This window comes from Chiloscyllium punctatum, chromosome X, assembly GCF_047496795.1.
Source record: "Chiloscyllium punctatum isolate Juve2018m chromosome X, sChiPun1.3, whole genome shotgun sequence".
Taxonomy (NCBI): Eukaryota; Metazoa; Chordata; class Chondrichthyes; order Orectolobiformes; family Hemiscylliidae; genus Chiloscyllium; species Chiloscyllium punctatum.
Genome location: NC_092791.1, coordinates 30,274,686 through 30,394,253, shown reverse-complemented (window position 1 = coordinate 30,394,253; position 119,568 = coordinate 30,274,686). Strand labels below are relative to the sequence as shown.

Sequence of the window (119,568 nt, the reverse complement as noted above, 5' to 3'; positions counted from 1 at the left end):
GTTCTACTTTTACATTTAGGAAGGGGAGTCTGTTGTTGTTCTCTTCCTCATTGGTGAACTTCATACTGGTAAGGATATTGTTTGTGTTTATGGGCTGCTTCTAATTTGTTGCGTTTCGTGATGACAAAGATGACATAGTGGACCTAAAGCTTGTGCTGGATCGTGAGGAGGTCTGATTGTTCCAACCTCTGCATAACTGCCTCTGCCAAGAATCCTGATATTAGTGATCCCATGGGTGTCCCATTGGTTTGTTTGTAGGTCTTGTTATTGAAGGTGAAGTGGGTTGTGAGGCACAGGTCAACCAGGTTTGAGGATGCTGTCCTTTCTGATGGAGTTGGTGCTGTCAGGTGTTTGTGACCTTGGTTTGTCTAGTAGTGTGGCCAGTGTTTACGCCTGTGTCGTAACATCGGTCACTCAAATACAGCAGCCATCTTTTGTTTCATTCCACTGAGTTTGTCAAAAAAAACATCCTATTAACTTGCCTGCACTCACGTTTCTGTTTTTAGCTATGGCTGTTTCGGAAGTCATTCTGTAATTAGTATGATTGCTGCAAGTTTGAATTTTCAGCATTGAATGAAATGCATCCTACTCTGAAAAGGATTGATTTCACCACTGATTCGATTAGCAAAGTGTGTGGGGTTTTGTTTTCAAGGGAGATGGGGAAGTGCAGCCCTCCCCAAATAAAGCCAATTCTCTGTAAAACATCTCCACGTATTCCCCATGCACCGATTAAAAAGAGTCACAAATGAAAAGCAATCTTAATCGGTGCAAACGCAGACTGGATGAGATACTTGAGTTCACGAGTGGACATTTCCTGATACTGTCATCCATCTGAAAATACTTAATGCTCCATTGTTGTCATATTTCATTGTTTTTTTTGAAATAATTCAAACACTTACACACCATTCTCTCTCTGGAGCCAAATGCTGATTACTTTATGTGAAGTTTCCTGACACCAGTCCGAAAGTTGCCTATGTGAATTTGAATTTATATCCCCTTGTTTTAAATGATCCAATTTAATGCTCTTAATTGACCTTGCTCATTCTCATAATTTAATAGCTGGGTGAACGTTTCAGTCTTTCTGCATACCTAAACCCCTCTCAATACTCTGTGGGTCGATCTTTTTTTTGTTTCTGTATTGCCTCCAGTTCTGAAATGTTTCTTCTGTCAGGGCGAAAACAGTGCTGCAGAAGCTCAGCAGGTCTGGCAGCTTCTGTGGAGAGAAAGCAGAGAAAACAAGAGCAGGCAGCCTGCTGAGAATCTTGCACCCTCTTCCTCTATCTTGTCATCTCCTGTCTTGGCCCACACTGTTCCATTCCTGTTCGATTTGATCATAGGTCACGTTGACCTATGGCTCAACCCTAGACTCTTGGATTTTATTCACATCAATAAGCATCATCTTGGTCAAAGAAACACTGGCCACACTACTAGACAAACCAAGGTCACAAACACCTGACAGCACCAACTCCATCAGAAAGGACAGCATCCTCAAACCTGGTTGACCTGTGCCTCACAACCCACTTCACCTTCAATGACAAGACCTACAAACAAACCAATGGGACACCCATGGGATCACTAATATGAGGATTCTTGGCAGAGGCAGTTATGCAGAGGTTGGAACGATCAGCCCTCCTCACGATCATCCTGGTTGTTTAATTTAACCCAGCATCACAGAAAAGGTTTATCCCGTGCAGTAATCTGTGAAAATTCGAGAGGTCAAGAACTATTTAAAGTAAAAAATAACAACTTTATTTCTTTAAGTATAACAGAGAATAATTAACTAACAACAATGTACAACTCCTTCCTTTAACCTAACTTTTACTTTCCCCTCTCCAATACTGTCCAAAAAAATCCCAATTAAGATTTACAAAACAAAACTTCTTATCTCAAAACCAGGCAGCTTTATGTTCTCCTCTGTATTTCAGTCTTCTTTTCTTCTTCTTGGGGATTCTGCTTCACAGGTTCCTGATCGATAAAGGTACCTTTAAGAGAGCTATTTTTCAGGCAGTCATTACATGCTGATGGCTTGGCAGTTCTTCTCTCAACTGTTCAATTTCCCCCCAGGTCTTATACTCCAAAGCATCAGATTGTGTCATTGGCTTTTAAGATTGTCAATACATTGAATTCAAACTGAATTGGAGTTTGGTATTTTTCGGGGTATAATTTAAAAGGATTGGCCTAATTTGAATCTGTTTTGTCGTTTCCAGACAACCAGCTAATCTAGCTTTCGACCAAGTGTGACATTGTTACCTTATTGAGAATGATTGGTGCTGTGTCAGGTCATTCTGCTAGCTTCTAACTCTCTTAAAGGTACAGTACACTCACATCTTTATAACACTGATTCTTCAGAAACGCAATAATAGTTTCCTCAAAGCCATAGATGCAGCAATAACATTTTAGATCTTCTACCTACCAGGAAGAGGCCTTTGGTTGACATGTAATTTGATGGAGAGGAAAACACAGAACTTGGAGGCTCTTGACAGCCCCTGACTGGATTTATCCCACCCTCTGTCACATTTGAAATAAATTGCAACAGCTTTAAAAACGAGACCAACCAGGGCGAAAAATGTCCCTTCTCCAACTTGCCCAGTTTTGGTCAAAAGCTGGAAACACAGCTTCAGTGTATGCATTCCCACTCCCCCAGACTGTAATGTGGTTTCCTGACCCACTTTCCTGGGATGCTTTCAGAGGTGACCTGTACCCCACCTCCCACCTCCTCCCCCATCCCCTTTTGATTCTCCAGTTTGTACCTTCAGGAGGGGAGAGTGCAAGTGACAGGTTTGGGATTTGGATCATAAAGACTTGAATTCTAAATATAAAGTCTGCCTGTCTAGAGAGTCCCTTCAACAGTGGGTTCCTGAGCTCAGACCGGGTTTGGAGTAACAAGAAGATGGATTACTGGGCTAATGGTAGGCTACTTGGTAGTGTGGATGAGGAGAGGGATCTTGGTGTCCATGTACACAGATCTTTGAAAGTTGCCACCCAGGTAAATAGTGCGGTGAAGAAGGCATATGGTGTACTGGGCTTTATTGGTAGAGGAATTGAGTTCCGGAGTATAAGACTCTGGTGCGGCCTCATCTGGAGTATTGTGTGCAGTTTTGGTCGCCATACTATAGGAAGGATGTGGAGGCACTGGAACAGGTGCAGAGGAGGTTTACCAGGATGTTGCCTGGCATGGTAGGAAGATCGTATGAGGAAAGGCTGAGGCACTTGGGGCTTTTCTCATTGGAGAAAAGAAGGTTTAGGGGAGATTTGATAGAGGTGTACAAGATGATTAGGGGTTTAGATAGGGTTGACAGTGAGAACCTTTTTCCGCTAATGAAGTCAGCTGTTACTAGGGGACACAGCTTTAAATTAAGGGGTGGTAGGTATAGGACAGATATTAGGGGTAGATTCTTTACTCAGCGGGTTGTGAGTTCATGGAATGCCCTGCCAGTAGCAGTGGTGGACTCTCCCTCTTTATGGGCATTTAAGCGGGCATTGGACAAGCATATGGAGGTTATTGGGCTAGTGTAGGTTAGGTAGGCTTCGGTTGGCGCAACATCGAGGGCCGAAGGGCCTGTACTGCGCTGTATTTTTCTATGTTCGATGTTCTATTTTCTAAGTGAGGCACACTGGAGTGACTCACCTGTGTCACTCCTACCAATATCACAGGTCTCTTCCCTTTCGATTTCTCTTGCCCTCCATGCAGACAATGACATGCAGGATGTAGACAGCAAGCCAGGAACACCCTGGGCTTGATGCCTGTTCTGTCCATCAACAACTTGCATTCATGTAGTGCCTTTCCACTAGAACTGGAGAGTAGAGTACTGGGTCAACAGAAAGATTCTTGGTCATGTGGATGTGCAGAGGGATCTTGGAGTCCATGTACATAGATCCCTGAAAGTTGCCACCCAGGTGGATAGTGCTGTTAAGAAGGCATACGGTCTGTTAGATTTCATTTGTAGAGGGACTGAGTTCTGGAGCCGCAATATCATGCTGCAACTATACAAAACGCTGGTGAGGCCACACCTGGAATATTGTGTACAGTTCTGGTCCCCATATTTCAGGAAGGATGTGGAAGCATTGGAAAAGGTGCAGAGGAAATTTATCAGGATTTTGCCTGGTCTGGAAGCAAGGTCTTATGAGGAAAGGCGAAGAGACTTGAACCTGTTCTCATTGGAGAGAAGGCGGCTAAGAGGGGATTTGATAGAGACATGCAAGATGATCAGAGGATTAGATAGGGTAGACAGTGAAAGACTTTTTCCTAGGATGACGACGTTAGCTTGTATGAGGGGCATAACTACAAATTGAGGGGTGATAGATTTAAGGCAGATGTCAGAGGCAGGTTCTTTACTCAGAGAGTGGTAAGGGCGTGGAATGCCCTACCTGCTAATGTAGTCAACTCAGCCACGTTAGGGTGATTTAAACAATCCTTAGATAAGCACAGAGATGATTTTGGGATAGTGTAGGGGGACGAGCTGAGAATAGTTCACAGGTCGGCGCAACATCAAGGGCCGAAGGGCCTGTTTTGTGCTGTATTGTTCTACGTTCTAACCATCCCCCTGTGACCCACCAAGACAGAACTTGGCACCGACCCACATAAGGAGTTATTCGGACAGGTGACTAAACACTTGGTCATAGAGATTGGTTTTATGGAGTGTATTAAAGGAGGATAGAGAGGTAGAGAGGGGTAGGGGTGGAATTTCAGAGCCGGGACTCCAGCCAGGGGAAGGCACAACCATCAATGGCGGAGCGATTGAAATTGGAGAGGATCAAGAGGCCAGGATCGGAGGAGCAGAGAGATCTCGGAGGGTGTGCGGCTGGAGGAGGTCGGAAAGTATGGCGCTGGACAAGCACAGTAGGTCAGGCAGCATCCGAGGAACAGGAGAGTGGACGTTTCAAGCATAAACCCTTCCTCAGGAATGTGAGGGAGAGGGGCCAAGAAGGCTCAGAGATAAATGGGAGGGGGAAGGTACCTAGGAATGCAATGGGTAGATGGAGGTGGGAGGGTGATGGTGATAGGTCAGAGAGGAGGGTGGAGCAGATAGGTGGGAAGGAGATTGGACAGGTAAGACAGTCCAAGAGGGTGATGCTGAGTTGGAAGGTTGGATCTGGGATAAGGTTGGGGGGGGGGGAGATGGTGAAATCCACATTGATGGCGTGTGGTTGGAAGTTCCCAAGATGTAAGATGAGGCGTTCTTCCTCCAGGCGTCGGGTGGTAAGGGAGTGGTGATGGAGGAGGCCCAGGACCTGCATGTCCTTGGCAGAGTGGGCAGAGGAGTCGAAGCGTTCGGCCACAGGGCAGTGGGGTTGTTCAGTGTGTGTCCCCCGGAGATGTTCCCTGAAATGTTCCGTGAGTAGGCATCCTGTCTCCTGGCTCACTTTCTCCTGGCTGGAGGAGGTCAACAGAGTGAAAGTGAAACCATGGAGGAATTGGAAAACGAAGATGAGACTTTTGATCTCAAGATGTGGCTTGACTAGCAGCCAGTGTAGGTCAGTGACGACAGGATCGATAGAGGAACAGGGCTCTGAAAGGCGTGGGGGATTCAGCAGCAGAGAAGCTGAGACAAGGGTGAGGTTACAGAGGTAAAAAGGTTCCTGATGAAGGGCTTTTGCCTGAAACGTCGATTTCGCTGCTCGTTGGATGCTGCCTGAACTGCTGTGCTCTTCCAGCACCACTAATCCAGTATGAGGTTACAGAGGCAAATTGTGGTTGGCAGCTCAACCCAGCGCCCGATACAGTAACGTTGAGAATGGTCAGATTCAACTTCAGACAGTTGCTGGGGTGATGAATGGAGCCCAGGGCTAAGGACCAAGCCTACTTGTGAAGCCTCCACTGTTGACCAGCCAGCTGCTAGTCACTGTTTTGGCTCATATTCTGCAAATGGACGCTCCAATAAGCTATCAGATGGCTGCCAGATGCCAGGGAACTGCATCTTAGCATGAGTTAGCAGCTCCAGGAGAGTAAAGAGAAATACAGACAACTGGAGAAGAATAGGCCTCAATGTAATAAATCGACGTTGATTTTCCTGCTCCTTGGATGCTACCTGACCTGCTGTGCTTTTCCAGCACCACACTCTTTGGCGTCTGCAGTGTTCACTTTCTCCCACTCAATGTAATAAATACCTAGAGAGTAGATCCTGAGGGTTAACTTTCATTGATCAGGAACGTGGGATATTCAGAGTGCAATTAGCAGACATCAGGAATGAACGTGTCCCGGGGGTTGAGGGGAGTGGGCTGTGGAGCCACCTGTACAATCAGTAACTCTGCTTCCTGACACCCCAACCCCACTTATTGGGAAGTGAACATGGTGCTCCTCTGAACCAGAGAGCTCCTGAAAAGAAGCCTCAATGGTTTTTCGATGCGAACATTATGAGCACTGAGAAGTGGTGATGTCAACTCGTGAAGCACTGTGATCTGCTGTCTCTGTTTCTTCATTCTTTGTCCCTGAACCGAGTGAAAAACCTGTAAAACTTGCAAATGGCTCACACTGGTCTGACTTGTTTTCTCTGCCTTAGAACAGGCAGCCAGTATACCCAGTACATTCATTTTCAAGCACTCCTATTCTTTCGTACACTGCTTTTTCCCTCTGGGTTGCTAGGCCATTTGAGTGGACAAATGCCAACCACATGTGAAATTAGGTTTATTGTCACGTTTACTCAAGTACAGGAGTACAGTGAAAAGTTTACAATATCACCAGTCATGGCGCCATCTTAGGGACTAAACTACCTGGGTACAAAATAGAGTCATAGAGATGTACAGAATGGAAACAGACTCTTCGGCCCAACTTATCCATGCTGACGACAGATTCTAACCTAATCTAGTCCCATTTGTCAGCATTTGGCCCATATCCCTCTAAACCCTTCCTATTCATATACCCACCCAGATGCCTTTTAAATGTTGCAATTGTACCAGCCTCCACCACTTCCTCTGGCAGCTCATTCCATACACACACCATCCTCTGTGTGAAAAAGTTGCCCCTTTGGTCTCTTTTATATCTTTCCCCTTTCACCCTAAACCAATGGCCTCTAGTGCTGGACTCCCCCACTCCAGGGAAAAGACTTTGCCTATTTACTCTATCCATGCCCCTCATGATTTTATAAACCTCTATAAGGTCACCCCCCAGCCTCTGACACACCAACCTATTCAGCCTCTCCAACCCTGACAACATCCTTGTAAGTCTTTTCTGAACCCTTTCAAGTTTCACACCATCCTTCCTAAGGCAGGGAGACCAGAATTGCAACAGTATTTGAAAAATGGCCTAACCAATGTCCTGTACAGCCACAACATGACCTCCCAACTCCTGTACTCAATACTCTGACCAATAAAGAAAAGCATACCAAACACCTTCTTTACTATCCTGTCTACCTGTCACTCCACTTTCAAGGAGCTATGAACCTGCACTCCAAGGTCCCTTTGTTCAGCAACACTCCCTAGGACCTTACCATTAAGTGTATAAGTCCTGCTAAGATTTGCTTTCCCAAAATGCAGCACTTCGCATGGCTCTATATTAAACTCCATCTGCCACTCCTTGGCCCATCGGATCAAGATCCTGTTTTATTCTGAGGTAACCTTCTTTGCTGTCCACTACACTTCCAATTTGGTGTCATCTACAAACTTTCTAACTGTATTTCCTGTATTCACACCCAAATTGTTTATATAAATGAGAAAAGTTTAGGTAGGAAGTAGAAAAGTCAAAAGTTCAATGTTACAGTTCTTGTCAGTATAAAGTAGCAAATAAGAAATAAAGTTAAAATTCAAATGACATTGCTGTGGGGGTTTGGAGCTATGTATAGACCAGACCAGGTGAGATTTCCTTCCCTGAAGGATATTAGTGAGCCACATGAGTTTTTACAGCAATCAAAGGCAGATGGTATGGCTATTATTATTGTTATTGAGACTAGCTTTGAATTCTCAGATTTATTCATTGAATTTAAGTTTCCCCAGCTGCCATAGAAGAATTTGAACTCCTTGCACTAGCCTGGAACCTCTGGCTTAATCGCCCAGCAACATTACCATGACACTAATGCGTTGAATAAAGACTCATAACCAGATATCTGAGTCTCTGTACCTGCATCAAAATGAGCGAGAAGACTTATTGTGAGTCTACCAGACAAAAGGTGTGGGCAGGCAGTTGGACTTACTGAGGTATAATTGTTGAACTTGACCTGACCTACGCCCAACCTCTCTCATAGAGGGCAGTGACAGGGAGCATAAATACTCTGCCAATGTATGCCTTTCACAATTTATCGCTTGAACAATCGATGTTGTTGTTTCAACAAAAGTATTGAATTCATTCAAGGCTCCACATGCCCTTACTCTTCCTCACCGCTCAAGTTCATGATTTGAAGATGGTCAGTGAAGATGATCGCAGCACATATCGCTGCAATTGCCACAAAGTGCCAGTCGGTGGTGCTGTGTCTCTGTTCTCAGAAGCCAGCCCCAGCTTGTGTCTGTATCCCCCTCCTCCGACCTTGCCCCCAATTAATAAAAAAGGTACAGCTTAAATTTCATAATGAATTCACTGAAAGTGAGCTTTGCGGGGAAGCAAACTATAAAATCCCCAGGACATTTTTCAAGGCCGAGGCTGCGATAAACAGGCAAAAGCAGGATACAGTAACTATGGCAACCGGTTCGAGCAGCATCAATAGGGGGTGGGACCTGGGTAACACCATGAATGAAAAGCCTCAAGCACTGTCACTGTTGGGGATGAGCTAATTTAGCATACTCCAGACATCAAGTCTTTGATCTTCTCGTTAATGTAGCTAAATATCACACTGTGCCATACTGGCTATTGCCAAGTGGTTTGGGGTGGAGGCGAAAGGAGACATTTTGGGAGCTATTTCTCCTCACCTTGCTCAGACACATCCAGGGCAGGTGGCACTGGAACCCAGGTCTTCTGGTAGTGCCTGCACCTCTACCAGCGTGCCACAGGCATTGTGGGTGATGGGCTGGTCTCAGGGCTGATGGGACTCTCTTCAAGCCATATTCCCTTCTTCTTAATTTAGTCAAAGCAGGGGACAAACAAAAGCTTTCAACTGTATTTCATTGTGGTTTTCCCGTAAAGTACACGGGAGAATAAAATCAAAACCAAATCAAGATATGGAGGCGCTGGTGTTGGACTGGGGTGGTGGGGGGGGGCGGGTGGTGGTGGGTAGGACAAAGTTAGAAGCCCACATGCCACCAGGTTATAGTCCAACAGTCCAATAGCAATGCTCTAAAAGCTTATGATTTCAAAAGAACCTGTTGGACTATAACCTGGTGTTGTGTGTGGAATCAAATCCAGACCTTGGAGGATGTACTGAGATGCATCATTTGGCAACGGATGAGATGCAGAAACAGAACTTCACTGCTTTAACTCAAAGCACACCCGCACACAATTGATTAAAAATACTGATAATTCCCGATGATTCAAATAAAACCAGACCACCAGCACGTGAGGAACTGCACACCCTGTTCGATTTGCCAGCTGGCTTCCTTTGCTACTTTTCCTCTTTGTACACGCCAATAAATTACTCATTTACATGCAGGCCAGCTTGGAATGGAAGCAGTCTGTGCCTAACTGACCATCAAAAGGCTAAAGCTGCAATCCTGGTAGATCATTCAGTATTTTCAATGGGAAAGAGGAACTTGCTGTGTGCGTTATGTGCACAAGTGAGGTCAATCGAGTCGCTTTTGTATCCACCCTTTCAGTCACACCACCGCCAAGTATTTTGTTCAGAAACAAAAGCTCCCCTACCTAATAGCAGAAAGCTTCCTTTCAGCTACCAACCCATAGGGATGCTAATCTCCGCTCATTCAATGGAGTTACTCATTGTCAGGCGAGTGACACTGGGGCAAACTTCCTGACCCAGAATGTCAGGTTTCCATGTGGCTCCTAGAGGGAATTGAAAGGAAAGTTTCCCCTCTCATCAAAGCTTCGGAGCAAAACACATCGGAGTCGAAGGAGGACACAGTTGAGAGGAATTTGCCAGCCCCTACGAAAATAAGTGATTTCCTGCCCTCACATGTGCACAGCTCTGCTCCTGAGTAAGGCAACACACATCCTCAATTGGTCTGCTTCATGGGAGTGGGAGAAAGGGAAGAGAAATTTCCGACCTCGCCTGAAACCGACGACTTCTTGCAGGGTTCCGTGGGCATCAGCAGTTTCCGCACACACCTCATCCCCGTTAGCTGTCTTTACAGGGCACCCTGGTCGTGCGTGTCAATGCTCTTATCTCATGATTTGGAGATGCCGGTGTTGGACTGGGGTGTACAAAGTTACAAATCACACAACACCAGGTTATAGTCCCAACAGATTTATTTGGAAGCACTAGCTTTCGGAGCGCTGCTCCTTCAGCAGGTGGTTATAAAGCATAAGATCGTAAGGTCCGAAAGCTAGTGCTTCCAAATAAACCTGTTGGGACTATAACCTGGTGTTGTGTGATTTGTAACTCTTATCTCACCACAGGAAGCATCACAGCTGCACCCAATCTTGCCCTCTAACATTTACTATCCCGATGAAGGGTCCTGTCTGAAACGTTGACTCTCCTGATCCTGAGATGCTGCCTGACCTGCTGTGCTTTTCCAGCACCCCACTTTATCGACTCTGACTCTCCAGCATCTGCAGGCCTTACTGTCTCCTGTCAATCAATAAGTCTTCAGATACTCCTCCCCTGTACACAAGCCAGTTGTGGTGTCTATAGTGTCCCTACCTTCTCTGAGATTCACTAACTCAGCACAAACCAAGGATCAACCTTGAGACCTTCTCACTCTCCTCTAGTTGAGTATCAAAACAAGCATTTGCACTTACTCCAGCTATGGTCAGCATGGACTGGTTAGACTGAAGAGTCAGTTTCCTGTGCTGTAAGATTCTATAGCTGCCTTGTCTTTCAGATGAAGTATTAAATTAAGGTCCTGCGATGTTAGGATGAAAAAAAACACCCAACTCTTCAGGAGTTCTCTGAAGAGCAGAGTTTTCATGACCAGCTCGAAAGCTGGATATACTGACTGGTTATTCAGCTCTCTTTCACTCTGTGGGACCTCACTGCACTGGTTTGTTTGGAAAAGGTAGAAGCTCAATGCATTCTGATGAAGGTTGTCAAGTTGAAGATCCAAGTTCCTCAGGGAAAAGGGTACAGCGGGCAGCTAATAAATATAGAGTGCAATACATAGAGAGTGAAATATGGCTAGCAACCAAAATGGGAGATTAGGAAGGCAAAATGGTGGATGCATGAAGAAACGACAGTCAATAAATGGGATAGTAACGAGGGATATTGCAAACACATAGATAAAGAAGGCATGGCGTCACTTAGAAACAGAAGGGCTCGTTTGGTCATAATGTATTTAGAGTCAGGAATTGACAGAAATGCTTGCAAAATATATCTGAGAAACATTAAGTAGGCACAGCAGGGGTATTTAGCAAGAATGCAAGAATAATCAGAAGCTATTAAAGAGTTAATAGGATTGAAAGTAGCTATGTCACCAGCCCAGAAAGGATACATAGAGTACTGCTTCAGGAGATAACAAAAAACATGTTCCACCATATTTCAAAAAACTTTGGAAACAGGAATTATGCCAAAAGACTGGTTGATGGCAGATGTTACACCCTTGCTTGAGAAGGAGTAAAGGAGTAAGCCAGAAAATTACAGGCTAGTCAAATTTATGTCAGTTGTGGGCAAACTGTGAAGGATTCGTAAATTGCAAGTCACGCTTCACCTATTTATCTGAGAAAATTATAAGTGTATGAAGGGAAAATGATGGGTGTAGACTGTCGATTTTCAGACGGCATTTGATAAGGATTGGAGAAGAATCATCTCACAGCACACAAGATAATAAGACAAAATAGACAGATGAAAACAGAGATGGCTAAACAACAGAAAGCAGAGGATACCAATAAATGAGGGCTTTATTAATTAGAAGCTTACAGGTAGTAAGGTGCACCCGAGAGCTATTCTTTGACTTTTCTCATTAATATAAAATCATTGGACATAAACAGGGTTGCTGATGAAAGCTGAAGGATAAAGCAAACGTTGAGGAAGAATGTCAATTACCGGAGGAAAGGGCGAGGCTGGCAGGGAGGGGACAGGGGGGTGGTCACTGCAGGGAGGGGACGGGGGGGGTCACTGCAGGGAGGGGACGGGGGGGGTCACTGCAGGGAGGGGACGGGGGGGACACTGCAGGGAGGGGACGGGGGGGTCACTGCAGGGAGGGGACGGGGGGGTCACTGCAGGGAGGGGACGGGGGGTCACTGCAGGGAGGGGACAGGGGGGTGGTCACTGCAGGGAGGGGACGGGGGGGGTCACTGCAGGGAGGGGACGGGGGGGACACTGCAGGGAAGGGACAGGGGGGTCACTGCAGGGAGGGGACGGGGGGGACACTGCAGGGAGGGGACAGGGGGGTCACTGCAGGGAGGGGACGGGGGGGACACTGCAGGGAGGGGACGGGGGGGACACTGCAGGGAGGGGACGGGGGGGACACTGCAGGGAGGGGACAGGGGGGGACACTGCAGGGAGGGGACGGGGGGTCACTGCAAGGAAGGGACAGGGGGGTCACTGCAGGGAGGGGACGGGGGGGTCACTGCAGGGAGGGGACGGGGGGGACACTGCAGGGAGGGGACTGGGGGTCACTGCAGGGAGGGGACGGGGGGGACACTGCAGGGAGGGGACGGGGGGGACACTGCAGGGAGGGGACGGGGGGGTCACTGCAGGGAGGGGACGGGGGGGACACTGCAGGGAGGGGACGGGGGGGTCACTGCAGGGAGGGGACGTGGGGGGGTCACTGCAGGGAGGGGACGTGGGGGGGTCACTGCAGGGAGGGGACGGGGGGGTCACTGCAGGGAGGGGACAGGGGGACACTGCAGGGAGGGGACAGGGGGGTCACTGCAGGGAGGGGACAGGGGGGACACTGCAGGGAGGGGACGGGGGGGACACTGCAGGGAGGGGACGGGGGGGACACTGCAGGGAGGGGACGGGGGGGACACTGCAGGGAGGGGACGAGGGGGTCACTGCAAGGAAGGGGACGGGGGGGTCACTGCAGGGAGGGGACGGGGGGGACACTGCAGGGAGGGGACAGGGGGACACTGCAGGGAGGGGACAGGGGGGACACTGCAGGGAGGGGACGAGGGGGTCACTGCAGGGAGGGGACGAGGGGGTCACTGCAGGGAGGGGACGGGGGGGACACTGCAGGGAGGGGACGAGGGGGTCACTGCAAGGAAGGGGACAGGGGGACACTGCAGGGAGGGGACGAGGGGGACACTGCAGGGAGGGGACAGGGGGGACACTGCAGGGAGGGGACGAGGGGGTCACTGCAGGGAGGGGACGGGGGGGACACTGCAGGGAGGGGACGGGGGGGACACTGCAGGGAGGGGACAGGGGGGTGGTCACTGCAGGGAGGGGACGAGGGGGTCACTGCAAGGAAGGGGACGGGGGGGTCACTGCAGGGAGGGGACGGGGGGGTCACTGCAGGGAGGGGACGGGGGGGGACACTGCAGGGAGGGGACAGGGGGGGTCACTGCAGGGAGGGGACGGGGAGGACACTGCAGGGAGGGGACTGGGGGTCACTGCAAGGAAGGGACAGGGGGGTCACTGCAGGGAGGGGACGGGGGGGACACTGCAGGGAGGGGACGGGGGGGACACTGCAGGGAGGGGACGGGGGGGACACTGCAGGGAGGGGACGGGGGACACTGCAGGGAGGGGACGGGGGGGTCACTGCAGGGAGGGGACGGGGGGGTCACTGCAGGGAGGGGACGGGGGTCACTGCAGGGAGGGGACGGGGGGGTCACTGCAGGGAGGGGACGGGGGGGTCACTGCAGGGAGGGGACGGGGGGGGTCACTGCAGGGAGGGGACGGGGGGGTCACTGCAGGGAGGGGACGGGGGGGACACTGCAGGGAGGGGACTGGGGGTCACTGCAAGGAAGGGACAGGGGGGTCACTGCAGGGAGGGGACGGGGGGGGTCACTGCAGGGAGGGGACGGGGGGGTCACTGCAGGGAGGGGACGGGGGGGGACACTGCAGGGAGGGGACAGGGGGGGTCACTGCAGGGAGGGGACGGGGAGGACACTGCAGGGAGGGGACGGGGGGGGTCACTGCAGGGAGGGGACGGGGGGGGGACACTGCAGGGAGGGGACGGGGGGGTCACTGCAGGGAGGGGACGGGGAGGACACTGCAGGGAGGGGACGGGGGGGACACTGCAGGGAGGGGACGGGGGGGGGTCACTGCAGGGAGGGGACGGGGAGGACACTGCAGGGAGGGGACAGGGGGGGTCACTGCAGGGAGGGGACGGGGGGGGGTCACTGCAGGGAGGGGACGGGGGGGGACACTGCAGGGAGGGGACGGGGGGGTCACTGCAAGGAAGGGACAGGGGGGTCACTGCAGGGAGGGGACTGGGGGGTCACTGCAGGGAGGGGACGGGGGACACTGCAGGGAGGGGACGGGGGGTCACTGCAGGGAGGGGACGGGGGGGTCACTGCAGGGAGGGGACGGGGGGGACACTGCAGGGAGGGGACAGGGGGGGGAGACACTGCAGGGAGGGGACAGGGGGGGACACTGCAGGGAGGGGACAGGGGTGGACACTGCAGGGAGGGGACAGGGGGGGACACTGCAGGGAGGGGACGGGGGGTCACTGCAGGGAGGGGACGGGGGGGTCACTGCAAGGAAGGGACAGGGGGGTCACTGCAGGGAGGGGACGGGGGGGTCACTGCAGGGAGGGGACGGGGGGGACACTGCAGGGAGGGGACTGGGGGTCACTGCAGGGAGGGGACGGGGGGGACACTGCAGGGAGGGGACGGGGGGGGACACTGCAGGGAGGGGACAGGGGGGTGGTCACTGCAGGGAGGGGACGGGGGGGACACTGCAGGGAGGGGACGGGGGGGACACTGCAGGGAGGGGACGGGGGGGACACTGCAGGGAGGGGACAGGGGGTCACTGCAGGGAGGGGACGGGGGGGGACACTGCAGGGAGGGGACGGGGGGGTCAGTGCAGGGAGGGGACGGGGGGGTCACTGCAGGGAGGGGACGGGGGGGTCACTGCAGGGAGGGGACGGGGACGACACTGCAGGGAGGGGACGGGGGGGACACTGCAGGGAGGGGACGGGGGGGTCACTGCAGGGAGGGGACGGGGGGGACACTGCAGGGAGGGGACGGGGGGGACACTGCAGGGAGGGGACGGGGGGGACACTGCAGGGAGGGGACGGGGGGGACACTGCAGGGAGGGGACAGGGGGGGGAGACACTGCAGGGAGGGGACAGGGGGGACACTGCAGGGAGGGGACGGGGGGGGACACTGCAGGGAGGGGACAGGGGGGGTCATGGCAGGGAGGGGATGGGGGGGGACACTGCAGGGAGGGGACTGGGGGTCACTGCAGGGAGGGGACGGGGGGGGTCACTGCAGGGAGGGGACGGGGGGGACACTGCAGGGAGGGGACGGGGGGGTCACTGCAGGGAGGGGACGGGGGGTCACTGCAGGGAGGGGACGGGGGGGAAACTGCAGGGAGGGGACGGGGGGGGAGACACTGCAGGGAGGGGACGGGGGGGTCATGGCACGGAGGGGATGGGGGGGTCATGGCAGGGAGGGGATGGGGGGGTCACTGCAGGGAGGGGACTGGGGGTCACTGCAGGGAGGGGACGGGGGGGTCACTGCAGGGAGGGGACGGGGGGGTCACTGCAGGGAGGGGACAGGGGGGGTCATGGCAGGGAGGGGATGGGGGGGTCATAGCAGGGAGGGGATGGGGGGGTCACTGCAGGGAGGGGACTGGGGGTCACTGCAGGGAGGGGACGGGGGACACTGCAGGGAGGGGACGGGGGGGTCACTGCAGGGAGGGGACGGGGGACACTGCAGGGAGGGGACGGGGGGGTCACTGCAGGGAGGGGACGGGGGGGGTCACTGCAGGGAGGGGACGGGGGACACTGCGGGGAGGGGACGGCGGGGTTACTGCAGGGAGGGGACGGCGGGGTTACTGCAGGGAGGGGACGGCGGGGTTACTGCAGGGAGGGGACAGGGGGTCATTACAGGGAGGGGACAGGGGAGACACTGCAGGGAGGGGACGGGGTGGACAGTGCAGGGAGGAGACGGGGGGGGTCACTGCAGGGTGGGGACGGGGGGGGGGACACTGCAGGGAGGGGTCGGGGGGACAGTGCAGGGAGGGGACGGGGGGTCACTGCAGGGAGGGGACGGGGGGGTCACTGCAGGGAGGGGGCAGGGGGTCAGTGCAGGGAGGGGACGGGTGGGGGGGAACTGCAGGGAGGCGATGGGGGGACAGTGCAGGGAGGTGACGGGTGTCACTGCAGGGAGGGGACAGGGGGTCAGTGCAGGGAGGGGACGGGGGGGGACAGTGCAGGGAGGTGACGGGGGTCACTGCAGGGAGGGGACAGGGGGTCAGTGCAGGGAGTGGATGGGGGGACACTGCAGGGAGGTGACGGGGGTCACTGCAGGGAGGGGACAGGGGGTCAGTGCAGGGAGGGGACAGGGGGTCACTGCAGGGAGGGGATAGGGGGGACAGTGCAGGGAGGGGACAGGGGGTCACTGCAGGGAGGGGACAGGGGGGACAGTGCAGGGAGGGGACAGGGGGTCACTGCAGGGAGGGGACAGGGGGGACAGTGCAGGGAGGGGACAGGGGGTCACTGCAGGGAGGGGACAGGGGGGACAGTGCAGGGAGGGGACAGGGGGGACAGTGCAGGGAGGGGACAGGGGTGACAGTGCAGGGAGGGGACAGGGGGTCACTGCAGGGAGGGGACAGGGCGGACAGTGCAGGGAGGTGACGGGGGTCACTGCAGGGAGGGGACAGGGGGTCAGTGCAGGGAGTGGATGGGGGGACACTGCAGGGAGGTGACGGGGGTCACTGCAGGGAGGGGACAGGGGGTCAGTGCAGGGAGGGGACAGGGGGTCACTGCAGGGAGGGGATAGGGGGGACAGTGCAGGGAGGGGACGGGGGTCACTGCAGGGAGGGGACAGGGGGGACAGTGCAGGGAGGGGACAGGGGGTCACTGCAGGGAGGGGACAGGGGGGACAGTGCAGGGAGGGGACAGGGGGTCACTGCAGGGAGGGGACAGGGGGGACAGTGCAGGGAGGGGACAGGGGGACAGTGCAGGGAGGGGACAGGGGGTCACTGCAGGGAGGGGACAGGGGGTCACTGCAGGGAGGGGACAGGGGGTCACTGCAGGGAGGGGACAGGGCGGACAGTGCAGGGAGGTGACGGGGGTCACTGCAGGGAGGGGACACGGGGTCAGTGCAGGGAGGGGACAGGGGGACAGTGCAGGGAGGGGACAGGGTGGACAGTGCAGGGAGGTGACGGGGGTCACTGCAGGGAGGGGACACGGGGTCAGTGCAGGGAGGGGACAGGGGGACAGTGCAGGGAGGGGACAGGGGGACAGTGCAGGGAGGGGACAGGGGGACAGTGCAGGGAGGGGACAGGGGGACAGTGCAGGGAGGTGACGGGGGTCACTGCAGGGAGGGGACAGGGGGTCAGTGCAGGGAGGGGATGGGGGGGGACACTGCAGAGAGGGGTCGGGGGGTCACTGCAGGGAGGAGATGGGGGGGTCAGTGCAGGGAGGGGATGGGGGGGTCAGTGCAGGGAGGGGATGGGGGGGACAGTGCAGGGAGGGGATGGGGGGGACAGTGCAGGGAGGGGATGGGGGGGACAGTGCAGGGAGGGGACGGGGGGGACACTGCAGAGAGGGGTCAGGGGGGTCACTGCAGGGAGGAGACGGGGGGTCAGTGCAGGGAGGTGATGGGGGGACAGTGCAGGGAGGGGATGGGGGTCACTGCAGGGAGGGGACAGGGGGGACAGTGCAGGGAGGTGACGGGGGTCACTGCAGGGAGGGGACAGGGGGTCAGTGCAGGGAGGGGATGGGGGGGGGGGACAGTGCAGAGAGGGGTCCGGGGGGTCACTGCAGGGAGGAGACGGGGGTCAGTGCAGGGAGGGGACAGGGGATCAGTCCAGGGAGGTGACGGGGGTCAGTGCAGGGAGGGGACGGGGGGTCACTGCAGGGAGGGGATGGGGCGACTCTGCAGGGAGGGGACGGAGGTGTCATTGCAGGGAGGGGACGGGGGGGGGGGGCGGGGGGGGAGCGGGGTCACTGCAGAGAAATATGAAGAACTATATTTTGGGAAGAAAGAACAGTAATAGGATATATGTTCTACCCATCAAGCTTTTCACAAAATTGTTGAAGGCAGTAGTGGAGTTGGAGAAGACCTTAAAATGGCAGTAAAAACAGAAAATGCTGGAAATAGCAGATCGGGCACCATCTGTGGACAGAGGAACTGGGTTAATGTTTCAGGTCGATCCAAATATTTGGATTTCAGAAGGCATTTAGTACGATGCCACCATAAAAGGCTACTGCACAAGATAGGAGCTCAAAGTCGTGGGGGTGACATATTAGCGAAGAATTGAGGATTGGATTGCAGATAGAAGACAGAAGGTTGAGAGGTACAAGAATCAGTTTTAGGGCCTCAGTTATTTCCTCTCTGTATTACTGACTTGGAGGAGGGGCAGAGTGTAATGTATTGACTAATGATACAAAAATAGGTGGGAGGGAACGTTTTGATAAGGACATAAGGAAACTTTGGGGGTGTTTAGATGGATGGAGTGAGGCAGTTCAATAAAGATTCACTTGGCTGATTCCTGGGATGGAGGGGTTGACTTATCGAGAACAGCTAAACAGGTGAGGGCTGTATTTCTTAGAGTTTAGAAGAATGAGGATGATTTTATTGAAACCAACAAGAGTCTGAGGGGGCTTTACAGGGGAAAATGTTGAGATGATGTTTCCACAAGTTGGGGAATCTTGAAATAAAGGACACAGTTACAGATTAATGGGACACTATTTAAAACTGAGATGCAAAGGAATTTCTTCTGAGAAAAGTGAATGTCTGGAATTCTCTACCCAAGGCAGTTGTAGACACTCCACCAGAATGTATTTAAAGAGGAGGGGTATTTCTAAAATATCAGAGAGTTGAGAGATAGGATGTGCAACACAGTAGCTCAGTAGTTATCTCAGCTGCCTCACGGCATCAGGGAGCCAGGTTCGATTCCACCCTCAGGTGACTGTCTGTCCATGTGGAGTATGCACATTTTTCCTGCGGGTTTCCTCCCACAGTCCAAAGACGTGCAGGTTAGGGTGGATTGGCTATGCTGAATCGCCCACAGTGTTCAAGGATGTGCAGGCGAGGTGGATTAACCATGGGAAATGAAGGGTTACAGGGATGGGGTGGGTCTCCATGGAACGCTCTTTGGAGGGCTGGTATGGGTCAAATGGCCTGTCACTGTAGGGATTCTATGAGAAAGGAGTTGAGGCCTACAGTAGATCAGCTACGATCTTCTAGAATGGAGGCAATTAGAGGGGCTGAATGGCCAACTCCAACTACTGTTTCTTATGTCTTAAAGACCTTTCTTCAGGACTGGAAAAGGGAGAATTGGTTTCTGAGATTTTATATATGCCGTCATTGACCAGTAAGCAAGGAGCTGATGATCAATTAATACAAAATGCTGGTTAGGCATTATCGGGCAACTGCATGTGGTTATAGACACTCCATTATACCGCAGCTACTAAAAGCAGAGAACAGGTACAGCAAAGGTTTACCAGAACAGCACTACAAAGGCTCTAATGATAAATAATAGTCTCAAAAAAAAATCAGAGCTTTTTTCCAATTGAACAGAAAAAGTGAAGGGGGCGGGGAAATTTGCTTTGAAAATTATGAAATGTTTTGAGAGGTTAAATGAAAAATTGTCTCCAGTGGTTTGCCAAATTATTAACAGATGGAGGATTATCAGAAGAGCAATGAAGGGGGAAAACGCAAAGGAATTTTTTTTCCCTACACAGATGATTAAAACATAGGATGCTTTACCAAAAGTTGCTCCTGAAGCAGAAACGTTATCGTTTAAAAACGGGGGCTGGATAAACATTTCAAAACGTGACGTGGGATTAAGGGTAGACGTCACCAGTAGTACTGCCAGCCAGCTGCAACATGGCCTAGGTGGGAAGGATGTCCCTGGTTCCGTGCTGGAGCTTCTTTGTATCTGCCTCTGGTCCCTTCACAAGAAAAACCTGACAGCAGGTTCTGTTTTAGGAAGGCCTGCATGGATACAGAGCCAAGCATGCCTGAGCCTACGGGGGGGGGGGGGGGGGGAACAAATCAAGTGCCTCTCATTAAAGTTGAGACACCACAAATATTTGTGGGGAAAGTTGGCCTACCCAAACTATATTTAAAGCTAAAAAGTGAAAGCGACAAATGAAATCCAAACAGTACAAGCATTTAGTTTTAAGGCACGTGACGTGGATACTGTCGTCTACTCCCATTATACGAGAGAACCAGAACTTGGTGAAAACTAACATTTCCCATTCTAAGGATCACCAACGGAACTCCTTTTTCCAGGTTGCCAGTGCAGTCTTCATAATGGCCTGATAAGAATGTAAGAAGGTAGGAGCAGGAGTAGGCCATCTGGCTCCTCCAGCCCTCTCCACCATCCTCTCAGATCATGGGTGATTTTATCATGGACTCAGCTCCACTTACCCGCCCCGCTCACCATAATCCTTCATTCCTTTACTCTTCACAAATCTAGCTTTGCCTTAAAACCATTCAGTGAGGAAGCCTCAACTGCTTCACCGGGCAGGGAATTCCACGGATTCACAACCGTGGATGAACAAGTTCCTCCCTAACTCAGTCCTAAACCTGCTCCCCCTTATTTTGAGGCTATACCCCCTCGTTCTGGTTTCACCCGCCCGTGGAAACAACCTCCCTGCTTCGATCTTATAAAATGATGAAGGGAATGGATATGTTTCTATAAGAGCCCCCCTCATTCTTCTAGATTTTCCCTGGGGTTGGGGGAGTCTCAAACTAGAGGGCAAAGGTTTAGGGCGAGAGGGGAAAGATATAAAAGAGACCTAAGGGGCAACTTTTTCACACAGAGGGTGGTACGTGTATGGAATGAGCTGCCAGAGGAAGTGGTGGAGGCTGGTACAATTACAACATTTAAGAGGCATTTGGATGGTTATATGAATAGGAAGGGTTTGGAGGGATATGGGCCGGGTGCTGGCAAGTGGGACTAGATTGGGTTGGGATATCTGGTTGGCATGGACGGGTTGGACTCTATGAATATAATCCCAGTCTACTCAATCTCACTTGGATACTTGGAAAGAATGGGCTTGAGATGACCTTAAATCAGTTTTTTTTAACTGCAGGAGGCAGAGATGATTTTTCACTCTGGCTGGACTTAGCCCAAAAAGGCAAAAGGACCACATAGATATACTGCATTGTGTGATCAAAAGACCATCCCAACTACACTACATATACACCAGGGGCACAAGAGCAAATGCAAACACAGCAATGCAATCGGTAAACAGTGAATTTATTTGCATCCGTGTTACTTATCATCTTACATGGTTAAATATGCACCAAGAATAACTTTTAGTTATTAATTTATATACATCAGTATGTGGAGACGCTTTTGGGTGGGGCAATATTGTACGTTGACACAAAAGGTCGGCTCATTTAGACAAAAAAAATCATCTATTTTACGGATTCCACGTTCTCTGGAATGTCAGCAACTGAACACAAGTGAGCAAGTGAGATCTACCTTAATAAGAACCGAAAGAAGTCGTTTTCCCAGACAAGAGGCTGGGAAATCAAGTTAGCTGCTTGACAAACTGCAGAAAGGAAAAGCAACAGATAAAAAGAACAAACTGGCAAATGAGGCCATCCATCAAGAATGCACTGCAGGAAGAGGCAAGCAGCAGCTGCTGTGTAAAGTCTGGCAAGGGAGGTCACTCGAGTGACAGTGCACTCCAAGAAGGAGAAGTGATAGCTGTCGTCTGGCAATTGACATCATCGCAGACAATAGACTGCAGGAAGGAAACAGAACAATGTCCTCGGGCTGGACAAATAAATACAAGGGGACCAAATACAGCAACTTTCGATGTGAACTGTTTGGCACAGAGGACAGAGCTTGGACAGAGCTTGTGGGGAAATCTGATCAAAATGCAATTAGTTTGGTTTCAACTGGGCAGTAGTCCACTGAGTATTTCTACCAAGAATGCTCTCTGGTGTCCTTTTAAAAGAAAATTTGCCAATAACAACCAAAGACTCAAACAAATTATTTTAGCAGTGGAAAATGAAATGGCTTGTATATATTTTATTCCAGACTTTTGGCATTTATACATAATCGTTCCTAGATAGTTGCACTCTGGGAAAACAAGTAAACGCATAAAGTCTTGGATAACTGCGTTCAAGCTTTGGATATTGTAATTAACAGTCAGTGCAGTGGGTGGAGAAGAGTCCCCAACGAGAAGGGCACTGCAGGATTAGTGCAACCATCCTGTTGGAAGGCCCTGCTTTACAGATTGTTTAAGAATGTCAGCTTTAAATTGTGAAAACGCTTCTCTTCCTCTCAAAATGCCCATTTTTCAGTTTCACATTCGATGCTTCATGTTGCAGGCTGCAGCTGTCCTTTATAGACGTATTCCAGGGCAGTGGCGATCGTTCTCATGTCCATCTCAATGCTTCTTGCCCAATTCTCAACGTCACCAATTTCCTGCAGAGAAAACAAACAGAGTCAGCAAGACAAGAACAACACCCGCTTGCTGCTTATCGATATAGCTATCCCCTCTGGCCCTCTAAAATGACCCATGGGGGCACTGCCAGTTTTTAGGCACTGCCCTCAGACGCCAGTCTTCCAGTAAAAAAAAGGAATGAACTTGCAGCATCTTTCGGATTTTCAGGTTGTCTCAAAATACTTAAGCGTTCAATGAATGACTTTGGCAGCAAATGCAGTTCACAGTGAGTTCCAACAGTATATCGGTTTTGGTGATGTTGACTGAAGGATAAAATATGAGCCAGGACAGCCCTTCTTCAAGAAATCGGCATGAGATCTTTTGTACCTACCCGAGACTCTTGGTTTAACATCTCACACAAAAGCCAGAGCCTTTGACAGTGCAACTATCCCTTCATACCACTGTCATGTATTAATCAGCGCTATTGCATGTGCTCAAGACCCTGGAGGGGTCTTGTATTCACAACCTTCTGACTCAGAGGCAAAGATTATATGATAAGATATGTGCTAATAGGAGGCATCATACCAACTGTAATCCTGTCCGTACATTCAAACTTCCCAGCAGTGGTTACTTGATACTGAGCAAGAGGAGGGACCCAGACAGCTTGCTTGCTCTCCAGCTGATTGGAGCATCAACAATGAATGCCTGGAAATCAAACCTGGGAGATACCATTTTGCCTGGCAGGTAGGACATCTGTTCACTAGGCCAGCAGGGAGCTTCCTCTACAATAACTGGAAAAACAAAACAGCTGTCTGATCCAAGCACTTCATGTTGGTATTGATCCACCCCTCCATCAGTAAGTCACAGAATCCCAACAGTGCCATTCGGTCGAGGCCATTCAGCCCATTAAGTCTGCATCACCACTCAAAAGGGCATCCCACTCTATCCCCGTAACCCCACATTTACCATTGGTAACCCAGGCAGCCTGCACACAATGGGGCAATTTAGCATGGCCAATCCACCTAACCTGCACCTCTTTTGGATTGTGGGAGGAATCCCCATGCAGACACAGGGAGAACATGCAACTCCATACAGACAGTCACCCGAGGCTGGAATCGAACCCAGGTACCTAGCACTGTGAGGCAGCAGTGCTAACCACTGGGCTACCCTAATCCCATGATCCTACCCTGCTACCATTTCTCTCTATTCTGTTTTCTTTCAACTACCTCTCCAACCTATTCTTCAAGCTTTGAAAAGAAAATGAACACTTTTAGACAGGTTACGACACACCTTTGGACCAGGTGGGACTTGAATCTGAACCTTCTGATCCAGAGGTAGTCACACTACCACTATGCCAGAAGAGCCCTAAAGCCTACTGCACTGGGTATTTCCAGACAGTCTCCCATCCAAGTACTCACCAGGTCAGAGCCTACTCAGCATCGGAGACCAGGCTCTTTCAGATATTGGCCAACTTCTCCTGAAAATGTTTGCACGGTCTTCTGACCCTGCTCTGAATCACGAACTCCAGTCTTGCATTCCACAGTTTCACAACCTTTCTGTGTAATATGGCTCTGCTTGCCCTTCATCATAAATAGTTGACATTTAATCTTGTGTTTCCTGAGTCCTGACCCTGCACCTACTGGAAACAAATGGGGGGGGGGGGGGGCGGTGTTGGGTTTAACCCTCCAAAATAGGTAAGCACAAATAGTAAAATGTCTAATGTAACGCCAACCTCTGACAGATTCCCATCCCACTTCTGGTTTTACTGTCGGGCAGAATTGGCTGGGAGGGAAATACAATGAGCATACAGCGCTCAGGAAGTTGGTCAGTCACTTTTCAGAAGGCTGCATACAACCATTTGAACTATAGTCAGCCTTCGGAAACCTGGCTCCGAAAGGAAGGTGAGAAGGGCATCCATAATGGGAGTGCCTTCACAGCACTGCTTGTGGGCCAGGAGGTACCACAGCATTTCCACTGACCCCAACTAATTCTTAATCCCATGATTTCTTCCTGCAATCAGAGATCGCCCAGTCACTCTTTGCCATATCTGTGATCACCATCCACCCCTCCCTTCAGCTCAACCCTCAACACTCGCCCGGCACCATCAGGAAACTGGTTTCTGGACTGCACTCTTTAACAAGAGAGGCTGCCAAACCTATCAATCAGCCTGAAGTCCGGCTAGGGAGCCTAGGAAAGGAACTGAAACGTGCCCTGGAACTAAAACTCCAGGCATTTGGGAAAAAAAAACATTTCGGGCTTTTCCAACCAGAACTCGGGCAGCACTGCAATTCAGTGGTTAGCACTGCTGCCTCACCACGCCCGGGACCCGGGTTTGATTCCAGCCTTGGGAGACTCTGTCTGTCTGTCTGGAGTTTGTACACTCTCCCGGTGTCTGGGTGGGTTTCCTCTGGGTGCTCAGGTTTCCTCCCACAGTCCAGAGATGTGCAGGTCAGGGTGAATTGGCTGTGGGAAATTGCCCCAGAGAGATGCCGGTCAGGTGGATTGGTCGTGGGAAATTCAGGGATGGGGTGGGTCTGGGTGGGATGCTCTAAGGACCAGTATTGACTTGATGGGCTGAATGGCCTGCTTCCACACCAAAACCATGTCAAAGTACATACTTGGGCCAGCCTGTGCTATCCCATCACACCAAATCACCCTGCAATCTCCTCAGATATTGAGTGTTGACCCACTTCCTCATATCTTCCCTTGTATTTACACCTGCTTAAATCAGATAACATGCTTGTGAATTTACACTGCACCTTCTGAGTGAACAGCTCAAAACTGTACATCAACTGCAAATGGTTCATGGTGCAGGAGAGATTGTTCTCATTGGGTTATGTGGTTTCCACCGCTCACCCCCTGTGGCAGACCAAGCAGACGGGTTGGAAAGGCTCAGCAGATGAGTTCTGAGTAGGGCTCACCAGACGCAAAATGGTAACTCCACAGATGTTGCCAGACCTGCTGAGCTTTATCAGCAACTTCTGTTTAGATTAGATTCGATTCCCTACAGTGTGGAAACAGGCCCTTCAGCCCAATAAGTCCACACCGACCCTCCAAAGAGTAACCCACCCAGACCCATTTCCCTCTGACTAATGCACCTAACACTATGGGCAATTTAGCATGGCCAATTCACCTGACCTGCACATCTTTGGGCTGTGGGAGGAAACCGGAGCACCCGGAGGAAACCCACACAGACACGGGGAGAGAATGTGCAAACTCCACACAGACTGTCGCCTGAGGCAGGGATCGAACCTTATGTTTCTGATTTACAGCACCTTTCTGTTTTTAAAACAGACGGGTTGGTGATCTGCCTGTTTAGGAGAGTGAGCACTGCTGCGTGATTTTCTGCCCTCTTACGTGGGAATGCCTGGAATTGATTCAGTAGATAATAAGATTGGGATTATGCAAACTGAACAGAGTGAGGCGTGCATCTGCATCCCAGCAGTCACTTGCACTCCACCTTGCTGCTTGACATGACATGCCACATCTCTATCCATGTTAACTGGCTCACTGCCATAGAGGCAGTACTAAATATTAAAGGCAAGATGGGTAACAGTCAGTCACTTTAAGGCATTACAGTTGAACTTGACAATAACAGGAAACGGGTGATCTGGTTCCTTGAATTCCATTTATATTGTGGAGGGGTGTGTTTCAATGCAAACTGAAGAAATTTCAACAGAAAGCAACGAAAACTCCATTGGATAGGGCGTGTCAGATTCTGCACGATTTTTATCTGGTCATCACATTATGTCGCTGTGAAGCTGTTAGCCAGTATGAGAAACTTTTTTTAAAATTTGCAGCTCACCTTATTCGTGAATGTAATATTTCATACTGTCTTTATTGGTGCAACGTAAGGACAATGTTTGTGCGAGCTTATGTACATGGACATGACTGTGCCTCATGGTGACCTGCTGCACAACTACATAGCTCACAAACATTGCCATCCAGGCTCTCCCACAGAATGGGTGGTTGGATGATACAGGGTTTCTGCCTTTTCAATATTGTGCTTAGACCAGGTGACCGGGGAGGGGTGCAGATTTCAAAGTCTGACATTAAAATAGAAAATGCTGTGATACTCAGCAGGTCAAACAGCATCTGTGGAGGGAGAAACAGCATTCATGAAAGACCCCACTTTCACGAAAATGTTTGTCACAGGCCTGAAGTGTTAACTTAAGTTTTTCTCTTCACAGATGCTGTTAGGCCTTTGAAGCGGTTCCCTTATTTACAATTTTCATCATTCTGACTATTTTATTTCAGAAAGTCTGAGAATGCATCAGAAGCAAGAGTCCTCCGTCTAACCCGTGGAACGTGATTCAATCAGGGTCAGAGGCCCCTCCCCCGCCAAAAAATGTCATGCTTGATTTAAAGTAAGCAAAGGGGGGGGGGTCTTCCAAAACGTGGGAACCTCCCTTACATTGGAAAACTGCAGCCTTCATGACATCAGCATTAGAATGCCAGTTTGACATCTGGATTTGGGAGGTCCTCAAAAGGCCAATCCCAACAGCAGAACCACAGAGTGGCTGGAAAGGGCAAAGGTTAAGCTCTGGAAAAATCCTTGCAGGCCAGGAGGAGCAGAATGTCTTCCCACTCCAAACCCAGCAAGGGGTTCTTGGGTCTTCCCAACCTTACATCAGGCCTTTCTCTCCCAGTACTGACAGTGACTTCCAAATCCCCAGTCCAAGATCAATTTTAGTAACTATTCATTTGGGCACCCAGCTGGGTCTGTCACACTGTAGGGGTAGAAGTAGGTCACTCAAGCCATCGAGTCTGATCATCTGTCTTAAAGGCGCGAGCCCTTACTCTGAGATGATGCCCTCTGGTCCTAGACTCTCCCACAAGAGGAGACAACCCCTCCCCATCTCCCCTGTCAAGATTCACATCATCTTGCATTCTATAAATGAGAGCCGGGGGTCAAAATTTCCTCAATGTTTTGCTGAATCTCCTCTGGGGACTTCACTACCTCCAACACACTGTCACCAACCTCCAGTTAAAATTCAGATAGCAGTGGATCCAAACCCACGTCTAGGACTTGAGCACAGAACCTTGGCCAGTGGTTCCTAAAACAAGTTAGTAGATGGCATTGAGAGAAATAAAATCACATTCATCTCCTGCTTCCGCCCTCAACCCCCAGCTTGTATTGTTCTAGAAATGAGAATTAACCAATCATAAAATGAACTCCCAGCACTGGGTTTTGACATCTCTGACCAGCTGTGCTATGAAGTAACTCAAAAAGGAAAGTGCCATCATCCCAGAGGACCCACAGAACCAATCTCTCTCTCGGCTGAGAAGAGTTATCCTAGCAATGCTCCTATTTAAGTACAGCAGAGATTTCCCGGAGCATTAGCCATGAAAGTGGATGCAGATTTAGCAACAAGCAGCAACCCAGTAATCAAGTGCCCAGGATTTCCATCATAGGCTTTCATACTTATACATGTCGTCATTAATTACATATTGAATGTTATCTACTTTATTGCTTTATCTACTTTATCTGGGGTTGCATTAACCATCAAGTGTTCAAATGGGGTTGTATTAGAAAACAGTTCGGGAAATGCTGATCTAGGCTGACACTTTGTTGGACTGAGTGAATGCTGCACTGTTGGAGGTGTCATTTTTCAGATGGGATGTTAAATGGAAACCAAATCGGTCTTTAAAAAGATGCCAGTGTACTAATGGAAGAGCAGTGGGGAGTTCAAGCAGTTTCCTGGCTAACACTTGTGCCTCATCAACACCACCAAAAGTCGATTAACTGGTTACTTATCTCTTTGCAGGACCATGCTGTGTGCAGATTTGTGCCATGTTGACATATTTAACAGTAACTGCTTTTCAAAGGTTAATTAAAATCAACAGCTAAATATTTTTGATCACGAATGTCCTACGCTAAGTTGCAACTTCCCTATTTTCATGCACTGAGGCTTTAAGACCCAGTTGTAAAGATACCCCCAGTAACATCATTTGGGAATAAATCATAGTTGCAGATTTAGACAGACACACGAACAGGCAGATAATGGAGGGGTGCGGACGACGTGTAGGCAGCTGGAAGTGATTTAGAATGGCATCATGGTTAGCACAGATATGGTGGGCTGAAGGGCCTGTTCCTGTGCTGGTCTGTGTCCTATTGCTTGTGGAAGGACTGGATTACAGCTTCAAGAAAGGGGTGACAGGCTGAGCTTTAGCAATTTATTCTTGCATTTCCTGGGCGTTTTGTTTTTTTTCTTTGCAAACCAGCTGGAGAAACAGAATTGAGAATTTGCAGCCAGCAGCAGAGCGATGGAGCATGAAACACAGGTATACACCAAGTCAAAACATGCGACTGCATCAGCATCACCCTTCCACATTAGACTGTGACTAAAGTAACAGCTGCCTTTCTGAACCCACCTTTCCATGAGAACGGCAATTCTTCTGGCCTGGTGAATCAAGTTAAAACTGGATTTGCCAGGGTCATGCTCAGATTGATTTGATTTTTCTCCCCAAGCCAGCAGATGGTGCTCAGTGCAGCATTAATCCAGTGTTGTTAACCAAACAGGCTTGATCGTTTCTCCATCTATTTTTCTGCCCTTCCCCTTTGACACAATGACTTATCCATGCTGATGTTTTGTTCAAGTGGACCGAGCCCCGTGACGTAGGGTCATCGATCCTCCCAGAGTGTTGCACACATTCTTAGACACCAATTGATGTTGGAGGCCATTCAGCCCATTGAGTCTGCTCCACCATTCAATGAGGTTACGTCTGATCTGATAATCTTCCAACTCCATTTTCCTGCCTTTTCCACATTTCCACTTCCCTCACGGATTAAAAATCTCTCAGCCTCAGCTGCAGTGAAGAATTCCATTGATCCATTACCCGCAGAGATGAGAAATGCCTCATATCTCGGTCTTAAATGTACAACCCCTGACTCTGAACGTATGGCTATCCTTTGTGTGTGAGCCAATGGACTGTCTTACCATGGGGCTCATCCCAACATACCAGAGCTTCTTCACCTCCACTGCTCAGGGCTACACAATGCCCCACATTTGGTATTTTACCCCCAAGTTTGAGAACATTTTATTCACATTCAGTGACTGTACATGTTGGAAAAAAAAAATCATCAGAAGGGCTTGATAGACAGGATCATTATATTCCTGGGACTTCTCCCCAAATCCCAGGTTTCCGATCTTCAAGACAGACCAGATGATAATTTGCATTGCTTTAGCACCTCATGGAACCCATCGCAGATCGTGCTGCTTCTGGGCAGCCTCCAGAAACTGCCTCATTTCCAAGTGGCCTGGCATGTTCTGCTGTGGCTGCAGGCAGTGCCAGTGGACGCTCCTGGTAGGTAACATCAGCTTTGGCCAGCACAGAGCTGCTCCCTCCACTGAGGGCACCTGCCAGGACACTCCCCATCACGTGGCTGACTGCTGAGCCCACTGCTGCTCCCACAGCCGTGCTCACCATCTGTGCCATCCAACCCAGCTGCCAGAACTACAGTGGGTGGGGGCAATGGTTGTTGGTGGAGGGTGAGCAAGGCACAGGAAGGGGCTGAGCTGCTCTCTTGGCTCTGGCTTCCTCTGGGCCATCATGAGAGAGGGAGCAGGAGCAGAATTGGGCTCCAGCCAAATGGAATGAACTCATTGCCAAAACCCGGGATTGAACCAGGGACCTTTAGATCTTTAATCTAACACTTCCCCAGGTGAGGGCAGTGGCTAGGAGGATGTTTCCTGGCCGGACGGCCTACAGCTAGGGTTTACAGTCTCAGAATAGGGCTCTAGCCATTTCGGGCTGAGAAGTGGATATATTTCTTTCCACAAAGGGGTGTGAATCTTCAGAATTCTCGACCCAGGAGCACTGTGGCTGCTTTGTTGAGGAGTTTATTCAAAAGGCAGAGATGAATAGATTTTTGCGTACTAAGGGAATCGAGTGATATGGGGCTAGTGCGAGAGGCTCGACTGAATGATGGAGTATGGATGAGGAGCCCCAGGACCTACAGATAGGGTTAGAGGAGGGAAACATGGTAAAGGCCAAAACAAAAAGCTCTTTACATGAATGGACACAATATTCATCACAAGCTGGATGAATTGATGGCACAAATACAAGTAAATGGGGAGAATCTAATAGCCACTACATAGATTTAGGTCTAAATTTAACGTTCCTGATGTGGGCCCCACAGTCAGAGTCATAGAGATGTACAGCTCAGAAACAGACCCTTTAGTCCAACCCGTCCATGCTGACCAGATATCCTAACCCAATCTAGTCTCACCTGCCAGCACCCGGCCCATATCCCTCCAAACCCTTCCTATTCATATACCCATCCAGGTGCCTTTTAAATGCTGTAATTGTACCAGCCTCCACCACATCCTCTGGCAGCTCATTCCACCCTCTGTGTGAAAAAGTTGCCCCTTAGGTCTCTTTTATATCTTTCCCCTCTCACCCTAAACCTATGCCCTCTAGTTCTGGACTCCCCGACCCCAGGGAAAAGGCTTTGTCTATTTATCCTATCCATTTTACAAACCTCTATAAGGTCACCCCTCAGCCTCTGACGCTCCAGGGAAAACAGCCCCAGCCTGTTCAGCTTCTCCCTGTAGCTCAAATCCTCCACCCCTGACAACATCCTTGTAAATCTCTTCTGAACTCTTTCAAGTTTCGCAACATCTTTCCGATAGGAAGGAGACCAGAATTGCACGCAATATTCCAACAGTGGCCTAACCAATGTCCTGTACAGCCACAACATGACCTCCCAACTCCTGTACTCAGTACTCTGACCAATAAAGGAAAGCATTCCAAACACCTCCTTCACTATCCTATCTACCTGCGACTCCACTTTCAAGGAGCTATGAACCTGCACTCCAAGGTCTCTTTGTTCAGCAACACTCCCTTGGACCTTACCATTAACTGTATAAGTCCTGCTAAGATTTGCTTTTGGAGAACAGGTGAGAAACACACGTTGCTTCGGTGAGGGAGGTTCAACTGAATTAAGTTCCTCTTCGTACTTAACTGGTCAGCATCAGGCTTTTCCCAGGGTTTAGGACCCCAGCAACAGAAATCCTGCCCACTGAGAGTTACCAGGCAGAGGCCAACAGCCCTCTGTTGTTGGCAGTCACTAAGAGCATGGCTGTTGCAGTATATACAATGACGCTTTCACCAGAGATCATTGTGGGACCCATGGAAGAAGCAGATGGAGTGCCCTGGGATCACTGCCTTGGGAGGGTTGTTTTTAATGCAAGAGCCAAGGGCTGTCTCTTAGAAGCCATCCACCTTGCTGATGCTGTATCCTTTGATAAGGTACTTAAGGGCCTTTGAAAGAAGGATTTCCAACAAACAAAGTTTGCTGGGAGACCTTCAGGAGAAACAGGAATTCTCGGCAAGTCCAAGAGAATCTCTGGGCCACATCTAAACTATTTCAGATAATCTAGAGCTCTTACATAATAGGGTGGCACAGTGACTCAGTGGTTAGCCTGCTGCCGCACAACACTAGATACTTGGTTTCGATTCCAGCCTCGGGCGTCTGTTTGTGGGGAGTTTGCACATTCTCCCCACGCCTGCGTGAGTTTCCTCTGGGTGCTCTGGTTCCCTCCCAAAATCCAAAGATGTATAGGTTAACGTGAATGAGCCATGGGAAATGCAGAGTTACAGGGATAGGGTAGGGGATTAGGTCTGGGTGGGTCACTCTTCAGAGGGTCGGTGTGGACTTGTTGGGCCAAATGGCCTGTTTCCACACTGCAGGGATCCTATGATTCTATAGTTATCAATGTAAAAATACACATTAAGTAATAGAAACGTAATGCAGGGGATATACATATTAGTGTTTATACTTTGTTCACAGCATAAATCACTGAAATAATAATGCAACTTTGCCTTCAATAAAACTTACTGGCAGAGAGCCTTCTCACTCACACCCTCAACCGACCACATCGAGGTATTGGAGGAGAAACTGACGTGAAATTGAATCTCAACTGTTGATATTTCTTGTGGTCATTCAATTGAACAAGTATATTTACACTGAGGTTAATAAATGTAAAAACTGTAATAACTGGAGAGAATAATACAGTAGACTTTGCAATACTTGGAGGTATATACTTTTTGCCAGTATATCCAGAGTGCTGGTTCACAAAGTGCCAGTTAAAACAAAGCTTGCTGTATAAGGGAGTCACAAGGACAAACAGAAAAGTCGAGCTGAGGCCAAAATCAGATCAGCCTTGACTGGACTGAGTGGCAGAACAGGTTTGACGGGCTATATGGCCGACTCCTGCTCCCATTTCTACGATTTCATGTTCTTAACCCTGTTCCGGTTTCTTATATTCTTATGAGCTGTTAGGGAAAGCCTCAAATAAAGGTTTCTAAACCTTATAACAAAGATTACGCTTGTAAAGCTGAAAATGCAAAGTCCTTTGAGTCTTTACAAATTGGGGAAAACAGCAAATTGCAAAATAACCGTGAGGGAAGGGCCTGGTAAGTTTCGAAGTAATGACTGTTAGAAAATACAAAGAAAACAAATACTGCAACACTTTTCCAACTTCATAATACCAGGAATCTTTATCAGTTCAATGTAACGCAAAAATACAGTTATCTATCAACATTGCTACCTTCCAGTGTTTTCCTAAAATGATAAACTAAGTCATATATGTTCATGTGCCCTCGTGTTATTTTCCTAAGGAAATGATTAACAAATAATATAGAGAACAGTTTACAATCTGCAAGAACCTCCATTAACATTAAACAATGACTTCCAAGCCTGTTCACAGATATGCATTAGTCTGGTGGCTGATGAGTTATTGAAGCCACATTGCCCTGAATAATCTTATTTATTAAAGTCACTCTGATTGGCAGAGTGGAAATCTTGTAGCTACTTCATCGCCAGAGTTAGAACAGCAGGTTGGAAAAAGGAAGTTCTCAAAGTAAATATCTAAACACCCAAAATGAGCCACATTTTCCACAAAAGTAGCAGCTCTCCTGAATGCAATTGCTACAAGAGACAGGCAGCTTCAAATTCTCAACGCAAAAGGTAAAGGCCGCTTGAGTAGCAGCTGGAGAGTTGAAAATAATTAGAGCATCAATAGTTAACTAGGTCTCTTAAGAGATCAAGCAGCTTCACAGCCACAGGTGTGGGCTCTCAATCGAAGGCAAACAGCATACTCTGGTCGTTCCAAGGGGGTGTAATGAATGAGTTCCGAAACGGACAAAATGCACTAGAGGGTGATAAAGGGTGATGTTGAAACACGTCATCAGATGAATTCGCACATGACATTAAACTAAAAAGATGGCAGTCTTCCTCCCCAAGCAAAAACCATGCGCAAGACGAGTCTGTCATTTGAGATGTTCAACCGTGCTTTGATTGTGTCAATTTACAGAAGCCTATCTGAAGTCATCGTCATAGAGATGCACAACACGGAAATAGACCCTTTGGTCCAACTCTAAATTAATCTAGTCCCATCTGCCAGCACTTGGCCCATATCCCTCTAAACCCTTCCTATTCATGTCCCCATCCAGGTGCCTTTTAAATGTTGTAATTGTACCAGCCTCCACCACTTCCTCTGGCAGCTCATTCCTTACACGCACCATCCTGTGTGAAAAGGTTGCCCCTTAAAGAGAAACCAGGAGTGTGGGTAGCATCAAGAAAACAGATTTACCTGATAGAAACTACAAGCATCCAGTGAAACAATGACTGAGCGGCAAGGAATTTTAAAAAATTCAGTGAATATGCCACCACAGACAATACACTCTGAGTAACTGACTACTGTCTATCTAATGATGGAGATTCAATTCCCTGACCTGGGACATCAGTGGAGATAGTCATTAACCTGGGATAATTAAGTGATTATGCTGTCCAGACTGTACAGTCTCTCTGATAACTGCTGGGAAGATGCAGCAGCTCATTATTTCAAAGGTTTAACATTTCCGAAGTGACGATAGTTGAAGTGGGTATGGCAATATGCCAGAAATCAGATACATTTAATTCCCTGTTCCCACAATCAGAAGGCAAATGTGTAAATTAAACCGATTCCCCCCCAACCAATCCCTCCCAAGGAGACTGAAAATTATAAGCAGCACATTTCACCCATCAGGTTCAGTCAGGGTACAGTGTGCTCACAGGATTTACAGGGTTGCACAGATATTATACACCATGTACATGCTTCAGCAGCACGAAGATAGTAAAAATAATTGGTTTTAGATCATAGCAGAAGCATGCACAGAGGATAGCTTTTTCATCCCAAGTCAAAATGCCTCCGGATTCAGGCCCCCTTCAGGACCTCAGCACATCCTCTAGGCTGACACTACAGCACTGCACGGTTAGAGGTGGCACCTTTGGTTAAAACATTAAACCAGGGTCACAGCGACTTGCTTGGGGGAGAACAGACTCATGGCACTAATTGACAGGCAGAATTCCTCAGCTAACGTTTCTCTTTTCATCGACACCAACAAAAGCAATTCACTGGTCATGCATATCATTGCTGCTTATGGGATCTTGCTGTGCGCAACCTGGCTACCAGTTACCTACAAAATAATACTGACAGCATTTGGACATTAACAAGTGCTGGAGAAACTCAACGGTGTGGAGAGAGAAGCAGAGTTTAAATGTTTCAAGTCCAACGTGACTCTTCTTTGGAACGGAAGAGAGAGGGAGAAATGTGATGACTTTTATGAAATAGAAGGGAAAAGGGCAAGTAAAACAAAAGGGAAGGTCAGGAAAGGATACGAGGACAAGGGAGATAGGAATTAAAAGGTGCCACAGAAGTGGTAATGGTTGTTGAGAAGTGACAAAGAAATCCAGAGTGGGTGCGAACAGCAGAAGAAAAGGTCAGCTCAAAGTGAAACTGAGAAAATGGGCTAAGTCATGGTGGACGGGGGTTATATTCCGTAGATAGAGTTCATTGTCTGATACTGTTGAGCTCAGTGTTGGGTCCAGAAGGTTGGAAAATAAGATGTTATTTTCTCAGCTTGCGGTGGTCTTCACTAGAACACTGCAGCAGGCCCAGGACAGAAACATGAGCAAGCAACCAGAATAGTGTATCAAAATGGCACATGACTGGAAGACTGGGGTCCCACTGGTGGACTGAGCAGAGGTGTTCTGTGAAGTTGGTCACCCAGTCTGCATTTAGTTCCCCCCAATGATTTTGGAAGAAATTCTCTGACCGTGAAGTGCTCTGAGACATTAAGGACATGATGCAAGTTCTTTCTTTCACAGGCCCTGCCGCTCCAACTGCTTCAGCTAGGCTATTGCTCAAACGTTAAGACCAATACTTTGAACGCTTTGAAGGGATAAAATCATGTTTTCCCCCCTGTTGCAGGAAATAAATCAAGCTAGCTATTTGAAGTGAATTGGATTGTAACCATGTCAAAAACACAATCAAGGTCATGAACAAATGCTGGGCTACGTTCCTGTAGATTAGGTCGTTGCACTGTTCAGTTTACCTTGAGAGCCTGGTTGAAGTTATCCACCATACCAAGCCACTGTTGAGTCTGTTTGGCAAACTGGGCAGCCTGGATCTGCAGCGTTTTTACTTCATTGTCCAGTTTCCGCTGATTCACATATGCCTGAGCCACTCTGAAAAGGAGATAGCAATGTATCAATCAGCAATCTTGCAGAGGCTCAGAAATGACTGGTTATTTGTTTTCCATTGACATGATCAACAATTTAATCACCATTTGTAATTATTTATCTCACTGAACATGAAGAGTCTATTTTTTTGCTTAATAAAGTACACTGCATTTGCACTTCCTTAATGTGTGTGCTAATGCAATCAATGCATTCTTCAAAGGAATGTCATAGATATCTACAGCATGGAAACAGGCCCTTCGGCCCAACTTGCCATGCGTGTCTACTACCAAGACAAAACAGGGCAGCAATGTTCTTGGAACACCATCCTTGTTACGTTCCCCTTCCAAGTCTCTTACACATCAGCCTGGTTTGAACATATATTGTTGATCCTTAATTGTTGCTAGGCCAGTACCCTGAAATTCCTGGGCTAACTGAGCGTTGGGTAGCACCACAAAAGGACTGCAGTGATTGAGTGAGATGTCAGCACTATCTTCTCAGAGCAAACTTCCCTGCGTCATTCATATTCAAAACCAAAGTTTATTTTTTTAAAAATCCTCTCCTGCTATCAGGACTCCCATGCCAAACAGAACGGAATCCTCACCCAGACAGGTCACAACTGCTTTTCCGGAGTTATAACGGTCGGCGTTCAGATAGAGCAGTGCTTTACATAAAAGTTTCACAGGTGCTACCAGGCATTGGGTTGAAGGAAATATTGATGGCAACATATAACAGACGTCCCGACAGTAAATCAAGCTGTAACCTGATTTGAACGTGCTTTGATAGCCAAACTCAAGCTCCATTTCCAGAGTCAACGGGCTGCAGCCCACTCAGGCAGGAGTACCTACAGCAGGTTCTTGACATGAGAAAAACCATTCCCAATTAAGTTTGGGCAAGATGGGGCTAGTTTGGGAATCCTGTCCACTGACAGTAGGAAGCCAATTATATCATAGCCCACTGTAACTTAATGGTGGCTGAGAGATTGACCAGGATTTGCTCAGCTCTCCTGTTCCTTCTGAAGGCCAGCCTGCACACTGTGCTGTATTTGGGTGTGGCCTTGTGGGGTGGAGTTGTTTAGGACGCAGAGGGACCTCGCAGACAGACACTTTCAGCCGAATTGAGGGAACTGGCATTGGGAAGGGGTTGACATCAAAAGCCTTCCTCTTTGATCTCAGTAGAGATACTGACAGCAGCCACTGTGCCTGGACACAGAATGGTGAACTGCTAGTTTCCATCCCACTCGGGGCAAGGGTTGTGTGGAAGTTCCCATGCTGGCCAGTAGGTGCCTGAAGTACAGCTCCTTGTATTGGGCCTCCCCTTCAGAAATGACACAGGGTTTCCACCAGCTTTTAAAACTGGTCGGAGCAAGCAGCGAGAGGCCATGTTGCTGCGATACAGTCCAGCCAACCATTACTGCGTGACAAGCAAAGGCCCAGCTCAAGGGAATGGGATGTGCCTGCTCCATCTGAAGCACAAGTGCCTCCGGCAGCAGCTGGAAACAGTTTCTGCTGTTGCCAGGCACAGGTCACAGCGACGATACACACCACTTTTTAACGTGCCATTGCCAATGCTTAGAATCCTTCAACTTCAACTCCAACTTCCTGCTGCTTTTTCTCATTCACCCATGGCATGTGGGCGTCACTGGCTGGGCCCAGTATTTATTACCTGTCCCTAGTTGCCCCTTGGGAAGTTGAGGGTAGGCTGCCTGCTTGCCCCCAGGGAGAGAATTCCAGGATTTTGACCCAAAGACAGTGAAGGAATGGCAATGTATTTCCAAGTTATGATGGTGAGTGGCTTGGAGGGCAACTTGCAGGGAACTTGTGGTGTTCCCATGTATCTGCTGCCCTCGTCCTTCTGGATGGAAGTAGTCAGGGATTTGGAAGGTGCTGTCTGAAGATCTTTGGTGAATTTCTGCAGTGCATCTTGTAGATAGCACACACTGCTGCTACTGAGCATCGGTGGGGGAGGGAGTGGATATTTGTTGAAGGTGGTGCCAATCAAGCAGGGGCTGCTTTGTACTGGATGGTGTTGAGCTTCTTGAGTGTTGTTGGAGCTGCCCCCATCCAGGCAACTGGGGAGTATTCCATCACACTCCTGACTTGGGCCTCGTAGATGGTGGACAGGCTGTGGGGAGTCAGGAGGGGAGTTACTCGTCAGAGTATTCCCAGCCTCTGTCCTGCTCTTGTAGCCACGGAGAGAGAATTCCAGGATTTTGACTCAGCGACACTGAAGGATCAGTAATATATTTCCAAGTCAGGATGGCGAGTGGCTTGGAGGGGAACCTGAAGGCGGAGGTGTTCTCTTATGAGCATAGCTCGTAAACAGATTAAAAAGTATGGCAAGGGAAGGCAGAACAACAACTTTTTTTAAGGACGCACGAGAGGCCAGAATTAGAAGAGTATGGAGATAATAAGATGTATTCTGGAGCATCCACATGTTACAGAATCACTTCAATTTGAAGGGAAATAATTTTGTACTGTACAGAAGGAAAGTACAGAGCCATAAAGGGTTGCAATGGATTTGGAGGAGGTTGAAAAATCTATTTTAGGATTAACTGGTTAACAATAATCGCCTTCCAGGATGAAATACCACCAACAAGCCAGCACTAATGGCGATTTGCAATAAGAAACAGCTGACTTAACGTCATTCCAATTAAACAGGCTTGAAGTGCTGTATGTACATAATTACGGAGATGATACTTTGCGGCTGTGATGTCCTGCCATAATTGAGCAGCTTGCCAGATCGCTTTGCCATGGCTTTAGCATGAGGAATGTTTTGTGCAAGGGGACCAGAGGCTAGGCAGGAGTTAGGCCTTTCAGGAGAGAGGGCTAGAATTTAGAAGGAAAAAGAGAGCATTTGTGTTAATATTTATGATTCTCATGCTCACAGTGAATATTAGCGATTTCCCAAAAAATTGCCATCTAATAAATATCCCGTGTTAAGATTCTTGCTAATACTGTGAGTAAGCTATTTCTGGTCCTGCTTAAATGTTTAAGTTACTTTGGTCGTCTTCTTTGGGTTCCTCATGTTCAACTTCATTGGAAGGAGTGACAAACAAAATTACTTTAGCTGTCTGCTTTCTGAGGTAACGCTGTTCAAATATAAAACACTTTAAACAAATACAATTTTAAGAACTTGGGTCATTTACTTTCCTGGGTTGCTGACTTTGAAACCCTGAAGCAGTGGCATCTACGTTGACTCAAATCAGCAGGAGGCTGTGCCATGGGACGTGATTAGTTCTGTGCTAGAGGCATCCACTCCTTAATGTTAGCTAATGAACCAAACTTGAGTGAGCTGAGGCTGCAGTGGGGAAGCTGGAGGCCATGTGAACTGATGGGGGCGTGGGCAGGGCGATTCTACATTTCAATTACAATTGTTAGAGGCACTCAGACCAGGTTGGATACTTTATACATAATCAAACAAATTTGGTTCGATTGTTTAAAGATGTATGAAGCAATCAACCGCATGGCCAGTTTACTAAATGTGCTAGTAAGCTTGTTGGGTGATAAACAGCTAGCCATCCAGTGAAGTACCAATCTGCAACATCAGGGAAAAGTGCTCTGAAGCCCAGGAATAGACGATATTTGGTCTGAGTCTTCAGAGAGCCCAGGACCGGATGTGTAAAACACCAGCAAATCATTATGAGGAAGTCACTGGACACTGGGGGACACCAATACAATAAGACCATCAGATGGAGAAGACCACAGAAGTAGGCCATTCAGCCAATCAATGCTGTGCCATCATTCAATGAGATCATGGTTTATCTGATAATCCTCAACTCCACTATCCTGCCTTTTCCTCATAACCCCTCATTCCTTTGGATTAAAAATCTGTCTGTCTCTACCTTGAATATGCACAATGACCCAGCCTCGCCAGCTCTCTGCAGTAAAGAATTCTACAGATTAATTCCCTCTGACAGAAGAAATTTCCCCTTATTTGTGTCTTAAATGGGCGACCCATTACTTTGAGATTATCCCCCCTGGTCCTAGACTCTCCCACAATGGAAATCCACCTTTCTGCATCTACCCTGGCAAACCTCCAAAGAAGCTTAAACAGAAATTGCTGGAGAAACTCAACAGGTCTGGCAGCACCTGTGGAGAGATAGCAGAGTTAACACCTCGGGCCCAGTGACCTTTCTTCAGAAATGATCCTTCTTCTTCCGAAGAGTCAGTGGACTCAAAGCACTAACTCGGTTTTGTCTCCACACATACTGCCAGACCTGCTGAGCTCCTCCAGCAATTTCTGCTTTTGTTTCAGATTTCCATCATCTGCAGTTCTTGGTTTTAATCTCCCAAGAATCTTGTGTCTTTCATTAAGGGAGCCTGTCATTCTTCTAAATTCCAATGAGCACAAACCCAACCTACTCAACCTCCTCTCATAAGGAAATCCCTCCGTACCCAGGATCAGCCTTGTCTTCCTTCTCTGGACTGCCTCCAATACCAGTATATCTTTCCTTTGTTTACAATATTCCAACAGTGGTCTGACTAGTGCCTTTTCCAGCTTTAGCAAAACTTCATTATTTTTAGACTCCATTCCCTTGGAAATAAAGGCTCACCCTCCCTGTGCCTTCCCTATCATCTGTTCAGTTTGGATGCTAGCTTTTTGTGATTCACACATGAGGACTCCCAAATCCACCTTTTTGCCTTTAAATAATATTCAGTTCTTCTAATCTCCTGCCAAAGTGCATACCTCACCTTGTCCCACATTATATTCCATCTGACAGGTTTATGCCCACTCACTTGTCTGTATCCCTCTGTAGACTCTGTATGTCATTCTCAATACTTGCCTTCTACCTATTTTTGTGTTATCCACAAACTTGGCGACAGTACATTCACTTCTGTCATCCAAGTTGTTAATGTTGTAAGACATTGTGGCCCCAGCACTGATTCCTGTGACAGTCCAGGTTGCAATCCTGAAAATACTCCCTGCCTCTGTCTCTTTGTCTTCTATTAGTTAGCCAATCATCTATCCTTGCTGATATAAGACCACCAACACCATGGACTCTTACTAAGTAGGTTTATGTGTGTGATCGTATCGAATGCCTTTTTGGAAATCCAAATTTATTACATCAACTGGTTCTCCTTTATCTATCTTGTCCATTACATTCTCAAAGAACTCTTAATAAATTTGCCTGGTGTAATTACCCCTTTGTGAAGCCATGCTGACTCTGCTTGACTACATTATGCAATTCTAAAGGCCCTACTATTAAAAGCTTTATAATATAGTCTTCTTGCCTCCCTTCTTTTTGAATAAGTTTGTTACATTGGACCTTTTCTAGAATTTAAGGATTCTTGAAAGATTACTCCTGGTGCACCCACTATCTCTATAGCTACTTCCTTTATAATCCTCAGACGCAGTCCAACAGGTCTAAGGGGACTTATCTGCCTCTGGTCTCAAGTCGTTTCTCAAGCATTTTCTCTCTAGTGATAATTATTGCGTTTAATTTCTGTCTGCCTTTAGCCCCATGATTATTCACGATCCTTAGAATGCTATAGATGTCCTCAACCGTGAAGATTGATGCAAAGTCTCTGTTCAACTCCTTGGCCATTTCCATTATTATCTCCCCAGCCTCATTCTCCCAGGTGTCTATGTTCACGTTGGCCCCTCTCTTCCTTTTGGTATATAGGTATATTGAAAGAAGCTCTTGCAGTCTGTTTTCATATTACTTGCTAGTTCGCCCTCAATTTGTTTCCTCCCCTTTTGTTATTATGGTCGGTCATCTTTCGCTGGCTTTTAAAAAAACACTTTTCCAATCCTTTGGCTTACCTCTAATCTTTGCTACACTGTATCACATTGAAAGAAAAAGCATACAATGACTCTATGACTCGAAGATCTGAAACAGATAAACATTCAAATGACAATGACAGGCAATTCCAGATCCATTAGGCTTATTTCAATTTCCTGTGAAATAGGAGGACTAACCAAGACAAGGCTCGTGCCCAAGACAAGGCTCGTGGCAGAGACATGACTTGCTAAGTCCTATGGCAGATACTGGAAATTTGAAATTGCAATAGAAAACGTTGGATATGCCCAGCAGGTCGAGAAGCATCTTGGAGGGACCAACAAGAGTTAACGTTTCAGGGTCTGTGACTATTCTGAAACCTTTCCTCAATTTTTCTTGTCAAAGATGCTGCCGAACCTGCTGAGTATTTCCAGTGTTTCATATTTTTAATACTTAGGAAGGAAATATGGGCAGTGCTGTCTCCTGAACACGCTGAAATAATTAAGGATGACATTGAAAAGACTGACAAAATCCTCATATTCAACATTTCTAATTGGTGTGGACTGTGTTAACAGAATGCCAAACTATACTGCCAGAGCAATAGAATACAAGTCAGAGAAATCCATGGTGCTCTTGTCAGTCTGGCCCCCTGGCTGGAGTTCAGTTCTGCTCATCAAGGCACATGGGATTCAGTCAGGGTCCTGGCGGCACAGTGCAGGACCACAGGGCACATTCTAAATTAGAGTGGTGCTGGAAAAGCATAGCATCCGAGGAGCAGGAAAATTGACGTTTCAGGCAAAAGCCCTTCATCAGGAACCATGAGAAAGGGCCTTGAAACTAAACTGTAAAAGTACAACTGGGTGAGAGGCTTGTCTGAAAAGTACACGTTTTCACAAATTCTGTCTTCAAGAGAGAATTAAGATGGCTATACTGAGCATCCAGTTTCTCACCTTGTGGGCTTGCAAAAACAAAAAAATGCCCACTTCATGAGGTATCAGAGGGCAATTGATCTCATGAAACCGCACTCCCGTGTAGGAAGGGGAAGTGTGTATACTGGGAAAAGAGGTGAATTCCAGGACAAAAACAAGTCATTTCCCATGAAGTTCAGGAAACAGAATGTTTCTCTATACAGCTTTCTGAACTTTTCTCCGGGATCTTGCTTTCTACACGTCAAACAGATATTACAGCTTGATCACAGCACTCCAACCTTCGTTTCCAGTAGCTGTCTACTCACTCAAAGAAAACTGCAGCTAAAGTGGAATAAATTGTTCCATTACAAATTACGTGAAACGTTTCTTTGTTGGCATTACAGAGATGCCTACTTCAGAAGTCAGTCATAACACTGAGCCATTGTGCTAAAGGCAGTGTAAATCATTCTCTTTATGAGGGAGTCTCCCATCACTGGATAGCCAGTTTGTATTTAGCAAAAGAGGTCAATCACAGACAACACTATACTTTGGATGAAAACATGTGTATTTTTATCTTTTTAGTCAGCTGATTACTGCAGAGCCTGACATGTTGTGCTGTTTATAAACAGACTAAGAACTTTTTAAAAAATGTAAAACCACAGTCATTCTTGGGTTTGCAATAATCTAGGAAAGCATAAGGCTTTATTCCAGTAGAAAGGTCACTTCAGTTGGTTAAGGCAAAGACTGGAGGAAGAACTAGAGGGCAAGCTAGGAGTTCAACACTGAGTAAAATCCTCATCAAAAGGACAGCAAGTTCAGCTTCCCACACGAGGCTTTGAGAGATCTCATTTGCTTTGTTTGGGGAGGAGGTTACAGGGGGCACAAAATAAAAGAGCAAAGCATGAAGGAACAAACAGCAAGTGTAAGAGATTCTGTAAAAGCACAGAACACCCACTAGAAGCAAAGGTTCATGCAGCAATTGATGATACAGGGCATGTGGAAAATGGAGGTCTGACTGAGGGGGGTCTGAGGAATTTTGCTCTCAATTGAGGTACAAGACGATGTAGGTATCAGGAATTTTCTGGTGCCAGGCACTGGACTTGTTAGGTGTCACATCTAATCTATGGCTAATGTGAGGAGGGATGATCAATTCCGAAAGGTATGGAGATGCAGCAAGTGGAACCGGTTTTAGATGGGATGCCCAATATTTAAGCTGGATTGGAGTAGCAATATTTTTGCAGAGAGAATTTTTAAAAATTTAAACTTCCTCACCCTGGCAAAAGGAAAGAACCTAAAAAAGAAATTTAACGGCAACAAAATCAGTTACAGAGTCATAGAGATGTACAGCATGGCAACAGACCCTTCGGTCCAACCCGTCCATTCCGACCAGCTATCCCAACCCAATCTAGTCCCACCTGCCAGCCCCCAGCCCATATCCTTCCTATTCATATACCCATCCAAATGCCTCTTAAATGTTGCAATTGTACCAGCCTCCACCACTTCCTCTGGCAGCTCATTCCATACACGTACCACCCTCAGTGAAAAAGTTGCCCCTTAGGTCTCTTTTATATCTTTCCCCTCTCACCCTAAACCTATGCCCTCTCGTTCTGGACTCCCCCACCCCAGGGAAAAGACTTTGTCTTTTTACCCTCTCCACGCCCCTCATGATTTTATAAACCTCTATAAGGTCACCCCTCAGCCTCCGATGCTCCAGAGAAAACAAAAATAATCTTCAAATGTTAGTTTTAAACGCGACTGGGACAAACTTCCAGACGTTATGCTGATAAACTGGCTTAGGTGGGTCATACAAGGGAGCAAAAATCATGTGGGGAGTCATTTGGCCAATTCTCCATCACTGGATCCCACTTCTGGAGCATTGACCACACAAGAAATCCAAACAAATGATGGGAAGACATGATGCAATGCACTGTCAGTCATTTGCACATTAACAAAACTGGGCAGGAAGAATGCCGTGCAAGTTCTTGGCACCCCGTGTTGTTATGGCTGGACAAGGCAGTTATGTTTTATGGGCACATTTTTTTTTACTTAGGCAATAAATCAAGAGAATTATTAAAGGAGAATTTCAAAACTTGGAGTAAAATTCATCTCTCACTTGTTAGTTTTGCAATGGTGTGGACTCCAGCAATTTCCCTCCCCATGCCATGTGAAACAAGTAACCAAAAGAAAAAGCATCAATGATCTTGAGGGTAATTTGGAAGGTACAGCAGAAATTCATTCCAAGGAAGGCGAAACACACTAAGCAGAGGATGAGGCAAACATGGCCGAGAAGGGAAGTCAGGGACAGAATGAATATAAACAAAAAACATATAATGTGGTGAAGATTCGTGAGACGCCAGAGGATTGAGAAGCCTTTAGAAACCAGCAGAGGATAACTAATATAGTATTAAGTGGGGAGAAGATGAAAAGGAGTAAGCTAGCTAGTACTTTAAGATTGCAAGAGCTGTTTTTAGCTATCTGAAAAGGTAAGTGAAATAATTCCACAGAGGTTGGTATCCCATCACCGAGTCACCCTCTATTTACACGTGCAGAGTCAAGAATGTGGTGCTGGAAAAGCACAGCAGATCAGACAACATCCGAGGAGCAGGAGAATCGATGTTTCAGGCAAAAGCTCTTCATCAGGAATGCCATTCCTGATGAAGGGCTTTTGCCCGAGACGTCGATTCTCCTGCTCCTCAGATGCTGCCTGACCTGCTGTGCTTTTCCAGCACCACACTCGCGACTCTAATCTCCAGCACCACACTCGTGACTCTAATCTCCAGCATCTGCAGTCCTCGTTTTCTCCTGTTTATACCTGTCAGTCAGGACTCCCTGAATGAACCAGAACACAGCCCCAATCAGGGAACTCATATTCTACGAGGGTCATCTGGCTGACCTCATTACAATCACTACAGTAACAGAGAGGCAAGCGTGGATATTGGACCACTGGGGAATGAGGCTGGAGTAGTAGTAATAGGGAACAAAGAAATGACAGAGGAACTGAATAGGTACTTTCCATCAGTTTTCACGGTGGAAGACACCTACCAGAGTTTCAAGAGAGTAAGGGGCAGAGGTGAGTGTAGTGGCCATCACTAAGGAGAAGGTGCTGGGAAAGCTGAAAGGTCTGAAGGGGGATAAATCACACGGACTGGATGGACTACACCCCAGAGTTCTGAAGGAGAAAGCTGGGGAGATTGTGGAGCTCTTGCAATCTTAAAGTACTAGCTAGCTTACTCCTTTTCATCTTCTCCCCACTTAATACTATATTAGTTATCCTCTGCTGGTTTCTAAAGGCTTCTCAATCCTCTGGCGTCTCACGAATCTTCACCACATTATATGTTTTTTGTTTAAATTCATTCTGGGAGTGATCTTTCTGGGATCATGGATAAAGGGAAGGTCCCAGAGGACTGGAAAATATCTAATGAAACACCCCTGTTTAAGAAGGGAGGGAGGCAGAAGACAGGAAGCCATTGGCTGATTAGCCTGACTTCGGTCAGTGGTAAGATTTTAAGAGTCCATTATCAAGGATGAGATTGCGGAGAACTTGGAGGTGTATGGTAGATTAGGGTGGAGTCAGCACGGTTTTGTCATAGAGAGGTCACGCCTGACAAACATGTTAGATTTCTTTGTGGAGGTAACAAGTAAGTTCAAAAATTTCCAGAAAGCCTTTGACAAGGTGCCGCATAGGAGGCTGCTAAATAAGATAAGAGCCCACTGTCTTGGGGTAAGATACTGACATGGATAGAGGATTGGCTGACTGGCAGAAAGCAGAGCACTAGGGATAAAGGGGTCTTTTCAGGATAGCTGCCGGTGACTAGTGGAGTTCTGGTCAGTGTTGGGACAACTAGTCACGTCTTACATTAATAATCTGGACAAAGGAACTGAGGGCATTGTTGCTAAGTTTTGCAGATGACACAAAGTTAGGTGGAGAGACAGGTCATGTTTTGGAAGCGGGGAAGCTGTAGAAGGACTTGGACAGGCCAGACAAGTGGACAAAGAAGTGACAGATGGAATACAATGTGGGAAAGTGTGAGGTTATGTACTTTGGTAGGAAAAAGGAGTGTAGAGCACTTTCTAAATAGGTTAAAGTTACAGGAATCTGAAGCACAAAAGGGACTTGGAAATATTAGTTCAGGATCCTCTTCAGATTAACATGCAGGTTCAGCTGATTGTTATGAAAGCAAATGCAATGTTAGCATTCACTTCAAGAGAGCTAGAATACAAGAGCAGGGATGCCCTGCAGAGGCTGTACCTGGCTCTGGTCTGACTGCATTTGGAATATTGTGAGCAGTTTTGGGCCATCTAAATTTAGAAAGATATGTTGGCCTTGGAAGGGGTAGAGAGGAGATATCATTCTTGTAAAGATGAAGGACTCGTGCAATGAGGACCGGTCGAGGACTCTGGGTCAGTATTCGATGGAGATCAGAAGGATGAGGGAGCATCTGATTGAAACTTACAGAATACTGAGAGGTCTGGATAGAGTGGACGTGGAGAAGATGTTTCCACTGGTAAGAGAGACTAGGGCCCCGACGGCACAGCCGTCGTGATTAATCTGTGGAGCTCATTGCTGCAGAGGGCTGAGAAGGCCAAGTCATTGTGTGCTTTTAACACAGAGAAAGATAGCTTTTTGATTGGTTTGGGGTCAAGGGTTACAGGGAGAAGGCAGGAGAATGGGGTTGAGAAACATACCAGCCACGATCAAATGGCAGAGCAGACTCGATGGGTCGAATGGCCTCATTCTGCTCCAGTACCTTATGGTCTTATTTTGGCATTTGCTCAAATATACAACTATCCTGAGCCTAGGAAATCAGCCAGGGTCAGTTCACAGACATGTGATGGATGGAAATTCCTTCCTACTGAAGATTAACTGCCATCAGTTTTAACAGTATGATTGAATTTCAGGCTCAGACAATGGAGAACTATGAGAAAACCTTAGGAAACATGGTTACCCCTAACAGATTCTACTGGACGCATGTAATTCTTCCTTTTTGAGGTACATCCTATTCACATTGCTCCTGAGTACTGCATTCAGCTCTTGTCATTAATCCACACAAGAAACAACTCAGCCCTGGGACCAGAGGAAAAACCAAGGCATACAGTGGCTTTCTGCAAGGCTTGGGTTGACATTTAATATGGCTCCAGGTGAAGTAACTGACCTGACAAAAAAAACACATGAGGGGGCCGAGAACTAGGGAAAGAAGCAAGTCATAGGGTAGCAAGATTAAGCTGTGATAACCATAGTGAACTCGATTAGATTTTGGTGTAGAGACCCCTTTGTTTCAGAGTTAGAAAAAGGCCTAGAATTCAGAAATAACGCAAGCTAGCTAGACCAGCTGATAACATCAAATAGGATGGAAGTCAGTAGTCTCATATCACAATTAAGTGATTACAGAAGGTCCCAGGCAATATTGGTGCATGGGCAAAATTATAGTAAACTGAAATTCAATGCAGATAAATTCAAAGTGTTTACATTGAGGAAGAAAAGTACCAGACATACAGAATGAATGGTGTTGCACACCTAATAAGTCCTTCTCGATAATTACCCTCCACATGAACAGGTTCCTAATAGCTGAGGTAGCTATGCTAAAGCTGTACAGTGCTTCTATCACATCGCTCCTGAATAATGCATCCAGCTCTTGTCATTAATGCGCACAAGATACAACTCAGGTTCTAGATTAGAGTGGTGCTGGAAAAGCACAGCAGTTCAGGCAGCATCCGAGGAGCAGGAAAATCAACATTTCGGGCAAAAGCCCTTTATCAAGATACAACTCAGCCTTGGGACCAGAGAAAGTCTGAAGGCCAGAGGACTGAGTTACAAGGAAAGAATGGGAGCAAGAGGGGACCTAGATACTAAGTGGCAGAAAAGCAAACCCTGAGCATTATTTGAATACACATACAAACACCCTCTGCAAAGAGGGAGCAACCAGTGAAATAAAAGTTTTTTATAGCATTTCACAGCATTTTATAATGGAGGACAAAAGTCATCATTAACATGATCGGTAAGATGTGTGTGTGTGTGTGTGTGTGTGTGTGTGTGTGTGTGTGTGAGAAAAGAGAGAGAAAAGAGAGAGAGAGAAGAGAGATAAGATTGCCATTTGATTGAAAATGGACTGGTGTGTTCACAGGTCTGATATTGAATAAGTTGCTGACACTCACTAAGTTTGCATACGAAATATCCCACAAGGGAAACAGATTAGTGCTTGCACTCAGGTTATTGTACCCCAGCAATAGACAGTGTCTTCAAAGAGAGATAAAAATAAAATGAAAAACAGAACACTGTATTTCTGCTCAGACTAGATTTGGGAAATCATAAACAATAAACAGTATTGTCTGTACTACTTGATGATGCTTGGGACATTCCAACATATTCTATTCCCATGAACGTTTCAACCAAATTTGCTGTAATGATCAAACCAGATGTTTGTCACAGAAGAAGTAAGATTGCTAACATCGTCTCACATTCACTAATCTGACTAAGTTGCAACATAAAACAAAAGGCCTTGTGTTCGGGTGTAAACCACTTTTTAGGTGCATGCATAACTGTGAAGAACATAGTTAATGTGGCTGCCAATAATTCTTCCTTGTTCCAGTAATTAAAATCGACTCTTCTAATCCTCCGTGCCCTTCAAAAATCTACATGGTTTTAGTCACACAACACTTCCCAAAGAATCTCTGTGGATTCTGTTCTAAACGACCTTTATTTTCGCAAACAATGATTGGGGTTGGTTTGTTCAGTTGGCTGGACAGCTGGTTTGCAATGCAGAGTGATGCCAACAGTAAGGGCTTAATTCCTACAACCAGCTGAGGACTCACCTTCTCAACTTCTGCCCTTGCCGGAGGCGTGGTGACCCTCGGGTTAAACCACCACCAGTCATTTCTCTGGAACAAGAGAGCAGCCCTCTGGTCACTTTTCCTTTTATCTGGTTGAAACATCAAGGCTATGACGCCAGCCAAGTTGGAAAGTTTATTGCATTTATGGAATACAATAAAAGTAGCCATTTTTTTGGAAAAGACAATCCTATGGCAACATTTGAAGAGCAGGAGAATTCACCTCGATGTCCTGGCTAATATTTATCCAAAAAATCCACAATAGATTAGCAACACATTCCTTTGATATCAACGGCATGGTGGCTTAGTGGTTAGCACTGCTGTCTCACAGCACCAGGGACCCAGGTTCGCTCCCAGCCTCGGGCAACTGTCTGTGTGGGGTGTGCATGTTCTCCCAGTGTCTGTGCGGGTTCCCTCCGGGTGCTCCCGTGCAACTTTTTCCACTCAGAGGGTGGTACGGGTATGGAATGAGCTGCCAGAGGAAGTGGTGGAAGCTGGTACAAATGCAACATTTAAGAGGCATTTGGATGGGTATATGAATAGGAAGGGTTTGGAGGGATATGGGCCAGGTGCTGGCAGGTGGGACTAGATTGGGTTGGGATATCTGGTCGGCATGGATAGGTTGGACCGAAGGGTCTGTTTCCATACTGTACATCTCTATGACTCTATGTACAGGTCAGGTGAATTGGCCATGCTAAATTGCGCATCGCATTAGGTGCATTAGTCAGAGGGAAATGGGTCTGGGTGGGTTACTCTTCAGAGGGTCGGTGTGGACTGGTTGGGTCGAATGGCCTGTTTCCACACTGTAGGGGAATCTAATCTAAACATCATGGGATTGCCATTGATCAAACAAATGCACTTGAAATACTGTGGCTACAAGAGTAGATCAGAGGCTGGGGACACTGTGGTGTTTAACTCACCTCCAGCCTCCCCAAAGACTGTTTACCACATAACAGAAACGTCAGGAGTGTGATGGAATATTCTTCATTTGCCTGGTTAACGACACAGAAAGCTTGATACCATCCAGGCCAAAGTAGTCTATTTGGTTGGCACCTCGTCTGCTACCTTCAACATTCACTCCCTCTACCACTGACATCAGCAGAGGGTACCAAGCACAGATGCACGAAAGCAACACATCAAGGTTCCTTCGACAGCACCTCCCACCTCCGTGACCATCCTAGCTAGAAGGGCAGTAGATACATGGGAACGCCAGTGTCTACAAGATCCCCTCTACTGCTTGACTGTCACTGGAGTTACCCCGCCTCACAGCACTGAGGGTGTATTTACACTGCATGAACTGCAGTGGTTCAAGAAGGCAGCTCACCCCTATTTTCTCAAAGGGCAATTAGGGACGAGCAATAAATGTTAAATTAGCCAGCATCACCCAGATCTGGTGAAACAACTTTGAAAAATAATGACTATGGAAGATTGTAATAAGAGAGTAAGTGCTGTATTTCCCACAACAGAGACTGCAGAGAGATATAGGCCGGTTAAGTGAGTGGGCAAAAAAACTTGGCAGATGGAATATAATGTGGAGAAACGGGAGGTTATGCACTTTGGTAAGAAGAAAAGAGAAGCTGAATATTATTTAAATGGAGAAAGACTGCAGAAAGCAACAGAACAGAAGGAATCCTTGATGAACCACAAAAAGCTAGTATCCAAGTTCAGTGGGTAATAGGGAAAGCAAACAGAAGATTGGTCTTTAGTTTAAAGGGAGGGAGGTTTTGCTAAAACTATACGAGGCATTAGTCGGACCACAGCTGGAATAGTGTGAACAGTTTTGTGCCCCTCATCAAAGGGGAAATATACACATACCGGAGGCTAGAAGGTTCATTAGGTTGATCTCAGGTACGGAGGGACTGTCTTATAAAATCAGGTTGTGTAGATTCTGCCTGCACCGTCGGAAGAAAGACGGGCTACCTTATTGAAACATAAAAGATTCTTATGGGACTTGTTAGGATAGATGCAGAAAGGTTGCCTCCCCTTCCTGGAGTCCAGGACCAAAGGGCATCATCTCAGAATATGGTGTTGCACATTTAAGATAGAGAGGAGGGAAAATTTCCTCTCTTGGGGGGGGGAGTGAAACTGTGGAATTCATTACCGTTGAGGCTGAGCCATAATAGTATATTCAAGGCTGAGGTAGACAGATTTTTAAATCATTACGGGAATCGAGGGCTATGGGGAAAAGGCAGGAAAGTACAGTTTAGCCTTATCAGATTGGCCATGATTTCACTGAATGGTGGAACATACGCGATGGGCTACCTCTGCTCCTACATTTGATGATACTATAAAAGTGAGTACACTTCCAAAGTACTTAATTGACTGTAAAGATCACTGGGATTTCCCCAGATCATGGAAGACCCTTTACATGTCCACGTCCTTTTTTTAAGTCTCAGAAATGGATAGAATATTGAGTACTTCAGTGATACGTATTTTTAAAAATCACATGGTGACTACTTCATTTTGCCTTTTCTTTGTGCTCGATGTTCGCTCTCAGCACACTCAGTACAGCTGGTCCTTCAACTTGATTTCATGTAGGAATCTTGCAATCTGTAAAAGTAGACTCTGATTGCCAAGCCACTAACATGTACTGAAAGAACTTTAAAACAGTTGAATCTTATAATTTATGTTTTGGTCTCATCAGTTTGGTCGAATTTCAAGGAAGGTTTCTCTCCATGAGCTGTCGCACTGATTCTTACTAAGCTCGCCCCATTAACAACCTACCCTGTCTCTATTGGGAATGTGGAGAATGGAATGTAGCAAGTCCTGGGCCGCATCCACTGCCACCACACATGCACTGAGCAATCCCACCACCCTGGGGCTGACCACGTCAATCCCCCACCCTCTCCGCTGAGGACATGAGAGTCCTGGGCCGCCTCCACTGCCACCACACATGCACTGAGCAATCCCACTGCCCTGGGGCCAAACACTTCAACTCCCCCTCGCTCTACACCAAGGACATGCGAGTCCTGGGCCTCCTCCACCGCCAAACCCTAGCCACCTGATGACTGGAGGAAGAATGCCTCATCTTCTGCCTTGGGGCACCTCCAACCACATGGGATCAATGCCGAATTCACCAGCTTCCTCATTTCCCCTCCCCCCACCTTATCCCAGATCCAACCCTCCAACTCAGCACCGCCTTCTTGAACTATCCTACCTGTCCACCTTCCTTCCCACCTATCCTCTCCACCCTCCCCCCTGACCTATCACCACCTTCTCCCCCACCTTCATCCACCTATCGCATTCCCAGCTACCTTCCACCCCCCAGGCCCAACACCCTCCCATTATTTCTCAGCCCCCTGATCAAGGGCTTAGGCTGAAAACGTCGACTCTCCTGCTCCTCGGACGCTGTCTCGCCGGGTGTGCTTTTCCAGCACCACATTTTCCGACTCTGATCTCCAGCATCTGCAGTACTCACTTTCTCCTAATGTAATGTGGTACTCGCTTTCACCTCACTTCATAGCAGACTCTCTCTCACTGCAGGAGGAAAGCAGCCCACAACAGGGCTGAAACAGGCTGGCTGGTGGGCTGCCTGACATTCTGCACCTCAGCCTTATGAGGTAAGAGAATCCTGACTCTGACCACCCTGAGAGGCTGACTGACCGTGTCCAAGCCCGTGGATTGGTACTGGAGGTTTGCCCTTGAATGATTGTGTGCTGGGAACCCCACCCCACTTAACCAAAGGCTCGACTTGACGGAGGACTGCTGACAACCATGATGGTGATAGCGGAGGAGCCAGTAAGCAAGGAGTGACAGTGCTGTGCACCACTTATTTCTCAGTAATAACGGAAAGAACTGCGGATGCTGTCAACCAGAAACAAAAACAGAAGTTGCTGCAAAAGTTCAGCAAGTCTGGCAGCAGCTGTGAAGAGAAATCAGAGTTAACATTTTGGGTCAAGTTCTGAGGAAGGGTCACCGGACCTGAAACGTTAACTCCGCTTTCTCTTCACAGCTGCTGCCAGACTTGCTGAGCTTTTGCAGCAACTGCTGCATTTATTTCTCATGATTTGGAGATGCCGGCGTTGGACTGGGGTGTACAAAGTTAAAAAAAAATCACACAACACCAGGTTATAGTCCAACAGGTTTAATTGGAAGCACACTAGCTTTCGGAGCGACGCTCCTTCATCAGTCTTTCTCAGTCTTCTCCTGATGGGAAAGGCAAAATCAGAGTTTGTATGGTTCTAGCAGCCACAAATACCTGGAAGGCCAATATCACTTGCTACTGCTGCAGCCAGATCACCTTCAGCACACTCAGCGTGCCTGCTATCCCGCAGACACAAAGCATCAATCAGGCATCACCGACTGGAAAGAAACAATTAGCTTGCAGCAGCCTTCAGGCAATAATTCAATCTCTAGCTCTCCTGCTGTTCACACTCTTACAGTTTCTTAAACCATCAGAACTACTCAACGGAATTAATAGCTCAAACCTTGCCGTACATCACCAGATTTACTTATAAAAAGTCAGGAAAAAAAGGCTTTTATAACTAATGTAGCTGACATATTTTTCTAGTCATCACCTTTTCGAATAATTCAATGATTATTCTTCAAGGCACTTCTGGCTTTGTAACTGTCCCGTGCCTGGAGTTGGAGGTTTCATAGTGTGTGGACAGTTGGGGAGACAGTGAGAGAGAGGAGACGTGAAATTTGCTTTGATTCAGACATCATTAGTTCATGGTGGAGCTGGGGTGGACTGAAAAGAAAGGGAGTACAAATCCTGCAACAGCCTGGGATAAATGGACAGATTAGATTAAATTCCCTACAGTATTGAAACAGGCCCTTCGGCCCAACAAGTCCAAACCGACCCGTCTAAGAGTAACCCGCCCAGACCCATTTCCCTCTAACTAATGCACCTAACACTATGGGTAATTTAGCATGGCCAATTCACCTGACCTACACATTTTTGGACTGTGGGAGGAAATCGGAGCACCTGGAGGAAACCCACGCAGACACGGGGAGAATGTGCAAACTCCACACAGACAGCCGCCCAAGGCTAGAACTGAACCTGGGACCCTGGTGCTGTGAGGCAGCAGTGCCAACCACTCTGCCACCTCAGTCTCATAAGTTCAGAGGCAGCAAGGGCTATCGTTTTCATTCTGCCCCTCGCCCTGCTCTCACACGTCTAATATCCCTAACCCTTGCTGTCATAGCTCTTCTCCCCACCTCGGGCAAAGTTGATGAACTCTCCTCGAACTGGAGAGCCCCTTAAACTGGGGCGAGCACTCCTAGGCCTTCAATAAATTAATCAGGCTACCCTGCTCCTGACTGCTATTAAATAAAGGAAAGATAGAGTCTCCATCGTCCTAATGGACCATAGGACTGCTCCTCATTAGAGAGAGACCATTGGTGGTGCTTTAACTGGAGAGTCATCACCCTGCAGACAAGAGGAGAGATTGAGAAAGAGTCCTTTGTGGTAAGCTCAGTCGGTGTAGAAATTGAACCCACACACCATTAGCACCACAAACCAGCTATTTAGCCACCTGAGCTATTATTATAGCCAACAATGGAAAGTACACGTGAATGTACTGGAGGCTAGCAATGCGCTCAACATCTTCAGGGTTGAATGGAAAAACAGATATCCAATAATAATGGGCTCCTCAAAGGTACAGAGGCATTGAGTGAGTAAGGATCAAGATCACGTACACAGAAGAGTCAGCTGGGACATTGGGGTGGGACATTGTTGGATGGGCCAGCATTTAAATCCATCTTTTATTGCCCTGAAGGTGGTGGTGAGAAGGTGTCTTTTTGAATTGCTGCAGTCCATGTGGTATAGGTACACCCACAGCACCATGAGGGAGGGAGGTCCAGGAGACATAAGGAGGCAACGATCTGTCAGGGTGCATGCTGTTATCAAGGGAAAAGAATCGAGTCTTGTTCCACCCTTCACTATCTGGCTTGGATCCATTTAACACTCAAGGGGGTGAGCTGCTTTCTCTCTCTCGGTACAGATTTAGGGAACCAGAGGGTATCCACTAACCACCCGATAGTCTGGGCAGGAGACCGGAGGCATTTTGAGGGCTGCACCAGATTGGCATTTGGCTGGAAACAAATGCCCTGAAGCAGCCTGCCAACTCTTGAGTCACTGCAAGGCTGGATGAGCTGGCCAGAACCGGAGGCAGAAGGAGGTATGTCCCATGGAAACCACAGCTGGTGCAGCAGCCCCGGGTAGCTGAGGTAAAAGTTAAAGGAGCACTTCTAACCTTCCCAGGCTCCCAAATAAACACTGACAGCTGACCTGTGGGATCCTCTTGGATTGGGTTGGCACAGTGACCTCGCAAAATCCTATTCTAAAATCAACAGGGTCCTATGAACATGGCTCTGGATTTACATATCAAAAGGATGTAGGGGAAAGTGAGGACGACAGATGCTGGAGATCAGAGTCAAGATCAGAGTGGTGCTGGAAAAGCACAGCAGGTCAGGCAGCATCCGAGGAGCAGGAAAAATCGACGTTTCGGGTAGGAGCCCTTCATCAGGAACCTAAGTTTACCTTGTTTTGGCTCCCATGGAATCACACCCAAGTAAGGGTTAGTGCATTTGTGAAAAGAAGATGGGAAAGCAGGATAGAAGATTTTGTTTTTAAATTATTTTAAACGGGGGCAGCACGGTGACTCAGTGGTTAGCACTGCTGCCTCACAGCACCAGGGACCCGGGTTCAATTCAAGGCCTCGGGTGAGTGTCTGTGTGGAGTTTGCACATTCTCCCAGTGTCTGTGTGGGTTTCCTCCAGGTGCTCCGGTTTCCTCCCACAATCCAAAGATGTACAGGTCAGGTGAATTGGTCATAGTGATAGGTGCATTAGTCAGGGGTAAATATAGGTTAGGGGAATGGGTCTGGGTGTGTTACTCTTCAGAGGGTCGGTGTGGACTTGTTGGGCCGAAGGGCCTGTTTCCATACTAGAGGGAATCTAATCTAAGAACAACAAGTCTTCACAGGGTACTGTTTGTGACAGATACAGAATGATAAGAATGGATTTTTAAAAAACAGAAAAGCTGAGATTTCATTCTTTTGCCTGCAGATGCTCTTAAAATTTTCTAATGGGATTTCTTTTGTTGCACTACTCAGACAATTTAAGCCATAAAGATCAGCAACAATGTGAGTAAAACCCGTTTTTTTTTCCAGCAATTTGTCCCATAGCAACTGACAGAATGGAGAAATAACATTCCAACTTTCAAAGCACCCTGCTATAATAAACAAAGATATGATCACAGCGCTCACAGCTAGCTTGTTAGCTCAGGTAATCAAAATTAACTCTCTCAAACAGGCTTCCTTTCTGAAAATGGGATCCTTGCTGTTGAAAAGGGAAACATCTAACAACAACCTTAATTGATAGAGCATCTTTTACAAAGTAAAACATCTCCAGGAGCTTCACAGGAGCACAGTCGAGCAACATTTAACATGGAGGAACATAAGCTCAAGCTATTAGCAAAGATGCCCAAATGCTGGGTCAAAGGGAGAGGGGCAGGGACGTTGACGGAGGTAATTCCGGAGTCTTAAGGTTTTGGTAGCTGAAGACACAATCACCAGTGGTGCGAGGAAGGACAACTGGGGATGGAAAACAGGCCAGAGTTGAAGGAATACAAAGATCTGAGGATTATAGGGTTGAAGGAGGTAGAGATAGGATTAGGACAGACCATTGGAGGGATTTGCACACACCTAAGCTCAGGGTATTTCTGCAGGAGTTCCTCAGGGTAGTGTCGTGGCCCAGCCATCTTCAGTTTGCTTCAATGACCTTCTGTCCATCACAAGGTCAGAAGTGGGGATGGTTGCTGATGATTACACACAATGTTCAGCACCTTTCGCAACTCATCTGATACTGAAGCCATTCAGAACCAAATACAGTGTGACCTGGACAATATCCAGGCTGGAGAATGACAAGTGGCCTGGATGACTTCCACACCACACAAGGGCCAGGGAATGACCAACTCCAAGATGACAGAATCTAACCACTATCCCTTGACATTCAAAAACATTACCATTGCTGAATCCCGTACTATCATCCTGGGTGTTACCATTGCCAAGAAACTGAACTAGATAAGCCATATCAACGCTGCAGCTACAAGAGTAGGTCAGAAGCTAGGAACCCTGCAGTGAGTAACACATCTCCTGATTACCCAGAACCTCCCCTCATCTACAAAGGTACAAGTCAGGAGTGTGTTGGAATGCTTTACACTTGGATGATGCAGCTCCAACAACACTCAAGAAGCTTCCATGCAAAAGAAAGCATCTCATTTGATTGACACTGTATCCACATTCACTCCCTCCACCATCAGTGCTCAGGTGCAGCAGCGTGTACCATCGACAAGGTGTTCTGCAGAAATTCGTCAAGGCTCTTTAGACAACACCTTCCAAACCTACAACTGCTACCCTCTTGAAGGACAGGGGCAGCAAATATGTGGAAGCACCACCACCTCGAAGTTCCAATTCATGCCACTCATCATCCGACCTTGGAAATATATTGTTGTTCCTTCGGCGTCGCTGGGCCAAAGTCCTGGAACAGGAAGTTTGAAATAGGGACTGGGGGTCTATTATGCGGAACCTTGGCAAGTGCCTTGCTGAACAACGTCTACTGCTCAGTCTTCAGCAATCTTAAAAATCTCAATCAGGTTAGTGAGACACAATTTCCCATGCAGTCTAGATTAGAGTGGTGCTGGAAATTCACAGCAGGTCAGGCAGCATCCGAGGAACAGGAAAATCAACGTTTCGGGCAGGAGCCCTTCATCAGGAATCATGATTTCCCAAGCACAAAGCCCTGTTGACTATCCCTAATCAGTCCTTGCCTTTCCACTGACATCAGGCTCACTGGTCTTTAGTTCCCTGGCTTTTTCTTACCTTTTTTCTTTAAAAAATGGGAGCACATTATGGTACAATTATCTCAGCAAGGGACCCAGCAATCTCACCCGAGCTTCCCACAAAGTTCTGGGATACACCTGTTCAGGTCCTGAGGATTTATCTACCTTTGTGGGTTTTAAGATCTCCAGCACCTCTTCTTCTGTGACATGGACACTTTTCAAGACATCACTATTTATTTTTTCCCAAGGTTAACAGCTACTATGTCCTTCTCCACAGTAAATACTGACGCAAACTACTTGTTTAGTATCTCACCCATCTCAGTTTAATTTATCAGTCTTACCTCATTCTCTGCTGTGCTCTTGCTTGCCATGCTCCCCTTACCCACTGTCCCAGCCTCAGACTTACCTCCTTTCTCACTATCGCTTGGGGGTCCCTTGCCATTTTTGGCCTAGACTTTGAGAGCTCACCAGCTTGTCCCATGCACTTCCACTTCTCAATCCAGGTCTATCCTTCAACTATCATTACTTTCAGCATTCCCCCATCCTGTCTGCCACCATGCCCTCTGCCACTTGGTACCCGCCCTGCACTGCCATCACTCCTAACTTCTCTACATCATGATGACTGCCACACCTCAACTCCCCCTTGTTGACTCATCTTTGTCAGCTCTCCCACCAATTGGCTAGGAATTTGGCTTTGAAAGTATTCAATTCATTGATAATAGAGGGCATAGGTTTAGGGGGATGCATGTATGGAATAAGCTGCCAGAGGAAGTGGTGGAGGCAAGTACAATTATAACATTTAAAAGACATCTAGATGAGTACACGAATAGGAAGGGTTTAGAGGGATATGGGCCACGTGCTGGCAAATGGGCTGAGATTAGGTTAGAATATCTGGTCGGCATGGACGAGTTGGATTGAAGGGTCTGCTTCCGTGTTGTACATCTCTATGACTCCACGATAACACAGGATTGGGGAGTTCAGTGCAGGCAAAACAGGGAACAGAGCTGGGTGTAGCAGGTGTGCATTCGAAACTAGGATTAGGTCAATTGGACTGGTAAAGACGTGGCAGCAAAAGACAAAAGAATTTGAGATCATACAACCCTTTTAGTATGTCAGAACAACTTATAGACAAAGACGTATTCTTGAACTCTGGGCACAGTGGCTCATAGGCAAGCACAGAAACTAAACAATGCACAGCAAGATTCCACAATCACAGATGTGATAAATGACTAGATATTGGGGGGGCGGAAGAGTGAGATGGACACAGATAGTGAGACACACACAGACAGAAACAGAAAGCTCTCTGCTCTGATCGCCTCATTGATCACTTCCATGCACAATTGGGACCTTGCACACCACCCCCCCCCCCCCTCGAAGGGATAGCTTAAACAGTTGCAGAATGGGATTGGGGGACATAGGAGGCAGCAGGCTAGATCTCAATCCTTCTCACAGGGGGTCAGAGTACTGCTGGTTCGATATTATTTCAATAAGTTGGTTCAACAATGTGGATAGAGGGTAAGTGGCATTGAGATAGTTTGAGGGATGAAGACGGGAAAAGGAAATTAAAACTACTCTGCATAAAACTTATCTGACATCTGGTGGGAGGCAGAGAAGAACATGAATTATCGAGAGTACTATCCAGAGGAAACACCTGGGAGACGGTGCTTGGAGCAGCAGACATTCGCCTTTACATTGGGAGAAATGAACCCGAATGGAAGGTACACAAAGTTATAGTTTAAAGTAATATGTCGGCACGACAAAACCATGAGCAAAGACATGAATGCAAGACACCAAACTTTCTAACATACTGATGCTAAAAACATTAAGCCAATAGTTTTGTGTAGCAAAAGAAAATATCTTACTGTTTATTTGCAGCTTGGTTAGTCTATTTCAGTGTGGTACGGGTTCAGAATTTTGAATATTTCCATCGAGTGACTTTACACCAACCAGGTATCCTAACCTAATCTAGTCTCATTGAGAGTCATACAGATGTACAGCACAGAAACAGACCCTCCGGTCCAACCTGTCCACACCGACCAGATATCCTAACCTAATCCAGTCTCATTTGCCAGCACCCGGACCATATCCCTCTAAACCCTTCCTATTCATATACCCATCCAGATGCCTTTCAAGTGTTGTAACTGTACCAGCCTCCACCACTTCCTCTGGCAGCTCATTCAACCACCCTCTGTGTGAAAAAGTTGCCCCTTAGGTCCTTTTTATATTTTTCCCCTCTCACCCTAAACCTATGGCCTCTAGTTCTGGACTCCTCCCACTCCAAGGAAAAGACCTGGTCTATTTATCCTATCCATGCCCCTCATGATTTTATAAACCTCTATAAAGGTCACCCCCTCAGCCTCCGACGCTCCAGGGAAAACAGCCACAGCCTACTCAGCCTCTCCCTCTACCTCAAATCCTCCAGCCCTGGCAACATCCTTGTAAATCTTTTCTGAACCCTTTCACAACATCCTTCCTATAGCAGGGAGACCAGAATTGCACGCAATATTCCAACAGTGGCCTAACCAATGTCCTGTACAGCCACAACATGACCTCCCAACTCCTGGACTCAATGCTCTGATCAATAAAGGAAAGCATACCAAACACCTTCTTCACTGTCCTACCTACCTGAAACTCTACGACCAATGAACCTACACCCCAAGGTCTCTTTGTTCAGCAACACTCCCCAGGGTGCAAGTAGCATTGAGGTGTTAAGGAACCCCTCAGAAAGCTGGAGTTAAACCAGAGACCTTCTGGTATGGGCAGTTACTCATTTCCTCTAGTGAATCATGACGAAAGCCTCTGAAGTGAATATTTGCAGCAATTTAAATACAATGCCCATGACAAACATCGAAAAAAAGCTTCCTATATACACATGAAAGAAGCACTAGTATCCAACTCCCAAATACTTGCAATTAATCCAAATTGTTTGAACACTTGGATCATTTTGTGCCAAATGAAAAACAAAATCCTCAGCATTGCCTTCCGTCTTAATGAATCTGGATTTCCTGCAGGAGACAAAGTTTAATTCTTGGGTGAGAGGTGAGAAAGAAGATTGGCGCGGTGGTCAATAATTTATTTTTGTTTCTAAAATAAAAGTAGGCTGTTGCAGATATAGAATGAGGAAACCTGTTGAAAAGATGTCTAAAACATACTCTATAAAGGGAACGAACGAGAGAAAAAAAAGCAGGTGGACCAGTTTCTTGGAGAGATCTTAACTGCACAGGGTTATAATTAGAGTGTGTGAATGTCTTGAATTTCTGTTCTCAGAATCTCTGAGTTTTCCATTATCGTGAGGGCTCCTTGCTCGAACTTGCAAGGTCACTGCTCTCAAGCAATCTTGACAGTGATGACAGAGAAGCCAAACGATGGATTGGAATGCAGAGCCAGTGGGACAATGAATTTAAAACGTTTAAAACTCAGCAGCCTCTCACTTTTTTCTCAGCATATAGTGAAATTCTATCTTAGACTCCTCTTTCTGATATCGGAAATATTTTAGCATTTGAATCATTCGCATCTGATAGTGGATAGGCTGCCAATCACTCCCTCCACCACCAGTACACACAGGCAGCTGTGTGTATCACCTACACGATATACTGTAGCATCTCAACAGGGACCCTTCCAAATCCATGGATTCCACCAACCAAAAGGACAAAGGCAACCAGCGAAAGGAAACACTTGCAAAGCATACATCAGTACTTGGACTATATTGTCATTCCTTCACTACCATTGGGGCAAAATCCTGAAAGCTTCTTCCAAACAGTGCTGTCCCTACACCACACAGACTGTGGCAGTTCAAGGCAGCAACTCACTTGGTGGGTAATTAGGACTGAACATTAAAGGCTGACCCAACCAGCAAGACCCACGTTCCACAACTTAAAATCTCTGGGATAAACTCAGTTTATTGTAGACTTCAACCCATCAAAAGCAGACAAAAAAAAATCCAAAAAGTGGATCTGGATCATCAGTAGCCCAATTTCAGGCAAATTATCCTGAAATTCCAAAAAGGGAACTGTGCTATCAAAAGTCATTGCTTTAAAATAAAGATTTTTCTCCCCCCTCCACATATGCCTTTACAATTTGTGGGTTAATTTGAGATTTGTAAAATTTTTGACGAAATTCACCAGCAGCAAAACAAACACGTGGTAATCAAGGAATAATCCCAATTTTTTCATTGCCTCTGCAGGGATATTCAAGTTGAGCAGAAAAATGAAACTCACTTAGTTATGGCAGTAATTTTAGATTCTCTGCAAACAGGCAATATTACTCATAGTTATGACAACTCTTACCCAGTATAAGAAATGTTACTCATCTTTATGAGTCACCAAACAATTACAAGATACATCCATTTTTAAACTTCCTTCCTCAACCAAAAGTCAGAACAAAGGCTCAAGCCTACATCTGGACAGGCAGATAAAGCAGTTGACTTTAGATAAATGATTCTCCATCCAAGTTTAGTTTCGAGTGCCTGGGAGAAGAAACCGGATTCTTTTAATTGGCACCAACAGATATTCCAAACTTTCAGTTCGACAGAGGAAATTTCAAATGGAGAATGCTTGCTCTTTTAACCTTGACAGCACCAGGCACAAATCACCAGTTCATTTTTCACAAAATGATGTTTTCACTGTGAAGCACATAAATCCTGAAGTCTGGATGCTCCTTCCGCATCTTACAACTCAGATAGTTAGGTGTGTCGTTGTTTCAGATGCAAAGTAAATCTCTCCTCAGAAACAGTGCCTTCCTATGCCGGTGTGACTTGGCTATTTTCCACACTGTTCATGTCACTTAATATTGTTTTTTCACCAATGTTTTACTTTTCCACTACTGAAGAAGTCCAATTATAGTTAAAGAAATGATCTGCAAATGCCAGAATCCTTTAGTATTGCATCTAAATGGCTACTATTCATGTATGAATGACAGTGAGTGTTAGCGGCTAGTTGGTCACCAGGGATCCTGATCCTGCACTCAGGCCGGCATTTTCACTTGTATTTCCACCAGGATTCCTTGGATAGAAACCAGGAGTGGAAGCCGTAGCTGACTTTTCCTTCGCTAATTCAGTCAAATCTCTACCTCCAACTCATTCAGATTGTTCACCGCGTGGTTTGGTGATACGGATCAGTCCCCAGTGGAAGCTGGGCTCAGCTGATCAGATCGATTTCATTTTGATACTTTAAAAGTTGCGTAACAAGAGAACATTCACGTAGTGGTTCATAAATGGTTCGCCATCAATATGTAGTTCAGAGTGCCTTGGGAAGAAAACTGGATTCTTTTCGTTGGTACCAGTGGAAATGACAAATTTCCAAACTACAGATCATTTAGATAAAGAAAACTTTCTCAGTGCTAAAGGTCAATGGCCTAAGTCACTGCAGCTCATTCACTCTGTACAGATTCCTGTTTATTAAGAACTTAAATGCTCTTCCACTACATTTGTGCACGAATAGAAATGTAGTATCCCATAATTCAAGATAACTGTGCTCCAGTTTGTTCTGCCACTACATCATTATCACGTTGAGAAAACAAAGCACATCAAGAAAGCACAACAACGCCTTGATTCCCTCAGGAGGCTAAGGAAACTCGGCATGTCCAGAAAGATTCTGACCTATTTTTACAGAAGCACCATTAAAAGCAGAACCATTAAAAGCATTCTATCCGGATGGATCACAGCTTGCTACGGCAACTGCTCTGCCCAGGACTGTAACAAACTACAGAGAGTTGTGAACACAGCCTGGTCCATCACCCAAACCAACCTCCCATCCATTGGCTCCATCTATACTTTCTTCGGGATGGCAGTCAACGTAATTAAAGACCCCTCCCACCCCGGTTACAATCTCTTCCATCAAGTAGAAGATACAAAAGCTTCAACACATGGTACCAACAGATTCAAGAGCAACTTCTTCCCTCTCCAAATGGACCTCTCAAATTTAATGCTGACCTTGCTCTTTGTGTACCTTCTCTGCAGCTGTAACATTGTATTCCTCACTCTATTCTATTACCCTAATGCACTTTGTATGGTATGATCTGTCTATACTGCACGCAAAACAAAGCCTTTCACTGTACCTAGGCACACGTGACAACAAGTACATCATTGAAAAAAAATACAAGGGGTATTTCTTCATTCTGATACGTCTAATTCAGCATTACGGGAGGTGATGGTGTACTGGTAATGTCACTGGACCAGTAATCCAGAACCCAGACTAATGTTCAGAGCAGCAACACCAGTGGGAAAACATGACTGCGCAGTTCACTCACGCAAACCATAAGAAGCTTTTTCTGTAACTGGCCTGCATGGACCTTCCTCAGCCACTCAGAAACCCCCTTTGGGAAGAAAGTTGCAAGTGGTTTGTCCACTGCACAAGTTGTGCCATCAGCCCACAAACTACAGGCTGTGCATTCCATAGCATTGGGAGTTTCAAAATGTCACTGAACTGGTTCCACCTGGGGATATCATGCAACATTAAAGGTGGGGTGGAACATTTTTTTTACAGCTTTGCAGAACTTGCTGCAAAAAAAATCCATCCCATCCCAAGTATTGAAGCTTTCGTCATGCAAGACAGAAGTCGTTGCCAGCACACTGCCTCATTTCACAAATCAATTTGGTAAATTAAATAAGGGACTGTACTGAGATTGCAAATTGCTCATTTTTGGGCATTTGTTCTTAAAGTGTACGCTGATCAAAGTACCAGATCTGAGCAAACAAGTTCTGTATTTATCAAGATGCAACTGAATGACTCGGAATAAGTACCAGATGTTCGTTCATTACAGACACATGGTACAAGTAATTATAGTAGGAGTTCAAAGGTTCCACATTAAGGGCAAAATACACAAGGCAGATTTGAAAAAGATACTCATCATTCAGGCTATTATTAAAGAGGTGGGATCCACCTTTTACAAAATGCTCTGAGTGCCATCACTTCATTCACAGAAGAAGATTTACATAAATTAATATGACTGAAAAAAGACGACAGAAAATTATCGTATTGCTGTATTAGGACCAATTAGCAGACAAAATCCAACAGATAGAAACAAAATTTCAGAAATTGACTTTGTAAATTTGTGTCTTTCAACCAGTCACACATTTCCCTGATCCGAGGGAAACACAAATGCTGGCCTACAAACCATAGGGAACCTCACTTTGCACAGAAAATGTGCCAACAAATATGGGGTCTGTGCCCTCTGGGACTGGGATACCAACCATAATGAATGTGGTTTCCTGGACAGCAGTTCCAAAGGAGAACCACCAAGTTTATTTTACCTTCTGAACACCTGTAACAAGCATGCACCCCGAAGAATATGCAGCTTTCTAACCAGAAAACAGTAAATTGAGATCAAGATGCTGCACAGACTCAGCAAGAAGATGCCTGCTTGTATTATTAAGTCAATATGCTTTGCTGCCATCAAAAGCACATCACTTCTTGAACAGCACAGTCCTTGAGGTTCAGTTGGCTGCATTCAAACATTCATCTTTGTATCTGGTCACACAATGGAATTATCATGGCAGTAAATGAACACCATGGGTTGGGATATCTGGTCGGCATGGACAGGTTGGACTGAAAGGTCTGTTTCCATGCTGTACATCTCTATGACTAACTTGCTATTACCCCATAGTCCCCTTGACATAGTAAAACATATCAAGTGACAGATGGAAAGGTAATTGAAACTTTATTTAAATAGGTACATTTTCAGAAGCATCCTAAGGTCGGGGGGGCGGGGGGAAACGGGCGGTTTAAAAGGGAGAGATTAACCTCGGTTCGTGCCAAGGTAGCAGAAGGCAAGGCCATCAGTGGTAAAGAAACGAATATTGGGGATGCTCAAGAGGCCAGAATTGAAACAGCACAGATATCTTGAAGGGTTGTATGGCTGCAAGTGGTGAAATTAATGAGCTCTTCTCATGGTAAATTTCTGATCAGCAATGCTGTAATGGTACTTTGGGATAGTTCTGGCTTCAGAAGAGGAGAAACACTGTGAGAACCAAATCCTCGATTTGTGAGCTTGCTTTTCACATCACTGTTACCCTATAAGGAGTGGCAAGATGGAGGGGACTAAAAATAAGTTTGCATGGATGATAACTATGCTGAAATAAACTTGGAATGCTTGAACTTCCTCTTCCTGGTAAATCTGACTTGTCAGATGTGTGAAAATGTCCTTCTCTTAAACTCTCCCAGAACGTGCATGAGATGATAAAGTTACTGTCCTCTGTTGTTAGTCTGCACAACTGCTATGTAAAATGACTCAACATTACACCATGGAAATTGCTTTGATCCGTTGGTAATCTATTGAAGCAAGGGGAGCTTGAAGTGTAGATATTTTTAATCAACCTGTCCTAACAGAGAGCAGATGGGGCTTGAACCTGGCCCTTCTGACTCAGAGGCAGGCATACTATCACTGTGCCACAACGGCCCCTGGGTTTAAAGAATATGATTCATGTGAATGACTGCATCATATAAACAAGACCTAAATGGCACACCCAATCCCTAGGAGGAGTCTTCGTTTAAAGTATTGTGTACCACACTCCTTGCAGTCTTGAAATCTGTAGTCCACATTCCACTCCCATTACCCATCTCAGGCAAATGCCAATATAAACCAATACGAACCGACTGGGCGGATGCAGGCACTTCGAGAATGTCCTTCCGATTTGCAGCACTTACTCATTTTTCCCACACATGAGAAAAAAACCAAGTGACAAGTAAAATCTAAAAGGTTACCCCATTTCAAATGTTTCAGCTTTAGAGAAACTAAAACAAAACATGCAAGATATTTTAGGCTCTGTCAATTTATTATTTTGCTTGGCATGTTACATAGTGTAGAGAAGATTTGCTTGACTTGCTTTTATGGATGATATATAAATCACATGAGAGTCGCAGAAGCCCCCTGTGAAACATGCTTAGCATCTTCACCTCAAAACTAGCAGTGACCTTTTCCCATTTATTTTAAAACATGGACTTGGGATTTAACAAAGTTTGTTCAGCTGTATACTTCCAAGTTAGTGTGGAGCAAAAGGAGAATGAATTGTCTATCAGCTATAGATATGTATGTAATGCAATATATTAACATTTACATAATAACATTCCTCACCTCTGACGTTCTACACTGTCTTCCTGAAGGTGCCGACTCTGGCTGGGCAAGGACATCTCACTGGTTCTTGACATTAAAGCAGGTTTAGGGCGCTATGTAAATTCAAGGCGTTGCTGGGCAGATTCAAATATTGCAGGGTCAGGACTAAAGGTGCAAAAGTGGTGACCAGATGGAAACAGGGGCTATGTGTGACCTTCTAAAACGTCACATCAACCTACTGTTGCTGAGTTACAATTCAACAGATACTGACAGTTATTCAGTACACAAGCGCCTATTCTTTGTATGTTGAGTGGGACCAAAGGGTTAAAAGCCCAATTATGTCTTTGCCTAACACCCACTCACTATGTTGCACACTTTCCAGCAGCAATCATGATACATTTTGCAGACCCAGGGACACCTCAAATTGATTTGCCCTCTTGAGTATAGCGGACTTAACACACAGCTAGGGCATTACACCTTCCATACCCTGGTTGGCATGGCTCAAGACACTGCAGAGCGGAGGCAAGGAAAAGCTAAACATTTTAAAACAAAATGTAAAAGAAAGGTAGGTTAGTTCAAAAACATCGTAAGTATCCTACTGATTAGGAAGATCCTTCAGAGGACATCAGTTCCAACCTCAGGCTAGCACTTACTATTAGTCATCCACAAGGACAGCTGAATGGCTTAACATTCAGTTCAAAGCATGCTTGCCTCTGCGATTACAGTGCTCCCTCGCTGTGCTGTGGTGCCAGTTAATCCTCCATCCAATGCCCTGGGATCCGAATGCTCATTATTAATCATTAGATTCTCGGAATATTAACGGGCATTCGGCATTCTTTTTTCCACAAGCCGGAACTGACTCATGCAAGTTTGAAAGATTCAAAGTATGCATCTACCATTTTGTGTGACTTTTAACTTTTAAGGTCACAACTGCAGTTGTTTGAGCTCCTTAGTCCAAAAATCTAACACAACTCAGGTCGACCATGTTGGAACAGGGTGGGGATTCTTCCTCATGTCACTGAAGAATACTGTTTGACTTCATAACTAAAGGGGATGGTTGGGGTAGGGGTGGGGAGGGGGTGAAGAGATGGGGATTCTGATGAATAGCAGACAGAAAGGACAATCCTAATCACTTAGTGTCAGGATTTCCACTCTTTCCCGATACGATTTATTTATATAGGATGAAGGAACATAAGAGATTGCAAAAATAAAGTTCAAAGAGTTCATCATCAGTGCAACTTTTAAAATCACTTTTCTTCAGCTCTATTCCATTATTAAATACTTAAGTTTTAAAGAGGCTGACAGCTACTGCATTATCTCGATGTTCCTGAATTAGTGGCTGGTTATTACAGTCATAGAGATGTACAGCATAGAAACAGACCCTTCGGTCCAACTCGTCCATCCCGACCAGATACCCCAACCCAATCTAGTCCCACCTGCCAGCACCCGGCCCATATCCCTCCAAACCCTTCCTATTCGTATACCCATCTAGATGCCTTTTAAATGTTGCAATTGTACCAGCCTCCACCACTTCCTCTGGCAGCTCATTCCATACACGTACCACCCTCTGTGTGAAAACGTTGCCCCTTAGGTCCCTTTTATATCTTTCCCCTCTCACCCTAAACCTATGCCCTCTAGTTCTGGACACCCCCACCCCTGGGAAAAGACTTTGTCTATTTATCCTATCTACACTCCTCATGACTTTATAAACCTCCATAAGGTCACCCCTGAGCCTCTAATGCTCCAGAAAAACAGCCCCAGCCTATTCAACCTCTCTCTATAGCTCAAATCTTCCAACCCTGGCAACATCCTTGGAAATCTCTTCTGAACCCTTTCAAGTTTCACAACATCTTTCCGATAGGAAGGAGACCAAAATTGCATGCAATCTTCCAGAAGGGGCCTAACCAATGTCATGTACAGCCACAACATGGCTTCCCACCCCTGTACTCAGTACTCTGACCAATAAAGGAAAGCATACCAAACGCTGCCTTCACTATCCTATCGACCTGCGACTCCACTTTCAAGGAGTTATGAACCTGCACTCCAAGGTGTCTTTGTTCAGCAACACTCCCCAGGACCTTACCATTAAACGTATAAATCCTGCTAAGATTTGCTTTCCCAAAATGCAGCACCTCGCATTTATCGGAATTAAACTCCATCTGTCACTTCTCAGCCCATTGGCACATCTGGTCAAGATCCTGTTGTAATCGGAGGTAACCTTCTTCACTGTCCACTACACCTCCAATTTTGGTGTCATGTGTAAGCTTACTAACTATACCTCTTATGCTCACATCCAAATCATTTATATAAAATGATGAAACGTAGTGGACCCAGCACTGATCCTTGTGGCACACCACTGATCACAGGCCTCCAGTCTGAAAAACAACCCTCCACCACCACCCTCTGTCTCAGTTCTGTATCCAAATGGCTAGTTCTCCCTGTATTCCGTGAGATCTAACCTGTCTCCCATGGGGAACCTTGTCGAATGCCTTACTGAAGTCCATATAGATCACATCTACTGCTCTGCCCTCATCAATCCTCTTTGTTACTTCGTCAAAAAAATCAATCAAGTTTGTGAGACATGATTTCCCACGCACAAAGCCATGTTGACTATCCCTAATCAGTCCTTGCCTTTCCAGATACATGTACATCCTGTCCCTCAGGATTCCCTCCAACAACTTGCCCACCACTGACGTCAGGCTCACTGGTCTATAGTTCCCTGGCTTGTCCTTACCACCCTTCTTAAACAGTGGCACCACGTTAGCCAACCTCCAGTCTTCTGGCACCTCACCTGTGACTATCGATGGTACAAATAGCTCAGCAAGGGGCCCCAACACTCACTTCCCTAGCTTCCCACAGAGTTCTCGGGTACACCTGATCAGGTCCTGGGGATTTATCCACCTTTATGCATTTCAAGACATCCAGCACTTCCTCCTCTGTAATATGGACATTTTTCAAGATGTCACCAACTATTTCCCTACATTCTATATTTCCTATGTCTTTTTCTACAGTAAACATTGATGCAAAATACTCATTTAGTATCTCCCCCATCTCCACACAAAGGCCACCTTGCTGATCTTTGAGGTGCCCTATTCTCTCCCTAGTTACCCTTTTGTCCTTAATGTATTTGTAAAACCCTTTGGATTCTCCTTAATACTATTTGCTAAAGCTATCTTATGTCTCCTTTTTGCTCTCCTGATTTCCCTAGAGTATACTCCTACTGCCTTTATACTCTTCTAAGGATTCACTTGATCTCTCCTGTCTATACCTGACATATGCTTCCTTCTTTTTCTTAACCAAACGCTCAATTTCTTTCATCATCCAGCATTCCCTCTACCTACCAGGCCTTCCTTTCACCCTAACAGGAATATACTTTCTTTGGACTCTTGTTATCTCATTTCTGAAGGCTTCCCATTTTCCAGCTGTCCCTTTACCTGCGAACATCTGTCCCCAATCAGCTTTTGAAAGTTCTTGCCTCATACCATCAAAATCTCTTCAATTTCAAACTTCAACTTTTAGATCTTGTCTATCCTTTTCCATCACTATTTTAAAACTAATAGAATTATGGTCGCTGGCCCCAAAGTGCTCCCCCACTGACACCTCAGTCACCTGCCCTGCCTTATTTCCCAAGAGTAGGTCAAGTTTTGCACTATTACAATAATACTTCCAGACTTTAATAACTCATGACACTCTGGCCTGCCCTCTTCCTAGCTCCAACTTCAGTTAGGCAGAGCCAGAACCAGACATGGGATACTTGGGCCAGATTGTTCAGACTTGGAAGGGCTTCGCTACTTAACCAAAACGATGGAGAACTCCCAGCCCCGAACTCAGTCCCGACAATTTTTACTGGAGGAAGATGGGGTAACTGGGCAGGAGGCATCTTACTTATCCACAGTTCAAGGAGGCAGCATCACGTTTGGCTGAGTGCAGCTGCCTTGACTCAGACACAATGTACCTCACCCAAACTGTAGTCACAAACTATGTGAGCTTCAGACTTTTCAGGAAAAGATCAGAACAGATCAGAGTCCTTCAGAGAGTCATGGTGCAATTTGGGAGAGATCTGGGTACCCTTTAATAGAGGTTGATATGCATAAAAAGGTAGATTAAAACAGTCAAGGCATTAAGTCATTTAAATCCTATGCTCTTTAAACATTGAAGGGTTTAAAAAAAATGCCTGTCACACTCAGTTGAATAAATCTTGATGCTTTCAATTTCAATTGCTGTTTGTTGACATAAGCCAGAGGGGCTTTTTGCAACTTGACTGCTTCCACAACCTATCATTATCACAGTTGGGGTACGGTGCAAGTTCACATTTTCTGGTTATAACTGAATTAGCTGTTTTGATGTGAGACTATGGATGAAATGCTTTTATAGGCGACTCTGTACATGGAGTGATTTCAATGCATTGAATGGGCTTTTATGAATTGAAATGCTTTTCTAACAGAGTGAAGTCTGTAATACAAATTTAGAACGCTATTTTGTTTCATCTCAGCATGCCCCCCACACATCCCCCCCACCCCAAATATAGGGTTAGAGGTTTGTTGGACAGAGAGATGTGACACATTACATAAATTCTGAAGCCAGAGTCCAGTCTCAATCACACTGGTCAAGTTCATCAGTTTGATTTTCCTGGCCTATTATCAGTCTCAATCAGTAGTATGATGGAGTTTATATGCATTGCATAGATTAACACAGGGATTGAAAGGAATGGAATGCTTTGCTGATAGTACAAGATAGTGAGGAGGTGGTGGCGAAGGAACACAAACACCACCACAGACCTGTTTGGCCAAAAGACTTTTTTCTGTGTTGTAAGCTGAAATGTGACTGGACTTGTCCATACTGAACAAACACCAAACAGCCCTTTCCAAGGAGTATAATATATCCGAGGGGTTGACAGGAAAGTACAAACTATTATCGGTGGTGAGAGGAAATGAAGACTGCAGATGCTGAAGCCTGTTGTACAATGCAGTTGATCTGAAAGGGTTAACTCAGAAGCTCAGCTTTGCCCACTGATGTAAAAATGTCTGCCTATGGGAGGAACGAGTCAGTTGTCCAATTTGTTGCTAATTGTCAGTTCCACAATCTATAGCAATGTTGCATAGATTTAGTTGCTATCTCTTAAGAGATAACAATGTCTTACCTCGTGTTAATGTAGTTAACCAGTCTTAAGCTAATGCAACCGGTCATTTTACTTATATGTAATAAACTACTTCATATTGCTCAAGTAGAGGCCTCTTCTGGCAAAGACTGGTTCATTGTTCATTCCTCAATGCTCGTATACTCTGTGGCCTAGTATCAGAAATAGGGTTGGTGGAGGAAATCTACCCAAAGGTGATCCTAGCAGAACTAGATGCTAGCTGCAGACATCTCTTACATCAGAGTTAAGGAGTAAAATCAAGAAATAGTGGAATTACATAACATGATTGATCCGACAGCTGCTGAGAGAAAGGCCAGGTAAAGACCCTTCCTCAGGCCTGAGCATCTTCCTGGGGAATGGCAGCTTATCTCCCTTCTTTCCAGAGATGGCAGATCTTGTACAAACACAGAAAATGTTGGAAATGTACACAAAAATGAAGATTAAGCTGTTTATACAGTCAACTAAATCCGCCAAGAGCCGTGACACAGACTAGCAGCTGAAATTCCCACATTACTCTCTGCCATCTGAGCTTTCCAGTCACCAAAAAACAGAAGAGAACACACTGTGGAAACATAAATGGAATTACGTGCAGAAATGGATACACACACAGGTTAATAGATAACTGGTTGTGAGACACATGACAGTAATTGAATTAAGGGATTCGATGACACCATAAATCACAGGGGAAAAGATTCAGCTTGTAATGAAGTCTGGTCACTTGTTAGTTTACATTGAGAGGGAATTTGAAAGTACATATGCATTTCCAGGATCTATAACTGCATTATATACATGAGTTAGGGGTAGGCCAATCAGCTCCTCGAGTCTATTCTGTTATTTGGTAAGATCACAGCTGATCAGATTCTGGCTTTGGCCAGACTGTTCTCTCTCTCTCTCTCCCCTCTGTACTCTTTGAGTCCCTTAATTCTTAGATTCCCTACAGTGTGGAAACAGGCCCTTCAGCCTAACAAGTCCACACCGACCCTCCAAAGAGTAACCCACCCAGACTAATGGGCCCAACACTATGGGCAATTTAGCATGGTCAATTCACCTAACCTGCACACCTTTGGATTGTGGGAGGAAACTGGAGCACCCGGAGGAAACCCACGCAGACACCGGGAGAATGTGCAAACTCCACGCAGACAGTCGCCCAAGGCGGGAATTGAACCTGGGTCCCTGGCGCTGTGAGGCAGCAGTGCTAACCACTGAGCCACCATGCTGCCACAATTACAAATCTATCTAACTCAACTTTAAAATGTTCAATGACCCAGCCTCCACTGCCCTCTGGGGAAAAGAGTTCCACAAATGAGCAGCCCTTGGGGGGAAAAAAATCTCATCTCCACCTTAAATAGAAAACTGCTTTGGTTGTTGATAAATGGCCATTATGATCACGTTAAAAGACACATCTGTATTCTGTGCCCACATTTGTCCACGCTCCTACAAAACCAAATTGATGCAGATAATACACACCCCTGCTGCATTATAATCCTGTAAAATCCAGCACAAAGAGGCAGACCACTGAAGTGCTTTTATTAGCTGTGAATCTGAAATGTAACAAGGTGTTTCCACTGTAGGTAACAATATAGAAATGAGATCTGAGCTAGTGGGATTTGAAAACAAACCAAAATAAGCTCTTAAACCATACGCAAATACACTGCTGTCATCCTGGCTGGCTGAACACGTTGAACTGACCACAAGGGTTACTGCACAAACAATGCTTACGGATGAATCTGTAATATTATACATTCAAAATCTGCGCCCACATCCCCCCCCACCCTCATCTCCATCCAAGGCCCCAAATCCAACAGAGATTTACCTGCACTTCCACCAATGTCACCTACTGTATCCGTTACACCCATTGTGGTCTCCTCTACACTGGGGAGACAGGACGCCAGCTTGTGGATTGTTTCAGAGAACATCTCTGGGACACCCACACCCACCAACCCCACTGCCCCGTGGCTGAACACTTCAACGCCCCTTCCTACTCCCCCAAGGACATGCAGGTCCTGGGCCTACCCTAACCACCTGATGCCTGAAGGAAGAACACTTCATCTTCTGCCTTGGGACCCTACAACTACACGGGATTAATGTGGATTTCATCAGTTTCCTCATTTCCCCTCCCCCCACATTATCCTAGTCCCAAGTCTCCAACTTGGCACTACCCTCTTGACCTGTCCTTCATCTTTCCCATCTGTCCACTCCACCCTCCCCTCTGACCTATCACCTTCTCCCTCACCTTCATCTACCTATTGCATTCGCAGTTACGTTCTCCCCAGCCCCACCCCCCTCCCATTTATATCTCAGCATCCTCCTCCCCCCCACCAGCCCACAAGCCTCATTCCTGATGAAGGGCTTATGTCCAAAACGCCAAATCTCCTGCCCCTTGGATGCTGCCTGACCTGCTGTGCTTTTCCAGCACCACCACACTCTCGACTCTGATCTCCAGCATCTTCAGTCCTCACTTTCTCCTATTCAAAAGTGGATGTCTGATTGCAATTCATTCTAATTTGCATTAATAATTCTAATGGCTTGGTTTTTTGTAATGACTTTAACTACTGGATTCTCCATGGTAACAAAAGTGCAAGTGCAACCCCCACGGACCGTCTGAGTAGGTTCTCGGCCTTACCTACAAGGCCAATTTTCTTGCCTGATTTCCCAGAAAATGCAGAGTCGCATTATGGTTTCAGAGAGATGGCCTAGCCACTGGTGCCTCCGGCTGCTGGTCATTTTCAATGTGGCAGCCGAGGTGGTGAAAATTCCTTAGCAGTTCCACAGTGGAGGCATCCCAGCAGAGGTTGAACATCCTCCTGTTCAATTTCTCACAGACGCATACTTTCTGGTAGAACTCCCTGAACAACATGTAGAATTAAATTCCCAATTTGTCATTTCTTAGCCCAGGACCAGACACCAACTGAGGAGCCCCATTGGTACAATGTTTGAGGGGAGTTAACTCAGGTAGACTGGTGATCATCCGTTGATCTGGATGGTTTAAGTTTATATAGGAGTTTGACCAGTATATAAATATTGGAATCGAATATTGGGATCCATTCCACTACGCAACACCATTTAAACATAATCTGTAAACTGTTCCAAGGAGAATGTGAGGCAGGGGACTTTATGAAGAGGTTTCCAGGTATTAGAAAGGAGCCAGCTGAAGGCACAGCTGCCAACATTGAGGCAAAGTCAGGAGGAAGCAGAAGAGGCCACAGCCAAGTGAATGGGGAGCTTGGAGAACGGGCTGGAGGAGGGTTCAGAAATTGGAAGGGATTTAAAATGCAAAGATGAACATTTTAAGCTGAAGGCATGGGGAGACTGGAAGCCAATGTGGATCAGCAAGGGTGAAAGCAGGAGAGAGTTACAGTTGAAATGTTGGAGATAATTGACTTCACCAAACCTATATGAATTTAAGAAGTGGATCATTCATAGTTTCACTTTCAGTATTTTGGTTGATTTAAAAAAAAAGTTTTCTTTTAATACATGCTCAGTGCTGGTTTTTTTTAAAAAGGAAAGGGTTAAAAACTGTTGGCACGGTGCTGAAGAATTTCTCTGTTGCCAAATCCGAGAGACTCCGGCTCTCACAGCTGCTGGCCACTGTAGGCAGCTCAAGGCACCGTAAACGGCATTCCAGTAAAGTACAATCGCAAGATTTTATGAGTGGGAAACTGGAAAAAATGACAAGAGCTGGTCTGAATCAGTCCAAGGGTGGGACCAGTAATAAAAGAAAAGGTTCCGAACTAGAATACCAAAAACAAACAGCAGTCACGAGTTTGAGGGAAAGGCAAGCCAGACGTGGCAACTTGAAAAGGCAAGCGGCTGTTTGTAGCACCGAAAAGGCCTTGCAGTTTTCCAACAGCATGCACATGATTTCTGTCAGGGAACAGATGGAAAAAATAATTCTCTGTAAAAAGCAAAGGATTGGGAGCCAAATACTTCCCACCAAGATAATCTTTCAATTTACATGAACAACGGTGAATGGGACATTTTATTGAAAAATAAAATAATTATAAAGGCTACGCACCCTATTTTGACTTTATGATGGGTTGTAGGATGTGGGACACCAACGGTGGATAAAATGCTCCTAATTTCTCAGAAATTACCAGCTTGATGTCAGAACCTTGAAAAAGAACATTGGTCAGTGCATTGAGTACAGGAGTTGGGAGGTCATGATGCAGCTGTACAGGACATTTGTTAGGCCACTGTTGGAATATTGTGTGTAATTCTGGTCTCCTTCCTATTGGAAGGATGTTGTGAGACTTGAAAGGGTTCAGAAAAGATGTTGCCAGGGTTGGAGGGTTTGAGCTATAAGCAGAGACTGAGTGGGCTGGGGCGATTTTCCCTGGACCATCGGAGACTGAGGGGTTAACTTATATAGAGGCTTATAAAATCATGAGGGGCATAGAAAGGGTAAATAGACAAGGTCTTTTTCCTGGGGAGGGGGAGTCCAGAACTAGAGGGCATAGGTTTAGGGTGAGAGAGGAAAGAATTAAAAGGGACCTAAGGGGCAACTTTTTCACGCAGAGGGTGGTGCATGTATGGAATGAGCTGCTAGAGGAAGTGGTGGAGGCTGGTACAATGACAACACTTAAAAGGCATCTGGATGGGTCTATGAATAGGAAGCATTTAGAGGGATACAGGCTAAATGCTGGCAAACGGATTAATTTAGGATATCTGGTCGTCATGGACGAATTGGACTGAAGGGTCTGTTTCCGTGCTGTACATCTCTATGACTGTATAAGAGGTGACTTCACACAACTTGCACTCTGCTACACTATAATCACAACTGATACCCTGCCAAGCTTTTAAACTCCCTGAAGTCAAAATGCATAAGTGTAGCAGGCAGTTGACTCAATTCCACTATTTTCAAATCAATCTCTCTCTACAGCCTCTGTTTAAGTTCTAGTAGGCTTAGGTTTCATGAATATTTGCTCCCTGTGATTAGGCACCTATGTGGTCTTCTTCAGGTGAACCCAGGCAACTAAGGCAGGCAGGCAGGCTATTCAGCCATGTGAGTCATCACCAAAGAGTTCCATCATCTGCTCAACAGACATCCCCACACACATGCACGTTTTCCACAAGGACTGGTGAAGCCAATTGCCGCTCCCCTGTTCCTGCTGTGGGTGAGATCACCTAATGCAGCGCATTTACAGCATCAAAAACATTCCTGGTTTTAACTGGGAGAGGAGCACGTCCTGTGGAAGCAGTGTTAATCTTGGCCCAGCTGTGGGTGCAGGTCTCTTGCCAATGTAACTCTGGGACCCAATTTAAATACGCTCAGCCCAACATCCGCGTGAGCCCAGCGTCGATGGCGTCAGGCAAGAAGCCAAGGGCTTGGAGAATGCCAGGATGCAACCATGTATGGACCCCAGCATTCAGGTTACGTGGTGAGGCACTCACTGGGGTGGGGGTCAGATGCCCACAGGGTGAGGTTTCTTTCTGTGGGCCCTGCAAGGAATCGTTTCAATAAATAAATAAGCAACTTTTTCCTTCTCCTTGCTCAGTGTTCCTGCTGAAGCTCACACAAGACACCATACGCAACTGCTCATTGTCAAATCAACCCACAAGGCTTTAATCATGCCATCAGGCTTTAAGCTTGCCATGTCAATGAGGACTTCACTGGCTCATCTGACAGTGCCCGTAAAAACAATACTGGGCCTTTAACATCATATATTACACCTGTTTATCTGGGGCAGTGATCAACTCAGGTACTGTGACAGCTCAACCAACTCTTATTCAGAATGAGTGCTGCCAAGCTCGTAGGTGAAAATGCTTTGGAAAGAATACTGACCACACAGTGAGAGAGTCAAGGGATGACTGAAACCACTTCACTGAATGAACCACACAATTTCAACTGGTGATAATTTAGCTCTTACATGCTATTGCGCTGACCAAACCTTCTCCCCCAAGATTAATAGTATGCATTGTTCAAAAATACTACTCCTAAAAACACACAACTTGGCAAAAGATATTGAAAGATAAAAACAGCACATTTTTTCATAATTGCTTGGAAATAAAAATGGAAAGAAAAGGCTCTCATGGTGATACTCATTTTTTAAAAATCTCAGGATGTCAACATTTTTTTTTTAAAAACTGAAATGCTGCTGTTGCTGCTCTCCAGGGAGAGAAGAGATTGTGGGAGAAGAGCTGGAAGCACACTGCAAATCGGAGCAAAAGGAAAAGGAATGACTTACACATTAGGAGGAATTCGTTTTGCTTGCCTCCCTCATGCTGACGTAGGGTCCTCAGTTTAGTTTACAATTCCACAGGCAGCAAATGCTACCTGGTACCCTTCCCATGTGTCCCTGCCAGGGTATGGTCACATGCCATCTCACAGAATTTTTAAAAATCTGGCAGGTTGTCAGACCATGGGAATGGGCGAGGAAGGGATAAAAACCAAAAACAAAGCCAAGCTCAATTCTATCCTCTCTCAAAATTAATAATCATGCGTGCACTTTCCAGGGGATGATAAAATATAGGACTGGAGAGGACATACCCTTGCCAGGTGCATTTTTGGCAGGGGGAAAGGGCACACACAAAATAAGAATAGGTACGCAGCTCACCACATCCTCACCCATCACCATAACATGGAGGGTGGGCACTTGCCAAAAATCAGTAACCTGGCCACCAGAGATTTTTAAAATTGTTCTGACACACCTAGAACATAGAATCCCTCCAGTGTAGAAGCAGACTATTCAGCCAGTCAAGTCCATACTGACCCTCCGAAGAGTATCCCATCCAGAACCCACCCCCAACCCCACCCCACCCTGAAACCCTGCATTTCCCATGGCTAATCTACCTAGCCTGCACATTCCTGGACACCGTGGGGCAATTTAGCATGGCCAATCCACCATAACCTACGCATCTGTGGACAGTGGGAGGAAACCAGAGCACACGGAGGAAACCCACGCAGATACAGGAAGAACGTGCATTCTTCGCACAGACACTCGGCAGAGAATGGAATCAAACCCAGGTCCCCTGGCGCTGGGAGGCAGCAGTGCTGACTACTGAGCCACTGTGTTACCTCTGTGACAGGTGGGACTTGAACTCAGAACTTCTGGCCCAGAGGCAGTACCATGACATCACAAGACCCCTTTGCCCACCCTCCATACAGAACGGAATTAAGCATCAATCGAGCTTGACCAAATCTTTTTTGACCCCAATATTAACCTGCCCCACCATAATATGATTGGCATTTCAAATGGCAGGGAAGAGGTTTGGAGCCTGCTGTCGGCGGGGGTTCTTCTGTGAATCAAAAGAACTCAGCCCTGCCCACCCACAAGTTGGCCAAACCCTCCCCAAGGTCCTTTACTTCCCTGGGTCTTGGATTCATTGTGATCTTCACCTTGGGACTGTCTGGAAACATTCCCCCTGCTCCCCTCTCCTTTTTCTCACCTTTCAACAAAGACCACAGCTAACCTTTTGATCTGATTGGACCACCACATTTAACTTTTCATTAATGAGGGGGCATGAGTTTCCCACTCACCACTGATTTAATCTCAAACATCTGACTAAACCACAACTTCTCCAAATTAAAGGAGTATGCAGGGCAAGCAAATGTAAGAAAAGGAGATTCTCCCAACTAAATGCTGTGACCCTAAAGTTCTGCTGAAACGCTGATTATTTAATCCCTTAAACGCAACGTGGAATTTCAGCGTGGGATTAAGTCACCCCATCCAGCACCTTTCCTATTTTGGGTGGCTCCATTAAATTCTGTCCAACATGTGGAATTAAGACCCAGAATAAATCAGAAAAGGGTGCTAAATATATTCAGCTAAGTATATTCATATCTAAGCAATACTACACCAGAACATTCACAGATGCTTCAGCATGAAACAAATGATCTAGCTCCCTGAAAGTGGCAACACAAACAGATAAAGGTGGTAAAGGTGGCTTATGCCTTGCTTGCCTTCATTGGTTGGGACACGGAGTGTAAAAGTTGGCAAGTTATGTTGCAGCTGTATCAGACTTTAGTCAGACTACATTCGGAGTATTGCGTTCAGTTCTGGTTACCAAACTATAGGAAGGACGTGGGGGCTTTGGAGAGGGTGCAAAGAAGTTTATGAGGATGTTGCCCGGATTGGAGATTGAACAAACTCTGACTGTTACCATTACAGCATCAGAGATGGTCCTCAGGGGTGACCTGATAGAAGTATATAAAATTATGAGGGGCATGCATAGGTTGGATAGTTGGAATCTTTGTCCCAGGGTAGAAATATCAAATTCCTGAATGATGGATTCCTGAAGAAGAGCTCATGCCCGAAACGTCAATTCTCCTGCTCCTTGGATGCTGCCTGACCTGCTGTGCTTTTCCAGCAACACATTTTCAGCTCTGATCTCCAGCATCTGCAGTCCTCACTTTCTCCTAGAAATATCAAATACTTGGGAGCATAGATTTAAGGGGAGAGGGAAAAGTCTAAAGGAGATGAGCAAAGCAAGTTTGTTTTTTCCCGAGTTTTGCAGGTGCCTGGAACATGCTGCCAGGGGAGATGGTAGAAGCAGATACAATACAGACACATGAACAGGCAGGGAATAGAGAGAGACATAGGCCGTGTGCAGGCAGATGGGATTAATTTAGAATGGCATCACGGTTGGCACAGACATGGTGGGCCGAAGGGCCTATTCTTGTGCTGTACTGTTCCATGTTCTATAAGGAAGTTCTTACCCAAAAAGCCAAGACTGAACTGACTGCACTCCATCCTCAAAAAAAAAAGAGGTAGGCAGTCACGTTGCAAAATTCAATCTTTTTACAAAAAGAAGTATGTCAACACTGTACATGAAAGTGAATGCAAATTGTAAACAGAATGCTTCATGTGAAGGATCTCTACTTGAAACATTAACCTGCTTTATCTTTTCAAATTTGTTTCAAATTCAAGAATTGCTTTCCATAGTTATTTATTCCACATTGATGGATTTGTGAAACTACCTTGAGCTGTATAGATTGCTTCATCTACAAAATACTCAATTTTATCATTTTCTTTCAGTCATAACAGAAGATTAAATTTCACAGAACTTAAGGCTAAAGATTCAAAGTTCATGTATTAAACAAGAAGACTGGCAACATTTACTTATGTTAAACTGCTACTTTTACATATTGTAATTATTGTAAAGGAGTTGAGTGAGCCCTTCCATTCAACGTACCAGGCATGACTCAGCTACCATCAAACCTTTCTCTCTGCGATATGATAGAGGACAGAATTTTCTGATAAATACAATTCACAAACACAAAATCTTTTCTTTGCGTATTCCTCAGTTTCTCAATGCATTTATTAGTGCTTCTTTGCCCCAACTCTTCAAAAAGACTCAAAGGCCAATATTTTTGTCATGAAATGGCAGCCTTTCCTAGATCTATCAACAAACACATCGCGTTAGACCCCATCTACCACCCCCTGAGAAAAAGGAACAGAAATTGACTTCACCACAGGAAATAACATCACCAACCCAAAGAAACCCAAGTATATAAATAGAAAGCAGGAATTTTCAGCAGTGCTTCGCCTGGAGGTCCACTGAAGATGTTACCTAGTAGGGTGACAAAATGTCTGGAAATGAACCTTCCAGCTCAGCGAGCAAACCTACATCCAAAATCTCAACCTGAGCTACAAATCTTCCCAAAACTCGCTCAGCTTAAGGGCTTTTGGCTGGATAGAATTTGCTTCAGTTCAGAGATTGAGTTAGCAGTCTGTGGGCATCTCCAGTTTTGGTACAGCTTTAACAGTGCTGCTAAAGATAAACTGACTCATGACAGCTTCCCTAGGAGGGGTCCTCCCGACAGCATGAACTCATAACTGAATAATTATGAACCGAGCAGCTAATCCACAACAGCAACCATCCAACAAAAAGAATCAGATGTTTATATGTCCCAAACAGACTGTGACAAGTGGCCCCTTATATTACAGAGAAATCTAATTTAGGGTTCATATTTTATATTGTTAATGAAGGTTATATCTGGAACTGAAGCGGTTGAAAAGGCAACCTATTGCATGGACATTGAAGAACCATCGGTAAGTAAAGGAACGCAAATGCTAATTATATCTCAACAGAAGAGCAAAAGGACAATTCTTAGCCCCCTTGCAAAAAAGAAGTTCGAATCTAACCATTACTCTCAAAACTTACAGATGAGTAAAGGGATGAAGCAAACAAAAACAGAAGTATTGGAGAGCCAGAATTAAGGTTTCCAGGCCAGTGCCATTTTGAAGGGTCACTGGGCTCGAAATGTTCATTCTGTTTCTCTCTCCACAGGTACTGCCAGGCCTGCTGAGTTCCTCCAGTACTTTCTGGTTTTGCTTACTTCAGATCTCCAGTGTCAGCAGTTCTGTTTTCGAGAAGAGTAAAGGTCTTTTGGGTCAGCCTCAACCCACCAAATCCAAGTATCCCAGTACCAAAGACAAGACACTTTATAAAGCATTTAAACGGCTCAACATTAATTCTTGCTGATATTTTCCTGACTGTGCACAAACTAAAGGACTTTTTGGCAAGACAAGATGTTTGATTTTCTGAGAGGTACCATCTTGCTTTTAAAAGATGTGAAAAAAATAACATTGAATTAAACGTTTTAATGTAAATTTTAGTGGACAGACTTTTTAACGCTTGAAAACATGATTGCTTCTCCCACTTCACAATTGTCACATGAGATGGATGAGACAGACAGCCTACATTGACGTCGCTCGGCGCTGACTGACAGGAAACAGCTTGTGTGGTTGAGGCAAAGCTCCATCCCAGCCCAACCCCCATCTCCTGCCGATTGTTGCTGTGAGAGATAAAGAATGCTCAAAGAATCACGAGGCTCGTCACAAAGAACGACTGAATTGGTTCAATCAAGAGTGCAATTAAGGGTGAAACCCAGTTGGAACAATTGCTTGAAGAAGCAAACAATATCATATCCTGGGCCTTGATATTCTAAAACAAGTACGAGGCAGTGGCAGATGGCTCATTTTCTGATCAGCAATAATGTAGACGTTTCTCATACCAGATGCTGCCAAGAGGTAGGGGCACGTTTTACTGCTGGAAATAAGATTTTTGTGGTCATAGGCATTCATTACTGGCTGCAAATGCCTCCACATGTCACACTTCTCACATGGGGAAAATCATACTGGTTACAAAACTTTCATCAAGAGACAATTGTAATGCATGAAGGGGTTTCTAGCCGAGATTGAATACTGGGGTTCTAAGTCATACGAATCAGTAACAGAGTTAGACAGCAAACTGAACGATTGTAACAAACTGGAGTCCCCCCCCCCACCCCCCAACACAACTGTGTCTGTAATAAGCTGCATTATTTTACAAGTAAGTATTTGATATTTTAATAGTGACTCAAGCCCTGGGTCTTCACTTTTGCAAACTTATAATGAGGAGAAAGGGCAGGGGTGCAGCATATTATAAATTGGTAATTTTTTTCATATGTATCTCATAAAAGTTTGATCCAAACATTTAAATTTTTTGGCAAACTACTTGTGCATTTATTTGGATTCTGTATTACAACAGTTTGTGCAGTTTACCCATCACAGTGGGTATTTTACTTAGCAAGAGTTTGCTTATTAAAAGGATCTTTATGTTCAGTCAATTTTAAAAACTAAAAGAAAATGTGGCTTGTTCTAAATATCATACAAGCTTTGATTTTGACCTTAATTTTGCAATTTAACAGGCTCCCTTTTGTATTCGGCAGGATAACAACGTCAATACTAGCTTTTTCTTAGCCGCCTACATCAGGATTTTCTGAACTAGTTAGCTTATTTCACATCTCCAGATTAGAAACGCTGTATTTTGGGTGCACTCCGATTGCCATCACTAGCAAGAGCATTGTTTTCAAAGAGCAGTCCTGCGCTAAAACTGCAACCAAAAACAATTGGGAATGGACATGACTGGCCAATGTTCAATCAGCACATAAAGCAGCTGCGTTTTGAAGTGACAGTGTATGTCTACATGCAGAGAGTCAGCGGAGAATGACTCTGGAAAATAGATTTTGCTCTTGTATCTCACGATTGAAAATAGACAGCTTTCCAGACGGTGCAATGGGTAAGGGCACCGTGTGGTATGGCACAAAAGCCATACAGGGAATGATCACAGGTGTGATTGCCAACCTCACTGAAGGAGCTGATTCCATGTTGGGATACCAGCTGAAGGTCTAAGTTGGCTCCAATTTCACTGGTGGCATGGTACGGTGCTGGTGGTGGTGGTGGTCAGGGAGGGGAAAAGAAATCAGTCATTGTTCGACAGTGTCTGGCCATTATCCAAATAAGCTTAAATGAGAAATGCACGTGGGTGCCAATTGGTCACAGTACACAGAATTTACAGACCAACTGCCGAGGTCTAGGGCAGGGTTTAACCTTTCACACAAACTTCTGACCAGCCTACTCCTTCACTCAAGGCAATCTGAAGATTGTGATCAGCCATGATACCCTTCACAGTTCCACAGCCTGCACACACACAGTTCCATTTTACATCCAGGGTGGGAATGCAGCCCAATGGGTGTCCAGATGATTTTAATCCAAGAGCCTCGTAAACATACCACTGGCTTCCCGATCAAGATGACCTGGGCGTCAGTGGGAAACAGTACAATTGGTCAGGAAGACTTTGCAAGGAACTTTCCCTGGCCCTCGAGCAAGTGATCAGGAGTTGGGGCTGAGGTGCTAGGACATCGATAGCAGTTGGTCGGGGTAGGGAGTTATCCTGTTCAAGATCCACACAAAGAAACTATTTAAGAAAACATTTTTACACTTCTCTTTCTCATCTCTGCTGGCCCTGGACTGAGTTCCCAATGGTTTCAATCTGGTGGGGAAGCCAGTACCACTCCATTGCTCAGGTATTGCAGTCAGTATATGACACAGAGTCTGACTGGCACATTTAAATAGTGTGGTTTCAAATGGGTCTCTTTGGCACTTGCAATGTACAATTACAGTCGACAAGACTGGGGACAGTGGTAAGTCCTATTTTAACAGCTGTCAGCCTAACAGAAACCAGGGTGGGGAAGTTCAAATTTCATCCCAATCTGTTAGGACGGATGAAAACAAAAAAATTATTAACATATTTTTCTGATCAGAGAAGTTATTACACACCTCTGGAGCTGATGGGACTTGAACCCAGGGACACTACCACTGCACTACAAAAGGGCACAGATAAAGACATGCAATTGGGAGTTAACTACGGGCATGGACCGGTCATTTACAGATCTGTGCCATAAGCTCAGACAGTAGTGATAGTGTCCCTGGGTTCAAGCCCCACCTGCTCCAGAGGTGTGTAATAACATCTCTGAACAGGTTAGTTCGAAATAGGAGAGTCAGCAGGCCCAGGTTCAAGCCCCACTTGTGCTAGATGTGTGTCATAACGTGCCTGAATAGGCTGATCAAAATAATCATAAGTTAGGAAGACCAAAACATTGAGTGGGTATTTGGGGTCTGGTGGCTGGAAAATCAGCTCCAGCTATGGAGAAAAGAATAAAGACCACCCTTAATATAAAAGGGAAGCCACTCAGGGGTGTATAGCAAAGATCTACAAAACATTAGATTAAATACAGCAAGAAACTGCAGGGTGAAATTTCAGGAAGCAAGGAGGTGGAGCTGTGTGCAGTGGAGATGGTCGAGAGTATCAAGTTCCTGGAAGTGACAATCACCAACAATCTGTCCTGGTCTACTCATGTTGATGCTACGGCCAAGACAACACAACAACGCTTCTTCTTCCTTAGGAGGCCAAGGAAATTCGGCACGTCCGAAAGGACTCTCACCAAATTTTACAGATGCACCATAAAAAGCATCCTATCTGAATGCATAACAGCTTGGTATGGCAACTGCTCTGCCCAGGACCGTGAGAAATTACAGAGAATTGTGAACACAGCCCAGTCCATCACGCAAGCCAACCTTCCACTCATTGGCTCCATCCACACTTCCCACTGCCTCGGGAAGGCAGCCAACATCAAACTCTTCCCACCCGGGTTACAACGTTTCCAACCTCTTCCGTCAGGCAGAAGATATAAAAGCTTAAACACACACACTAACAGGTTGAAGAACAGTTTTTTCCTTGCTGTTATTAGACTACTGAATGGACCTCTCTAATTTCAAATCTAATTTTGATGTTGCTTTTGTACGCCACCTTTGTAGCCGTATATTCCTCGCTCTGTTCGATCACTCTATGATCTTTGTAGGTTATGGTCTGCCTGTACTAAATGCAAAACAAAACTTTTCACTACTGAGGTAGATGTGACAGCAATAAATCAAATCAATAAGGAGTGGAGTTGATGAAGTGTATTGCTGAACAATGTGGATTCCGGCCAGATGCCTCGTTTTCCTACTCATTAAACACAGGGTACTCACTGGCCCATGACTGGTTGGTAAGTGGAATGTTTCAGTTCTGACAGGACCCAACTGTTTGACTCGGAAGGTCTTGTGACACACGGGTAGTGTTGCCACCTCTGAGACTGAAGGTCCAGGTTCAAGTCCACCTGCTCTGGTCATGTGCTGTAGCATGTCTGAACAGGTCGATTGAAATAACTACTTTTTTTTGAGGTAGAAATTAAAACAAGCTGCCTCCCTCCAATGAAAGGAAAAGATTTGTAGAAGTATGCTACACCATGCTCTCTGCCCTCCATACAAGGAGGAGGGGTGGTAAAGAAAGAGTGATCACAAACTCATTGTGACCCATCACGTTTGCTTTTGGTAAAAGAATGCCTGCTTGTGCATTGTCCAGGGCACATTCAAACGATTCATGAATCCAGACCCAAGTCTCTGGTCCTACCCTTAAGTGTGAAGTCTCCCATGAAACACACCCAATATACATTATAAATCACAAGAAAGTGTGTCCCTGAGTACACCTGGATTTTATGTGTCTGTTTATATCATTGGCTTTTGAGATTAGCAGATCAAAAAACTGACTTGCAACATCATTTGGAAATAGAGTTGGGATGTGTAACCTGCCCAAACTATTTCCAGTGGAGGTGGGCAGTATACAAATTGGGTGCTGCCACTTCATTTCACCTGGTTTTGTGAAAGGGAAGCTTGCACTTGAAATAATTTATTGGAGCTCTTTGAGGAGTAACAGATAAAGGGAAACTTGTGGATATGGTGTAAGTGGATTTTCAGATGACATTTGACAGGGTGTCACATTAAAGATCACAGTGTAAAATAAGAGCCCATGGCACTGGGAGTAACATATTAACATTAAAATAAGGGTGGTTAGCTAACAGGAAACAGAATAGGCATCAAACCGATAATCTTTGAGCTGGCAAGAAGTGAAGTGCTACAGGGATCTATGCTGCGGCCTCAACTATTTACTCTTTAGCAATGACTTAGACAAAGACATTTAAGACATCGTTGTTAAATTTGCTTCTGACAGAAAGATAGATTGGATAGTAAATTGTGAAGACACTAAGAATACCTGAATGGGCAAGAAAATCTGGAAGATGATGCGTAACGTGGGAAAATGTCAATTTGTCCACCAGCAAAAAGAATGAAAAAGCTGTACATACTCAACAGTTGGGATGCAGGTACAACAGGTGATTAGGAAGGTACATGGAATATTGGTGTTTAGTGCAAGGGGAATGGAATCTAAAAGTAGGAAAGTTTTGTTTCAGTTGTATGGGACATTGGTGAGACCAGATCTGGAGTAACGTGTACAGTTTTGGTTTCCTAATTTAAAAAGAGGGTATAATTGCATTAGAAGCAATTCAGAGAAAGTTTACCCAACTGTTTTCTGGAAAGAAGGAGTATTCTTTTGAGGAAACAGTGGACCCATAATCATTGCAGTCTCAAGACTGAGAGGTGATGTCATTGAACCATACAAGAGTGAGGGGACTTGACTGAATCGATACTGACAGGAGGTTTCCTCTTGTGGAAGAGACTAGAACTAAGGATAGTTTAAAAAAGTGATAGGTCTCCTATTTAAGATGGCGCTTAAGAGAAATCCTCTCTCTCAAAGGGGTTGCAAACCTGTGGAATGCTCTGCCCCGGGAGTGGTGAAAGCAGGGTCTTTTAATGTTTTTAAGACATAGCTTGTTCGAGATGGTATGGGGTAGGTAGGAGAATGGAGTAGAGGCTATAATCAGATCAGCCATGATGTTATCACAGAGACCAAGTGGAGCATGCTCAAGGAACCAATTGGCCAATACCTGCTCTTAACTCACATACCTGTATACAGTAGACAACACAATGTAGAGGATTTGAAAACTTATAACAGTCCTTTTTTGATTTGCAAGAGTCACTCCAGAAAACTTTTATTTAAAAAAACTTTAACCTAAAAAGAACCCTCATCACTAGCTTTATGCTCAGGCCTCATACTTTTCACAGGCTTCCTGCATATAAATCTACTGCTGCGTTGTTAAAAGAAAAGGTGTACTGTTAAGACTTGAAATGAAATTTAGACAACTGATTCTAACTAGCTTGCCACGATCCTTTATTTCTGCACAAAAAGAAATGTTTATCTCAACAGGCTTTTTGCAAGCCTTCAAATATGTTCCAACGCAACTTTTCAAATTCGATTAAAATTGCTTCCCTTCGTCTCAGCTATGGTTCTTGGAATGTGACCCCCCTCGTAAACAAACACCTTATTAAAAAAAAAGTTGGCAAGTTGCACACAAACATTTGTAGTGAATTTTCCTTCTCTTGTAACATTGCCCAGCTGTAACTTTTGGCTCTGAAGGAAGTGCCACGGCTGTAGAATTTCCTGCATTCAACTTCACCACATGTATTGCAGCTGAGAAAAGCATGGAAATGTTGCTCTCTCTGTCTGCCTGTAAAAGGTTCAATGCAGAAGAGGAGGACCCCAATTCTCTGTAACTTGGCAGAATGGCGTCCTGTCTGTATCCATGTTCTGGCAATGCCCCAAACAGGCAGACGCTTTTTACATTTGTTCTCCAAATGTAAGGATCACTTGAGATTTAATTAATTGCCCATTCTGGGGAAGCAATGGTGCATGGGGAATTAGTAATCTAGCCGAATGTTCTGGGGACAAGGGTTCAAATCCTACCATGGTAGAAGGTGAAATTTGAATTCAGTAAAAATCTAGAAGTAATAAAAATTTGCCTCATGAAAACCATTGATTGTTGTAAAAACCCATCTGGTTCATTAATATCCATCATGGAAGGAAATCTGCCATCCTTACCTGTTTGAGGCCGACATGTGACCCACAGCAATGTGGTGATTGACTTTTGGCTGCAACTGGGGATGGCAAATAAATGGTGGCCTAGCCAGCAACATCCACATTCCAAGAACAAATGCGAATAATCCTGTGTTAACGTCAGAAGGGTCCCCTTCTTCATAGCGATTTTGTTTCTGACAAGTGAATGATAGACTACCTCAAGGGCATTAAAATCAGATCAAGTCAGAATGTCAAATACCATTCCCTTCAAGATAGTTGGGAATCACAGATAGACTTTGACAACAGTGGCTTTCACAAACTCATTTAGTCTCCCTAAGACTTCACTTGCTGTTCAACATCTCTTTGCAACTGTGGATTGTTCTGCCAGGCAATGAAGGCTGCTTATTTTTGATCCAGGTGGTTATATATTTCTGCATGGTTATCAATGAATCACTTCTGCGACAACCATGCTCAAACCCAATGGTCTGGGCACAGGAGTCCAGCACAGCTGAGTTTATTGGATTCCACTGTACTTAGGTAAATTGGCCATGCTAAATTGCTCATAGTATTCAGGGATCTGTAGGTTAGGTGCATTAATCAGAGGTAAAATGTAGAGTAATAGGGTAGGAGAATAAGTCTGGGTGGATTACTCTTCGGAGGGTCAGTGTGGACTTGCTGGGCTGAAGGGCCTGTTTCCACACTGTAGGGATTCAATGATTCTATGAAAGCAAGTTGGATGTGTGAAGGTTTGCCAGATTGATCATGAGCTGCACTCAGAATTCCTGATTTCGATTGGTCTGCTTTAGGGTTGAAACATTCATCGTCTTCCTTTTGAATGTCAGGGCCTTGCAAGATCCTGGTGCTAGGTCCATGTGCATCACTGATCAAACAAGCCCCATGACCTATTCAGTAGGCACCAGTTTCCCACACAGATCATGTGATACAGGTGTCACTTAGATCTTGGACCTGAACCAGGGTCTAGATGATCTAGAATCTTTTTTTAAATTCATTCACAGGATAAGGGCATCGCTGGCTAGGTCTGGAGTCACATGCAGGCCAGATCAGGGAAGGATATCAGTTTCTTTCCCTAAAGGACATTAGTGGACCAGATAGGCTTTCCCAACAATCAGCAATGGAATCGTCGTCATCATTAAACTCTTATTTCCAGATTTTTATTGAATTCAAATTTCACCATCTGCCATGAAAGGATTTGAACCTGGGTCCCCAGCACATTACCTGGGTCTCTAGATTGACAATTCAGCGACAAGCTCGAATGTATCCATAAAGCTCCATATTCCTCTTTCTGGCAGAACAAGGTGTTTATTGGAATGATGCCATGCTGAGCACACTTTCAGGAGGATGATGCCATTTGCATTGGCATTTCCACCCAGTTTTTCCCCAATGCTTCCACCGCAGACATTGGAGTTATGGCCAACTGTGGTGTAAAGTCTCCCAGAAAGATGATCTTTTCTTCTTTTGAGATGGCAGTTAGGACTTCACCAGGGTGTGGAGGTGCCGGTGTTGGCCTGGGGTGGACAAAGTTAAAAAAATCACACAGCACCAGGTTATCGTCCAACAGCTTTATTTGGCAGCACTAGCTTTCGGAGCACTGCTCCTTCGTCAGGTAGCTAGTGGGGCAGGATCATAGGATATGGAATTTATAGTAAAAGATCTTGCCCCATCACTTGTATGACACTTTGATCTTTTACTATAAATTCCATATCCTATGATCCTGCCCCACTAGCTACCTGACGAAGGAGCAGTGCTCCGAAAGCTAGTGCTTCCAAATAAAGCTGTTGGACGATAACCTGGTGCTGTGTGATTTTTGACTTCATCAAGGTTAGAACAGAACTTTTCCTTAACATAGTCAGTGTCTGGGCTAAGCACTGATGATGACAGCATGTTAAATATTAGCACACATGCAAAATCAGCCTGACTAAGTGTAGAGGTTGAAATGGCACATGGCTTAACTTCAGGCGCGTCATGACAACCCTGAAATTCACAAACCGTTAGACCTTCTCTGTGCTTCAGTAAGGAATGGGCCACATTCCTGCTTTGAAAGCTGTAAAACAGCCCGAATAAAATGCAAAGGATTGACTGGAGAGTCAATATTTTAAATTTCAATACAATGTAAGAGATGACATCTTTTTATTTTTGGACTGTGGACTGAAAGTGAGAAAAATAGACACTGCTTTTCAGAAGGGGAGAGTATTCAAGGAGTTGTTTGCAGCTTCGGAAAAACAAGTGAAGCCACCTGATACATGTGAGACAGTGTTCCATTTCGGAGACACTGGATCCAGACAATCTGGTACCATTTGTTGTGGGACCAGGAGGGCCTAACATAATAACAACCCTCTGACTGGGTCAGGTTGCAGTTTAACACAGACCTTGTTAGGGAAGTGAAAGAGGGAGAAGCAAGGAGACCTGCATCAATCATTCGCTCTCTCCTTTCTTGAAAGTTGCTATCTCCAATTTTCTGTTGGAAAAGCAAAAAATCTACATTGAGAGACACTGAAAGAAATAATTCTAAAACCCAAAGACAGCCCCATGTCCAAGTATGCAACTTGATTATCGCTGTGCAGATAGAGGTATCCATGAAGAATTGAAATGATTATGAAATCAACCCATCTAGTTTTGTGATTTGAACTGGTAACGCAGAACTGGATTCTCCTAACTATATTTTTCTCTCCCACTCACAGTACCTATGCTTTCTTTTGGGTGTATATGTACGTATGTGGGACAATTTTAAAGGGGGTAAAGTTTAAGTTACATAAATTAGAAACCGTGTTCTTGTGAAAAGTAAGTTTCAGTAACTTCATTAAAAAAGTTACAAAAAAAAGGAAAAGTTTTTTTTAAAAAACTGTCAACTGAAGAGAGCTATTATGGTCTGCTTTTATCCTGGGTAGCAATCAGAGGCAAATTGAGAGTTTTGGATGTTTAATTAACTCTTCACATTTGTGGCGACTCAGCGTTTGATTTCCAGTGCCCAACTCCAGTGAGTTGTGACGTAGAAAGGGATCAACAGCTATTGTGAATTCCCTATTAGATCAGATAGACTGGCCCACATCATGACTTTGTCCCTGTGGGCCAGGTGTAGGGTTATACAGTCACCGTGTTCAACTTTGGTTTGATGCTTCAGAAGTCTTGAGCACAATGCCTTTCCAGACTCTCTGTTTAATCCATTTCTTGGCCTTTCACTGACAGGAACATAGGATTGAGGAGGAGTAGGTCATTTCGAGCCTGCTGCACGGTTCAATAATATCATGATTGATCTGGTTGTGGTCTCATCTCCACTTCCCGTCTGTCTCCCATAACCCTCAAATCCCTTGCCTATCAAAAATCTAACTAACCAAGCCCGTGAATAAATTTGAAGACCCGTCCTACACTAGCTTCCGGGAAAGAGAATTCCACATGTTTATCACAGAATCCCTACAGCGTGGAAACAGGTCATTTGGCCCAACAAGCCCACACCGTCCCTCGAAAGAGTATCCCACCCAGACCCATTCCCCTACCCCTGACTAATGCAGCTAACCTACACATCCCTGAATGCTATGGGCAATTTAGCATGGCCAATCCATCCTAACCTGCACATCTATGGACTGTGGGAGGAAACCGGAGCACCCGGAAGAAACCCACACAGACACGGGGAGAATGTGCAAACTCTACACAGACAGTTGCCAGAGGCTGGAATCGAACCTGGGTCCCCCTGGCGCTGTGAGGCAGCAGTGCTAACCATTGAGTCCCAGAGAAAAAAAATAGTCTTCATCTTGGTCTTAAAAGGAAGATCTCTTAATCTTAAACAATGTTGCGTAGTTTTGGTCTCCTCCACAAGAGGAAAATCGTCCTGTTATCCATAGTATCCATTCACCTCACGATCTTATGTGCTTCAATAAGATCACCTCTCGTTCTCCTAAACTCCAATGGATATAGACCTAACCAAATTAGGAAGACATTACTACAGACATAACACAAACGTGGGAGGGAGTTGGTGTTTCTAAAAGATAGTAGGACTCAGAGGAAAGAAGCAGAGAATTATTATCATAAAACACAGCTGTAACACCAGAAAAGAGCAGGGGCTCATAGGCCATGCAATCTGTAACAAATTGAGTGCCTGAAGCATTTCAGCACCCCCGCCCACTGTCACACCTGCTTCACACAGCTGCTACAGTGCTGCTGAGTGATGGGTCATACTGAGGTTAAGCAGCTTCCATTGCAGTGGATTTTATCATGGAAGTAAAACTATAATACCCAAACCCAGCAATGTACAATCCTGAAGGCTACTGCTTCTCAATTACTCCAGAATGATTACATTTCTCAGTGTGGAAATCTGAAACACTGAGAACATAACAGCAACAGCGCAGCCGCTCCCACTCACTTGGCTAATTTCACAAGTAGCCAGTATAAATGTTTAACTCGTTCACTGACTTGACGATTCTGTTCATGCCATTTACACAGCTGGTACTTTTGAAAGATACGCAACGCAATCATTGCCATATCATACCTGTTAATATGAAAATTATACCCCTGTCGGTATTTAATATTACCTACCACTTCCTTTCGTTCTCATAATATTGCATTTTATTTTCCATTTGTAAATGCAAGCCATCTTATTGATAAAATGAAACAAAATGAATTGGAAGATTCATCTCAGGCAATGCACTCTCTGAACAATTGGATTTTCTAAGATTTCCTCTGGACTCACGTGTTAAGGAAGTAGCACAAAATCTGAGCAAGCTGTTGAAGAAGGATCAAATGAATAAATTGAAGGCTTTTTATTATGGTTCCACAATTATACTTGAAACCCAACAACAAGTAGCTCTCATTTGGGTGTGAAATGGAAACACTGCTGGTTTCAAATCACTTACCCTGTGTCAATCCTCCAAAACCTTTTCTCAAGGACTATTTCAATAAGACTTGTATCCAGCCAAAATGAGTGCAAGGTTGGCAAAGTGCTTGCTGTTCTCGCCTGTGCCATTGTCAAATTTGGGATTCATTGAAAGGCAACTTCTTGCCCAGCATTCGATGCCTGCTGGTGGGCATCTCACTACAGCAGAGCTGGTGAGGTGAGCAGGGGACATTACCCAGCACTATTTTCTAAGGTTAGAAGCAACGTTCCTACTTTTCCTTGTCTCACAAAAGTGATCCAATTTACTTCAATTTGTAAACAGTATCCTACAACCAGAGAAGGACCGTGAGTGTAGCAGTCAAACAGCAGTTGTTTCAGACTGGAACATCTGCCGGAAAATCTGTGTCAGCTAGATCTGGAGGGTCTCAGGCGCAGTCACTCTTCCCTGCCATTTTCAAACCAACAAATGCCTCATAAACATAACATGGAGATGCTGAAAAAAGCCCAAAAATACACCTAGCAGAGGTCACTCAACAGTAACCAGATGACTTTTCTAAGCAGGTTCGAGTGGCATAATGGTTCACACTGCTGCCTCATGGCACTCGGGACCTAGGTTTGACTCCACTCTCGAGTGTCTGTGTGGAGTTTGCATGTTCTCCCAGTGTCTGTGTGGGTTTCCTCCGAGTGCTCTGGATTCCTCCCATAGTGCAAAGATGGGCAGGTTAGGGTGGATTCGCAATGCTAAATTGCCCATAGTGGCCAGGATTTTCAGGCTAGATGGACTAGCCATGGGAAATGCAGGATTACAGGTGGGTCTGGAGAGGATGCTCTTCAGAGGGCCAGCGTGGACTTGATGGGCTGAATGGCCTGCTCCCACACTGCAGGGATTCTATGATTCTAGGAGTACATTGATGACAACTAGAATATCCCCACTAGTGTCAATTTTCAGGCACAGCCACAAAAGGTTCTGTGCTGTATTGTTCTGTGTTCCATGTTCTGATATGCTGTTAAGATCCTACAGGTAAATGGACTTTACAGGTTGCTTTTGGACTTCTTTTTACATACAACAAAGAATTAGTCACAAGTGAAAAGGGATTTGTACTTCGGGAGATACAAATTAGTGGATCTATCTAAACAGAACCTACAGCAGGACATAATCCTGCCTTGGGGGCAATCAGACCATTATCCTCGTGTAATTATCATGGGCGAGTTGAATATTTAGAATGAATAACAAGGCTGTCAGAAAACTGTAGGCAGTCAATCCTACAGCGGTGCCTTATTGAAGGAGGGAGAAACATAAATATGGAAAACTAGGAAAACAAATGATCAATCGTTTTTACAATCATAAGCTCTGAAGAGATGTACAAAAACAAGGATTAGTGATTTTTTTCAGGTCATTGATAAGAGCAAATACCCACCCAACATTAAGATGATCCACCAGGGCCTCCGTGAGACGTGTAGCAGCTGCAACAGCTTCCCTCCTCCTTTTTTCTGAAAGGAAATGAAGATATGAAGTTGGTGAAGAACTGCCTGGTCACTCTGTTCTATCATTGCCCTCTAAGATAAAGAGGGAAAATAAATACATATTCATGACCTAAATAAAATCTGGCATTCTAAATATCCAGTGGTGCTATCAAAGTACACAATTAGAATGTCCTATGGAACTGACTATCCTCACAGCATTCATCCTCATTTAGGAATCGGCTTGAAGACTCAAACGGCATGGTGGCTCAGTGGTTAGCACTGCTGCCTCACAACGCCAGGAACCCAGGTTCGATTCCAGCCTCGGGCGACTGTCTGTGTGGAGTTTATACATTCTCCCAGTGTCTGCGTGGGTTTCCTCTGGGTGCTCCGGTTTCCTTCCACAGTCCAAAGATGTGCAGGTCAGGTGAATTGGCCATTCTAAATTGCCCGTAGTGTTAGGTGCATTCGTCAGAGGGAAATGGGTCTGAGTAGGTTACTCTTTGGAGGGTCGGTGTGGACTTATTGGGCCGAAGGGCCTGTTTCCACACTGGAGGGAATCTAATCTAATTGTCCTGCAGTGTAGGAGGGTTGTGTAAGACAGATGAGAGCGACACGCTGTGATCGCAGATCGCCAGGCAGGAGGAGGTACAAACAAGTGATTGTGGAATGGTAGAACAGTTGGCAGCCAATCACAACTAATCATACCACATGTTAGAAGCAGACTGCGCACTTTGCAGGATCTATATGTGCCATTCCTCACTCCCTGTCCTTGCTCCCCACCCGCATGAGAAAATTGGAGACAGCACCAAGATAGTAGGAGTACTTTTCCATTCTATGACCAAGTGAGTCTGACAAAGAATTATCTAGACTCGAAATGTTACCTTGTCCTCTCTCCATGGATGCTGCCTGACCTGCTGTGATCTCCAGCGCTTTTTATTTTCAGAGTAAGTATGGCAATGCCATTTTGAGATGATGTGATTGCTGCAGAAAGAGCTGGAAAACTATTCCAAAACAGTTCTTAAATGCCTATTCCGAGCAGCTACCCTTCATGGACAGCCTGGACAGTTACCATCACAGCCAAGCAGTGGAGTTGGGGGAAACTGTGAGGACTTACCATAGGATAACCAGGAACAAAATTAGTTTTCTGCTTTATTCCCTTCCCCAAGATTAAAATATAAACTAACTGGAATAGCTACTGTCTGTTCATTCAACACAATCCAAAGATTGAACCCAATGTCGTTTTGGTCTGTGAAGGTCAGCACCACATTTGCCTTCTATCTTATCTCAGGAATTCCAGAACAGTAGCATTTGACTCAACATTGAAAGATACTTTGTTTCTCCATTTTAATTTTGCTAAGGTTAGCAGGCCAGTAAAAAGGTGTAATATTGCAGCAATGTTTTGTCTCACAAAGTGTGCTGATGTGTGTAATTCCTCACACGGTGCATTCTTGATCTTGGTCTTGTCACAAGAAAGGAGACATAAAAAGCTTAAATGCCAAGAGGAAGGCAGGAGACTGTCCACAACGAGGAAGAAGCACAGGAGCAAAACAAAACAAATGAGTCACCTTTGGTTAACTTAGCACAATTTCTGGCATTCGGATTGACAGTGGCTTATGAATGAGGATGTGAAATCCAAAGAACAAAGAAGAGAAATAAACAATTACTGTTACTTTAAATCAAAAGAATATTTAATTGTCACTGCTTATCCAAATCTCATTTTCTTGCTTCTGAACAGCAACAATCTTCATAGTTGTTACCTCTACAGCGTCATTTTATTCAGCAAGACCTGAAGCGATGATACTAACTTGCCATTAGCTCACTAATTTTGACAGCATTGTTTCTAATTCTGAAAAACGTATGAAGACTTCAAAAGAGAGAGAAATGGAACAATAGGCACAGCAAGACCTATGCGTCAAAGGCCAGCAACATTAGCACGGTCTGCATACAATTTGAAAGCACCTATGGATTCTGTAATCGAAGACTGAAGATGTTAAGCTGTTTAACACTGGTGGAGAAGCAATAATCACAGATCTGTCATTAGTGCTGGAGGGAGGTAACTAGAAATAGCGTATTAATTGAATCAATAAAAAAAAATTGATTTCATCATCAAAGCTCAACTGCATAAATTGCTGCAGATCTGTTAAAATCAAAAACATCACTCAAATCAATTCTGACAAAGGATTTGAAAATGACCTGAAACATAACCCTGTCATTTTGTCTTCTCTGACACTGATCTATTGTGAATTGCCAGCATTCACACCTTTTATCTTAACAGTTTTGACTTAAGACAATGTAGGCACTTCCTCCACATTTAGTAAGCTAATGTGATGAACTGGCTTTGGTAACTGGGTTACAAAGGCTTTGTTAGATAAAATGGAATGTAATACAGTGTGGTTGCTTAAATAATTTTAAAAGGGAATGGGAGGTCGGGGGCGGGGGGGGGAGCGGGGGTGGGGGGGTGGGGGAGGGGAGGTCGGGAGAGAACACCACACTATTTTTGGCCTTTGGATGCTGGACTCACACAGAACATCAGCAGTTTTTGGAGATTATTATTCCTTACTCAGACTGTGGGAAAAGATGCTGGCCAGACTTCAATGTCTCTGCTTAGAGAATAACTTGGGTCTCCAAGGTAATTAGAATTGGGCCAACTGTGACTGAGGAATAACTTTATCTTGACTAGAGAACAGAGGCTGCTCTGAGAGTGTTTATTCCTTGAAGTCATCTGTTACACTATGGGACAAAGGGGAGAAAACACTGGGCATAGCAGCCAGATCAATGCAGTCAGTAATTTGGCACCACTAACATTTGATTTGATTAGATTGATCGTGAAAATTGTGGGTGAGTCGCAGCCAAGTAACTTACCGTTTGCTTAATAAAACATTTATTGTAACAAGTAGCTTTTACAGCGAATTGCTAGTGAAGGGGAAGCAATAAATGTCAAGCAGAAGACTTGCAATATTTTGACCTCTTGCTCGCCTACAATTGCACAAATGCCAACATCCCAGGAGGTGCCTTGCGCAACTTCATGTGCAAGCTGAAAAAGTGAATGCCAACCAGTTATTCAAATCTGGACAGTATCACAACTAGGCCAACATGCACTTTGTAGTAGCGAGTCACTGGATAGCGAACAGAAGTGGGAACCCTCTATCTGGGCCAAGATCACAAAGAGAAATTGGAACTTTCCAAATTGACCAGCTCACTCAGATCAGGAATTAAAGATAAACATTTTGTCTGTATGGCTGTGTACCACACGAACAGTTCATTTCATCATATAAATACAGGGGACAGATTGCATTTATTACTTTTACGAGCAGTGAATCATTGCATGAACACATTACTATATAGCGTCTACATCTCAAAGGTGGAACTAAGACATATGGTCCTTGTAAGGATTTTTTTAGCATCAAACAAATTAAGAGGTAGTTGAAATTGCAAGAGCAAAATAAAAGCTTTTAAAAAAAAAATCGACATCCAGAAAAGAGAATGTCAGTATTTTGACCATTTGATCAGAATTGAAAAGCTACAGAGATCTCTTCTAGAAGGCAAAATAGCAGGCAGTAGAAAGAAGCGTTGACTTGGTTAGATGAACAAAGAGACCTTGGAGTGCAGGCGCATCGAGCCTTGAAAGTAGAGTCACAGCTAGATAGGATAGTGAAGGCGGCGTTTGGTATGCTTTCCTTTATTGGTTAAGGCATGGAGTATAGGAGTTGGGAGGTGGTGATGTTGCAGCTGTACAGGACATTGGTTAGGACAATTTTGGAATATTGTGTGCAATTCTGGTCTCCTTCCTATCGGAAAGATGTTGCGAAACTTGAAAGGGTTCAGAAAAGATTTACAAGGATGTTGCCAGGGTTGGAGGGTTTGAGCTACAGGGAGAGGCTGAACAGGCTGGGGCTGTTTTCCCTGGAGTGTCGGAGGCTGAAGGCTGACCTTAGAGGTTTAGAAAATCATGAGGGACATGGATAGGATAAATAGATAAGGCATTTTCCGTGGGGTGAGGGAGTCCAGAACTAGAGGGCATAGGTTTAGGGTGAGAGGGGAAAGATATAAAAGGGACCTAAGGGGCAACGTTTTTACGCAGAGGGTGGTACATGTATGGAACGAGCTGCCAGAGGAAGTGGTGGAGGCTGGTACAATTACAGCATTTAAAAGGCATCTGGTTGGGTATATGAATAGGAAGAGGTTTGAGATGAACTGGAGCTCAGGTTGAGGTTCTGGATTTAAGTTTGCTCGCTGAGCTGGAAGGTTCATTTTCAGACATTTCGTCACCATACTAGGTATCGTCAGTGAGCCTCCGGATGTAGGCTTCATCCGGAGGCTCACTGTGTGAAAACGAACCTTCCACCTCAGTGAGCAAACCTACATCCAGAATAGGAAGGGATATGGGCCAAGTGCTGGCAAATGGGACTCAAATAGGTTAGGATATCTGGTCGGCATAGACGAGTTGGACTGAAAGGTCTGTTTCCGTACTGTACATTTCTATGACAGATGTCACAAAGCAGTTGTAGACAGGCTACATAGAATATATGGGTTTGTGCAAGACAGGTGACACACTGTGTCAGCAGATCTCCTGGCAGGAGTAGATACAAGCAGCAGCAGCAGCACCTTGTTAATGCAATCTACCTGCTGTGGTACCTGTTCTGTCATGCAGAACATTTCCAAAGTTACTTTCTCAGCAATACTAAACATCAGCGTTCAATAGCTACCCAATGGTTTCCAGAGAAGTGCAAAGCTCAGCGGAAACAATTTAAAGACTATGGCAGGAGTACAAATCAATTTAGACACAAATTGGTTTGTTTGTGCTGGATACATATTGCCACTCATCAGAGGCAGGAACATTTAAAAAAAAACTTCTGCCATTTTCATTTCCACCGACCAGGAAATGCAGACATAAAGAATTGCCAGAAGCCACTGTAAAACACAGACATTTCACCAGAATTATGAACCTGAAATTGAAACAAATTTGCTCACAGAGAGAGGTAGCAGTGCCACGATAGTGCTAAAATATGCAATTTTCAATTTCCACTATCCAATTTTAATCTCTAAGACCTTTCGTGGATGAAAATGGGTTTTCAAAAATGGAGAAAATAATGATTTAAAAGGCTCATAATGGTCACCTGACAAGACTGAACCAAGCTCATGAAACCAATGTGAGATAAACAGTCTGAACCAAAACTAACATCCTCTAATATTCAGTCAGGTATGAAGAAACCCTTGTCTCCTAGTTTTGATTTACACCTTTCTGGAAGTTTATACACTTGAATAATCTGCAGGCAATTTTCATCAATCCTGAAAAAATAATGAGGCCAGACATGAAAATACACATATAAACTGTATTGCAGACAAATTACTTACTGGAATTCTCTCTCTCTACAATTGTGGTCTCTGGCTCAACAACTGAAGGATTCCAAGAACTATTTAAACTTCCTACACCTGATCATTCTTCCGGATTTGCCATTCTTCCCTTCTTAAGCCATGCCTGTGTGTGTTTTTGATGTTGTGTTTTATTAGTTTTTCCTTGGGGTTACTGGTAATTAAAATGTATCTTTATTTCACTCAAGAATGGATGGGTATATGAATAGGAAGGGTTTGGAGGGATATGGGCTGGGTACTGGCAAGTGGGACTAGATTAGGTTGGGATATCTGGTTGGCATGGACAAGTTGGACCAAATGGTCTGCTTCCGTGCTGTACATCTCTGTGACTGTGACTGAATACCATGCAATTGGCTCCTTAAAATTTGATATACTGACTTCATTTTAATGGAAGTATGAAAACCTGCATGCTAAAAATAAGATATATTTATTGTGGCCTACCAAGGGGGTTCAAAAGAAGGGAACCGACTCACCCCTTTTCACCTGGTCGTAACATTAGAACATGAAATGCTTTCTGTATGTTAATAATGAAGGAGAGATCAGATTATAATTTCACAAGGGACAGTCCTGGATCAACATTTGAAAATGGGAGAATATAATAAAAGGGTTTGGAGAGTGAGCAGAAAATTAGAATTGGGACAAGTAGTTCCCATAGAACTGGCACCAACAAAACTGACTGAATGGCCTCTTCCTGCATCGTGGTTCTGATTGAAAAGAATTCTGCAATATTCTTACTATCACTGGCAGTGCACTGCAATCAAATTTACAAAACACACACTAATGGCAACCAAGGCCAGATATCCCTTTTGCTTTCATTCCAAAATTAAACATGGGAGTCCAAATGGCCTAATTTAACCAGCTTAGATCTTAGTGAGGAGATTGAACATGTTTTTGCCAAGTACTTCATTCAGGCAGGGGTCCAAAAAAAATCAGATCCTAAACTTTCACAACCTTTAACCAGCTGCACTCCACATAGCAGCTACTCTATCTTAATTGACATAACTCCATGAAGGCTGGTATTCTGTCACCAAGTCACCTTTTATTTATATGAGCATAGTACAAGTTACTGACCCAGCTAGCTTAGAGCTGGCTCCTAGATTGACCAAAACCCCTGATATTCCTATTGCTATCCATCAGCCAGGACTCCGAGTGGGGCTGTTAACCTGGTCCACCCAGGGAACTCACTCTTAATGAGATCCGACTGGCTGACCTCATTCCAATCACTACATTAATGATGGCTTGGATTTGAAAATATGCTCTGGAACTGTCTCTTTTATAATCAGTTTAACAAGTTTAAAAAGGTACCCATAGCATGTAAGGTGCTACCAAATGTAGAGTTCCCTCCTACAGTGTTCACAGGAGCAGATTTGATACAAATCATTATTCGTACAAGAGATATGAAAATTAAATCCAGTAATAGAAGATTAAAATGCAGCTTTCTAAGCACTGTTATAACATGTTCTGTTCAAAGTTTGGGAGAAGATTTGTAGCTCGGGTGCTCGTTGTTGTGGTTCTGTTCGCCGAGCTGGGAATTTGTCTTGCAAACGTTTCGTCCCCTGTCTAGGTGACATCCTCAGTGCTTGGGAGCCTCCTGTGAAGTGCTTCTGTGCTGTTTCCTCCAGCAATTATAGTGGCCACTATAAATGCCGGAGGAAATAGCACAGAAGCACTTCACAGGAGGCTCCCAAGCACTGAGGATGTCACCTACACAGGGGACGAAACGTTTGCAAGACAAATTCCCAGCTCGGCGAACAGAACCACAACAACATGTTCTGTTCCCCAGGTTCTCTGTTTGTATCCAGTTTAGAGCATACCTGGAACCAATGATAAGTGTCATACAGAATGCTGGTTAACAATTATTCACTGTACATTCAGTTTGTGTAAGTGGAGCAGTAGTAGTTAATGTAAGTGATATTAGCCTGCCTAACATTTCTTTCTGTATGCAGGTTTCTGTCCTTAATCTGGCAGCTTTATTTATGCTATCACTTTCCGGTAACATTAAAATACCAACAAGTAATGAGTTCGGAAATGTCTTCAGCAGCATTCAAGATATTCACAGAAATCCTCCATTGTGGGGGGAGGTGCTGAGTGGAGACAAACTGCTGCCTCATTATAGGTGGAATCTTCAGTTACAGAATCTAGGTTCAGCTTGAGCAGCTGTACAGTTCACAGTTCATTGTATATCCACGTGCAAGTCATTCAGCAAATCTCGTGGTAGAACAAGCAGGAAGCCAACACCTCAAACATGACCTTAAAGGAGTTGGAGGTCCTTGGCGCCAAAGGACACCTCAACAGGCAAGCATTCACTGCAAGCCAGAAACAGCACTCAGGCCCTAGGCGGGGACATATGCAGCGAAACATTCTGGCCATTATGCTCTTCCCTGGTCAGCCTGCATCCCTGGGCCAACCTCCTGAATAAGTACCACTTGCATTCCAGTCTCCATCCTTCGGTCATCTTCCATGCTGTGTGTAACTTAGACTGCCCACCAGCCAGCCTGAACTATCATGGCATGTGATAGACAAATGCTCTCCAAAGAGGACAGAGCAGTGGCTACTCAGTCCTGAGGCCAGCAAGTACCTCTCCTGCCACATGCTGCTCATATGCAGTTGTGAACTGGAAGATACATACTGCTTGTGCAGGGAGAACTTAATTGCAAAAGGTTCAGCACACTATCCATATTCTCAATTTTGGCATCCCACTCAATTAAGGTCACCTGTTTCTCACTCTTCCTGCTCTTTGGATCAGCACAAGATCCCACACTATGAAACAGAAAGGGAACCAGTTCAGGTCAGTTCCATACAGCTTCTGGTAACCAGTTAAATGTGGACTCAGAGACACAGAATGATAAGTAGTGATGCAGGCCAATCAACCTCTTGTCTGTACTGACCCTTCAGTAGTGGAGCTCCTGTGGCATGGTGATCGTGTCCCTATCTCTGAGCCAGGAGTTCAAGTCTCACGTGCTTCAAAGATGTATCAAAACATCTCCAAACAGGCTGATATAGAAAATATCTGAGCCTTTATCCTTTAATAAAGCTATTCGATTAATCCCTGCCCTTTCCTTTAAAGTAATTATCCTATTAACCAAACAGGTTCCCCTGCCTACAATCTCAAGTGAGGAACAATAGCAAAGGTTTGGACAAGAATTTGATTTTTGGAATTGCAACTACCCTTTTCAATCCTTACCAATATCATAGAGATGTACAGCATGGAAACAGACCCTTCGGTCCAACCCATCCATGCTGACCAGATATCCCAACCCAATCTAGTCCCACCTGCCAGCACCCAGCCCATGTCCCTCCAAACCCTTCCTATTCATATACCCATCCAAATGCCTCTTAAATGTTGCAATTGTACCAGACTCCACCACTTCCTCTGGCAGCCCATTCCATACACATACCACCCTCTGCGTGAAAAATATGCCCCTTAGGACTCTCTCATATCTTTCCCCTCTCACCCTAAACCCATGTCGTCTAATTCTGGACTCCCCACCCCAGGGAAAAGACTTTGTCTATTTATCCTATCCATGCCCCTCAAATTTTGTAAATCTCTATAAAGTCACCCCCTCAGCCTCCGACGCTCCAGGGAAAACAGCCCCAGCCTGAAGCTCAGATCCTCCAACCCTAGCAACATCCTTGTAAATCTTTTCTGAACCCTTTCAAGTTTCACAACAGCTTTCCGATAGGAAGGAGACCAGAATTGCATGCAATATTCCAACAGTGGCCTAACCGATGTCCTGTACAGCCGCAACATGACCTCCCAACTCCTGTACTCAATACTCTGACCAATAAAAGGAAAGCATACCAAACGCCTTCTTCCTATCTACCTGCGACTCCACTTTCAAGGAGCTATGAACCTGCACTCCAAGGTCTCTTTGTTCAGCAACACTCCCCAGGTCCTTACCATTAAGTGTATAAGTCCTGCGAAGATTTGCTTTCCCAAAATGCAGCACCTCGCATTTATCTGAATTAAGCTCCATCTGCCACTTCTCAGCCCATTGACCCATCTGGTCCAGATCCTGTTGTAGTCTGAGGTAGCCCTCTTCGCTGTCCAATTTTGGTGTCATCTGCAAACTTATTAACTGTACCTCTTATGCTCGCATCCAAATCATTTATGTAAATGACAAAAGGTAGAGTGCCCAGCACCAATCCTTGTGGCACTCCACTGGTCACAGGCCTCCAGTCTGAAAACAACCCTCCACCACCACTCTCTGTCTTCTACCTTTGAGCCGGTTCTGTATCCAAATGGCTAGTTCTCCCTGTATTCCATGAGATCTAACCTTGCTAATCAGTCTCCCATGGGGAACCTGGTCGAACACCTTACTGAAGTCCATATAGATCACATCTACTGCTCTGCCCTCATCAATCTTCTTGGTTACTTCTTCAAAAAAACTCAATCAAGTTTGTGAGACATGATTTCCCACGCACAAAGCCATGTTGACTATCCCTAATCAGTCCTTGCCTTTCCAGATACATGTACATCTGTCTCTCAGGATTCCCTCTAACAACTTGCCCACCACCAAGGTCAGGCTCACTGGTCTATAGTTCCCTGGTTTGTCTTTACTCTTCAGTGGGACCACGTTTGCCAACCTCCAGTCTTCCGGCACCTCACCTGTGACTATCGATGATACAAATATCTCAGCAAGAGGCCCAGCAATCACTTCCCTAGCTTCCCACAGAGTTCTCGGGTACACCTGATCAGGTCCTGGGGATTTATTCACCTTTAACCGTTTCAAGACATCCAGCACTTCCTCCTCTGTAATCTGGACATTTTGCAAGATGTGACCATCTATTTCCCTACAGTCTATATTTTCCATGTCCTTTTCCACACTAAATACTGATGCAAAATATTCATTTAGTATCTCCCCCATTTTCTGTGGCTCCACACAAAGGCCGCCTTGCTGATCTTAGAGCGGCTCTATTCTCTCCCTAGTTACCCTTTTGTCCTTAATATATTTGTAAAAACCCTTTGGATTCTCCTTAATTGTATTTGCCAAAGTTTGGGAGAAGATTTGTAGCTCGGGTGCTTGTTGTTGTGATTCTGTTCGCCAAGCTGTGAATCTGTCTTGCAAACGTTTCGTCCCCTGTCTAGGTGACATCCTCAGTGCTTGGGAGCCTCCTGTGAAGCGCTTCTGTGATGTTTCCTCCGGCATTTATAGTGGCCTGTCTCTGCCGCTTCCGGTTGTCAGTTCCAGCTGTCCGCTGCAGAGGCCGGTATATTGGGTCCAGGTCGATGTGTTTGTTGATAGAGTCTGTGGATGAGTGCCATGCCTTTAGGAATTCCCTGGCATTTCTCTGTTTGGCTTGCCCTATAATGGTAGTGTTGTCCCAGTTGAATTCATGTTGCTTGTCATTTGTGTGTGCGGCTACTAAGGATAGCTGGTCGTGTCGTTTCGTGGCTAGTTGGTGTTCATGGATACGGATCGTTAGCTGTCTTCCTGTTTGTCCGATGTAGTGTTTTGTGCAGTTCTTGCATGTATTTGCCAAAGCTTTCTCATGTCCCCGTATTGCCCTCCTGATTTCCCTCTTAAGTATACTCCTACTTCCTTTATACTCTTCAAAGGATTCCCTCGATCTCTCCTGTCTATACCTGACAAATGTTTCCTTCTTTTTCTTAACCAAACCCTCAATTTCTTTAGTCATCCACCATTCCCTCTACCTACCAGCCTTCCCTTTCACCCTAACAGGAATATACTTTCTCTGGATTCTTGTTATCTCATTTCTGAAGGCTTCCCATTTTCCAGCTGTCCCTTTACCTGCGAACATCTGCCTCCAATTAGCTTTCGAAAGTTCTTGCCTAATACCGTTAAAATTGGCCTTTCTCCAATTTAGAACTTCAACTTTTAAATCTGATCTATCCTTTTCCATCACTATTTTAAAACTAATAGAATTATGGTCGCTGGCCCCAAAGTGCTCCCCCACTGACACCTCAGTCACCTGCTCTGCCTTATTTCCCAAGAGTAGGTCAAGTTTTGCACCTTCTCTAATAGGTACATCCACATACTGAATCAGAAAATTGTCTTGTACACACTTAACAAATTCCTCTCCATCTATACCTTTAACAATATGGCAGTCCCAGTCTATGTTTGGAAAGTTAAAATCCCCTATCATAACTACCCTATTATTCTTACAGATAGCTGAGATCTCCTTACAAGTTTGTTTCTCAATTTCCCTCTGACTATTGGGGGGTCTATAATACAATCCCAATAAGGTGATCATCCCTTTCTTATTTCTCAGTTCAACCCAAATAACTTCCCTGGATGTGTTTCCAGGAATACCCTCCCTCAGTACAGCTGTAATGTTACCCCTTAACAAAAATGCCACTCTCCCTCCTCTCTTGCCTCCCTTTCTATTCTTCCTGTAGCATTTGTATCCTGGAACGTTAAGCTGCCAGTCCTGCCCATACCTGAGCCATGTTTCTGTAATTGCTATGATATCCCAGTCCCATGTTCCTAACCATGCCTTGAGTTCATCTGCCTTCCCTGTTAGGCCCCTTGCATTGAAATAAATGCAGTTTAATTTATTAGTCCTACCTTGTCCCTGCCTGCCCTGACTGTTTGACTCACTTCTGTTCTCAGCTGTACCCATCTCAGATTGATCTCTTTCCTCACTATCTCCCTGGGTCCTACCCCCCCCACCTTACTAGTTTAAATCCTCCCAAGCAGCTCTCGCAAATCTCCCTGCCAGTGTATCAGTCCCCTTCCAATTCAGGTACAATCCATCCTTCTTGTGCAGGTCACTTTTACCCCAAAAGAGATTCCAATGATCCAAAAACGTGAATCCTTCTCCCATACACCAGCTCCTCAGCCATGCATTCATCTGCTCTATCCTCCTATAGCCCTCACTAGCTTGTAGCACTCGGAGTAATCCAGATATTACTACCCTTGAGGACCTCCTTTTTAAAATTTCTGCCTAACTCTCTGTAATCTCCCTTCAGAGTCTCAACCATTTCCCTTCCAATGTCGTTGGTTCCAATGTGGACAATGATCTCCTGCTGGCCCCTCTCCCCCGTGAGAACATTCTGCACCCTCTCTGAGAAATCCTTGATCCTGGCACCAGGGAAACAACACACCATTCTGCTTTTTCTCTGCTGGCCACAGAAACATCTGTCTGCACCTCTGACTACAGAATCCCCTAACACAATTGATCTCTTGGAAGCCGACATACCCCTCATTGCATTAGAGCCAGTCTCAATACCAGAAACTTGGCTGTTTATGCTACGTTCCCCTGAGAATCCATCACCCCCTACATTTTCCAAAACAGCATACCTGTTTGAAATGGGTATATCCACAAAAGACTCCTGCCCTAGGTGCCGACCTCTCTCACCCTTCATGGAGTTAACCCATCTATGTGACTGTATCTGACACTTTCCCCCCTTCCTATAACTGCCATCCATCACATACTGCTGCTGTCGCAAATTCCTCATCGCTTCTATCTGTCTCTCCAACCGATCCACTCGATCTGATAAGATTCGCATCCAACAGCATTAATGGCAGATATAATCTGCAGTAACCCCGAAACTCTCTTTAAACTCCCACATCTGACAAGAAGTACATATCACTGCAAAAGCCATTTTTGCTCCTTCACAATCTACAGACTCAGAAAATAACACCGTCTTATTCCTCTACAAACACTGCCCCAGGTTAAATTAATAGCTATAGCTTATATTTTTAAGTTTAATCAAGAGACTTATCTCCAAAAACATATAATCAAGAAAGAATCCACTATACTCACTACTGCAGCCTTTCTCTTGGACAGACTTAAAACAATAATTAACTGATCTGATTCTGTGCTGTGAACTTCGCCCAACAGTTCCTCCAGGATTAGTTGTGAATTTCACTGTTTGTTAATTTTCCCAGATGCACTCATGTCCAGCGATACACAAATTCAAACAGCAAAGGTTCTCTCTGCACTCTCCTCACCATGGGCTTCCTTTGTCTGCTCTTCTCCCTTTTAAACTGCTGATGTTTTGACTTTTTTTTCCCCAAAGTTCCAAAACAATGCAACAGCATATAAAACAGGAATTGCTGCTCCTGGAATTTGAGGAAATTACCTCCAACACCTAAAATACCTCAAAAAAAAAAGGAGCAGCTCTTACAGCCAGAAATCTTTCCTGTCCTCCAATATCAACATTGGAATGATCAGCAGATCCTACTCTGATTATTCCTCAGTAAGATAGCATAATAACTCCTCGCCAACATTCTTCCCTCAACTAACATCATCTGAATGCATTAACTGGTCAATTAATGCTCTCTGCTGTTTGTGCGACCCTACCACATACAAACTGACAGCGACATTTGCTTACAAATAGCATGGACTACACTTTTCAACCGGTCTGTTAACTGTGAAGCACTTTGGGGTATCCTGAGGATATGAGAGGTGCAACAAGGAATAGAAATTCTGTTTTTTTCTAACCGCTAGCTACAATGAGACGGATGCCTTTGATTATCTATTCGGTGACTTGCGGTCTTCCTCTTCCTTTTTATCTCGCTCATACTTGGAACCCTCAACCACTCAATTATATCTCTTCCTGTCCACTAGATACACTGGATCATTGAACTGCCTGTTCTTTGATACATGACTAATTCATATGTACCCTGGGGTATTCACCCTTTGATTCACAGGAGGAAACTTTCACAGGTTACAATTAGTGATAACACAAAGCCAGCCTTCATGTACAAGGTAACAACTAGCCTGAGATTCTTCTAATCCTCCGAAAGGCTGTTGTTAACACTCTCAGAATAACTGCTGACATTAAGTACTCAATACAGTAAATCTTTTCCCAGTTTACCATTAGCAAAACCAACATTTTTTTTTCCCCAGTTCTTGACAACAATTCTGCACTGCCTGCTTGCTTTGGCTTTATTAACTTCCTTGGCTCTTGAACTAGGTGAAAAGCTCGGTGAATACTTGACCTTAAAATGGAGTTACTTCCCTCCATTACCACAACATTTTCAAACGTTTATATTACCGCTGAAACCACTATCTACAGCTTCATCATCTCAAATAGGAGTCTTCTCTAACTGTCAGCGAACCCCTATTTCAAAATCAAGGCACAGACACTCCCCACCAGCCATGCTGCTTCAAAGTTTCCGATTCCCATTGACCTTGCCAAGATCCTCGTCCTTGTTGATTTAAACATGCATCAATCTTCTCCACCTTAAGCCCTCGTAATAGTGTCTGTTCCTCTGATATCACATCAGTCCTTGTCCCAGGGACTACCAATGGCAGCTCCACCCAAACTCCCTACCTTTGTCCTTATGCTTTGCCACCTCCTTCTAATTTTCAAACTCTCCTTTTCCGATTCTGCCATAATGTCTCCTCCGATCCTCAAGGATTCTCTTTCTCCACCATGCATGCAATCCAGTTTCATCTTCGCAAAGTAAAAGGTGATTTGAGACACCTTCCTCTGTGTAGGAAGCGTGATGGAGATGGGAGTTGATGCTGCTGTGAATAAGGTTGCCAATTGTAATGAGTGCCTAAAATTGCCTGCAACGAATGAAGGGGAAAGTGTGCAAAGACCACTAATACTTCAGTCCTTAATCATTATAAAACATTATACGGTATTACCTACATGTCAGTAGAAATGTGAAGTTTAGAAGGCAATTACACACACACAATCTGATTGTACAGCTTTATAATGGTGGCTGTTGGACAAAGTTTTCTACAACTTGTCAAGCCATCATGATTAATTACCAGGTCAGGGAGGTGGAAACATTGCTTGAAAAAAAAAACACCCTGCTGTTCTTGAAAATTGCTCTATAATTTCAGCTAGTTTTAAGAAGCACTTCCTCTATAATGAAGTGTTTGGCAAATCTTATTAGATCTATTTGCAAACATTGCACTGAAACATACAATTCACGCACTTGCCAATGTTATTAGTCAGAAATTGTTCCTCTGCCTCGTTATTGTGAAGAAAGATTTGTACAACACCGTGGAATCAAAGACGGTGAGCATCACAACTTAGATCTTCGCCAGACACATTTTTACAATCTAGGGAAAAGGACCTCGCTCCAAAAAAAAAGCCCAAACTTCCAGTGATCCACAATTTGTTCTTATATAAAGTCATCTGGGACAGAGCTGCAGAGTGAACAAGTAGCATCTGTGTCAATCTTCAAAATGTAATGGAGCTCTTTTAAAATTTGTCATGATACAATTAATGGGCAATTTTCCATAAAAGAAACATTAGGTAGAATTACATAGAATACATTACACGGAAAAAGACCATTCAGTCCAACCAGTCAAACCTCTTAGACATAAGACCATAAGACACAGAAACAGAAATTAGGCCATTCAGCCCATCAAGTCTGCTCTGCCATTCAATCATGGTGGATCGGTTTTTTAAACCCCATTCTCCTGCTTTCTCCCCATAACCTTCTATCCCCTTGGCAATCAAGAATTTATCTATCTCAGGCTTAAATCTACTCAAAGACCTGGCCTCCACAGCCTTCTGTGGCCATGAATTCCACAGGTTCACCACTCTCTGGTTCAAGAGGTTTCTCCTTATCTCCATTCTAAAAAGGGTCTTCCCTATACTCTAAGGTTGTGCCCTTGGGTCCTCGTCTCTCCTGCCAATGGAAACACCTTCCCAACACCCACTCTTCCTCTCTTTCCTTCTTCAACTGCATAACCCTCTATTCCAATCTCCCAAATATACTTGCGCAGCCTTTCCTCAAGATGCACTTGTACCATTCAACTCAGCTCAGCTTGCTAGACAACAAGCATGTAGCTCAGATTAGTGCTAACAGCTTGGACTTTGATTAGTGTTCCAACTAAGGTAGGTTTGATACCTGCTGAAAATGTGTTGCTGGAAAAGCACAATAGGTCAGGCAGCATCCAAGGAGCAGGAGAATCGACGTTTCGGGCATGAGCCCTTCTTCAGGAATGGCCCTTCCTGAAGGAGGACTCATGCCCGAAACGTTGATTCTCCTGTTCCTTGGATGCTGCCTGACCTGCTGCGCTTTTCCAGCAACACATTTTTCAGCTCTGATCTCCAGCATCTGCAGTCCTCACTTTCTCCTAGGTTTGATATCTGCCTATCTATGGCAAACATCATGGCACTACACTCTGATTCAATGAAGAACCAAGACCTGCCATTTGCTGAGGAGACGACAGGGTGGGAGTGGTCTAGTTTTGCCTTTTCTTGGCATTCTATCATTTTTCACCAATGGTCTACAAAGTTTGTGAATAATGTTCTATTTCCTTGTTAAACAAATGTTGGTATATCATTAGCTATCTGCCAGGTCTCTGGCATTGTGGCCGTCTCTACTGAATCTTTCAAAAAAGCATGCAATTGCTTCTCGGCTGTCTCTTCTTTAGACTCCAACCAGATCAGGAGTTCTGAAGAAGGGTCACTGGACTCGAAATGTTAATTGTTTTCTCTCCACAGATGCTACCAGACCTGCTGAGTTTCTCCAGCAATAACTGTTTCTTTTTCAGGAGTTTTATTAGTTTATTTAGCAATTCTCCTCAGTCGCTCAGTGGACAGCACTGCTGCCTCACAGTGCCAGGGACCCGGGTTCAATTCCACCCTCGGGTGACTGTCTGTGTGGAGTTTGCACATTCTCCCCGCGTCTGTGTGGGTTTCTTCCCACAGTCCAAAGATATGCAGGTTAGGTGGATTTGTTGTGCTACATTGCCCCATTGTATGCAGGCTAGATGGGTTAACGATGGTAAATGTGGGGTTACGAGATAGGGTGGGATGCACTTTGGAGGGCCATTGCAGACTTGATGGGTTGAATGGCCTCTATCTGCATTGATTCAGAGTCTACAGTACTTAGCTTTCAGGCTGCAGTCAACAGGAATCCTTCAGTCTTCATATTAAAACATTCTGGTTCATTAATGACTGAAAGTAATTTTGTCACATAATTCAGTTGATCAAGTGGTTTGTAACCGCCATCTGAACCTTGAAATTAGCTTTCAAAATCTACATAACCAACTTAGCAAGGCCAATAAAAACTCAGCAGCTGCTTCAAAAGCAATGATATAGTACTTGGAAAACTAACCAACTTAAAACCAGCTCTGGATCTCGGCCAATGACAGTAGTTACATTAAAACTACAGGAGAACATGGACATCTCTAGCATTAAGATGCAGGTTTACTGAACGTTTTATCACTTGTTTGGTTGAGGATTGTGGGCAAAGTTACAAAGATTTTCTCCATCTTCTTCGAAAAATTCTGAGCTATTGTGGATTCGTATTGATATTCTGTTAATAATTACAAAATAGTGCTTCAGGGTTGCTTCTATGGCATGATTTGATGAAAGTCCCCACCCCAGAATCACACTGACATACTTTGCCACTCCAGGTTGACCTTGGCATTCTTCTTCCCTCTGCTGAGAGCTGATAATACACAGACCAGAAATTTTTTAAAATTCACTGAAGGGACGTGGGTGCTGTTGACTGGCCAGCATTTATTGCCTAGTTCTCCCTCTTAAAAGGTGATGATGAGCTGCCTTCTTGAACTGCTGCAGTCCACCTGCTATAGGTGTTAGGTTTCTCTTCTTGAGACTCTTACACACTTGATGCAACTGCAATACGCCAATTTCTGTGAACAGCCAAAATTTATTAAGCAAGTACAAGCTGCAAAGGAACCCTTAACACTCTTTGCAATGCTTGCAAAGCCATGTCAAGGGATCTCTCTGAACAAAGGGACAGTTGTACTGTATAAAAGGAACAAGAGTTTCACATTATAGTCAGTAACACCCAGAGGACGACTCCCCCCGCCATTCCCCCACAGTCACATGCCACTCAAGCCACAATGTAGTGATCACATCATTTCCAGAAACAATATAACGTAAATCATCCCTTAACGGCTAGATCTGTTGTGAATTTTTTTTTACCTGCAGGGAGCAGTCAGAATTTTAATGGCAATGTTCTTATTGATTTCTGAATAGGGGATGAGAATGTGATTCTTTTACTCCAAATAACTAGGACATGGCCACCCAAATGGCTCTGAATAACGAGGTATGAGAATGTAAATTCCTTACATTCTACCTGTAAGACAAAAACATACCATCATGAGACAGAGACATGCCACCCTCGCCTTGGGACATCCAATTTCCTGCAGGTCAGCAGTGCAAATTAACTCTTTAGTACCTCATAGGTAGGTCCACAATGCCCTCAGGGAGGGAATTCCAGGATTTTTGACCCAGCGACAAGTAACGGTCTTATATTCCCAAGTCAGGATGTTGGGTGGCTTGGAAGAGAATGTGTTCCCATGTATCAGCTGCCCTTGTCCTTCTAGATGGAAGTAGTTGTGGGTTTTGAAGGTGCTGCCTAAGGATCTTTGGTGAATTTCTGCAGTGCATCGTGTAAGTAGTACACTCTCCTGCTACCGAGTGTTGGTGGTGGAGGGAGTGGATGCTTGTGCCAATGTTGTGTCAAGCTTCTTCAATGTTGTTGGAGCTGCACTCGGCCAGGCAAGTGGGGAGTATTCTATTACACTCCTGACTTGTGCCTTGTAGATGGTGGACAGGCTGTCGGGAGTCAGGAAGTGAGATATTCACTGCAGTATTCCTGGCCTCTGACCTGCTCTTGGAGCCACCGTGTGTCCGTGAAAAGTCCAGTTGAGTTTCTGGTCAATGCTAACTCCCAGGATGTTGCGATAGTGGGGGATTCAGTGATGCTAACACCATTGAATGTCAAAGAATGGTGGTTAATTATCTTTTACTGGCGAGGCCATTGCGTGGCATTTGTCTAGCATATTTATTTGCTACTTGTCAGCTCTAGCATGGATAGCATGTCCAGATCTTGTTGCTTTTGAACATGGACTGTTTCAGTGTCTGAGACGCCGCGAATGCTGCTGAACATTGTGCAATCAGAAGCAAATATCCCCACTTCTGCTTTGCTGCAGTTCTTTGTACAAATTTGAATGATAGATTATACCAAAATATGTAAACCTGGCTTGTTAGCGACATGCTTACCACCGAATCAGAATGCCACGAGTTAAATTCCACTTCAGGACTTTAACACTTAATCCAGGCATCTATTTCAGTGCAGTACTGAGTGGAACATTGCCAGAGGTGCTGTCTTTCAGTTGAGATCGTAAGTGAGATCCCATCTGCACTGTTGGATGGATGTTAAATACCCCACAACACTGCGCTGCTCAAACCGCAGTGTTCTTCTCATCAACTCACCAACGCCATGTTAAAAAAAATCAACTAGTTATTAAACTAGTACATTTCACTAGACTTTTGCTGGATACAGCAGTTACCTACAAAATAGTGAGCACAGTTCAACATATTCAGTACTATACAATGGGATATTGAAAGAAACAATAAAGCTTATTTTTTTTCTTATCTGTCTGCTCAGGGGGACATCGTAAAATCCCATGACACTAGTTGAGGAGCAGGTATTCTTCCAGTGTGTTAGCCAACATGCCTCCTTCACCACAAGGAACATTTAACAAGTCCCCAATAGCAGCTCTTCTTTCTCCCCAGCTTACCATTTTGCATCCTTGTCTGCCCAACTGTTCTCCTCTCCCTCTGGGCTCCATCGCCACCTATCACTTACTCCTTTACCCCCCACCTTAATATTCTATCTTCAGCATATATACCAGTGTTCCCTAGCTACTCTCAGTTCTAAAGAAGGGTAACTTGACCCAAAACATGAAAAAAAATAGAAACATAGAAAATAGGTACAGAAATAGGCCATTCAGCTCTTTGAGTCTGCACCACCATTCAATATGATCATGGTTGATCATGTAATTTTGGTATTCCACTCCCGGTTTGTCCCCATACCCCTTGATCCCTTTAGCTACAAGAGCCATGTTCAGCTCCTTCTTGAATATATCTAACAAACCGGCCCCAACAGCTTTCTCTTAACTCTGTTTTCCCTCCACATATGCTGCCAAACCTACATTCTCCGGCAATTTCTGTTTTTGTTTCAGATTTCCAGCATCCATTTTCTTTGTTTTATTAACTGGCCATTTATTGTTTAATCAGAACTGGCTTTATATACTTAATGGTAAGGTCCTGGGGAGTGTTGCTGAACAGAGACTTAGAGTGCAGGTTCATAGTTCCTTGAAAGTAGAGTCGCAGATAGATAGGATAGTGAAGAAGGCATTTGGTATGCTTTCCTTTATTGGTCACAGCATGAGTTGGGAGGTCATGTTGCAGCTGTACAGGACATCGGTTAGGCCACTGTTGGAATATTGCATGCAATTCTGGTCTCCTTCCTATTGGAAGGATGTTGTGAAACTTGAAAGGGTTCAGAAAAGATTTACAAGGATGTTGCCAGGGTTGGAGGCTTTGAGCTATAGGGAGAGGCTGAATAGGCTGGGGCTGTTTTCCCTGGAGCGTTGGAGGCCGAGGGGTGACCTTATAGAGGTTTATAAAATCATGAGGGGCTTGGATAGGATAAATAGACAAGGTCTTTTCCCTGGGGTGGGGGAGTCCAGAATTAGAGGACATAGGTTTAGGGTGAGAGGGGAAAGATATAAAAGGGACCAAGGGACAACATTTTCAGACAGAGGGTGGTGCATGTAAGGAATGAGCTGCCAGAGGAAGTGGTGGAGGCTGGTACAATTACAGCATTTAAAAGGCATATGGATGAATATATGAATAGGGAGGGTTTAGAGGGATATCGGCCAAGTGCTGGCAAATGTGACTACATTTGGTTAGGATATCTAGTTGGTATAGAGGAGTCAGACCAAAGGGTTTGTTTCCATGCTATACACCTCTATTATTCTAACATCTGCAAGTTGGATGTCCTGATTGCATATATTATAGTGACAACACAGTAAAATCATTAATCAAATAGTTAATTGCGAAACACTTTTAAAACCCTAAAGAAAAACAAAATGCACAATTTTTGCCCCTTCAACACAGACAAGTAATAACGAATCCAAAATGTTCACCGTTGGTGTAGAAACATAACTCATTGCCACATAAACCTCATCAATTTCATGCTCATGATGGCCCTGAAGAGCTGTCAATGCAAAATAATGGAGAATATTAATGATAGGAGAATTTTAACCGTGGGAACATGGAGCAATTTTTTAGCTAAAACACAATTATATTGTGTGGTGTTGGAAAAGCACAGAAGGTCAGGCAGTATTCGAGGAGCAGGAGAGTCAAATGTTTTGCAGGAGGGTGGGAAGGCAGCTGGGAACATGATCGGTAAATGCAGATTATAGTGATAGTTCGGAGGGGAAAGTGGAGCAGATTGGTGGAAAGGAAGATGGACAGGTAGGACAATTCAAGAAGGTGGTGCTGAGTTGAAAGGTTGATTCTGGGATGAGGTGGGAGGTGGGGAAATGTGGAAACTAGTGAAGTCAACGTTGATGCTATGTGGTTGAAGGGTCCCACGGCGGAAGATGAGGCACTCTTCCTCCAGTCATTGGGTGGCTTGCATTTGGTGGTCGAGGTACCCAAGCCAGAACCAACCCTCCAACTCAGCACCGCCTTCTTGAACTGTCCTACTTATCCACCTTCCTTCCCACCTACCCGTTCCACCCTCCCCTTCAATCTATCACCACCACCCCCCACCTGCATCTACCTACAGCCTTCCCAGTTACCTTCCCCCTCATTCCCACCCACAGCCTCCTATTTATCACTCAGCCCCTTTCTCCCCCCAAACATTCCTGATGAAGGGCTTATGCCCGAGACGTCGACTCTCCTGCTCCTTGGATACTGCCTGGCTTGCTGTGCTTTTCCAACACCACACTTTTCGACTCTGATTTGTCCAGCATCTACAGTCCTCACTTTCTCACAATTATGTTGTGATTGATCAAGCTGCAGTTTACGATTTGAGATAGATGAGGTGAACATTATGCATGACTGTAGTTAAATTTCATCAAATATAATTTTTCTCTTACACCAACTGTTAAACAATCCAACAGCTTTATTGATTGTGCTTTTATCGTTAAAGTAGAAAAAGCGAAAACCTCGGCTTGCATTATTATTGACAGCTCAATGTACCAATCAGGAAAGCGGGTTGAGAGCTGCGCTCCACATTTGGGCAGACATTCCGCTTCTCGGAACCAATCGGCAGCAGGGTAGGTCCGTCACCATGGAGATTTGGGCCTTGCTCAGGCCGTACGCAGAACCCACACACTTGAACGGGTAATGATTGCTCGGGCTCTTGGACGTCAGAGGGAAGTTAGGCTCCGGTGGTGAGAACACAATGTTTGGACTCACCTTGTATTTCTTTGCGTTCGTTTTGCTTGGCCTGATGATCTTTAAGTAAACGAGACAACATGACGCCGGAGAAGTTTCTGTAGAGCGAAACGCAGCGCAGATAACGAACATGGAATTCAGACGCAGATCTCGCGCGAGGAGACACAACGGTTCTGATCATGTGAGCAGTTTAATAACCGCCTTGGCTGCTCTTTAAAAAGAGCTGTCAAGGCACTGGGAAAGTATAATCAGTGTTAGTGAGTTGAGAGCTTTGCACATTCAAAATGTATTTAAACACATGGATGCTGGGGTCATGTTTCTCCAGCTCACCTGTGAGATTCCACTTGAGCACATTAGTCAAGACAGTACAGAGACATTGCTGTACTGTCAGGTGCCATTTTTCAGATGGGATCTTGTGCCATCTGCCCTATTGGGTAGATGTAAAAGATTCCATGCTATTATTTTAAAGAAGAGCATAGGAGCCTTTTCTTCATCTGTTTTCAGGATATGGGCATTGATGGCTGGGATAGTATTATTGCCCATCCCTGGTTGCCTTTGAGAAGGTTGTGGTGAATTGCCTTCTTGAATCACTGGTCCATTTGGTGTAGCTACACCCATAATCCTGTTAGGGAGGGACCTTCAGGAGTTTGACCCAGTAACACTGAATAAACAGTGTATTTCCAAATCAGGATGGTGAGTGGCTTGGAGGTGAATGTTCTCCTGTATCTGCTGTCGTCGTCCTCATGGATGGTAGTGGCCATGGCTTTGGAAGTTCTTGTCAAAGGAAGTTTGGGGAATTTCTGCAGTGCATCCTGTTAATGGTACACTTGCTGCTGTTGTGGTGCCAATCAAGTGGGTTGCGTTGTCCTGGATGGGGTTAAGCTTGAGCTGTAGTTAGCCAGGAAAGTGATGAGCATTCCATCATGTTTCTGACATGTGCCTTGTCAATGTTGAAGAGGTTTTGGTGAGTCAGGAGATGGATTGCTTGACGCAAAACTAAGGCTGGAATGAAGTCAGGAGCTGAGTGTCCTGATGGAATCCAAGTTGAGTGTGCAGTGATTGGAACGAATGCCAGGTGGATCTCATTGAGTATGAGATCCTTGATGGGCCCAGGTTAACAGCCCCTATCAGGGAGCCCTGGCTGACAGATATGAACAGGAGATTCACACAGTGTCCACCAACACCCTGGAGTTGTTCAGGGAGAGGTGGGCACCGCAGGGAGTGGAGTGCATTATTTCCCCCTCCAACTCTATTTTGATTTAGTCCCTACCCTCCCCTTCACTGTTTTGATCACACAGCATTGCCCTTTGGTTTGAAGGGCAGTGCTTGTCACTGGCCACTCGGG

The 119,568-nt window shown here is 45.4% G+C and overlaps 1 protein-coding gene across 1 annotated transcript; it reads right to left on the bottom strand.

The window, feature by feature from the left end:
- Positions 1-21,278: 21,278 nt before the first annotated feature.
- On the bottom strand, positions 21,279-118,404 carry bloc1s1 (biogenesis of lysosomal organelles complex-1, subunit 1). The gene is made up of 4 exons (XM_072567116.1): positions 118,245-118,404; positions 95,689-95,761; positions 35,824-35,956; positions 21,279-22,481 (listed from the first exon to the last, which is right to left on the bottom strand). Exons 1-4 carry the CDS (start codon positions 118,402-118,404, stop codon positions 22,374-22,376), a joined length of 474 nt encoding a protein of 157 aa, XP_072423217.1. The 3' UTR covers positions 21,279-22,373.
- Positions 118,405-119,568: the final 1,164 nt, after the last annotated feature.

Coding starts and splice junctions, on each gene's coding strand:
- bloc1s1 (XM_072567116.1), bottom strand. CDS start 118,404: ATGATCAGAACCGTTGTGTCTCCTCGCGCGAGATCTGCGTCTGAATTC. Junction 35,957..95,688: donor GTGGATCATCTTAATGTTGG/GTGGGTATTTGC, acceptor TCTCCTTTTCAG/AGTGGCTCAGGCATATGTGA. Junction 22,482..35,823: donor ACTTCAACCAGGCTCTCAAG/GTAAACTGAACA, acceptor TTTTCTCTGCAG/GAAATTGGTGACGTTGAGAA.